At 37.0% G+C, this 139,203-nt stretch overlaps 10 protein-coding genes across 18 annotated transcripts; 3 read left to right on the top strand and 7 right to left on the bottom strand.

Moving 5' to 3' along the window:
- Positions 1 to 19,901: 19,901 nt before the first annotated feature.
- LOC138320808 (ATP synthase lipid-binding protein, mitochondrial-like) lies at positions 19,902 to 24,873 on the bottom strand. Of its 2 annotated transcripts, none has more exons than XM_069264032.1 (6): positions 24,804 to 24,873; positions 24,524 to 24,604; positions 22,323 to 22,385; positions 21,947 to 22,039; positions 20,899 to 20,995; positions 19,902 to 20,395 (listed from the first exon to the last, which is right to left on the bottom strand). In XM_069264032.1, the coding sequence occupies exons 2-6, from the start codon at positions 24,566 to 24,568 to the stop codon at positions 20,232 to 20,234; spliced, it is 462 nt and encodes a 153-aa protein (XP_069120133.1). In that variant the 5' UTR covers positions 24,569 to 24,604; positions 24,804 to 24,873; the 3' UTR covers positions 19,902 to 20,231. The 2 variants fall into 2 exon arrangements, with proteins under 2 accessions (XP_069120133.1, XP_069120134.1); XM_069264033.1 differs by lacking the exon at positions 24,804 to 24,873 and adding an exon at positions 24,731 to 24,762.
- An 11,831-nt stretch (positions 24,874 to 36,704) lies between these two features.
- Positions 36,705 to 37,880, bottom strand: LOC138322139 (germ cell nuclear acidic protein-like). Its single transcript, XM_069266193.1, has one exon. It carries the CDS (start codon positions 37,878 to 37,880, stop codon positions 36,705 to 36,707), a length of 1,176 nt encoding a protein of 391 aa, XP_069122294.1.
- Positions 37,881 to 38,077: 197 nt separating this feature from the next.
- LOC138322137 (uncharacterized 29.1 kDa protein in cryB1 5'region-like) lies at positions 38,078 to 38,563 on the bottom strand. Its single transcript, XM_069266192.1, has one exon. It carries the CDS (start codon positions 38,561 to 38,563, stop codon positions 38,078 to 38,080), a length of 486 nt encoding a protein of 161 aa, XP_069122293.1.
- Positions 38,564 to 39,012: 449 nt separating this feature from the next.
- On the top strand, positions 39,013 to 51,702 carry LOC138320807 (pair-rule protein odd-paired-like). The gene is made up of 2 exons (XM_069264031.1): positions 39,013 to 39,154; positions 39,511 to 51,702. Exons 1-2 carry the CDS (start codon positions 39,021 to 39,023, stop codon positions 40,007 to 40,009), a joined length of 633 nt encoding a protein of 210 aa, XP_069120132.1. The 5' UTR covers positions 39,013 to 39,020; the 3' UTR covers positions 40,010 to 51,702.
- A 921-nt stretch (positions 51,703 to 52,623) lies between these two features.
- LOC138322416 (monocarboxylate transporter 4-like) lies at positions 52,624 to 61,926 on the bottom strand. The gene is made up of 7 exons (XM_069266446.1): positions 61,754 to 61,926; positions 57,415 to 57,558; positions 56,583 to 56,828; positions 55,780 to 55,992; positions 54,444 to 54,614; positions 54,032 to 54,157; positions 52,624 to 53,799 (listed from the first exon to the last, which is right to left on the bottom strand). The coding sequence occupies exons 1-7, from the start codon at positions 61,863 to 61,865 to the stop codon at positions 53,516 to 53,518; spliced, it is 1,296 nt and encodes a 431-aa protein (XP_069122547.1). The 5' UTR covers positions 61,866 to 61,926; the 3' UTR covers positions 52,624 to 53,515.
- Positions 61,927 to 63,688: 1,762 nt separating this feature from the next.
- On the top strand, positions 63,689 to 77,633 carry LOC138320805 (uncharacterized). 2 transcript variants are annotated; one of them, XM_069264023.1, is made up of 3 exons: positions 63,689 to 63,802; positions 64,114 to 64,231; positions 74,923 to 77,633. In XM_069264023.1, exon 3 carries the CDS (start codon positions 74,953 to 74,955, stop codon positions 76,936 to 76,938), a length of 1,986 nt encoding a protein of 661 aa, XP_069120124.1. In that variant the 5' UTR covers positions 63,689 to 63,802; positions 64,114 to 64,231; positions 74,923 to 74,952; the 3' UTR covers positions 76,939 to 77,633. The 2 variants fall into 2 exon arrangements, with proteins under 2 accessions (XP_069120124.1, XP_069120126.1); XM_069264025.1 differs by having other exon boundaries at positions 63,696 to 63,802; positions 64,131 to 64,231.
- A 3,193-nt stretch (positions 77,634 to 80,826) lies between these two features.
- LOC138320804 (transcription intermediary factor 1-alpha-like) lies at positions 80,827 to 90,177 on the top strand. Of its 3 annotated transcripts, none has more exons than XM_069264020.1 (3): positions 80,827 to 80,962; positions 87,324 to 89,780; positions 89,888 to 90,177. In XM_069264020.1, exon 2 carries the CDS (start codon positions 87,354 to 87,356, stop codon positions 89,343 to 89,345), a length of 1,992 nt encoding a protein of 663 aa, XP_069120121.1. In that variant the 5' UTR covers positions 80,827 to 80,962; positions 87,324 to 87,353; the 3' UTR covers positions 89,346 to 89,780; positions 89,888 to 90,177. The 3 variants fall into 3 exon arrangements, with proteins under 3 accessions (XP_069120121.1, XP_069120122.1, XP_069120123.1); XM_069264021.1 differs by having other exon boundaries at positions 80,882 to 80,981; XM_069264022.1 differs by lacking the exon at positions 80,827 to 80,962 and adding an exon at positions 86,574 to 86,913.
- Positions 90,178 to 92,913: 2,736 nt separating this feature from the next.
- On the bottom strand, positions 92,914 to 96,535 carry LOC138320806 (uncharacterized). 5 transcript variants are annotated; one of them, XM_069264028.1, is made up of 4 exons: positions 96,466 to 96,535; positions 96,256 to 96,361; positions 94,649 to 94,763; positions 92,914 to 93,962 (listed from the first exon to the last, which is right to left on the bottom strand). In XM_069264028.1, exons 3-4 carry the CDS (start codon positions 94,734 to 94,736, stop codon positions 93,187 to 93,189), a joined length of 864 nt encoding a protein of 287 aa, XP_069120129.1. In that variant the 5' UTR covers positions 94,737 to 94,763; positions 96,256 to 96,361; positions 96,466 to 96,535; the 3' UTR covers positions 92,914 to 93,186. The 5 variants fall into 5 exon arrangements, with proteins under 5 accessions (XP_069120129.1, XP_069120127.1, XP_069120130.1 ...); XM_069264026.1 differs by having other exon boundaries at positions 94,649 to 94,760; XM_069264029.1 differs by having other exon boundaries at positions 94,649 to 94,760; positions 96,501 to 96,519.
- A 37,959-nt stretch (positions 96,536 to 134,494) lies between these two features.
- LOC138322136 (complement C1q-like protein 4) lies at positions 134,495 to 137,067 on the bottom strand. The gene is made up of 3 exons (XM_069266191.1): positions 136,882 to 137,067; positions 136,202 to 136,412; positions 134,495 to 136,008 (listed from the first exon to the last, which is right to left on the bottom strand). Exons 1-3 carry the CDS (start codon positions 137,065 to 137,067, stop codon positions 135,608 to 135,610), a joined length of 798 nt encoding a protein of 265 aa, XP_069122292.1. The 3' UTR covers positions 134,495 to 135,607.
- Positions 137,068 to 137,706: 639 nt separating this feature from the next.
- On the bottom strand, positions 137,707 to 138,984 carry LOC138322415 (complement C1q tumor necrosis factor-related protein 3-like). Its single transcript, XM_069266445.1, has 3 exons — positions 138,778 to 138,984; positions 138,361 to 138,661; positions 137,707 to 138,102 (listed from the first exon to the last, which is right to left on the bottom strand). The coding sequence occupies exons 1-3, from the start codon at positions 138,982 to 138,984 to the stop codon at positions 137,708 to 137,710; spliced, it is 903 nt and encodes a 300-aa protein (XP_069122546.1). The 3' UTR covers position 137,707.
- Positions 138,985 to 139,203: the final 219 nt, after the last annotated feature.

Below are 139,203 nucleotides of genomic sequence, written 5' to 3'. Positions count from 1 at the left end.
GGGAGACCTCCGGACCCCCCCAAACACCAAAATCTCGCGCTTTCAAGCGTTCGCAAATTCATTAAAACTCATTAAGCTATTCTGAATCGTAATATTTTTCCCGGGGGAGGCCCTGGACCCCCCAAACACCAAAATCTCGCGCTTTCGGGCGCTCGCAAAATCATCAAAATACATTGTAAAACTACGGTGGCTGATTTATGCCATTTCGTCTTTTCGTCTTTTCGCCCCGAAAAGACGAAAATTAACAAATTTAAATTTCGTCTTTTCGCAGCGAAAAGACGAAAGTATCGTCTTTTCGCAGCGAAAAGACGAAAGTATAGCACGCTAATTAGCGTCTTTAATTTTCGTCTTTTCGCCTTCAAAAATCTCGTCTTTTCGTCTTTTCGCCACGAAAAGACGAAAATTAACAAACCTTAAATTTCGTGGTTTCGTCTTTTCGGGGCGAAAAGACGAAAATTAACAAATCTTTAATTTCGTCTTTTCGTCTTTTCGCCCCGAAAAGACGAAAATTAACAAACCTTAATTTTCGTCTTTTCGGGGCGAAAAGACGAAAATTAACAAACCTTAAATTTCGTCTTTTCGTCTTTTCGCCTTTTCGCTCCGAAAAATTACAAATTACAGATATACTTTGTCATCTTTCATATACGACGGAGATTATAATATAATTTCTAATGTACAATTATGATGAAGACCATGTCATGTATGTAGTCAAAATGTCTTTTCAAATAAAATACAGTACATTGTACCTACTGATTGACTGTTATAATTAACTGTATTTGAGCAATTTCTTGGTACAAGTCCTTCCTTTAAACTCAAAGTCTTCACAAGTTGTCTTTTATAAAAATATTTTGTTAACAAGTTGATCCGTGGTTCAAACCACAGGGACCTGGCACGAAAATTTTTAACCAATAGTATACATATATATATGTTTACGCTTGTGGTGGTAAACAGTATCCATAACTGTGTTCATCCACAATGTCCTTTGTAAATGTCATGACCCGTACTTTGTAGAAACTCCATTTAAACATCGTGTAGCTCACTTACTTTAACCGTCACCGCCATGTTCATTTTTCTCTCGGAACGCTTCTCGACTTTACATAAAGTGACTACATTATGCAAATTATGTTATGTTGTGCTTGTCGGTAAACTCGAGAAGCGTTCCGAAAAACAAATTAACATGGCGGTCACGGTTAAAGCAAGTGAGCTACACGATGTTTAAATGGAGTTTCTACAAAGTACGGGTCATGACACCTCTAAAGGAGATTGTGGATGAACACAGTTATGGATACTGTTTACCACCACAAGCGTTGATTTTGTGATTTTGGCTTGGTTTTTGAGGTGCCCATTAGAGCCGAGACGACATTTCGACCGGACAGGGAAATGTCTACCTAGCATATTTTTCGTAAATTTCCCGATTCATCAAGCCATAACTTCGTCAATACTTGGCCAATTTTGTTCCTCAAGCACTCAATGGAAAGATAAATTATTTCTCTCTAAGGTGAGATATCCGTCTATGTTGTGTAGAACCCATTTATTAAAATAATCACGGTTTTAAAAAAATAGGTTCGTTTTTCTCGACCGCCGAGTTCATACCCTTGATACTATAAAAAAAAAAAAAAAAAAAAAAAAAAAATATGAGAAGAACTATCAATATTAGGTTAACAAATTAGGATGCTAATGTAAATATACGTCACACCCGGAAGAAGTATCTATAAGTAGAGAAGTTATCCACTAAGGGACAACCATAATCTACTACGAGCCATGACATTCAAGAGGCATCTTTACAAGCCAAGACAGGCTTCCTTTTGATGCAGTTTTCAGCCAAAGTTCAGCCATAATATATATATATGTATATACTGTTATAGTTTAAAAAGGTCGTGCCAGGTCCCTGTGGTTCAAACGCTTTCAAATATTAACCGCCGACAACTTTTTTTTCAAGTTGTGTAGGGGAGGCAACTCCTGTAAGTACTATGTTTAGCATCTTAAGTTCATAATGTCCTAACATACACGGCAATGTTTTGATAAGCGTAATTGCTAAATAGGGCGATTAGAACACAAAAAATAAGATATTAATGAATTTTAGAAAATGTATCAATCACGCTAAAAGGTTTGCGGAATGATGAATCTGTTTGTGGCACGTGGCATATGCCACGTGTGAGAAATCTACGTAACTGCTGTAAACATACAATGTAGACTTATGTTTTAAAACTTCTAATCTTAGTGATTGATGAAGATACTTGTAATACTATCAATTTAATAAATCGATTGTTATCATAAACTACTTTGATGCTTCCATATTGAACAATTAAGTCAATATTAAGGTAAAAAGATTTCAAAATGACTTCCACACAGGACCGGAAGACGAAAAGACGAAAATTAAGGTTTGTTTTTGAAAGACGAAATTTAAGGTTTGTTAATTTTCTTCTTTTCGGGGCGAAAAGACGAAAAGACGAAAAGACGAAAATTAAGATTTGTTTTTCGTCTTTTCGGGGCGAAAAGACGAAAAGACGAAATTTAAGGTTTCTTAATTCTCGTCTTTTCGGGGCGAAAAGACGAAAAGACGAAAAGACGAAATGGCACAAATCAGCCACCGTGTAAAACTCATCTCGGCCATTCTAAATTACAATATTTTTTCCCGGTGGTCACCCTCAGACCCCTAAAACACCAAAATCTCGCGCCTTCGACGCTCACGCGCTAATTTGCCAATTTGCGTATTCGTTAATTTCCTTTTAGCCACCCCACTGTCAATAGATGTGTACAAAGATTAAATTTAATGATATATGAAAAATGTACATAAAGCATACATGGTTGGGAGTTGAATTAATATCCTCCTGTAGGTGCGTCCTGGCATCCTTAACATTTATTCACATTTCATAAAACTTCACACCATCGGCACATGCTATACCAGGGTATTGTGTAACTCAAAATAATAATGAATTAATTGTCTTGCTAAGACATATAAACAAATGATTTTTAAGAAGCATTTTTTGAAATAGTATAATCCCTCAATGGACATTTTTAGTCTAGTTCATTTGTATTGAATGTGAATATTACGTGCTTGAACGTTTTAGGAAATGCGCCGCGCGGCGGAAAATTTTCTAAAATAAAGTACGAAAAGTATGCAGGGTGACCATTTTTTCTTTCAAATAAGCATTTTTAGAACATTTCAGTCGGCGAAAACCGAGAAGGGGGGGGGGGGAGGGGCAGCAAAAAGACATGTTTGCCCCGTCTCCTTTCCAACGCCCCACGCCCCTGGACAGGTGCGTGCTTAGTTACAATGTACAGATACATGTATAATATTATCATCATTGATACGCCAGGGGTTACAATCACTGACGTGATCCACCACCCCCTGGACTATATCATATAGTAAAACTGGATGCACTAGAAGACACATGTAATTCAGTCTTTTGATATGCATAAAAAGAATATTGTATTTATTATGGTGTGGCTTTAAAATTGGGCGTCGCTCTCGAGGATTTGTAATTATTTCTCCTGAACTGCCCCCAGTTTTACTATTAGGTAGTCCAGGGGTGTATATAACGTTAGTGATAGTAACCCCTGGAATATAGGGTATGATATATTATATGCAGTGCAGGTGTAGGTTATTTATAAGATGAAAAGCAAGGAATATTATAATATTTAGGTACGTGGGACTGGGGTAGTAAAGTCCTGCTGTTAATATGAATATGTGACTTGAACAACTCCAATGGGGACAACCTACGTCACCGGAAATGATATTGGACACACAAAACAATAAAAAAAAACGCCCGCTTCAAGATGAAAATCGGCTGCAATTAGGACATAAAAGCAATGCATCTTCTAAACATATCGTTTGTCAAAGATAGTGTATACTATTGTTAAAGACTCTATTAAGCTATTAAATATCGTCAAACTAGCTCAGATAATGCAAACACCTCGACACAATATTTTTCGACAGCAGGGATATCGGTCACATCCACAGGGACCTGGCACGAAAAACTTTAACCAATAGTATACATATATATATATTATAGTATCAAGTGTATGAACTCGGCGGTCGAGAAAAACGGACCTATTTTTTTTTTAACCGTGATTATTTTAATAAATGGGTTCTATACGACATTGACGGATATCTTACCTTAAAGAGAAATAATTTATCTTTCCATTGAGTGCTTGAGGAACAAAATTGGCCAAGTATTGACGAAGTTATGGCTTGATGAATCGGGAAATTTACGAAAAATATGCTAGGTAGACATTTCCCTGTCCGGTCGAAATGTCGTCTCGGCTCTAATGGGTACCTCAAAAACCAAGCCAAAATCACAAAATCTACGCTTGTGGTGGTAAACAGTACCCATAACTGTGTTCATCCACAATCTCCTTTGGAGGTATCATGACCCGTACTTTGTAGAAACTCCATTTAAACATCGTGTAGCTCACTTACTTTAACCGTCACCGCCATGTTCATTTTTCTCTCGGAACGCTTCTCGACTTTACATACCGTGACTACATTATGCAAATTATGTTATGTTGTGCTTATATGTAAAACTCGAGAAGTGCTCCGAGAGAAAAATGAACATGGCGGGTGACGGTTAAAGTAAGTGAGCTACACGATGTTTAAAAATGGAGTTTCTACAAAGTACGGGTCATGATACCTCCAAAGGAGATTGTGGATGAACACAGTTATGGGTACTGTTTACCACCACAAGCGTAGATTTTGTGATTTTGGCTTGGTTTTTGAGGTACCCATTAGAGCCGAGACGACATTTCGACCGGACAGCATATTTTTCGTAAATTTCCCGACATCAAGTCATAACTTCGTCAATACTTGGTCAATTTTGTTCATCAAGCACTCAATGGAAAGATAAATTATTTCTCTTTGAGGTAAGATACCCGTCAATGTTGTATAGAAACCCATTTATTAAAATAATCACGGTTTTAAAAAAAAATATGGTCCGTTTTTCTCGATCGCCGAGTTCATACCCTTGATACTATAATATATATTATTAGGATTCTATATGAATACTGTTAGTTTAAAAAATCGTGCCAGGTCCCTGTGGTCACATCTCATTCAATAAAACGTTACAAGTTGTAAATAAATAAATTTTGCTGTCACAAAACTGTCCCGTTTACTAATATGTCATAAATGACTGTTGAAAGAAAATATTTCATTCGTTATATCTGCTAGTGGAGAAACATAGACGGCGCTTAATTACTAATTAGAAACTATGAAAGTGATATCGGTCACACTTAGAACTTTAGGGGTAACGGTCACATCCAAAGTTACAAAAACTGAATATTACAGCATTGTAGATGTAGTCGTTATTTACGCCTTCATGCAACTCCAGTGGATACGCCGTCAATACACTTTTATTGAATTTATCTGATTTTTTTAACCGACTATCAGCAAATGGTTGGTGATCTATAAAAATAGCCTTTCCTCCATTGTTCGTCATCCGTCCGTCTTTTGTTTCTGTTATTTCTCTGACAGTACTGGATGGGTTTCATATCACGGGAGATCCAGATATGTATAATAATAACATATTTTGAGATCAATCCGAAATCGATTTATTTTGATACCGCTACATGTATTTGCCAGAGAGTATTAATTAAGGATCTATTTTAAATTTCATGTTTAGAAAGTCATCTTTCTTGATTCTAATAGTTGGACTTGCTGTTATGGTTCAAATTCCACATGTGAGCTTAGTTATGATTATTTCATTTTGGGATCGATCAATGGACAAGATGGCCAACTGGTAGTCATCTTTGGTTTTCATATAAGAATTATTACCCATATTTCTAATAATGTCCATTGTTCATAAAATTATGTACTTGAAGTTCGTTACTATCGTTACTTACAATTATCAAATCTTGTTCGATATAGATATTTTGATAATCATTTAGGTCATAGGATTGTATTTATTAATGATCATTTTTGAGACAGATAAGATTACAAAATAATTAATATTTGGCTATCTTGAAGTTATTTGACTACCACGGTGCTTTATAGCATTCATATAGCTATATTTACGTATTCACTGCAACCCCACTATGTATACTTACCAAGCGCATTTGACATTCAGGGGGTACATGGTCTGCTATCCGCTTAATTTTATGTGATGTCATAATTTTTGTGCCATCGATCACAGAAAATGGCTGTTTCGTCCTTGACGATATTAATTTTTCCCTTATATATGCAAATATCTTGGGATGTTATTATACAATTGTTATCAAATTAAAATATATGCATTAAATTGCATTCAGTTGACAATTAGGGGAGTATGAATGCCAACTGGACATCGGCCAATTCAACATGAAGCGCTAAAATATTGGACCAACCACAGGTGTTCGTTTCTAATATAAGTATAAGTATAATACTGGGTCAAGGTCTATAACTCGGCCGGCCATATAACACTACCCAATTGCAGAAAAAGTATGATTATTAACCAACCGTATAGGATATAATAATAGGAATACTCTCAATCGACAGCCAGATAATTTATCTTTATTTTGGTATATGATACAATATATATCATGCCGTATAAATGTCACTAGGTATCCAAAAACATCGGAAAACAGCCAGATTTCAACTGGTCGGACACTGGTGTCCTCCGATGAACACGCCAGGGCTCTAATGGGTAGCTCAAAAACCACTGCATGTCAACACTTCAGCGTCATAAGAATAAAAGTTTGGTGACATAACGCACAATGTTCGGTCACTTTTACGTCACGCCGGAATTTCTTTGGAAAAAGCGTTGAACAGTAAAATAATATAAGCGCAATACTATTTTTTTAAATTAAAAAACAGAAAGGATATATTTATTCAATTACGGGAGGACTTTTATCAAAATATTTGTAATATTTTTGTTTCTATTGATGTGTTTTTGTTGAGAAAATGACGTTTTTTGGCGCGACAGATGTAACACGCACCTGTATGCGGTTTCAGTTAAAGTGTCACTGTGGTCATACTGAACACCACATGGCGGTAAAATTTGACAAAGAGATTCCCCAAAAAACGAACTATCGTGATGTCATTTCGTTATAATGAATTGTGACGTCATACTTCAAAATGGTGGACTTTGTTTGTAGACTTGCCGATCGACAGATCCGAAGAGAAAAGATAAAAAAAGTGAAAAAAAAAACACAAATACACACAGTACAAAACGGTACTAATACATGAGATAGAGACATGAATTGTTAATATAAAAATACGTTTTTCTTCTATTTTAATAACATGTCAGAAAATATAGACTGCGACGTCGTTCTACTTTTTTATCGAACAAAACCTTTGTCTTGCAGAAATGACACAAAATGAAATTCTTAAATTGACTGTTCTGTCACGCAAGTTCACGACGTTGAAAAATGACTTTATATTAGGAAGTATGTTTTCTATTCAGAATAAAAAAAATACGTTTTTGCTCAAATATACGTGTGCGAAATCTCTACTGAAAATTCAAAAAAGTATTCGAAAAATTGCGTTTTTTCTTTGTCTTGCAGGTTTGCCGAATGTCGGAAATGACGTCAATTGCGCTCGTCATGTTATATAAGATAATTACGTCTTTTACATTAAATAACGTTACATAAAAGTGACCGAACATTGTGCGCGACGTCTGAGTAGAAAACAAACTTACCGGTTAGTAAATCCCTGGATAAATACCATCCATTTGCCTAACGTAGCCCTTTGAAATTTCCGATTGAAAAAAAATTATGTCTCTAGCCGCCATGTAAGTATGTGTGCAGTAGATTTGTTTTGTCGGCGTTGATTGGCTCTCGAAAATTAATTGACCAATCAACGCTTAGAAAACAAATGTACTACACACATATCAACATGACGGCTAGAGACACACATTTTTTTCAATCGGAAATTTCAAAAGGCTGTATTGCGCAAATGGATGGTACATAGATAAACACTAACATATCGGTAAGTTTGTTTTTTACCAAACTTTAATTCCTATGAAGCTGAAGTGTTGACATGCAGTGGTTTTTGAACTACCCATTAGAGCCCTAGCGTGTTTATCGGAGGACGCGTGTTTATCGGAGGACACCAGTGTCCGACCAGTTGAAATCTGGCTGTTTTCCGATGTTTCTGGATACCTAGTGACATTTATACGGCATGATATATATTGTATCATATACCAAATTAAAGATAAATTATCTGGCTGTCGATTGAGAGTATTTCTATTATTATATCCTATACGGTTGGATAATAATCATACTTTTTCTGAAATTGGGTAGTGTTATATGGCCGGCCGAGTTATAGACCTTGACCCAGTATTATACTTATACTTATATTAGAAACGAACACCTGTGGACCAACATATTAAATTGACTGATTTGCAAATCAAATGGTAAACGTCACAATATCTCTTGGGCCTCTTGTTATCGACTGATTTTCTTTTATAATTTGTTTACAAATGATCATTTGTGCTATTGTTGTTAAGATATATTATAAGTACCTTTTCAATCGTTATTGTGTGTTCATTTGTATAAAGCAAATTATTGAGTTGAAAATCTGTGGAGAAACTATTTGTCACCTGGCATGTAGATCTGTACAAACGCTATCAGCTAAAAACCCTCAGTGATCCTGTCTATCGTGTATTCACGTATTTCTGTAGCTTATAGATCAGTGCGCTTTTCCTTTTGTTTACATCGGATGCCTTTACATCTTTAAGTTTTATGCAGTTTCTTGTATATTGTCACTGCGATGTTTTAAAATTATAATCACTTTAACACAGAAACAAACCTCAAAAATAGTACAATGGTACTCCATAACGATGTAATTTGTCTACTTGGTAAGGATTGCCTCAGTTCCACTTTGCTTCAGCACGCAAAGACAAAGCAAGAAGTTCAAGAACAAAGGGTGTGTACAAATACATGTATAGACAAAAACGAAACAATATACAGTGTACGAATAACCAAAGTATTCAGCAAAAAAAAAAAAAAAAAAAAAAAACCAGTTACGATAATAGTTAATGATGTATCATGTATCTCGGTAATATTTCCTCTTTACCTGAATGATTAGATAGGTAAAACAACGCTGCAATATTTCAGCAATCTTTACGAAGCGACAAACCATTTCAAAAACTTTGGATGTGACCGTTACCCTGTGAACGACATCCTTTTCAAAAACAACAAAACGCCAACTATAGCTTATACAGGTACGAATTCAATAGCTCGTTAACCATTTGCTGATAGTGGGTTAAAAAGTCGTCTTTCAAGATCAGATAAATTCAATAAAAGTATTTTGGCGGCTTATCCACTGGAGTTGCATGCTGCGTAAATAACGACTACATGTACAATGCTGCAATATTCAGCTTTCGTAACTTTGGATGTGACCGTTACCCCTAAAGTTTTAAGTGTGACCGATATCACTTTCATAGTTTCTAATTAAGCACCGTCTATGTTTCTCCACTGGCAGATATAAAGAATGAAATATTTTCTTTCAGCAGTCATATATTACATATAAGTAAACGGGCCAGTTTTGTGACAGCAAAATTTACTAATTTTCAATTTATAACGTTTTAATGCATAAAATGTGACCGATATCCCTGCTGTCGAAAAATATTGTGTCGAGGTGTTTGCATTATCTGAGCTAGTTTGACGATATCTAATAGTTTCACAGAGTCACTAATAATACACTGTCTTTGACGCACGATAGGTTTAGAAGATGCATTGCTTTTATGTCATAATTTCAGACGATTTTTTTTCTTGAAGCGGGCGTTTTTTTGTGTGTCCTATATCACTTCCGGTGACGTAGGTTGTCCCCATTGAACTCTAGAAGACAAGGACTAAATATTATATTCCTTACACATGGCATCATACATTGTGTTTTGCCCGTAACGTAACTGGAATGTGTTCGGTGCATTTACACCTGAAACACTGCCTTGTTCATTGAAAATAATTAATTTTGATAATAATTTATTGACATAGGCTCCATATGTATATCTATACCCCTGCTCGATTCGTCAAGAGCGGGCGGCCGCCGGCGACCCGGCGAGGCGGCTAAGTCACTCGATTCAATGAAAAAGTGCACCGGTTGCGCGACCGGCGTACGCCGGATCAGCCGGTTTTGAATCACCGGCTAATACCGGCGCAAGATGGCGGAATAAAGGTTAGATATTTGTAGACGAAACTTTCTTTAAGCAAAACTCATTCCGTTCAGACATAAATTCTCCAAACATTATGATTTTCTTGTTGTATTCATTAAAGATGCTCCACCGCCGACAGAGCATAAATGATATTCATCATTTGAACAATAATTGGTGTTTAATCGTGTATATATATGTCTAATTAACACAAAAATAATATAAAATAATTTATTTAGCCTTTGGTGCATGCACAATCAGTACTTCATTCCATATAGGATATAGTATACGGAAATTTTTCGGGATGCAAATAATTATTTTTCATATTTTTAACTTGAAGTAAAATTAGAAGCTCAAACTTTTCAATGGTGGTAATGGTGTAAAGTAAGTAACTTTTGTAACTGAAGAAAAATACTAAATCGTCAGCTCCTGTACCATTTGTCAGCGGTGGAGGATCTTTAACGGACAGGAATTGAAACCTCTTTTGATACACACAGGTATGTAGATATACATTTATGAAGCGAATACATCGAGATGTGCAGTGATGTGTTGACTTAGATATATATATATATAGCCCAGGTTTTGCTTTATAGATATTTTTTCTCTATATAGTGTAATACGTACGGTGTCGCGGCATTTTATAGAACCAAATGCCTATGCATGTACATTCATTTATAGTCTGATTATAATAAAATTTGTAAATCTAATGTATATAAAAATTAAATGTTTTATTCCAAGTACATAAAATTTTAATGACTTCTCTTGGACTGTTTATCAATAACAATAAAAACATATTTTAAGGTTTATTCTGAGGTTTTACACTTTCGAAAACAACACATTTTTAAGTTGTAATGAATCGTTTTCGTCAAACACATGTAATTCAGAGTGTAACATAAGAAAATAGATTTATATTTACAGTATTATACCTACATGTACATTGTAAATACATAATTCAGAAAGAATGCTCAAAAGTGAATATGATTGTACGGGTATTGTTAATTCCTATGTCAAGACATGAGAAAAAGAATTCTACTGGTGACATGTAGTAAGAAATGAATTAATAAAATAGTTTACATAAAGTTACAACAATGCCACACCAAGGTATCAATTTAAACCCAGTTTATTAAGATAACTCATGCTTTACTAATCAGTGCTTCAGCGATCTGTTGATTTTTAGTAAGAACAAATAATGATTGGCGTGTGGCCCAATGCAAGGAGCGACAGTGCTTGGAGCGACAAAAATGCCCTGCCGATAACACGCGACTGTGCGATAAAACAACCATGTCGCTCTGTCGCATTAGCGAGAAAATAAGATTTGTCGCACCGACAGTGTATTTTTGTAACGTTGCAGTGTCACTCCGCGCATTATCTCACTATTGCTTCGCGTATTGTCTTGTGATGAGTAATTAAATTCCAAGCTGTAATGATAGAACATTATCTCATATTATATGTATTTAATTCTACAATATGAATTACAATGCACCATACATGACATCAAATGTGCATTACAACAGGAACGCGCGGAGCGATTTTGTGAACGACAATGCGACATGGCAGATATAGGCCACCATATATATTTTCTATTTCATAAGAAACTTCAACAAAAGAGATTAATTTAGTTTGATGCAATTTCTTATATTTGTTCTTTTGGAATAAAACAACATACACGTGTAACATGCACGATGAAGAAAAATGAGAATGGAGGGGTTGTTCATTTTCCAAAAGGCGAAACAACAACATGACATTATCCAGTCACGGTATCCTATTGATATTAAACTCTAATGATTTATGAATTTCTTAAAGTTCTTGGCCCGGAATTGCAAAATTACGAATATTCGAAAGCTATTTTTTATTGGCAATATCGCTTTTTTTACAAATACACATTCTATTATTAACTCTACCATTACTATATGAAAAACAATCACTCATTTATTATGAAACAGAGACAACCACGCACATGCGTCGACTATTTAATCGCTCTTATATAGTGTAGTACGTACGGTTGTCGCGGCATTTTATAGAAACCAAATGCCTATGCATGTACATTCATTTATAGTCTGATTATAATAAAATTTGTAAATCTAATGTATGATAAAAATTAAATGTTTTATTCCAAGTACATTGACAATTTCAATGACTTCTCTTGGACTGTTTATCAATAAACAATAAAAAACATATTTTAAAGGTTTATTCTGAGGCTTTACACTTTCGAAAACAACACATGTTTAAGTTGTAATGAAATCGTTTTCGTCAAAACACATGTAATTCAGAGTGTAACATAAGAAATAGATTTATATTTACAGTATTATACCTACATGTACATTGTAAATACATTAATTCAGAAAGAATGCTCAAAAGTGAATATGATTGTACGGGTATTGTTAATTCCTATGTCAAGACATGAGAAAAAGAATTCTACTGGTGACATGTAGTAAGAAATGAATTAATAAAATAGTTTACATAAAGTTACAACAATGCCACACAAAGGTAATCAATTTTAAACCCAGTTTATTAAGATAAACTCATGCTTTTACTAATCAGTGCTTCAGCGATCTGTTTATTTTTAGCACAGGACCTGGCGCGATTTTTTTAAACTAACAGTATACATATACATATTATAGTATCAAAGGGTTTGAACTAGGCGGTCGAGAAAACGGACCTATTTTTTTAAAACCGTGATTATTTTAATAAATGGATTCTATACAACATTGACAAAAGGATATCTTACCTTAAAGAATAAATAGTCATAATTATCTTTCCATTGAGTGCTTGATGAACAAAATTGGACCAAGTATTGACGAAGTTATGGGCTTGATGAAGTTGGGAAATTTTACGAAAAATAATATGGCTAGGTAGACATTTCCCTGTCGGTCACGAAATGACGTCTCGCCTCTAATGGGTAACCTCAACAAGAGGCCGCAGAGGGCCTGTATTAAATAATCTCACCTGGTTTTGTAATGCCTAGGAATGTTCTGAATTCAAGTTCATTGTTTTCTTTTCTGAATTCCCCTATTAGGCCCCACTCTTTCTGCTCCAGGGGGTCAAAAATTGCCAAAATTTATACAAATTCTGTTAACCCCAAGGATGTTTCTGGGCTAAATTTGGTTAAAAATCCAAGCAGAACTATATGACTATTAGCGATTTACAGGATTTACCTCTATTTCCCCTATTGGACCCCGCCCCCTCCTGCCCCCAGGGGGTCAAGCAATAAATTTATAAAGTTCTGTTCCCCCTTCTGCCAAGATGTTTTTGCCAAATTTGGTTACAATCCATGCAGAACTCTAGGACAAGTAAGCAATTTAAATGATTTACCTCATTTTCCCCTATTCGGCCCACCACCCCTCTTGCCCCCCGGGGGGATCAGAGCCAAAAATTCATAACAAGTTCTGTTTTTCCCCTTCCCCCAAGGATGTTTTCTGGTCAAATTTGGTTACAATCCATGCAGAACACTAGGACAAGTAGCAATTTATAAGATTACCTCTATTTCCCCTATTGGGCCCCCCCCTCCTGCCCCCGGGGGGTCAGAGCCAAAATTTATACAAGTTCTGTTCCCCTTTTGCAAGGATGTTTGTGGCCCTCAAAATTTGGTTACAATCCATGCAGAACTCTAGGACAAAGTAGCGATTAAAATAGGATTTACCTCTATTTTCCCCTATTGGGCCCCACCCCTCTTGCCCTCCCAGGGGTCAGAGCCAAAATTTATACAAGTTCTGTTCCCCTTCCACTAAGGATGCTTGTGGCCAAATTTGGTTACATTTCGTTAAAAGATGCTCCATCGATGACAAATGACATTTTTCGCTATCAAAAACAGGAGCAGGCGATTTAGTATTTTTCTTCAATTACAAAAGTTACTTATTTTACCATTACCACCATTGGCAAGTTTGAGCTTCTACTTTTATATTCAAGACAAAAATATTAAAAACAAATTCATTGCATCCCGAAAAAATTCCCGTGGCACTATGTCCTATACGGAATGAAGTATTGATTGCGCATGCACCAAGCGCAAAAATAAAAAAAAATCATATTATTTTAGGACGTGTTTATTAGATTTATATATATTATATATATTGGGGCCACACGATTAAACACCAATTATTGTTAAATTGATAAATATCGTTTATGCTCTGTCGGCGGTGGAGCATCTTTTAGCATTCCCATTTTAAAAATTAAAAGCCGTTTTGGAAAGGTAGTGGCCATTTAAGAAGGCGTAGTATAAGGACCCCTGTATATAGGGTCAGGATTAGAAGGTGAGCTAGAAAGAATGCTGTGTTAGAGTGTCCGCATCCTCGATACTTGAAGGGTTACTATCACTCTGGTTATATCCACTCCCTGGACTATGTCATAGCAAAACTGAAGAAACTCTGTGTACGACAACAGATGATAATGTAGCTGGTCATGTGATGTACAACAAAGAATCGAAATAACGGTACACTACGGTTGACTGTATGGCTTTTATTTGTATATTGCTTATATATATCAATGAGATCTTAGATGGGGGGTTAACAAAATCCATCAATATTTGCAAGAGTTATGGGACTTGATTACTTCACCTAAATTATTAATAATATTTTCAATTGTAAATAACTATTTTTTGTGATGCTGTGCAGCGACACATCCACTTCCGTGGAATTCTTGTTTTGTAAAACTTGGAAGTCATAAACCATCCATGACTGTGGAGAACATATTTCATACCGTGGTCCAATATTACCACACAAGCATATATATATTATGATTTTGTGTCCGTATATACCATTATAGTCAAAAGCCTGTGGCCAGGCGTCAGTGAAACAACTTACAAGAACTATGAAGCTGAGACTCGATATTGAGTCTAAACAATACTGAATAAAAGCCAACACAATATGTTTATACGAATGACATTGACCTTCATTCAAGGTCACAGAGGTTAAATATGCTACAATCCAGTGGCGTCGCTAGCAGCAATTTAATGTGCACGCGAAGTGGAGCCCGAGCGCCGAAGGGGCGAGAAAATCGTTGTTTGGGGGGTCAGGGGGGAGGGTCCCCCCTCGAAAAACTCCCGATTTAGAATGACAGAGATGAGTTTTACGATGTATTTTTATGATTTTAAAACGTTCTTAAAGTAGGCTTGTAAATTTGAGAAGAAAAAATAACACTGAAAACAGACTAATTCATATTGCAAATTGAAAATTATCTATATTAAAAAATCATTATTGTAAATGAAATCAATTAATGAGCCCCCCCCCCGATTTTCGCAGGTACAGGCGAAATGTCCGTTACTACCTTTTTAAGTTGTTATCTTTTCGCCGTTTAAGTTGTTCTGATGTTTCATTACCTTATCACAAATTCAAACACCCGGTATGCTGAAACAGAGATTTAGATATCCGAAAATGTCTGGCTGAAATCTTTCATTTTTTGCCTCCATATTTGGCATATAGCATGCTTGAATGGTCTCGACATTCAATCACGTTACGGTGAAGATTCAAATAAGCTGAAGTATACACGTACTTCCTCCCGAGTGAGCAAGAGGTCGATTAAACTTTATTTAAGGCCTTGACAAATTGAGGTTTGGTTAAATGGATAAGCATTGACCTCATTTTCGTCTTAATATAGGTTAAAATCTTACAAAAACCTCTCCTGGGTAGTCCTTCAATATCAAGCTTTGGCATTTTGATTAAATTGGCAAAATTTCATCTAGGCGTCTTAGTTAATGACATGATTTTTTCGCTATAAGAAATTTGAATAAAGGCCAAGGTAATTTAGTATTGAACAAACTTGGTGGACCTGTAATGAAGATTAAAGGTCATTCATTTGGTGGTGGGTTAACAAAATCCATCAATATTTGCAAGAGTTATGGGACTTGATTACTTCACCTAAATTATTAATAATATTTTCAATTGTAAATAACTATTTTTTGTGATGCTGTGCAGGCGACACATCCACTTCCGTGGAATTCTTGTTTTGTTAAGAACTTGGAAGTCATAAACCATGCCATGACTAGACACATATTTCATACCGTGGTCCAATATTACACACACATATATATATATCTATATAAAGGTGTCCGTATATCCATATAGTCAAAAGCCTGTGGCCAGGCGTCAGTGAAACAACTTACAAGAACTATGAAGCTGAGACTCGATATTGAGTCTAAACAATACTGAATAAAAGCCAACACAATATGTTTATACGAATGACATTGACCTTCATTCAATGTCACAGAGGTTAAATATGCTACAATCCAGTGGCGTCGCTAGCAGCAATTTAATGTGCACGCGAAGTGGAGCCCGAGCGCCGAAGGGGCGAGAAAATATCGTTGTTTGGGGGGTCAGGGGGAGGGTCCCCCCTAGAAAAACTCCCGATTTAGAATGACAGAGATGAGTTTTACGATGTATTTTTATGATTTTAAAACGTTCTTAAAGTAGGCTAGTAATTTTGAGAAGAAAAAATAACACTGAAAACGGACTAATTCATATTGCAGATTGAAAATTATCTATATTAAAAAATCATTATTGTAAATGAAATCAAGTTTGCCCCCCCCCCCCCCTCCATTTTTCGCCGACTGAAATGTTCTAACCCCCCTCGCCCTCGCTTCCTACGCCCCTGTTTCATTCATTATCACAGGGGTCAAACACCCGGTATGCTGAAACAGAGATTTAGATATCTGTCTGGCTGAAATCTTTCATTTTTTGCCTCCATATTTGGCATATAGCATGCTTGAATGGTCTCGACATTCAATCACGTACGGTGGTAGGGGTCAAATAAGCTGAAGTATACACGTACTTCCTCCCAGTGAGCAAGAGGTCGAAAAACTTTATTTAAGGCCTTGACAAATTGAGGTTTGGTTATGGATAAGCTTGACCTTCATTCGTCTTAGATATAGGTTACAATCTTACAAAAACCTCTCATGGGTAGTCCTTCAATATCAAGCTTCCTGGCATTTTGATTATTGGCAAAAGTCATCTAGGCGTCTTAGTTAATGACATGATTTTCGCATAAGATAATTTGAATAAAGGCCAAGGTAATTTGTTTGAACAAACTTGGTGGACCTGTAATGAAGATAAAGGTCATTCATTTGGTAGGCCTTCATCCCAACATGTTTCAGGTCTAAATATTAGATGTCTATGCTTCTTTGGTTATTCATAGAACCCGTGACCTTGGTTATTTATAGAACCTGGGACCTTGAAGGTCAGGGTCATTCATTTGAACAAACTCAGTAGCCCTTCATTCCAGTATGTTAAAGGCTCAATTTCTGGTTTCATTTTAATTAGTCAAAAAATAAAAGTTGATGCTGCATCACAATCTAATTAAAATTTGACTTGTAATTCTGCTCCATAAAGATACTCTACGTTACGCTCAAATACAAGATCTAACTAGAACTGTAAGCTGACGGCTGACTAATAACCCTCCGCCCCCATTTCCTCTTTGGCCCCGAGGTGGCCGAGTGGTTAAGATGTCTCGACATATTACCACAAGCCCTCCACCTCTTGGTCGCGAGTTTGAATCCAATGTGGAGCAGTTGCCAGGTACTGACCGCTGGTCAGTGGTTTTTCTCCGGGTACTCCGGCTTTCCCCCACCAACAAACCTGGTACGTCCTTACATGACCCTGGCTGTTGTAATAGGACATTAAACTAATAAAACTCAAAGCTTCGTCTTATTAGAGGTGTCTGAATTGTTCTTGAAAATAAAAATCATGGTCACAGGAAATTGACCTGGTTACCATGGCAACTAAAATTGTGAGTAACGAAAACCTGCATGCCCATCCCCGAATAATCTTTAACAATACTGTTCATTGAAATTGATAGAGTTGTTAAGGTAAAGTTGTTGGGACAAATTTTCCACGAAAAAAAAAAAAAAACCACCCACCTGCATGCATGTCTACACATGGTCCCAAACTGCAAAGTTTCATTAAAATCAATCCAGTAGTTTAGAAGAAGTTGTTCGAACAAATTTTGAAACCTGTGTATAGTGACATAGTTGCCATGGCAACCAAAAATTTTTAAAAACGAAAACCTGCATGCATATCTACACAGGGTCCAAAACAATTCTTCCATGTTTCATTGAAATCAGTCCATTAGTTCTACATAGACAGACAATTACAATCCGTTTCCAGTTACTCCCCCCTTAACTTTGTTATGGGGGTGGGGGAACACAGGGACCTGGCACAAGATTTTAAACAACATACATAATTATAGTATTTTATAATATACTATTGTTAAAAATTTTGTGCCAGGTACTTGTGTGAGTGAGTGTGGTTATAAAAACTCCTCGTTCAGATCACCTCAGCATGACCCATGGTTAGCCATGAATTGAAAACGATATTTCGTCCCAGTATACATACACAATTAGCTTTGTTGTGCTCTTCAGGCAAGATGACTACGTACAGACTACACGAAAATAATTCCGAGTTTTTTCAAACTATATTGTCCTCTTAAATTCACGGTCAAAATTTTGCAGGCAGCAATTTGATTGGCCATTTCCAAAGGTCACCAGGACATGAGCCCTAACGGGATAAGTCAACTTGAGACAAGCTTAAACAGAGACGAAAATGGAAAAATCTGAAAAAGGCTGAAATTTATGGTTTTGGAGAAAATTATATGCAATAACATGTAAAACATGTAAACAACTGAAAAAGTAAATTAAGTCGCTTGAAATGGAAATATTGACAACACTGGAGGAAAAGCAACACTTCCTGACATCAAAGGCAGAACAAAAATGGTAGTTTCTGCTAAATGCTTAAAAGCCTTAAAGATGCTCCATCGCTGACAAATGGTATTTCTTTACTATCAAAACTAGAAGCAGACAATTAAGTATTTTTCATAAGTTTCAAAAGTTACTTACTTTACACCATTACCACCATTGAACAGTTTGAGCTTCTAATTTTACTTAAAGTTAAAAATATGAAAAATAATTAATTGCATCCTGAAAAAATTCCTTGGTACCAATATATCCTATATGGGATGAAGTACTGATTGCTCATGCACCAAAGGCAAAATAAATTATATAATATTATTTTCTGTGTTAATTAGACATAAATATACACGATTAAACACCGATTATTGTTCAAATGATGAATATCATTTATGCTCTGTTGACGGTGGAGCATCTTTAAATCATCTATATGTAGGGGGCGGGACAACTGGCTTGCCCATTGAAGTGTGTGACACGCAACTGTCATTATTTTTACAAGGAGACAAAACGGGCTATATTCTCAACAACTGCTGTACCACAATCATTATAAATATTCCTTGAAATAACTTAATTTCAACTACATCTACAAATTCAAACAATATCAATTACAAGGCCAAATCTAACTAGACTTTTTGTTGATTTTACGTATAGTGTGGCTTTTAATTAACTTATTTTAACTAAACTGTTCAGTAGGTGATGACAAATAAGTGTATTAAAGGTGAGCTTATAACTTTTGCAATATTACAAAATTATCAATCCCGTTGACAAAGGTAGTGGGCTTTTTAAAAAGAAAGAGCAGCTGTTTATAGCATGTTTTGTACAATCAACCGATCTTTAGACAACACTCTTATTCTGTCCTACAGCACTTAGTAAACTTCATTACTACTTGAAGATTGTGACGGAATACTGTTTGATGGCAACATTTTGAAGTCTTCTGAATCAGGGGGAAAAACAACCAAAACAAAAAGAAATGTGCATTCCCAAAGTTTATCAATTTTTTAAATATATAACTTAAAGTCATCCTCCCAACAATTTCAAAAGAAAACAAGAAAAGACTTGTTTTAACATTTTTATATGAATCTGGTCAAAACAATTTTAGCACTATATACTATGGATTAAATGTTATACCCACTTCCTCTCGACACAAAAATAACAGCTAAATCCAGACCTGCCTATACTAGATAATATTTATTTAAACTGCATATAAAAACACAGTCTGCATTTAATATTATCTTCTGTACAACTTCAATCGAGGACACAACAGCTCATCCAGAAAGTCAATTTTACAGTTCTTCGTTATTTTGTTGACTGTCTGTACACTTTTTTTAAAATTAATTTATATATAAAAGAACTCCATTGTACCACTATGTGGTTTGGTCTTGATTGATGTGAGCTTTTTACATACAGGCCCTGAAGATGACTCACAATCACACTTGTTGATCTGGTAGTACATTTACATCAGTCTACAAACAAACACTCTGTCAGTTTTTCTCCACACCTTAAAATGCAAACAGAAGTAGGAAACCCATCATCAAGCAGAAGAGACCCATAGCTTCAGACAAAGCGAATCCCAGCAGGGCATAGGTGAAGAGATCGCCCTTCAGTGATGGGTTTCTGGCGAATCCAATGATTAAACTTCCGAACACTGTTCCAATACCAGCTCCTGGAGAACAAAAATAAAGGAATTTGATGGAACGTGTAAATGTTGTGTTGTAAAATTTACCCCATATCCAATAAGTGCCATCAATAACAATTTAGGACCAAATATGGACTAACCTTTACAAAAGCCAGACATAAATGAATTTGCAAAGAAATGTAAACCAGTATATTGATTATAAACCGACTTTTTATCTGCAAATTTGCCATGCCGCTAATAGCCTAATACTCTAGTTTTCAGTGTACTCTAGAAATACATGTACTGGTGTGTGGTTTTCAATTTACAGTGTGCACTTGCATTAATGTACAATATTTAGCTTCAAACATTCATTTTTTTTTGGTTTAGATTTGATTTAGACAGTCTGTTATAGATCCTGGTATAGGACCAAATTAATGATAACTGGTACCAAACACAGTTACACACTTTTCCAACCAGCAACAGGCAGGAGGACAAATATTGAGAGTAAACTGGTAGCAACATGAAGAGATACCCTGTCTGATGAAACCCACCTGATCCAGCACATCCGGCTGTAGCTGCTCCAGCTCCGATATATTTGGCAGCGGTATCAATATCTTTTCTTGTAGCACTAGTTTGGAGTGATCGGATCTGCATTATAAAAGCAAAACAATCAAGATTTTTGCCTCAAGCAAACACTGTAGTAAATGAAGCAATCAACAGACATTTACAGACAGATAAAATAGGTTGATATCTGTTGCTGAATAGTATTACAGAATTTTCTTTCTGTTAGATTTAGGGCTGAATCAACATATTAATATACCAATACGCAAGCATGCTGTACATAGCTGTATCGGCTTGACAACTTAACCTACTGTTTTCGCTATAGAAATAGGAAATTCCAAACAAAATGTATTCTAAAGCATTCAAGTCAGAGCATTTCAATCAAAAGGCAGTGTTAAGCATTTATGTCACCTTGATGGACGCCTTTTCATAACTCAGAGTCAGAATACAAATTGCCAGAAATAAATTAACACAGATGATAAACCGAATAAAATGTTTGGTAAATGTAGATTTCATTATTTATTCATTTATTTGTCATATAATATTTCAAAACCTGTGTATAGTGACAGGTTAGTGATTATCACGGGAACCACAATATCAGCAAAAGAATACCTGAACATTAACTTTTTTTGATGTCTGGACAAAATTTTCATCATTATGATTATTGTAAGAAAATTCTCTATAAAATGATTAAGTATATTCTGATTGAATCATTTATACACCTACTAAATACTGTGATAATTTACCCAAAATGTGGTACAAAAAGTTGGTAAATTCTTTCTACAATTATTTACTGCACAAGACTCCCATTACGGACAAAATGACCAGAAAAGCCATTTTAAAAAAATATTTTATCATTTTTCGCAAATGTTGTTTTTGTTGCACATTTTCCCAAATTCAAAGCCACAGGGGCCATTCCCAAAGTAGTGAGAAAAAGCTCTGTAATACGGCATCAAATTACAACTGATTCTAATTCTTCGTCAATTATACAACACAGTAAGAAACCAAAACTTAAAATCGACATGGCATCCAGTTTACCTGATTTAATACACTAGGGTTGGATGGAGTCCAGTTTACACCATTGAGACCATTCCATGCAGCTATGTTACCTGCTGGCCGCTGTTGTGAAGCCTAGAAAATAACAACCATTTATTTTATGATATATACATGTACTATACAGCTCACATTTTACAAGTTTGCCTTAATAATATTTTTTATCTGATGCAGAACAGCCAAAATAGAATACTAATGTTGAAATATTTTCTGGAATACTAAATCATTTTATAAATATTGGTCTTAAAGATGGGATATATGTGATTTTGCAACATTATTGTTCAATCATCCAACTAAATTTTGGAAAATGATGTTCAAAAAATGTTAATAGAAGCATTCATTTCAGTAATCATGAAATTACCTCTTGTTTCTGTGATACTACACTGCTCATTGGTCTAGCCCATGCACGGCTGCTGTTTGCAACCTGGAAAGGGAAGTTCAGTTTAAAAGATGTAATCTATATAAATACCTCAGCAACTCAATTCACCAATTTTCATAGGTAGGAACAATGTCACAAAGGTACCTTTATGCATGTAAAACGCCATCCTCGACAGGGGTTGTAACTAACAGTAGCCTGGTGGGCTGTTATATTTCAGACAAATGTGCATGTTTAGTTGAAGGAAAAATTGTATGCTTTGAGACCTGCAAATTTGCTATCAAAATTCACTAGAATGCAGGAAATTGCATCTACAATTTGAAATTGTTCCGCCCGCCGGGACCCCCTACATTGTATCGACAGTCTCCACAACAGAATCTGACAGGGTTGCCAAGGGTAACAAAATAGTACCCTTGGTCTGCTAAGGAGAGATGTGTACTCCTGCTCGATACTCCAGGGGTTACTATTATCGAGGTTACATATATATGTACTCCCAATTGTATTTCTTGTTATTTTTTCCCAAATCTATGTCTAAATATCCCAAATCAGTGAGTTGATGCCCATTTTGTGTGACGAAACAAAAAAATCCCAAAATCCCAAGTCTGAACGTTGTATTTTAGTATACAATATTACACTTGATTCTTATAGAGAAGGATAATTGTTTATTTCTACCTTTTCCAAAATTTCCATGAACACTGTCAAAATTTTTCATTTCATACTTTTATAGCACAAAATTCCCCAATTTTTACCAGGTGAAAATTTCCAAAAATGCCCAGGAAAAACACTGATATAATATATCCACCCCTGGATTGGAAGCACCAGAAAGATATATGAGTCTGTTCTCTTCTTTTCACAAATAAGAAGTGTAACCTTCGTGACTTCATAAACCTAATGATAAGCCAAAAGATGATAAAGACTTTGTAAAAAAAAAAAAAAAAAAAAAACCCAAAAGTCCCCCAGGTGATTAGGTAGAGTGCCTCGGTTCAAGTTTGCATAGCAATTTCTTTCTGCAATTTTACCAACCTGTGTACCTGGTATGCAACAAAAGTAAATCGGCATCACCAATAGTGAGCTTCATGGCTTACATATAACAAAAGTGTCAGATAGTGCCTGTCAACAGGATTTTGAACCCTGGGCTCACGCTACCTATTCGCATTTTCTTTAATAAAGAATCGATCTGAAGTTTTTCTTCACATACCCGATATCCAATCGCACGGACACAAGCTTCAAACATAGTTTTTTCAGTCACATTACTTTCATAGCAAGTCTAAAGCATTTAATAAATTATTCAGTTACTGTACCATATACATTTTTATGTTGAAGAGATGTTAAGTAACGATACGCACGACGGAGTATGGTTTAATGAATGATCAGGATCTTTTGTATGTGTGTACTTTTCACTTGATGCATAAAAAACATTATTTGATGCACCTTAGTAATTGAATGTTTTTCACAATTTGCTAAATGAAATTCTTATTTGCTAAAGAGAAAAAAACAACTTTCGCAACTTTTGATCAGCAAACTGGAAAGTTAGTGTGAGCCCAGAAACCAGCCATCACAGATCCGATTTAATATACAAGATAATTAACAGACTGACAATTTGTCATGTAGCAAATAATATTTGACCGTATTACGTAAATGAATTTGTCAATTACACAAAACCCTATATTAGATTCAATTCATAGAAATCATACCCCATTAGCAATACGCGTAGGGAGTAGTGGCAAGTTGATGCCGAACAGGAAATAATCACCAAGCAAAAACTAGGGCTTCTTTTTGGCTCAAAACTGTAGATAGATACTTAAGAAACACTTAATTACTCTTGTTGGTGTCAAAATAGAAACGTAATGTTCAAATTATTGCATTTAGTTCAAAGGTCATATATTGACATTGAATGCACCCGGCTTAGACAAAAGTTTCCAACAGGTTGTTTTGATGCGAAAAAATGCTTGAAAAACTAAAATTCGCTATTACTTATTTCAAACAACAAGTTAATGACATAGTAGTTTGGATTTTTATGCATTAATTATTCGATATGACCATTTCTACGAAGAAACTTCGTCAAAATTTCAGAGATGACCTTCAGACGAGTACGGACTTGATTACTAAAAAAATAACAATTTTAAGATATAATGCAATGCTAAAATATGATATTCACAAAGCACAAGATATATAATCATACATACCACGCATCTGGCAGCTGGTGTGGCGATTCTTGAGCAGGAAAACATCTTGTTCTCTTGCGGTTAGTTCTTTTCAACCCCGTTCTGCAAAACACCGGTCAACTGTCATTAGATACAAGTTCTCATAAGCTATAAATACGTCATCGCACAAAAAATATAAAATTACATAGTTAGAAAAACGCTTATTACACCCAACTACATAGTCGCTACCTTCGATGTTTGGTTTAAGCTGTCAAAGTGCAACGGATTGCATTAACAAAATTCAATGTCACCAAACCCTTACCGTTTATGCCGGCTAGAGGACAGTCGTGCGCATGCGCCATGAAAAAGGAAGTGCTCAACGGGAAGAACAATTTTTCAAAATTATGTATCGATATATTTTGAAATAATGTGATATGTTTTGTAAGAATGTTTAGATATCTTTTAAGTTTATCAACCATTATGTATTTTTAATGCTATTTTATTATTTTTTTCCGGAAAAAATGATCGGTCAATTCCGTATGATGTCATACTCAGATTTCGCGGAATTTTTATGCTAATGAAGTTTACGATTAAGAATGCAAATGGCTGTCTTTCTACTGAACAACTGCAGATTTCAGGGATGTGGACTGCAGTTTGAGACGCTCGGGGACTTAATACAACATATAGAAGACACACATATCGGTATAGTCTTTCTACTGACTACACGATCGTGTCGATAGGATTTGAATTAGGCTTTTCTACCTAAAGTTGTTTACTATCTGCTCGCGCACTTCAAAGTAAAGGGGAATCCCCAATCTCGGGTCATTGGGTGCATTGTAGAAAAATGTAAACAGAAGGATGGTTTGCAAAATTATGTGTACTTCTCTATAGTTTGTGCACACAGAGAATTTATTTGGTTAATGATGAATATACAAATAAAGGTTTGCCATAAAATAAATAGGCTATAAATTAAAGCAATCAGAAATTATAAGTCTTTGTAATACTACAGTGGCTGTACTCAAGGTGTAATGATTGATGTTGATATTTCAATAATAATTATATGACTGAAGGCAAGCCCTTAAAGAGCGCAGCCAGATGTTTTAATATGAATCATGCACAGCATATAGGAAGAGCGAAACTCTACTTGTATATTTTATTTTCTATTTCATGTACGTAGAAGACATGATTTAGAAATAAAAGGACGGGCTTTAAACTATCAAAGTATATGATGTAATAATTGTCTAGCATAAACTCAAAGAAATACTCAAAGATTCGGATTTCTCTGTGTCCATTTAAGACCTGGAGTGCCGCGTATGCGAATCTTATGATTTTGGCGCCATTTTTTGACGTTATGTGAGGTTACGTCATTATTCCTTGTTGGTGTTCAAAATAGAAAGCGTAATGTTCAAAATTATTGCATTTAGTTAATCAAGTCATATCATGACCATTGAATGCACCCGGCTTAAGACAAATAGTTTCCAACAGATTGTCTTTGATGCGAAAAAAAAATGCTTGACAAAACTAAAATTTGCTATACTTATTTCAAACATACAAGTTAATGAAATAGGTAGTTTGGATTTTTATTGTTTAATTGATTCCGATATGAACTATTTCTACGACGAACAACTTCGTGCAAAATTTCAGAGATGACCTTTTCAGAAGAGTAACACACGTTAGATTTACTTAAAGAAAATAACAAATTTAAAATATTAAAGCAATGCTAAAATATGATATTCACAAAGCACAGAGATGCTATTAAATCATACATTCCCACGCATCTGGCACCCTCCGCTGTTCGATTGCGATTCTTGACATGGAAAACATCTTGTTCTCTTGCGTTAGGTTTCTCTCTTTTCAACCCGTTCTGCATAACACCGGTCTACTGTCACTTAGACTGACAAGTTTCTCATAAGCTACATAAATCACGTACATCGCACTAAAAATATAAGAGTGTACATAGTTAGAAAAAACGCTTATTACACCAAACTACATAAGTCGCTACCTTCGATGTTTGGTTTAATCCTAGTCACAAGTGCAAACACGATTTGCATTAAACAAAATTCATTGACATACCCAAATCCTTACCTGTTTATTGCCGGAAAGAACGGCGACAGGTCGTTGCGCATGCGCCTTGAAACAAGGAATGGCTCCAACGGGACAAGAACAATTTATTCAAAAATTATGTATCGATATTTTTCTGAAAAAATGTGATATGTTTTGTAGAGTGTTTAGATCATCTTTAAGTTTAATCAACCCATTATGCTAAATTTTTAAATGCTATTCTTCTATAGTTTTCCGTGGAAAAAAAAAAATGATCGGTCAATACCGTTATGATGTGCAGACTCAGATTTCTCGCGAATTTTATATGCTAATGAAGTTTACGATTAAGAATGCGAAATGCTGTCTTTCTACTGAACAACTGCAGATTTCAGGGAGCGTGATGACTGCAGGTTTGAGACGCGTCCGGGGACTTAATCATCAACACTAATAGAAGACACGACTAATCGGTATTCAATAGTTTTCTACTGACTACACGATGTGTCGTATAGGATTTGAATTAGGCTTTTCTACCTTAATGTTTTTTACTATCTGCTCTGCGCACATCAATGTAAAGGGGGAATCCCCAATCTCGGGGTCATTGGGTGGCATTGGTCGAAAAAAATGTTAAACAGAAGGAAAGTTTTGTAAAATTATCGTTTACTTTCTACTATAGTTTGTGCACACAGCGAATTTATTTGGTTAATGATGAATAAACAATTATAAAGGGTTTGCATACAAAAACTAGGCCTATTAAATTAAAGCCAATCACATAATTATAAGTCTTTGTAATTACTACAGTGGCTGTATCCAATGTAGTGATGATTGATGTTGATATTTTTCATTAATAATTAAATGACTTGTGAAGCAAAGCCTCTTAAAGAGCGCAGCCAGATTGTTTTAATAGGAATCATGGTGCCACAGACATTATAGGGAGAGGCGAAAATACCTCTACTTGTATAATTTATTATCTATTTCGATGTTCGTAGAAGACATGATTTAAGCAATTAATAGAACGGGCTTTAAAACTATCAGAAGTATATGATGTAATAATTGTCTAGCATAAACTCAAAGAAATACTCATAAAGATACGGATTTCTCTGTGTAATTAAAGAACCTGGACGATGCCGCAGTTATGCGGAAATCTTATGATTTTGTGGCGCAATTTTTAGACGTTAATGTGAGGTTAAGGTGATGATTTCCTTTTGCTCATCTTTGCTCTTGGTCGTGCTGATAATTTGACTGCAATTCTATAGCTGATTAATTGTCTAAGTTTTATTATTTATTATCTTAATAATACTAATAAATGGTGTATTCTACTCTATGTTATTGCTTTTGGCATTAGCATTACTGCTGGGAGAGGCTGCACCGGGGAGCAAACGCACTACCGCCCCAATATGTCTGAACAATAAATGACAGGCCGCAAACGCTGAAGCTCGTTCAGTGTTGAGGATTGAATTTGTTGAATGGTTTTTACTCACCTTGTACCTTGCCGCCCCGAAGGCCCGTGAGCTTATGTCATGCGCGGGTCCCGTCGTCCGTTTGAGCCCGTCAACATTTCCTTAAATCGCTACTAGTCAAAAGCGTTCTGCATGGGATTGTAACCAAATTATTGCCCACAAACATCCTTGGGGGAAGGGGAACAGAACTGTATAAATTTTTGGCTCAGACCCCCCGGGGGTCAGGAGGGTGCGCAGCCCAATAGGAAAATAAAAGTAATTTCTATATAACACCAACTTTGTCCTAGAGTTCTGCATGGATTGTACACCAAATTTGGGGCCACAAACAAGCCTTGAGGGAGGGAACAGAATTGTAATATATATAAATTTTTGCTCTGTCCCCCCGGGGCTAGGAGGGTCGGGTGCCCAATAGGGGATTATAGAGGAAATCCTATAAATCGCTACTTCTTCCTAGAGTTCTGCATGGAAGTAACCAAATTTGGCCACAAACATCCTTGGGGGAAGGGGAACAGAACTTGTATAAAATTTTGGCTCTGACCCCCTTGGGGCAGGAGGGGCGGGGCCCAATAGGGGAAATAGAGGTAAAATCCTTATAAATCGCTACTTGGTCCTAATAGAGTTCTGCATGGATTGTAACCACAATTTGGCCACAAACATCCTTGGGGGAAGGGGGAAAGAACTTGTATATAAAATTTGGCTCTGATCCCCCTGGGGCAGGAGGGACGGGGCCCAATAGGGGAAATAGAGGTAAATCCTATAAAATCGCTACTTGTCCTAGAGTTCTGCATGGATTGTAACCAAATTTGGCCACAAACATCCTTGGGGAAAGGGGAACAGAACTTGTATAAATTTTGGCTCTGACCCCCCCGGGGGCAGGAGGGGCGGGGCCCAATAGGGGAAATAGAGGTAAATCCTATAAATCGCTACTTGTCCTAGAGTTCTGCATGGATTGTAACCAAATTTGGCCACAAACATCCTTGGGGGAAGGAACAGAAGCTTTGTATAAATTTTGGCTCTGATCCCGCCCGGGTGCAGGAGGGCGGTCCCAATACGGGAAATAAGAGGTAAATTTTCAAATCCTATCAAAAAAGAAACAAACGAACCTATATTCAGACAAGCATGACTTGAAATTACAAACCAGCGTGACGATACAGGCCTCGGCCTCTTGTTTTTTCTTATATTTTCGTGTATAATGTATCTGTTAAACTTAGATTTTATAGTTTGCGTCGCTTGTTTGTGCCATGAAGACAGAACATTAGGGCCCCCCGCACCCTACCCGCCACCCTATTCATAATAATTAAATTAACTTTATATTCCATTCCTTTTCACATTGTTTCAATGACGCTTATCACACAAAGTGGAACGCCGAACTCATTTTTCTACCAAAATGTTACAGTATTTTACCAGCATGACTTCTATTAATGAAACATTTTAGAAAATATCTAATGTAGATCGATTTGAAGATGACAATAACTTCATCGCCATATGGTAGCTAGCTGGTAGACATAACATATATTGTTTTAAATCACGAGACAGCTGATAACAGAGTATCCCAATACGTCGCTATGCTATAGCTAATTTATGTACTGTTTGTTGATTCTATGTGAATCTGATGATGGTGGTGAGCGGGAGGGGGGGCGGGTTGTCGGTCGTCCGGTACGTGAAAACCGGCGGGGGAAGGAACCGCTGGCGATAAAAGGGGGGGTAAGCATAGAGTGATTGCGCACATGTTCCCTCGATGATTATCTAGATTTATTAGCTCTACCTGGCCCATATGGGCCGTGTGAATGATTAGGGTGAGCTCTATGTCCATGGACGCCGGCTGTCCCCTGGCAAGTCCCTCCCTCTCCGTACTCTTGCTCTTTCTGTCAACAATTTCCTATTAAATCGCTACTAGTCAATATGAGTTCTGCATGGATTGTAACCAAATATGGGCCTGCGCAAAATATCCACCTTGGGGGAAAGGGGTAGATTCAGAAATGTGTTATTAAATCTTCTTGGGGGGGGCAGGAGGGGAGGGGGAGGGGGACCCCAAACAGTTGGGGAAAATAAGGTAAATCCCTATAAATCGCTACTTTGTCCTAGAGATGCTGCTGGATTGTAACCATATTTGGGACCACATTACATCCTTCGTAGGGGGAGGGTGAACAGGCTATGGTATAAAATTTGCTCTAGAACCCCTCGGGGCAGAGGGGGAAATAGAAGTAAAAATCCTTTAAATCGCTACTTGTCCTAGAGTTCTGCATGGATTGTAACCAAATTTGACCACAAAACATCCTTGGGGGGAGGGGAACAGAACTTGTATAAATTTTGGCTCTGACCCCCCGGGGGGGGAGGGGCGGGGCTCAATAAGGGAAATAGTGGTAAATCCTATGAATCCCTACTTGTCCTAGAGTTCTGCATGGATTGCAACCAAATTCGACCACAAACATCCTTGGGGGAGGAGAACAGAACTTGTATAAATTTTGGCTCTGACCCCCCGGGGGCAGGAGGGGAGGGGGCTCAATAGGGGAAAATAGAAGTAAATCCTTTAAATCGCTACTTGTCCTAGAGTTCTGCATGGATTGTAACCAAATTCGACCACAAACATCCTTGGGGGAGGAGAACAGAACTTGTATAAATTTTGGCTCTGACCTCCCGGGGGCAGGAGGGGCAGGGCTAAATAGGGGAAAATAGAAGTAAATCCTTTAAATCGCTACTTGTCCTAGAGTTCTGCATGGATTGTAACCAAATTCGACCACAAACATCCTTGGGGGAGGAGAACGGAACTTGTATAAATTTTTGGCTCTGACCCCCCGGGGGCAGGAGGGGCGGGGCTCAATAGGGTAAAATAGAGGTAAATCCTTTAAATCGCTACTTGTCCTAGAGTTCTGCATGGATTGTAGCCAAATTTGACTACAAACATCCTTGGGGGAAGGGGAACATAACTTGTATAAATTTTGGCTCTGACCCCCGGGGGCAGGAGCTCGAGGGGCAGGGCTCAATAGGGGAAAATAGAAGTAAATCCTTTAAATCGCTACTTGTCCTAGAGTTCTGCATGGATTGTAACCAAATTCGACCACAAACATCCTTGGGGGAGGAGAACAGAACTTGTATAAATTTTGGCTCTGACCTCCCGGGGGCAGGAGGGGCAGGGCTCAATAGGGGAAAATAGAAGTAAATCCTTTAAATCGCTACTTGTCCTAGAGTTCTGCATGGATTGTAACCAAATTCGACCACAAACATCCTTGGGGGAGGAGAACAGAACTTGTATAAATTTTGGCTCTGACCCCCAGGGGCAGGAGGGGCGGGGCTCAATAGGGTAAAATAGAGGTAAATCCTTTAAATCGCTACTTGTCCTAGAGTTCTGCATGAATTGTAACCAAATTTGACCACAAACATCCTTGGGGGAAGAGGAACAGAACTTGTATAAATTTTGGCTCTGACCCCCCGGGGGCAGGAGCTCGAGGGGCAGGGCTCAATAGGGGAAAATAGAAGTAAATCCTTTAAATCGCTACTTGTCCTAGAGTTCTGCATGGATTGTAACCAAATTTGGCCACAAACATCCTTGGGGGAGGAGAACAGAACTTGTATAAATTTTGGCTCTGACCCCCCGGGGGCAGGAGGGGCAGGGCTCAATAGGGGAAAATAGAAGTAAATCCTTTAAATCGCTACTTGTCCTAGAGTTCTGCATGGATTGTAACCAAATTCGACCACAAACATCCTTGGGGGAGGAAGAACAGAACTTGTTATAAATTTTGGCTCTGACCCCCCGGGGGCAGGAGGGGCGGGGCTCAATAGGTAACAATAAAAATAGAGGTAAATCCTTTAAATCGCTACTTGTCCTAGAGTTCTGCACATGAATTGTAACCAATTTGACCACAAACATCCTTGGGGGAAGAGAGAACAGAACTTGTATAAATTTTGGCTCTGACCCCCCGGGGCAAGGAGCTCGAGGGGCAGGGCTCAATAGGGGTAAAATAGAAGTAAATCCTTTAAATCGCTACTTGTCCTAGAGTTTTCTGCAATGGATTGTAACCAAATTTGACCACAAACATCCTTGGGGGGAGGAGAACAGAACTTGGTATAAAATTTTGGCTCTGACGCTCCCCGGGGGCAGGAAGGTGGGCTAGGGCTCCAATCATGGCTGGAAAATAGAAGTAAATCCTTTAAATCGCTACTTGTCCTAGAGTTCTGCATGGATTGTAAACAAATTTGACCAACAAACAATCTTGGGGGAGGGAACAAATATTGTATAAATTTTGGCTCAGACCCCCCGTGGGGTAAATTTTGATTTTGGGGCCAATGAGGTAAAATAGAGTGTCCTTTAAATCGCTTGCTTGTCAGAATTCTGCATGGATTGTAAAATTTGACAACAAAACTCCTTGGGGGAAGGGGAACATAACTTGTATAAATTTGGCTCTGACCCCCGGGGGCAGTGCTGGCCCTGAGGGAGCTCATTAGCAGGGCCTTAAGGTAAATCTTTTGGCTACTTGTGCTCCTATAATTCAGTCATGGATTGTAACCAAATTTGACCACAAACATCCTTGGGGACCAGAACAGCTTGTATGGGGTGGCACTGACTAGTGGGGTGGCTGGCAGGGCTCAATAGGGGAAATTGATGTAAATCTTTAATATCCTACTTGTCCTAAGTTGCATGGATTGAGAACCAAATTCCCCAAAAGCTTTCATTGCCTTACAAGGAGAAATAAGGCTAAAAAAATCTGACCCTAGGTTGCAATAGGAAAATTGGTGAGCATCCTCATGCAAATCGCTAGAAATTGTCCTAGTGGGTTCTGCATGAAGTTCCATTGTAACAAGATGCTAGATCTGTTAAACATGTAACTTAAGGAAGAAATTTGTTAATTTTTCTGACCCCCCGGGGGCAGGAACTCGAGGGGCCCTGAATTAGAAAAATAGAAGTAAATCCTTTAAATGAACTACTATGCTGGCCCTAATTGGGTGGATTGTGTGCAAATTGGTTTATTAAACATCCTTGGGGGGAAGGAGAACAGAACTTGTATAAATTTAGGCTCTGGATGACCTTACCGTGTGTTCCAATGGTCACGTTTGTGGAAAAATTTAAATCCTTAATCGCTACTTATGGGTTCTGCATGGATTGCTGGCCAAATTTTGCCAATCCTTGGGGGAGGGGAACAGAACTTGTGAAATTTGGCTCTGACCCCCCGTTAAGCAGGAGGTGCTGGCCCTAGGTGGGGTGAAGGTTAATCCTAAAATCGCACTTGATCTTAGAGGATCTGCATGAAATTGTAAGAGCTAAATTTGACCACATTACATCCTTGGGGGAGGGGGAACAGAAAGATAAAATTTTGGCAGTCTTCCAAAAACCCCCCGTGGGGCAGGAGCTGTGCTGCCCTCAATAGGGGTCAAATAGTAATTCATTCCTGATTTCCATGGCTACTTGTCCTAGAGAAACTTTGCATGGATTGTAACCAAATTTGGCCAACAACCATTAATGGTGGGATAGAACTTTAAACTTTAAATAAATTTTGGATGCTGATTGATGGGCAGATTGACTGATATATGTTGCAATTGATATATTTGTAGGATAATTATCTAAAATTGATTTTATCATCTGTCATATCATCCATCATGCATGATTATAATTATCATCATCATCAGGGTCTATTTTGAGCTCACCTGGTGGGAAAGGGCCTGTGAATTATGTATGGCGTGGCTCGACCCCTCGTGAGTCCAGTCCGCGGGGTCCAATCAGGGTCCGGATTTCATTAAACATTTCCTTTAAATATCTACAGGAGTTCTGAAGTTCTGCATGGATTGTGACCAAATTTGGCCACAAAATCCTTATGGGGTTTTAGGTTAACAGAACTTGTATGAATTTTGGCTCTGATCCCCTGGGGGGCCTGAAGGGGGCGGGCCCAATAGGGGAAATAAAGGTAACCATATAATCGCTACTAGTCCTGAGTTCTGCATGGATTGTAACCAAATTTGCAACAAACATCATCTAGGTGGGGATTCAGAAATTGTAACTAAATTTTTGACTCTGACCCCCCGGGGCAGGAGGCGGGGCCCAATAGGGGCCTAAAGTAAATCCTATAAATCGCTACAAATGATTGTTATATAACTCAAGCTGCATGGATTGTGAACCAAATTTGGCCACAAAACATCCTTATATTTCAAAATTGATATAAATTTTGGCTCTGACCCCCCGGGGCAGGAGGGGCTTTCCAAAAGGGGAAATAAATTTCCTATAAATCGACTCTAGTCTAGAATTCTGAAATGGATAGTAACCAAATATGATCACAATGGTCTTTTTTAAGGGGAACAGAACCTTGTACAAATGATTTGACTCTGACCCCCCGGGGGCAGAGGGGCGGGGTCAATATGGGAAATTTTGGTAAATCCTATAAATCGCTACTTGTCAAGAGTTCTGCATGGATTGTGACCAAATTTGGCACACAAATTTCCTTTTTGAAGGGGAACAAACTTGTATAAAATTTTGGCTCTGACCCCCGGGGGCAGGAGGGGCTGGGGCCCAATAGGGGAAATTAGGTAAATCCTTTCATTATAAATCGCTACTAAGTCATCTGAAATTCTGCATGGATTGTAACCAAATTTGGCCCAAAAATTCTTTGGAAATGGGAACAGAACTTGTATAAATTTTGGCTCTGACCCCCGGGGGCAGGAGGGGCGGGGCCCAAATAGGGAAAAAAGGTAAATCCTATAAATCGCTACTTGTCTAGAGTTCTTCATGATTGTGACCAAATTTGGCCACAAAACATCCTTGGGGAAGGGAACAGAATTGTATAAATTTTGGCTCTGACCCCCCCGGGGGCAGGAAACTCAGGCGGGGCCCAATAGGGGAAATAAAGGTAAATCCTATAAATCGCTACTAGTCTAGAGTTCTGCATGGAATATAACCAAATTTAGAACAAACATCCTTGGGGGAAGGGGAACAGAACTTGTATAAATTTTTGGCTCTGACATGGCAACCATTGGGGCCCAATAGGGGATTTAGAGGTAAATATTCATATGAAAATAAAAATTCTCAGTGAACTGTATTCAGAATATTATTGGAATAAAAACAGGTGAGGATACAGGCCTTGGGCCTCTTGTCAGAAATCATAATTCTTATAAAATTTTCTTATTCATTTTGCAATTCTGACCCACATTCTTGAGGTAGACCAGATTATTACTGGCCCTTGAATTTATGATGCATGCGGTAAATAATTGAAAGGTGATTCCATATTTGGTGTAAAGTCTTGATTTACAGCAAAAAATTTTACATGAAACATTCCATAAAATCTACTTAATGAATTTAACTCATTGCTGTATGAATTTTAACAACAAACTTAATTCATTAAAATATATGCCTTTCTATTACATGAATATAAATTAAATTATCAATGACAATCTGTTTTTTATTACATGCAAAATCTAATGATTTTCTCAATGAAAATTTGCGATATTATACTTTGTATGTAAAGAAAACTCTGGGCCCTAGGTGAATGATTAAGGTGGGGTTTTATCTTGCCCTAGAATCTAACTCATTCTCAGGTACAACTGATTCATTGAATTCTAGCTATGGCCTAACTTTATTAATCAGGCAGTGCAAATGATTCTGGCCTATGGGGTCTGCTGGAATCCTTAAGGTTGGATTGCTGGGACAGGTACAACTGATTTATTATGTGCTGGAATTAACACATCTCAGGTATTTCATTATCTATGCAAGAATCTAACTCATTCTGCAGTCTGGGTACAACTGATTCATGATTAGCTGCTAGAATCTAACTCATTCTCAGGTACAACTGATTTATTTAAAAAATTTATTATCTCTGCTAGAATCTAACTCATTCTCAGGGTACAAATGATTTCATTATCTCTGCTAGAATCCAAAAGCTTATTCTCTCAGGTACAACTGATTCATTATCTCTTCTCTGCTACTCATTCTCAGGTACAAATGATTTATTATCTCTGCTAGAATCTAACTCATTCTCAGGTACAAATGATTCATTATCTCTGCTAGAATCTAACTCATTCTCAGGTACAACTGATTTATTATCTCTGCTATAATCTAACTCATTCTCAGGTACAACCTGATTCTCTGCTAGAATCTAACTCATTCTCAGGTACAACTGATTCATTATCTCTGCTAGAATCTAACTCATTCTCAGGTACAAATGATTCATTATCTCTGCTAGAATCTAACTCATTCTCAGGTACAACTGATTCATTATCTCTGCTAGAATCTAACTCATTCTCAGGTACAAATCTGATTTATTATCTCTGCTAGAATCTAACTCATTCTCAGTACAACTGATTTATTATCTCTGCTAGAATCTAACTCATTCTCAGGTACAACTGATTCATTATCTCTGCTAGAATCTAACTCATTCTCAGGTACAACTGATTCATTATCTCTGCTAGAATCTAACTCATTCTCAGGTATTATACTCTGCTAAATCTAACTCATTCTCAGTAAACTGATTCATTATCTCTGCTAGAATCTAACTCATTCTCAGGTACAACTGATTTATTATCTCTGCTAGAATCTAACTCATTCTCAGGTACAACTGATTTATTATCTCTGCTAGAATCTAACTCATTCTCAGGTACAACTGATTCATTATCTCTGCTAGAATCTAACTCATTCTCAGGTACAACTGATTCATTATCTCTGCTAGAATCTAACTCATTCTCAGGTACAACTGATTCATTATCTCTGCTAGAATCTAACTCATTCTCAGGTACAACTGACCATTTCATTATCTCTGCTTAGAATCTAACTCATTCTCAGGTACAACTGATTCATTATCTCTGCTAGAATCTAACTCATTCTCAGGTACAACTGATTCATTATCTCTGCTAGAATCTAACTCATTCTCAGGTACAACTGATTCATTATCTCTGCTAGAATCTAACTCATTCTCAGGTACAACTGATTCATTATCTCTGCTAGAATCTAACTCATTCTCGGGTACAACTGATTCATGATATCTGCTAGAATCTAACTCATTCTCAGGTACAACTGATTCATTATCTCTGCTAGAATCTAACTCATTCTCAGGTACAAATGATTCATTATCTCTGCTAGAATCTAACTCATTCTCAGGTACAACTGATTCATTATCTCTGCTAGAATCTAACTCATTCTCAGGTACAAATGATTCATTATCTCTGCTAGAATCTAACTCATTCTCAGGTACAACTGATTCATTATTATCTCTGCTAGAATCTAACTCATTCTCAGGTACAACTGATTCATTATCTCTGCTAGAATCTAACTCATTCTCAGGTACAACTGATTTATTATCTCTGCTAGAATCTAACTCATTCTCAGGTACAACTGATTCATTATCTCTGCTAGAATCTAACTCATTCTCAGGTACAAATGATTCATTATCTCTGCTAGAATCTAACTCATTCTCAGGTACAACTGATTCATTATCTCTGCTAGAATCTAACTCATTCTCAGGTACAACTGATTCATTATCTCTGCTAGAATCTAACTCATTCTCAGGTACAACTGATTCATTATCTCTGCTAGAATCTAACTCATTCTCAGGTACAACTGATTCATTATCTCTGCTAGAATCTAACTCATTCTCAGGTACAACTGATTTATTATCTCTGCTAGAATCTAACTCATTCTCAGGTACAACTGATTCATTATCTCTGCTAGAATCTAACTCATTCTCAGGTAAAACCATTTCATTATCTCTGCTAGAATCTAACTCATTCTCAGGTACAAATGATTCATTATCTCTGCTAGAATCTAACTCATTCTCAGGTACAACTGATTCATTATCTCTGCTAGAATCTAACTCATTCTCAGGTACAACTGATTCATTATCTCTGCTAGAATCTAACTCATTCTCAGGTACAACTGATTCATTATCTCTGCTAGAATCTAACTCATTCTCAGGTACAAACTGATTCATTATCTCTGCTAGAATCTAACTCATTCTCAGGTACAACTGATTTATTATCTCTGCTAGAATCTAACTCATTCTCAGGTACAACTGATTCATTATCTCTGCTAGAATCTAACTCATTCTCAGGTACAACTGATTTATTATCTCTCTGCTAGAATCTAACTCATTCTCAGGTACAACTGATTCATTATCTCTGCTAGAATCTAACTCATTCTCAGGTACAATGATTCATTATCTCTGCTAGAATCTAACTCATTCTCAGGTACAACTGATTCATTATCTCTGCTAGAATCTAACTCATTCTCAGGTACAACTGATTCATTATCTCTGCTAGAATCTAACTCATTCTCAGGTACAACTGATTCATTATCTCTGCTAGAATCTAACTCATTCTCAGGTACAACTGATTTATTATCTCTGCTAGAATCTAACTCATTCTCAGGTACAACTGATTCATTATCTCTGCTAGAATCTAACTCATTCTCAGGTACAACTGATTCATTATCTCTGCTAGAATCTAACTCATTCTCAGGTACAACTGATTCATTATCTCTGCTAGAATCCTGATTAAATCTTCGTTCAAAATTAGATAGTAATTTATTTGTAGGATTTGGTTTAGATAATATGTAGTTTAAAGAGTATTGATGTGGTATACAATGTAGTTGTGTAGGGGCACAGTTGATGACCATCGGGCAAATCAACAGGCACTGGGCATGTCTAATGTAGATGTGGTGTTGTTGATTATAGAAATACTAATTATAAGAAGGTGCTTATGTTGCTGATAACACATCAATCGTTTATATATTCCATATCACCTAGAAATCGTACCCATTAAATCCCTGTATGTAACGTGTTAACCTCTGATCTACAGTATGGTGAATTCCCTGTATGTGATGTGTTGACCTCTGACCTATTGTATGGTAGAATGCCTGTTTGTAATATGTTGACCTCTGACCTACAGTACGGTGAAATTCCTGTATGTAATATATTGACCTCTAATTACCTACAATACAATGACATCCCTTTATGTAATGGGTTGACCTTTGAACTACAGTACAGTGATATCCCTGTATGTAACGTGTTGACCTTATGACCTACAGTATGGTGACATCCTTGTATGTAAAGTGTTGACCTCTGACCTACAGTATGGTGAATGGCCGTGAGAGTCCAGGAGACCCAGAGAAACCTTTGGCCTGTCCAGTCCCTGGCTGTACCAAACGATACAAAAACATCAACGGCATGAAGTACCATGCTCATCATGCTCACAAGAAAGAAATCAGGTAAAAATTCACTGTTATTAGTAAAAACAGGTATATCTACAGTTAAACCTTGTTAAGTTTAAGTCAGAGGGCCATGACCATGATAACATCTAAAGGTATAGCCGAACCTGCCTTTATAACCACCTCTGTAGACAGGCTTGCATGTATGTGAATATATGTATGAGTTATGCAATATGCATACTTGACTGAATTGTTAAAAAATTGTCAGGACCAATAAAATGATCTTAGATGAATACATTTGAGATAATTGTGAAGTCAGGAAATAAAAATGTTTAAGTTTGCTTTAGAATGTTTTTTTTTTCTACCTTTACAACCAGACTATAAGATTACTTAAATAAAATTTTATATATTTACAGTCAAATCAGGAAAGCGACCACAATCTACAATTGTAGGTACTGTAACAAAAACTATAAGACAACGAACGGCCTCCGCAATCATATGTTAAACCAACATACTCCTGCCGATGTGATGGCGATCAAGCCTGTTCATCTTGCCACCTCTAGTTCTGTGTTCCTGTCTTCTCAAAAGGCTCTAGCCAAACATTTAGATAAGTCTAGCAATGAGTGTAGTGCCAATGCCATCCTGTCCGAGTCTTTCGACACCTCATGTGATTCTTCATTTTCTGTGGATAATACGACACCATCTGAACTGCCATCACCTGTAGCAGTTAAAAAATTAACAAAGCCAAAAATCATCCAAGCTGGACTTACATTTCAACAATCCTGTGCCAACATAAAGCCATTAGCAACAAAAAAGAAAAAGCATTCTTCGGAGTTGATGGAGTTTCCCCCATTTCTGATTCAGGGAGATGATGTTGCTATGGCGATGTCTCCAGAGATCGCTGTAGACTTTTAGTACATTCCTTGACTTCAAACCATCCCATCTGTTGCATGCCTTTGTGTATTATATTGTATCTCGGTTACCAATTATTTGATATTTACTTGGAAATTTTCACCTTTTTAACCCTGTGCTGACACTATAATTTAGGTACCTTAGTTATGTGGCGTTCACTTTATTAGTGTGTGCACCCGGCTGGTCATTAGAAGATGAATTTCAGTACCTTAAAAACGCTACAAAAGTGTTATTCCTGTTCTTATGAAAGTCCTGAATTTTAATTAACCCCATATTTACCTATGCCTGTAATGTAACATCATGATCTTGCTTGGCAGTTTATACTTATATCCCATGTGTATGTGACATTAACTAATCCATCAATTCACACATATAAAAACAGATGTTTGAAAAGGTGAAATTTCCCATATTGTACCACCTCCTGGGCCAGGATAGAATCAGATAGCAAATCAGATGACTTTTGTTCTCATTTTGGTGTGAAAACTGCTTTCCCTCTAGCTGTCTTTGATATTAGGAAAAATTGCATGCTCACGGTTTCATTTTCACCAAACTTCTACAAGGTATATATAAATATGCTGTCTTTAAGTTCTGTTAATTCATGGATATTAGCATAAAATATTACATTTTTAGCTCGCCTATTCGAAGAATAGGGGGAGCTAATGTTGTCACCCCGGCGTCGGCGTCGGCATCCCATTTCACGTTAAAGTTTTTGAGCAAGTTTCTGTTTTGTCAATTGTCTAAGCTTAAGTCATCATAAATGTTTATGATTTTATTTTCCTAATGTGTATGGATGCTGAATGTGATAATACAACCAATTTGGGGCCCTTTAGGTTTTTTTTGAGTCTGTTAATTTGTCATATTTCCATGTTTAAATAGTAAATACTTGAACATCAACTTCTTCTGAATAGGCGAGCTTTGCTGTTCTCCAACAGCTCTTGTTTATGTATGTAAAATATTTTTGATACAAAAATGTTCACATCACATCATGATGAAAGAATAGTCATTGTAAAACCTTGCATCTAGAGGGTAGAATTTATCAAAAATATGATTCATTAATGGTGATATTGAATTTATGTGGTCAAGGGGGGACAATTTTAAAGTACTATTTTGAGAAGTAATCTGATAAAATTCTAACCTGTAAGTATTAAATGACTTTTAGAAAAGCCACTCTCCCATTGAGTATAGTGACCTAATTTGCTGTCAGATGAAAAAAGTTCTGATGTGTAGATACTGAGAACCATTGAATGATTTTGGGCCCAGGAGTTTTCTTCTTTGATATAGTGCCTTACTGTATATATGTAGATATCAATATGTTGTGAATTATACTATGTAAGTCATGCATAATAGTTTGAAATATTTTTGTGTAAGGATATTAAAAAAAAGCCAGGTCTGTTAAAAAATCATCCTACCATCTACATCTACCTGAAGTGAGTTTCATTTAAACAGATTTTTTTCTGTATGCTTCTAAAACACTTTTCTAAAAATTGTTGATACTCTTATCGTTGTTGGATTTAGATGTCTTCAGCTAAAAAAAATCTTCCCAAAATCCCTTTGCTCAGTGCATTTATAAACAGTTGACAGTTTCTCAAACATTCTGATCTGTCTGACATTCCTACTGAACCAGTGCCTTCTGACTGAGCGGAAAAAGGGAAGTAACTCTGATAGGAAAGAATGAATAAACCTAATTTTAAGGCAAATTATCACCTTATTGATTTAACTTTAGGTATATCCCTTAGTAAAGTGCCTTGACTGAAACTTTCTCAGAAACAAAAAAACAAATATAATTCTGTCATAAATGATATCTAAAGATTTTTAAGTTGTTGTTTGACCAAACAGGACACAATAAATTGATGATGTATAGAATATTTCTTCTGACCACTATAGAAAGGAAGCACAAACATACTGTCCTGTTATTGATATGAAAGAAGCTATTTTCTATGTGAAATTGTAAAAAGTGTTTTCTGAGGTGAATCTCCAGTGCTTAATTTCTTTTGGAGGAGCTGGTAGATATTTGTTTGAGTGATGGAATTGATGATGGTGATGATGATGATGGTAATGATGATGATGATGATGATCGAGAAAGGGGTAAATGAGAAAGAAGGCCTCTGTGTAAATAGCTTGAATATACAAAACGGGTATACATTTTTTTTTGCGTAAGAAAGTTATACATAATCGTGCAATATATTGATGGTACATTTTATGTTGTTTTTTTCCATTCTTTAGATACTTTGATTGTAATTATCTATAAGCAATTATTATGCTTTTTCGATGAATCATAAATTTCTCACTTATGTAAGTTAAGAATGTATTGCTTCAGAATGCAGTATACTGCAAATGGTGTATTAGATGGAATTTTGTCTCCTAATTATGATATTCTCTAACTGCATTATTGTTCTTGCCATTGTTATATACTAGTTATATTATATATATATCTTTGTACTAGTGTAGAACAACTTTAATCCATTATTACTTTTTGGTATGTATGACACTGTGATCACCCACCTTTAGCTTTCATACTATATTAACCCCTTTAAATGAAGGTGTCGTGTTAACCCCACATTTGCCATTGATAATAAACGCTGTAGTAATGTCTAGGAACATAACCTTTTAAAAGATATTTATTTTGTGTCTTTTAACCAAATAACCAAATTCATTGCAAGCCAAATTCGTATTAAAGAAAGTTAGTGACCCATCTTACTAAAATAACAAATGAAGAAATTAATTGCAGTTATGTTAAATTTGAAATGAGAATTAATAGCTGTTCTCTTTGCCAAAGTAAAAAAAATAAAAAATAAAAAATGCCAATCTCCTTTCCAAATTTCATTATTACCTTTCTAGATAATACCTGTAATTGAAATGAAATATATTTGATAATTCTCTACTGTTAGTCACAAAATTTATTTGGGGAATTGAACGCCTTGTAAATGGTTTATAATTTCTGTGTTGTAATTTTTGTAAGTCTTATCAATCACCAGGTTTGTTATCATATTTGGTTGGTGTATCTACATTTAATAGATCTGTAATATTCCTTTGCCATTATCTTTCTCCAGTCAGTGTTTGTTTCATACATGTTTATACAATCATTTTCCACATTGCCAATTTTGTATTATATATATGTAGAAACTTAAGCAAAATGTTATACATAGATATTGAATGTTTTATATCACAAAATATACTCATTATAAAGTGTCATTTATTAGAATCTCAATCAAATCATATCATTCTCTATAATTGTAGAAGTGTCTTAAGTGTCATGTTATAATGATGATTTCTGCTGGATAGACTCCAGCTTTAATAACAGTAGGTTCCTTCAATCTTGACTTAATTTGTTCACTATATATTTTACCTTACTAGCATTATAAACTTATATACTACATTGCTACTTTTTAACCTTCTCAGTATTCATTTGGATTGATGTATCAATGACTTTGTGTTTAGATTAAATTACTATTTTTAGCCCACCATCATCAGATGGTGGGCTATTCAAATTGCTTTTCGTCTGTGGTCCGTCCGATACTGCTATTTCTCAGAAAGTACTGAAGGAATCATTTTCAAATTTGATATGTGGGTTCCCCTAGCTATAGGGCCTTAGTTGTACAAATTGCATTTCGGGACCGATCTGTCAACATTAGATAGCCGACAGGCTGCCATCTAAGATTTTGATAGTCGAGGTTTGTTAACGCTATTTCTCAGAAAATGCTGAAGGGATTTTTAGGTCATTTGACATGAAGGGTCAGGATGCATCATGCACCGTCCATCATCGTCCACCGTGCGTCGTCCGCCGTGCGTAAACTTTTCATTCAAACGACTTCTTCTCATTAACCATAAAGAACAAAGAACTCATATTTGGCCGGTATGGTGCTGGGATGAAGGGCTACTAAGGTTGTGAAAATTAATGACCTTGACCTACTTTCAAGGTCACAGGGGTCAAATAGGCTAAATTCTTCAATCTAAGCGAAATGTCCAGGGTGCTCATATTTGGCCTGTGGTATGCTTGGATAACTACTATCAAGGTCACAGTGGTCAAATATTCTAAAATCGTTACTTTAAAACTCCTTCTTAAGTTCTACCAGTGTAATTTAGCCGACACTTGCATGAGATTATCCTGACATGGTTATGACCATGTGTTGTTATATCAATGTCCATCCAAAATCCTAGATGGTGGCCACACCCGACATCTTGAAAATATATTTTGAACTCATTCTCAAGTTTTACCAGTGCAATTTTGCTGGAACTTGTCTGAAATATACTGACATTGTCCCAATAAGTGTTGATATCAATCAGAAAACACATTTTGAGCTTCCCAAGTTCAGCCAGTGCGATTTGGCTGAAACTTGCCTGGAATGACCCTGATATGGTCTTGACAAAGCGTTGTTACATCTCTGGTTGATCCAAAATTGAAGTTGGCTACCATGGCACCATATCTAATTAATTTCCTATACGGCTATTTCCAGGTAGTCAGATGACCGTTACGGCCCTTGGACCTTTTGTTCTCAAATTGCATCTGTATGTTCCTCTAGGACCGTAGTCGTGCATATTACAGAGAAAAGATCCATGTGATATATGTCAGACATAGATCTTTGGTGGGCGTCAAGATCCCTCTGGGATCTCTTGTTTGAATAGATAAATGCAAACATTAACATGAACATTTTGTTTGTGATTGAAATGAGTAATTTCAAATAGGATTTTTTTTTCCTGATGAATCAAAGCTAAGTGCAAGGTAGTATGTATTTAAGGTATCAAAATGTTTCTAGTAGCAATATTCAGGTATACAGTTGTATAAGGATTTGAAGATTTATATTATGTACATGAACAGAAGTAAGAGACTAACATTAATTTGTCTGTCTGTAGAATAAACATTATAAATGATAATTATCTTGATAGTTGTAAGGATAAGAAATAATGTTACTTGTTGGAGAGAAAGTTGAAGTGTGATTGATTTGGTATTTGTTGATCAGGTGAGAATTTTTTCAAAGGCTGTGTTATTGTTTATTTGTTTACCATTGTTGATTCAAAGCATAAATGTGTTACTTTTGAACTGTGCATTATGTCATTGAGAAATGGTTCATTATTTACTTTAAAGATGCAATTAGTACAAACAATTTTTTTGACAGTTACATAGTCTTTCTTGGAACACAAGCGATGATAATTAAAATTGTTAATTTGTTTCCTCTCTTTCAAACTGATTTGATTGATTCGAATTCAGCTGTGATTACACATTTTTCAAGTTTTCACTTAATATTACATATTTGAAGATTGATGAAGTATTAACTGATAATGAAAAATAAATGTTAGAATTAAAACCAACATGAAATGCCATTCTATTTAAAACTGAATGGCTGGTGCTGTATGTGCCTTCTTTTACTAAAGTAAGAGTTATTCCCCTTTTATAGCATATTGTGTTTTACCATTATGAGCTATTGTGTTTGGCACTACTTCAAATGTTGTATTACAATCCTAGTAACATATTCTTCTATTATTTAAGTTTTGATATATATAGGATCTTACATGAGTGTTCATTTCATATTAGATTTTATGAAACAAGTCTAAGATTTTTAGGTCACCTGAGACGAAGTCTCAAGTGACCTATTCTAATCGCCTTTTGTCCGTCGTCGTCCGTCGTCCGTCGTCCGTCGTATGTCCGTAAACAATTTACATTTTCGACTTCTTCTCCAAAACTGCAGAAGCAATTTTAATGAAATTTTGCACAAACCTTCTAAGGCATAAGGCCAATTAAAATTGTGAATTATATGGTCCCCAACCCCCAGGGGGCTGTGGGAGGGGCCAAAAGGGGTAAAATTGAGTAAAATTTCAAAAATCTTCTTCTCTACTCACAGATGTGGTAGAATTAAATACTCTTCATAGATAGAAAGGTCTTTAGGTCCTTTACAAAAATTGTGAATTATATGACCCTGGGGTCTCACGTTTCCCCCTGGGGAGGGGGTTAAGTTTACTATACTTTATATTGAGAAAACACATTTTTGCGCATTATTTGGTCATTTGTAATAGGAAATGAGTCAAATGTTGTCAGAATTATCAGTATGAGATGGCCATTTAATCCTATTAACAATTTTTCTATGACTGACCCCCAGGGGCCTTAGGGGCGGGGTCAAAAGGGGTCAAATAGGCTAAAACTTCAAAAATCTTCTTCTGAAATTCTGGAAATGGTAGAATCAAATACTTTTCATAAATAGAAAGGTCTAAAGGTCCTTTACAAAAAATGTGAATTATATGACCCTGGGTCTCGCGTTTCCCCCTGGGGAGGGGGTCAAGTTTACTATAGTTTATATAGAGAAAACACATTTATGAGCATTTTTTGCTCAATTTTCATTGGAAACGAGTCAAACTTGGTTAGAATTATTAGCCTGAGATAGCATTTTAATATCATATCCACATTGGTTCTGGCCGACCCCCTGGGGGCAGAGGGGCGGGGCTAAAAAAGGGTCAAATAGGCTAAAACTTCAAAAATCTTCTTCTGAAATTCTGGAAATGGTAGAAACAAATACTTTTCATAAATAGAAAGGTCTTTAGGTCCTTTACAAAAATTGTGAATTATATGACCCTGGGGTCTCACGTTTCCCCCTGGGGAGGGGGTCAAGTTTACTATAGTTTATATAGGGAAAACATATTTATGAGCATTTTTTGCTCAATTTTCATTGGAAACGAGTCAAACTTGGTTAGAATTATTAGCCTGAGATAGCATTTTAATATCATATCCATATTGGTCCAGGCTGACCCCCTGGGGGCAGAGGGGCGGGGCCAAAAAAGGTCAAATAGGCTAAAACTTCAAAAATATTCTTTTAAAATTCTGGAAATGGTATAATCAAATACACTTTTTAGATGAAAAGGTCTTAAAGTTTGTTTATAAAAATTGTAAATTATATGACCCTGGGATCTCCTGTTTCCCCTTGGGGAGGGGGTCAAGTTTACTATAGTTTATATAGGAAAAACACATTAATGAACATTTTTTGCTCAATTTTCATAGGAAATGAGTCAAACTTGGTTAGAATTATTAGCCTGAGATAGCATTTTAATATCATATCCACATTGGTCCTGGCCGACCCCCTGGGGGCAGAGGGGCGGGGCTAAAAAAGGGTCAAATAGGCTAAAACTTTAAAAATCTTCTAAAATTCTGGATATAGTAGAATCAAATAATTATAGATGGAAAGATCTTCAGGGGTTTTATAAAAACTGTGAATTATATGACCTTGGGGTCTCACGTTACCCCCTGTGGAGGGGTCAAGTTTACTTTAGTTTATATAGGAAAAACATATTTGTGAACATTATTTGCCCAATTTTCGTCGGAAATTAGTCAAACTTGATTAGAATTATTAGCCTAAGATATAGCATTTTAACATCCATATCCGTCCTCTATGACCCCCTGGGGGACCAGAGGGGCAGGACCAAACAGGGTCAAATTGATTAAAATTTTAAAAAATACCTAAGTTCACAGGTTTGATGGAAGCAAATATTCTTCATAGTCTATAAAGGTCAAATTTATAAACCACTGACCAACTTCAAGGCCCAGCATAAAGTGTTTATATGTCTTTAATTTGTTTCATTATATATTCTAACTCAGGTGACCGTTAAGGCCCATGGGCCTCTTGTTTTATTTTTGCCTGCCTTAGCAAGCTAAAATTAAACTTTGAGACGAGTTTCATAAAATTTCATGTGAAATGAACATAAATTAAAGATACTTTTTATCTCATAACTACAAATACCTACATAACAAAGAAATTCACGTCAAAATGTACTCCGAAAATCCAGCAGAAGCCGCAATTTTGTCCCGCTGTCCTGGTAATCCTGATGTCATATCATTTTCCTGACGTCATTTTTAGCTCACCTGGCCCGAAGGGCCGGTGAGCTTATGTCATGGCGCGGCGTCCGTCCGTCCGTCCGTCCGTCCGTCCGTCCGTCCGTCCGTCCGTCCGTCTGTCCGTCAACATTTCCTTTAAATCGCTACTAGTCATAGAGTTTTGCATGGATTGTAACCAAATTTGGCCACAAGCATCCTTGGGGGAGGGGTAAAAGAACTTGTATAAATTTTGGCTCTGACCCCCCGGGGGCAGGAGGGGTGGGGCCCAATAGGGGAAATAAAGGAAATCCTATAAATCGCTACTTGTCCTAGAGTTCTGCATGGATTGTAACCAAATTTGGCCACAAACATCCTTGGGGGAGGGGGAACAGAACTTGTATAAATTTTGGCTCTGACCCCCCGGGGGTAGGAGGGGCAGGGTCCAATAGGGGAAATAGAGGTAAATCCTTTAAAACCCTACTTGTCCTAGAGTTCTGCATGGATTGTAACCAAAATTAGCCACAAACATCCTTGGGGGAAAGGGAACAGAACTTGTATAAATTTTGGCTCTGATCCCCCAAGGGCAAGAGGGGCGGGGCCCAATAGGGGAAATAGAGGTAAATCCTTTAAATCGCTACTAGTCAGAGTTCTGCATGGAATGTAACCAAATTTGGCCAGAAATATCCTTGGGAGAATATGAACTGAGTTTGTATAAATTTTGGCTCTGGTCCCGGGGGGCAGAAGGGCGGGGCCCAATAGGGGAATTATAAGTAAATCCTAAAAATCGGTACTTGTCCTAGAGTTCTGCATGGATTGTAACCAAATTTGGCCATAAACATCCTTGGGGGTAGGAGAACAGAACTTGTATAAATTTTGGCTCTGACCCTCCGGGGGCAGGAGAGGGGGGGCGCCCAATAGGGGAAATAAAGGTAAATCCTTTAAATCGCTACTAGTCATAGAGTTCTGCATGGAATGTAACCAAATTTGGCCATAAATAATCCTTTTTGGAAGGGAAACAGAACTTGTATAAATTTTGGCTCTGGCCCCCCGGGGGCAGAACGGGTGGGGCCCAATAGGGGAAATAAAGGTAAATCCTATAAATCGCTACTTGTCCTAGAGTTTTGCTTGGATTGTGACCAAATTTGGCCATTAACATCCTTGGGGGAAGGGGAACAGAACTTGTATAAATTTTGGCTCTGACCCCCTGGGGAAGGAGGGGTGGGGCCCAATAGGGGATTTAGAGGTTAATATTAAAATTCCTTCAGAAAAGAAACAATGAACCTGTATTCAGAACATTACTTGGCATTACAAACCAGGTGAGCGATACAGGCCCTCTGGGCCTCTTGTATTGTTTCTGTCTGACGTCACAGTGAATTTCCAGCCAATGAAAATCGCATTAGGTCATATTACACTAGTGACATACGCAAAGATATTACACGGGCGAAATCACTGGATTTCAGGCGGATTATGTGATAAAATAAGATATATTATCTTTTGTGGACACAGAACTTTTGGTTCCTGATTTTTTAAATTTAAGGAGCATTGTAACGTTTAATTCATGCATTCATGACTAATCTGGTTTCTCAACATTCAGTCACCATTCCGTGGCTGTCTCTCTCTCGAGTCACAATCAGCTCTGTTAGTCCTTTATCTATCCATATTTTAGAAATTTGAACACTTTTGTAAAAGTAATGAGAATTTCCTCGTCGGAAACCCACGAGCAACCACAGTATAATTTTTGAAAAACAAAATGATAGAGCAGTTACTCATGGGTTTCCGACGCTGTGGGAAATTGTGCAACCTATGGTGTTGGTGACACTGACCTGAAATTGTCCAGTATATTGGTTTAGATTGGATAATGTGATGTATGAAACTTTCCAAAAATTATAATTTCAATTGGATGCTACACTGACTCAAAATGTCTAATGAAATTAAATGCTCTAATTCGGTGGTTAAAAGTTGAAGTGTCTTATAGATTTAAAGAATAATCATCGATCAATGCATCGTCATAGTTACTTTAGTATACATTTCTGAAGCCATTATGTTGGCTTCACAACTGTATTTATCGAGGATTCTTTACCGGTATGTACATTTCTCTTTGGGAAGTGTCCAGGAATTAAAAATGATCTTCGTACTTAAGATCATAATGCTACATCTCCCTAACCATAATATTGTTATTGCTTAACTGTATAATAGATAACTGTACTTTTATGGAGCCAATATAATGATACAACTGTATTTTAATGCAGTCAATATGATATTACAACACTGTTTTTTTATGGAGCCAATATAACATTACAACTGCACATTTATATAGCCAATTGCAATACATTACACCTGTACGTATCTTGCATGCTGTGCTGGTATGGACCTAGCTGCGATGATGAAGCTCTGGACGACCAGTTCTACATCGCTTTTGGTTGTACATAATTATAAACCTACAGGTTGTTTGGCCTGTTTCCTTGTGTATGCATGTCTGTGGTAGTATAGATGATATAAAAAATGTTGTCTTGGGTTAAATACAAATTTATGTCCTTTTACTCATAAACATGTATCTACAACATATTTTGTATCAGTATGCATAATTAATTCATGATCATTAGCCCTGCAGTTGTACTGTGGCTTGTTAACAAAATAAGGATAAAGCAACTTTTCTATCTCATGATGATCATTATAATGATGAAATTGTGTTTGCAATTTGTTTGATATTATTTAGGTTGAACAATGTTTTTTTAACTAACTTGGACATTTTTTCTAATACAACTATGGTCCTTATATTTTCATTATCAGTTCAACTGATAATAAAAATATAAGGTCAATATGAAGGATTACCTGGTAAAAAAATAATAAATTTTGAGGTGCTACAATTAAAATGCCAAAATAATTTAAATATCCAGGTGTAAGATATTATGATATTACTATTACAACCACTTTTTGGCACATTTGAAAGACCTTTTATGACTTGGAATAATTTTGAATACATGAATATATGGTATAAAAAGTAAAAGAATGATATTGAATACATGAAAGAACAATATACAGGATAAAAAGTTAAAAAAGAAGACCTTTCTTTACTCACATGTAGCAGTACCCTTAATAGATATAATAGGATGTAAATTTCTAACAAATAAAAACATACTTTCCATTTTTGTGATAATTTAGAGTTATAGATCCGTTACATATTTTGTTTCCTTGACCTTACTTCTACTATACTATTTCTATTTCAAACAGATTTAGAGAAATGTATGAGTGATTAAGTGGAATTCTAGTCAATTTTCAATACCCTTTGTTCTCATGATATTGTGTTGCTGATTTTGATACCTAGGTTTCGAATTTAAATAACTTTCTTGTTCCTTTGGTTAAATTTTCACATTTAAAATATTTTACTCAAACAAATTTATCTTTTCTATTATATTTCATTGGTTTTTTTTCAACATTTGTTCTGATTATTCCTACTTGTTTTGGTCTGGATCAATATGGCCTGAAAAGTTTTGTGCAATAATTGTATTTAAAACAATATTTTAAAAAAAATCAAAACGATACCAGCCATTGCCTTAAAGTGAATGATATTTTGTGCCTGTAGCCAAATTAGTAAATAAGCAATTATTTTAATACACTGACAATGTTGTATGCTCTACTGCATTGAAAAACGAAATTCGTTTGATTTGAATGGTTTGAAGTGTTAATTCGCGTGACCTTGATCTTCCCAAGGTGATTCACGTGACCGTGAACTGTCGATTATATGACATATATCTGGGACGAGACGCCATTGTTGATATACACGACTTTGATCTGATTGCATTGCTTGATTCTCATATGATTTCAAAATGTGTCTAATTGTGTTACGTTCGTCGGAAAATATCAATTGTTGTTAAAAAATAAAATGTCGATGAAAAGTGAACCTTTGTCAGATTATCATTTGATCGAACAGTGTTGTACGTGAACACAATAATCTAACAATGAAGCAGTTAAAAATGAGGTCATCTGACCCTAAATTGCTCCCCAGGTTATGTAAATAAAGCCCAATTTGCTGTTGATACGGTTAAATTGATGATTTCAATTAAGGATTAACATTAACTTGAATAGATTTTTTTATGTTATGGAGATATAACACAAAAATCTCAGTGTATTCTAAATAAACCACAAAGCGGTATATGATGACAGTACACACAGATATAAAGATCATCTCTTCAATACTCAAAATCCATTTTGGGACTCTTTTGTCTATGAAATCATTACGTCGTCATCTCAGCCAATCAGAAGCAACGTCACAAACGGCGACGCCATTTTTCCTTTATGGGCTGATAAAGTAAATTTTAATCCAATGGAAATGCTCGTAATCCAATGGAAATGCTCGTAACAAGCAAAATTGAATTATTATCTATTAACGGTTAAAAGGTACAAAACTAGAGAAATTGGAGAAAAAAATATAGATTTAACTAAACTTACTGAACTACGAAATTAAATTATGCATTCAAACTATTGCTTTGTTATCCTGACCACCATTACCGAATAATGCGAATGAAAAGGTAAATTATATTGAAAATTTAAAATTCTTGGCCTTATAACTCCTCAGTTTTGTCTGATTATGTAGTATAAATCAATGATAATAAAAAACAAAGGAATGTGCATTTTAAAGGCCAATTAAAAATGAAGATTTAAAGATAATAATAAAAGAATTCTTTGACAAACTTATATCAAAACACACGGATTTATAAGTGTCATTACGTCCTTGCATAACGCAACACAATTTAAATCCAGAAATATTTCGTTAAACATTTTTTAATAACATATTTACATATTTTCTTTTGACATGTTCAGTAATACATGTTAGTAGCATAATAACGTTACGATGTTCTACAGCATTATCAAAGCCAAAGCAAAATATCTACAACACTACACTAGGTGTCTGACCTAACATATTCGGTAGTCGGTAGATACGCATAATAAACCTTAATATATATATATATATATATATATTTGTCCTGTGTGTTTATGTTCGAAACTAACACTTGTCGGTGATACCGATTGAAATGCCTGTTCGTTGAATTGCTGTTGCCTACTACTACTACGTTGCACTTCGAAGTGTACATGAGTAGACTCCCTATTGAAGTACCTTCACCACTCTCAATGAAACAGTCTCTTGTTTTAAGATTGCGCTCTTTTCATCATGGACGATCTGGTCTATTCAGAGAAATGTCGAGAAGTAACTCTGATAGATCAAAGGTCTAATCAAGAGAACCTGCCAACTCAAAGAATATTACATTGTTTCGTAGTAAGCACGAAGTTCAAAGATTTTCAGAGAAACATTGCATGTGCACACGCATTTCAATATGGCTGCTCAATCGATGGATTGCCGTTGTACTTCAACTTTCTTTTTTAATTCATCTTCTTCAGGGAGTATGCTTAGAACGAGCATGTTTGAAGGGATTGGATATTATGAAGTACACTATAACTATTTATTTGCGCAGAAAAGGACCAAAAGCAAAGAGATACTTTAAGATTGCACTCGCATATTGTTACAGTATGTTAAAAATGTCGCTTCATTTAATCAATCTGGTGAACGCATATTGGTTGAGAGAGACCGAAATTCTGCTCTGTAAAGAATCCTAACGAAGAAAGCAGGAGATGATCTGCCTGGTGAAATATCAATACCTAGATGGAAGAATTGAATTGGTCCTGAGGCATATACTCTGGACTATTAAAGGGAGGTGTCAGTTCGGGAATGCGCTACCACTATTTCTGCCTAAAACTGGAATTCGTTTGCTCATTCCATTCCTTAGATTTACAACCATAGAGGAAACAAACGGACCAAGCTTGTGGTCCTTCAAGCTAACACCTTTCTGGACCGATCTCTGAACTACCAAGGTCTTCAACGATCGCGCATTGCGTTTCCGCCGGATGTAGATTCCAAATGAAATTACACTCCCAATGGCAAACACAATACTAGCGAAGTATAATCCTTCCTCATAACCTCCACTTCTGTCTGCAATCCAACCTAGATTACAATGATAAAAAGAAAGTGATTCAAATGATGTCAGCTGTATCTTCGAGGAGATGGATGCCCAAGCAAAACGAAAATAATTTTATCAGTATGGTATATTGATGTGGTTCATGAAATAACCGAGTAATAATAACCATATATCCGTCGGTCTAAATCTAATTAAAAAACGAGAAACTTAGTTTTGTTCTTCCGATCTTGATGGGAATTTCAGAATAACAAGCTTTACCTGCTATTGGCGTTCCCAGAGTAAACGTGATGCCATGGAAAAAGGACAGAGTACCAAACGCTATGTTGAGGTTGGACTTCCCTACGATATCCACTGTTACGACAGAAAGGAGTGCGCCGAATATTCCTGTGTAATGAAAACACCAAGGTGAAACACATAAAACCGTCTTTTTAAGTTTTGTTTAAAGATCAGCAAAAATAACCTGAAAAAGGGTGTTAAGAGAATTCGTTAATAATATTCTTAAGTAAAGCGAAATTTTTGATCCGGGAAAATAACCGGATATACAGCATCTTCAAAATAAGGACAATACATGTGACACAAAGTAAATATTGCTTTTTATTACCCGCATTTTGAGAAAACGACATCAACATTAATATCCTAGTGATAGAGATAAAGTAAACTTGATACACACCTGTGAAAATACCCAGAATGCCTCCGTATGTCAGAAACATAGCGTAGCTGGAAAAGTATGCGCACACCGCAGTGGAAATCGCACCAATCACAAGCACTATTCCATGTAGAAACAGAGTGTTGATATCACTCCTGGCAACGAGGACACCTGCTACTCCTCTCGCGATGATGCCTGTAAGAAAAAACAGAGAACAATAAAACAAACAGCACAATACACTTTAAAATCTTTGAAAGTGTATTCGTATGCACATATATTATATAGCAATACGAGTTTTAATGACTGCAATGCATGTATAGGTCATAAAGCTTGCAAATTATATTATTAAAGCAATTATTTTTATAATGGGAAAGCATCGTAGTCGAATAGATATTTCATGTATATAGCAATGGTACGGTGGCTGATTTATGCCATTTCGTCTTTTCGTCTTTTCGCCCCGAAAAGACGAAAATTAAATATCTTAATTAACAAATTTAAATTTCGTCTTTTCGCGGCGAAAAGACGAAAAGACGAACAGAGTCAAAGTCAAACACGAAAAGACGTAAGTGAAGCACGCTAATTAGCGCCTTTATTTTTCGTCTTTTCGCCTTCAAAAATCTCGTCTTTTCGTCTTTTCGGCGCTTTCGTCTTTTCGCCTCTAAAAGACGAAAATTGACAAACCTTAAATTTCGTCTTTTCGCGGCGAAAAGACGAAAAGTCAAACACGAAAAGACGAAAGTGAAGCACGCTAATTAGCGCCTTTAATTTTCGTCTTTTCGCCTTCAAAAATCTAAGAAAAGACGAAAATTAACAAACCTTAAATCGTCTTTCAACCACCGTACAATGGTTACTTGTGCGTTGTTAACTTTAAGTCTATAGTATAGGAAAAAATAGGAGTCGAAATAGAATGCGAGATACATCCTGTCCTTTCCACAGGCGCTTGCAGATTATGACATAAAGTTGCTGTAAGAAGTATAATGGAATAGGGCTACCAGTTAACTCTTGTTCTATAGAGATAGCCAGTAGCCCTAGTCTATTATACTTTCTACAGCAACTTTATATCATAATCTGCAAGTACCTGTATTCCTCTCCTGTGCTCTTTGTGCTGCTGAATATGTTTTAATTCGAGAAAACTCTTCATGAGAAGTTTCAAGTCGCCTGATAATGCAATTCTGACGTCATTTTATTTAAAATCTTTAATAGAAACATTAGCGTATTCATCATTTAACATTTGATATTAAAATATAATATATATGATATTTATCTCATGACATCATAATAGGGCAATATGTGACACATCTGTTTGAATACAACAAGTGTTTCATCAGTATTGCTGATAGGCGAGAACACTTAATCGTACCTGTTGCCCCGGCAGTAGTAGTGATAAAGGGGACTTCGAGGGGAGAGATCCCTTTCTCCTTCGCCATATCTGGGACGAGGACGTACGGTACCATGTATCCGAGAGTTCCGAACGATGAATAAATGCAAAACAGGATAAAATCCGGGATACTGAAAATGGCCCTCAACTCCGCCATAATGGCAGTAACTTCAGCCGTTGTCTCAACGTTTTCATCTGTTCATAAACATAAAGTAATAGATGTATTATTTTAAAATATTTTGAAGATACGTAGTCCTTAATGTTAGCCAATGCAGCTCATGAACTTTTCAAAAAACGCGATCTGAAGTCGCGTCCTTTAGCAATATAACTATTAGAGGAGGTTCACTGAAACTTCTTAGTGCAAAGGGTTAGGAAATATAAGTATATGCACGATGTGAGAGGTTGTTTAGGAGGACATGAAGGGTGTTACATAATATGCCTTGAAGTCTTCTAGAGTTGTGTGTATTGTAATACTTCCAGAATAATATTTGATTTTGTAATTTTGTGTAAACATCACACCAGATGAATACTTCAGGAGAAACATCAAACTGGACAGAAAACCATACGACTGTTAATGACTGAAAATCATCCAGTGTTAATGTGATCAGTTATCACTATGGTATCAGGAACTTCATTGTCCTTCAAAACGGTTTAAGAAATATCAAAGGCAATATCAAACAAACTTCATGTTAACTAAGGTAATTGTCTCTTACCAACAAGAAAAAAAAATCAACAGGATACATCTGACATGATATCGATATATAATACTAGTAAATAACAATCACCTGACGTTTTTGTTTTAAGCGGCCGAAAGAGGGCGCCACAGACGACTCCCTGGAGACTGATGCCTGCTAGTAGTAGAAAGGTGCCCCGCCAACCGTATGTGTCAATCCAGATCGTGGTTAGGAAGGGCGTGGTCAGGAGGGAGGCAGGGGAACCAATTGTCAGGATTGTCAGGGCTACACGTGACTTCTCAAAATGTGTATTGACTGCCACTACCGCCGAGTGGAAGACCATCCCATTACCAATACCTGACAAGAATGAACGCTGTCAATTATTGACATTTTCTGCTGATTTCTTCATTTAATCTGTTTCAAACGCAAATCATATGTCTTCTGAAGTTCACACGAAAATGACCTTAAGCATTCATATCAATATCAGGTCAATTTTCTAAACGAAATCCTCAAATAAATTAATGTTGAATTTTGAGATGAACTTAAGATCAAATTCAGGTTAATTTCACATCAAATTGACAATAATTTATATGAAGATATTTTACCCGAGTAATTATAAATATAAAACATTACGTTGCTTCGTGAATCATACCATATCTTTATGGAACGTCAATAACTAGTTAGATAATGATGCATTCAGTATCTGTCATCTCCAAAGGCAAACAATATTCTGACAAGAAAATGTATGGTTACCTCACCCTGAATGATTCTGCATACTTGTTGTTTTTATACACCTTATTTTGTAGAAAATCTTTTCCTTAATCTTGGCTGTTGTCAGAACGTTTAACCAATCAAACCAATTCAATTGTACTACAATTTTGTAAATTTACATAATGTATAGCAAATATCACCAGCTATATTTACATGATAATGTCATGCGTACCTGCTATGATTCCATACGTCAGGTAAAGTTCGTGCACATCAACGACCAACATACTTGAGGCCATTCCTATTGAAATAATCAAGGCTCCCATCATCGCTAACGCACGACAGCCGAACAGCTTCACCAACACGCTGGAGACTGGACCTTAAACAAAAGACAGAGAGTGATCGTGAGTCGTATATGGCCTATTGACATCATTTTCATTTACGTTTTGTACCAAATAAGCAAAGTCGTAGTTTCGTTAAAGAGTTTAATTTATAGTTTAAAGACGTCAAGTTAGCGAATGTTAGTAAGTGGGTTTCGTAAATTACATATATTGATTAAAAACTGTAGGTATATTTTGAATACATCCTTGTCATTATTGATATGTATGTGTATTTAAATATTTTTGTTTTGCCTCTTGGGAAACCTTGAGACCATGAACTGTAATAACCATGTATCATTGTGTGCCGTCTGTATACAACTGTTATAGTATGGTTTGGATACCCCGGCTATTGTAATTATACTGACCTGGTTGCAAAATAAAGGATCATAAACATTGCTGTTATATTAGTTGATGTTTTGATTTCCACGAGGTATACTAGTAATTTTGTTTTCTTAGAAATTGCATGGATTTGCAACTAAAAACCAAACAGAAAAAAACCCATACATGCGTGTTAAAATAAAGTGGTTTTTATAGTACAGTAATGCGCATATATTTTTATCCCAACTATAATGTCACGTTTTGTTTATATTCGACACGTCCTCAAATGTCGTTGGTTATTACAAAGACGTTAAAAACCAACCAACCAACCAAACAACCAAACAAACAAACAAACGAGCCATCGACATTTATGTTTACATAGATGTGTCAGAACTTATTAAATCAGAAAGCTGCATTCTGTAATGTATATGAAGCTAGTAATAAATATGAAAGGTACGCCGGATATATTTTATGAAAATTACTTTTAGGCTGGCACGATATAGAATAACGTCCAGCACACAGGTGACAGTGACAATGAAATGGATACCATGTTAATGCTTTAAAAGCATAAAATCATCACAGTCGTCACACCTGACTTAAACAAAATAATACTAGGTTTAGTAAGTAAGAAATGGATTTGTACTCACAAAACCATATAATTATTTGTGTGCTAAAGAACATTGAAAACAAAGGTCCATCAGACAACGAATACGAGATACTATGATGTCAATAAAGATAACATATTCCTGTAAATCGACAGCAGCATCTGATGTCGTTAGAATTATGTGACATTTTTGTGATGATGTTATATATATTTACGTATTTCTGTATCGTTAATATGAATGTATAGCAAATGTTACATATTAGCTGATCTAAGAAGTAAATGAGATATTTCTCATAGATAATTCTTATACGCCATCGGTGTAAACCTCAATTTAAAAATGCATTCTTAATAAGCAGTAGGGTTTCATCCAATAATGTCTATCCAACAAAGACATCAGCCCCTATATAAAGATAGAGGGAATAAGCAGAAGTTGGAAATACCTATCTTATAAAATTGATATGTTTCTAATCAAACTGATACATTTCTTATAAAATAGATACCTTTCATGAATACCGTGCAGCAAATCCACAGGGTAGGGGAAATTGGAAAGGAAATGGAATTTGAGAATTTTGATAATAAGAAGCTTCCTTTAACAAAGAATGAATTCCTTAGGTAAAGATAATCAGAAACAGTTCGAAGGTTTAGGTAATTTTTCTTTACTCACTTAATTAATGTTTGGCCTAATATGGTTTTGACTTTTTTTTTAATATGTTGAAATAAATAAGTAAACACACCTTAGCCCTACCCGTAACCCATTTTCCGAAATGTAGGTAAATGGACTTTACAGCAGGTAAACGATATCTTTCGCTAAGTACAACCGGACTCGTGCCTTTGATCGTTGATAATCACTCGGGCTATTAAATGCTTTAACATCACAATGGTAGATTAAGTATATATTAGCCACGGTTATAGAGTTATAAAGTCAGATGATGGACAATGATATCGGTCATAGAGTACTATTTGTCGGTCTCGTATCTCTCCGGTAACCAGGTTTCCACTACAATGTCAATGACTGTTTCAACATATCCTGTCCAAAGCGTATTTTTATAGAGTAATGACTATGTATAATGTTGAATCTATTAAAGGAGTTTAATAAAGGAGGAGTGTACATTTGGGCCCTCTGGCGGCCATGACCGATAAGCATTATTTCTTGTTTACAGATACCCGGCGGTTAGGATATTATGATATGGATATGACATATGATAAAGGTCAGGTCGGAGTCCTTTGTGAGTTATGGGGACTAAACAGTAGGGTCAATCTTCTTAAATATCCACTTTTGTTGGAACCAAGTGATATTAACGAATGGTTTTTCATGAATTGTGATGCGTTTATATGTTGAAAATAAAAGATTTTGGAAAATATAACTTAGTGTCAAAAATAGGTCACAGTACAGTAACCTACTTTTATAAAATGTCAAAAATGTATGATTAAAGTTCATCTGGTGCCATAATATAACAGATAAAATGTGATATATCATATCAGACAGTATTGAGCAATTTATTCTTAGGCAAAGAATATCAAGGATGGGATTGGAGGGGGAGAATGGGGGAGCTGGTGGAGAATTTTTTATTTCAAATTTTAAAATACCAATAAATGTATGCAATGTTCATTGCAATGTTCAAATTATGCCAAGATGGCCAGATTATTTTATAACATAAACCTAATTCATAGAAACTTTCAATTTCTACGTAAGAGTGGCACATCAAGCTACCGAAACAATCGTGTGACGTCACATTTTGGCGTCTATAATACCTATGTCGTCACAATAGTATCATTGAATTTTACGATAATTGTGACATGCCCGTTTGACATAACTGAACGGGCCGGTTACATGATCAACAATTTTAAGTACGCTTGTCCATAGTTGGTGTAAACATGTGATTCTGATTCATCTGAAGCTGTTTAAAGTTATTTACTGGATTTAGAAAAGATCTAATATCGAATTCCGTCGTTATTTAACAAAATTTTATTTTTGACGTTAGCGCATGCGCAATCAGTACTTCATTCCATATATGATGTAGTGCCACGGATTTTTTTCGGGATGCAGTTAATTATGTTTTATATTTTTAACTTGAAGTAAAATTAGAAGGTCAAACTTTTCAATTGTGGTTATGGTGTAAAGTAAGTATTTTTTGTAATTGAAGAAAAATGCTAAATAGTCTGCTCCTGTTTTAAAGGTGAAAAAATGCCATTTGTCAACGGTGGAGCATCTTTTAGTAACTTTTGTAACTGAAGAAAAATACTAATGTGTCTGTCCTTGTTTTGATAGAGAAAACAGACCATTCACAAGCAGTGTAGTATCATTGTAAATATTAAAAAAACATATATATGATAATCAGTGATAGATAATACATACATACATCGAAATTCAAACTGTATTATACTGTGTTTCTATTATAAGGTATAATATATTATTTCGTGCCATTTTGTAAGTAGATGCTGCGAGGAAATAAGTAATGTAAACATTCATATTTGTTATGGGTCATAGACAATATGACGCTTTATAAAAATCTTAAACCCGATGATAATAACATATAATATTATCAGTCATTTAAAACACCAATGAACAAACCTTGTAATATACATTGTAGTTTCGTGTTTACACTGAGACTGTTGGTTGCCTACACAATACAATGTTATAGAACAGGATATATTTAAGATGGTGTCTAGTTTCTTAGAAATTTGAAGGGACCATTCTTTTGGTACCTATTATCGGGAATACCCAGAGTTGAGTTGTGCGATGAATTTTCAGACTGAAGACTAATAACCAACGACTGGTGGCTCAATTGGTAGGCAAAGAAGAATTCAATAGGATAAACCCAAGACAATATTGTCATTCATCGTAAACAAACAAACATTGGTCAGGATTCTTAATTTTGCCCTCAGGATCTTCCATTGATTTACCAATTTGTCGATATCTATATTACATAATACTTACTAGCTTTTAAAATAACTAATTGATAAACAACTTCTTCTACAGAGTGTATGATTACATCACACCATTTCCATCTTAAATACTTGGTGTACTTTGATATATGCTGTTATTATAATTTGAATAATTGTTCGCTGAAATCATTTAAGCGCGTACAAATATTACGCAATAACAATAGACCTTAATACAACTGTTCACTTGAATTGATAAATAATTGAAATTTTACTACAATTAGAAAAACAAACTCAATAAGAGTACCTTTCAGTGTGATTGCACTTGAAAGTCGTCATTAGTCATGTAATTGTGTCACGTAACGAGGCATCATAAACATCAGACTTACCGAATCCAAGGAGAAGCCCTGATCCTAACGATGGTATCCATCCTGTTTCCGCCTTACTCGTACCAAACTGACTGATGAGTTCCGAGTAGATAATTCCGAAGCCTTGGACCATTCCTAAAGAGATGTAGTGTAGCCCAAAGCTGGCAACAACCACCAGCCAACGGTAATGGAATTGTACCGACATTATGGAAATCAAACAAATACTAGTATAATCTCGAATTAACGATATATTAATGAATCAGCGATAGGGAGTTTGTTTTCTTTCAGTATCAATTTACTGAACCCCTAAATTCATTTGTCAATTATCTGAAAATTTTGAACTTCCAAATTGGTAAAATAGGTAAAAAATGAATTGCTAAAATAATATGTTGTGTCAATGGCATTATTCTGGTGAGAAGTTTGCTTCTACAACTATTCAATTGTCCTTTCCGAGACTCAACTACTCCTTCGAAAAAAGGGTAAGTATTTATGAAGCTAACGAATGCTTGTTGCACAACATTTAAGAGGCCAAAAATGGGATAATCTTCTACAAAAACAGAAACCAACTTTTTCCTAAAATAAAAACGGCTTCGCACGAGGCTATTTTTATAAATAATAAATAAGTCCATCAAATCCGACTTTTAAAAATGGGTTTGTATATTGAATACATTATATTCAGAGAAAAGTTATATAGGAAATAATATATAAATAAACCATTTACGTGAATATAAACATTGTTGATGTTCTTCAGTGGCCTCCCTTTTTTCTCTCAGAAGATCGACCGATGGATATAGGCATACGATAAAATTTGATACCGCTGAAATAGTTTATGGTTTTATTCGTTATATTTACCAAACCACCGGATAGTGGACGATATTTTCCCACCTCGTGACATTGTTCTGATCAGGACACACCTTGCTACTCCTGACCCGTGACAGAAGTCTATAATTCTAACAAGCCTACACGATATAGATGTTACTTATCATAGGTATCACTACTGATACAACCAAGTGCAATTAAGCTGATCCATATATTGGTATATCTACCGTTCAAGTCGCAGAAATATTACTTAGAACATATCCAAATAATATGATGGAGTTAAGATACAAGCGTTTGCTTTTCATAATGGTAATTTCAAATTGAACAAACAGGGCACAGTTTTATGACAATTTCTTAACGGAATTCTTAACATAAAATTCTCCATAGGAAAGCTTTTCAGAAGTTAACGAGTCCGTCATGCTTTTTGCATGAAGAATTTCAAGTTAAGGGGTTCCTTATGTTCATGAAACTAGACCCTGGTCGGTATTATCGTCTTAAAGTACTTAAAACAGGCTTTGTCCATAATAATGTGAACTAATTGTATGAAAGGTGAATGTCAGGTTTTTACGGAGTGTACTCTTTAGTGTAGCTGGACTTAATTTCCCAGGGTTTAGCACTTAAGATAATTTACAGAAATTGATGATTATTTTAATAAATTAATGTAGTGCACAAAATGGTTTAGCGAGCAAAATCTACAAAATGTATTGCAGAAGATTAGACCACACATTTACTGAATGTGGATTATATAATAGATTGTGTGTTAATTTATGACATATCCGTACAGTTAGAATTAGTAAAATGTATTGTATTATATCATGTTTCTGTAGAATTAGCGGTCGAGTGGCTCAGTGTTCAGACACAAATATGTTATATACACGTACAGTCAAATTTGCCTATAAAGACCACCCAAGGGACAGAGCAATGTTGGCCCTTATAACCAGGTATGTAATTTTGTCGATTAAAAAACTTACAACTGATATAACATTATCGCTTTACAAGTACAATGCCTACACCATGGCTCTTATGGTATATCATAGTATTAGGCAATTAATTAATCTTTGATTCATTAACTTGCTGACACAAATTATTCCCGAAGACGTAACGGTTATTTTTATTTTAAACCGGATTTGGCACTCACGGGAAATATGTTTGTAATATTAGATTACATTGGCCGCTGTCAGCTGACTAAGTGACTGTACAGACAAAGCTAAATCTCAACAACTTATGGACAGGTACATTTAGGTATATTATGTAAGTAATGAATTAATTGTTATTTATTTCATATTTGAAATATCTTATTCAGTTTTAGTTGCTAAGCAGTGTACTAACTGTTTTATATGTTCATTGGTGTGACCACCCGGACATGTACGCGTGTAACACGATGAAAGCAATGCTAGATATACCTAAACCGAAAGAGGAAGGTATGCTATATGGTTACGCTATTATCAAACAGAGTATATTAAGTTCATATTTGTTTAATACTACCAAATGGATGAATATTTGTCAAATATTTTTATATGTTATGTTTGATATCTAACATTTGACATCTACCTTATTTAAAGGACTTTCGTTTCGCCAGTAGGCACAGCGACTTGTAATGAAGACAGTGGTCAGATGTGAGCATACTATATAAAAGGACAAGGACTAAAACGTCACCTGTATTACGTCGAATATTGCCAAGTATGTACATACTTTAACTTAATACCAGTATATTCTTAATAAATTTCCTATGTGGAAAAATCGAAAGACTCTTTATATCGACATATCTTTATTCCAGTTTCAATGCAAAAATATGCAACTGAATGTTGTCACTGTAGCTACGTCTGTCCGTTCAAAGTCAAACACACACATATTCTGTTAACACACATTTTGTATGCATTTAATTGACATGCTATGGATATTTTTCAATAAAGAAAATTAATAATTATATTCGACGTAATACGTTTCTTTACAGGCAGATGTGCTTTTTCATTTCAAAATATTTTATTGAATAACAAAATTTAATTTGAGTCAGGCAGCAGACAAAGCCTATACAAGTCCATGTGCAAGTAGTCGGTTAAAGTGCTATTGCAGGCAGTTGATAGCATGTATAGAAATCACAAAATAGTAACAAACGTAAGAAAAACGTGTGTAAGTAAGCAAAACAGAATTGTAGATAACTTATAAGCTAACATTTAATCTCTGTATTTTTTTTGCTCTTTTGTGTTTGCTATCAATGTTTTTAAACGCCTCAAACAGCGATTTTACATATATCAGATTTCACTTAGACAATATGCCTCTATGTGCGATTCGGAAAGTCCGTTAGGGATCATAGGGACACAAGAAGTAGTTACATAATACCAAAGGGGTCATGACTGATGTCTCGAGAGGACCTTAATACCAAAGGGGTCATGACTGATGTCTCGAGAGGACGATAATACCAAAGGGGTCATGACTGATGTCTCGAGGGGACTTAATACCAAAGGGATCATGACTGATGTCTCGAGAGGACCTTAATACCAAAGGGGTCATGACTGATGTCTCGAGAGGACCTTAATACCAAAGGGGTCATGACTGATGTCACGAGAGGACCATAATACCAAAGGGGTCATGACTGATGTCTCGAGGGGACCATAATACCAAAGGGGTCATGACTGATGTCTCGAGAGGACCTTAATACCAAAGGGGTCATGACTGATGTCTCGAGAGGACCATAATACCAAAGGGGTCATGACTGATGTCTCGAGGGGACTTAATACCAAAGGGGTCATGACTGATGTCTCGAGGGGACTTAATACCAAAGGGGTCATGACTGATGTCTCGAGAGGACCTTAATACCAAAGGGGTCATGACTGATGTCTCGAGAGGACCATAATACCAAAGGGGTCATGACTGATGTCTCGAGGGGACTTAATACCAAAGGGGTCATGACTGATGTCTCGAGAGGACCTTAATACCAAAGGGGTCATGACTGATGTCTCGAGAGGACCTTAATACCAAAGGGGTCATGACTGATGTCTCGAGAGGACCTTAATACTAAAGAGGCCATGACTGATGTCTCGAGAGGACCTTAATACCAAAGGGGTCATGACTGATGTCTCGAGAGGACCTTAATACCAAAGGGGTCATGACTGATGTCTCGAGAGGACCTTAATACCAAAGGGGTCATCACTGATGTCTCGAGAGGACCTTAATACCAAAGGGGTCATGACTGATGTCTCGAGAGGACCATAATACCAAAGGGGTCATGACTGATGTCTCGAGAGGACCATAATACCAAAGGGGTCATGACTGATGTCTCGAGAGGACCTTAATACCAAAGGGGTCATGACTGATGTCTCGAGAGGACCTTAATACCAAAGGGGTCATGACTGATGTATCGAGAGGACCTTAATACCAAAGGGGTCATGACTGATGTATCGAGAGGACCTTAATACCAAAGGGGTCATGACTGATGTATCGAGAGGACCTTAATACCAAAGGGGTCATGACTGATGTATCGAGAGGACCTTAATACCAAAGGGGTCATGACTGACCGGGTATGACTGATGTCTCGAGAGGACCTTAATACCAAAGGGGTCATGACTGATGTCTCGAGAGGACCTTAATACCAAAGGGGTCATGACTGATGTCTCGAGAGGACGTTAATACCAAAGGGGTCATGACTGATGTCTCGAGAGGACGTTAATACCAAAGAGGTCATGACTGATGTCTCGAGAGGACGTTAATACCAAAGGGGTCATGACTGATGTCTCGAGAGGACGTTAATACTAAAGAGATCATGACTGATGTCTCGAGAGGACTTAATACCAAAGGGGTCATGACTGATGTCTCGAGAGGACTTAATACCAAAGGGGTCATGACTGATGTCTCGAGAGGACCTTAATACCAAAGGGGTCATGACTGATGTCTCGAGAGGACCTTAATACCAAAGGGGTCATGACTGATGTCTCGAGAGGACCTTAATACCAAAGGGGTCATGACTGATGTCTCGAGAGGACTAATACCAAAGGGTCATGACTGATGTCTCGAGAGGACCTAATACCAAAGGGGTCATGACTGATGTCTCGAGAGGACCTTAATACCAAAGGGGTCATGACTGATGTCTCGAGAGGACCTTAATACCAAAGGGGTCATGACTGATGTCTCGAGAGGACCTTAATACCAAAGGGGTCATGACTGATGTCTCGAGAGGACCTTAATACCAAAGGGGTCATGACTGATGTCTCGAGAGGACCTTAATACCAAAGGGGTCATGACTGATGTCTCGAGAGGACCTTAATACCAAAGGGGTCATGACTGATGTCTCGAGAGGACCTTAATACCAAAGGGGTCATGACTGATGTCTCGAGAGGACCTTAATACCAAAGGGGTCATGACTGATGTCTCGAGAGGACCTTAATACCAAAGGGGTCATGACTGATGTCTCGAGGGACAATACCAAAGGGGTCATGACTGATGTCTCGAGAGGACCTTAATACCAAAGGGGTCATGACTGATGTCTCGAGAGGACCTTAATACCAAAGGGGTCATGACTGATGTCTCGAGAGGACCTTAATACCAAAGGGGTCATGACTGATGTCTCGAGAGGACCTTAATACCAAAGGGGTCATGACTGATGTCTCGAGAGGACCATAATACCAAAGGGGTCATGACTGATGTCTCGAGAGGACCTTAATACCAAAGGGGTCATGACTGATGTCTCGAGAGGACCTTAATACCAAAGGGGTCATGACTGATGTCTCGAGAGGACCTTAATACCAAAGGGGTCATGACTGATGTCTCGAGAGGACCTTAATACCAAAGGGGTCATGACTGATGTCTCGAGAGGACCTTAATACTAAAGGGGTCATGACTGATGTCTCGAGAGGACCTAATACCAAAGGGGTCATGACTGATGTCTCGAGAGGACCTTAATACCAAAGGGGTCATGACTGATGTCTCGAGAGGACTTAATACCAAAGGGGTCATGACTGATGTCTCGAGAGGACCTTAATACCAAAGGGGTCATGACTGATGTCTCGAGAGGACCTTAATACCAAAGGGGTCATGACTGATGTCTCGAGAGGACCTTAAATACCAAAGGGGTCATGACTGATGTCTCGAGAGGACCTTAATACCAAAGGGGTCATGACTGATGTCTCGAGAGGACCTTAATACCAAAGGGGTCATGACTGATGTCTCGAGGGACTAATACCAAGGGGTCATGACTGATGTCTCGAGAGGACCTTAATACCAAAGGGGTCATGACTGATGTCTCGAGAGACCTCCAAGAGTCTCGAGAGGACCTTAATACCAAAGGGGTCATGACTGATGTCTCGAGAGGACCATAATACCAAAGGGGTCATGACTGACGTCTCGAGAGGACCTTAATACCAAAGGGGTCATGACTGATGTCTCGAGAGGACCTTAATACCAAAGGGGTCATGACTGATGTCTCGAGAGGACCTTAATACCAAAGGGGTCATGACTGATGTCTCGAGAGGACCTTAATACCAAAGGGGTCATGACTGATGTCTCGAGAGGACCATAATACCAAAGGGGTCATGACTGATGTCTCGAGAGGACCTTAATACCAAAGGGGTCATGACTGATGTCTCGAGAGGACCTTAATACCAAAGGGGTCATGACTGATGTCTCGAGAGGACCTTAATACCAAAGGGGTCATGACTGATGTCTCGAGAGGACCATAATACCAAAGGGGTCATGACTGATGTCTCGAGGAGGACCATAATACCAAAGGGGTCATGACTGATGTCTCGAGAGGACCTTAATACCAAAGGGGTCATGACTGATGTCTCGAGAGGACCATAATACCAAAGGGGTCATGACTGATGTCTCGAGAGGACCTTAATACCAAAGGGGTCATGACTGATGTCTCGAGAGGACCTTAATACCAAAGGGGTCATGACTGATGTCTCGAGAGGACCATAATACCAAAGGGGTCATGACTGATGTCTCGAGAGGACCTTAATACCAAAGGGGTCATGACTGATGTCTCGAGAGGACCATAATACCAAAGGGGTCATGACTGATGTCTCGAGAGGACCTTAATACCAAAGGGGTCATGACTGATGTCTCGAGAGGACCTAATACCAAAGGGGTCATGACTGATGTCTCGAGAGGACCATAATACCAAAGGGGTCATGACTGATGTCTCGAGAGGACCTTAATACCAAAGGGGTCATGACTGATGTCTCGAGAGGACCATAATACCAAAGGGGTCATGACTGATGTCTCGAGAGGACCATAATACCAAAGGGGTCATGACTGATGTCTCGAGAGGACCTTAATACCAAAGGGGTCATGACTGATGTCTCGAGAGGACCTTAATACCAAAGGGGTCATGACTGATGTCTCGAGAGGACCTTAATACCAAAGGGGTCATGACTGATGTCTCGAGAGGACCTTAATACCAAAGGGGTCATAATGACTGATGTCTCGAGAGGACCTTAATACCAAAGGGGTCATGACTGATGTCTCGAGAGGACCTTAATACCAAAGGGGTCATGACTGATGTCTCGAGAGGACCTTAATACCAAAGGGGTCATGACTGATGTCTCGAGAGGACCTTAATACCAAAGGGGTCATGACTGATGTCTCGAGAGGACCTTAATACCAAAGGGGTCATGACTGATGTCTCGAGAGGACCTTAATACCAAAGGGGTCATGACTGATGTCTCGAGAGGACCTTAATACCAAAGGGGTCATGACTGATGTCTCGAGAGGACCTGGGGTCATGACTGATGTCTCGAGAGGACCTTAATACCAAAGGGGTCATGACTGATGTCTCGAGAGGACCTAATACCAAAGGGGTCATGACTGATGTCTCGAGAGGACCTTAATACCAAAGGGGTCATGACTGATGTCTCGAGAGGACCTTAATACCAAAGGGGTCATGACTGATGTCTCGAGAGGACCTTAATACCAAAGGGGTCATGACTGATGTCCGAGAGGACTTAATACAAAGTCTCGAGAGGATGTCTCGAGAGGACCTTAATACCAAAGGGGTCATGACTGATGTCTCGAGAGGACCTTAATACCAAAGGGGTCATGACTGATGTCTCGAGAGGACCTTAATACCAAAGGGGTCATGACTGATGTCTCGAGAGGACCTTAATACCAAAGGGGTCATGACTGATGTCTCGAGAGGACCTTAATACCAAAGGGGTCATGACTGATGTCTCGAGAGGACCATAATACCAAAGGGGTCATGACTGATGTCTCGAGAGGACCTTAATACCAAAGGGGTCATGACTGATGTCTCGAGAGGACCTTAATACCAAAGGGGTCATGACTGATGTCTCGAGAGGACCTTAATACCAAAGGGGTCATGACTGATGTCTCGAGAGGACCTTAATACCAAAGGGGTCATGACTGATGTCTCGAGAGGACCTTAATACCAAAGGGGTCATGACTGATGTCTCGAGAGGACCTTAATACCAAAGGGGTCATGACTGATGTCTCGAGAGGACCTTAATACCAAAGGGGTCATGACTGATGTCTCGAGAGGACCTTAATACCAAAGGGGTCATGACTGATGTCTCGAGAGGACCTTAATACCAAAGGGGTCATGACTGATGTCTCGAGAGGACCTTAATACCAAAGGGGTCATGACTGATGTCTCGAGAGGACCTTAATACCAAAGGGGTCATGACTGATGTCTCGAGAGGACCTTAATACCAAAGGGGTCATGACTGATGTCTCGAGAGGACCTTAATACCAAAGGGGTCATGACTGATGTCTCGAGAGGACCTTAATACCAAAGGGGTCATGACTGATGTCTCGAGAGGACCTTAATACCAAAGGGGTCATGACTGATGTCTCGAGAGGACCTTAATACCAAAGGGGTCATGACTGATGTCTCGAGAGGACCTTAATACCAAAGGGGTCATGACTGATGTCTCGAGAGGACCATAATACCAAAGGGGTCATGACTGATGTCTCGAGAGGACCATAATACCAAAGGGGTCATGACTGATGTCTCGAGAGGACCTAATACCAAAGGGGTCATGACTGATGTCTCGAGAGGACCTTAATACCAAAGGGGTCATGACTGATGTCTCGAGAGGACCTTAATACCAAAGGGGTCATGACTGATGTCTCGAGAGGACCTTAATACCAAAGGGGTCATGACTGATGTCTCGAGGGGACTTAATACCAAAGGGGTCATGACTGATGTCTCGAGAGGACCTTAATACCAAAGGGGTCATGACTGATGTCTCGAGAGGACCTTAATACCAAAGGGGTCATGACTGATGTCTCGAGAGGACCTTAATACCAAAGGGGTCATGACTGATGTCTCGAGAGGACCTTAATACCAAAGGGGTCATGACTGATGTCTCGAGAGGACCATAATACCAAAGGGGTCATGACTGATGTCTCGAGAGGACCTTAATACCAAAGGGGTCATGACTGATGTCTCGAGAGGACCTAATACCAAAGGGGTCATGACTGATGTCTCGAGAGGACCTTAATACCAAAGGGGTCATGACTGATGTCTCGAGAGGACCTTAATACCAAAGGGGTCATGACTGATGTCTCGAGAGGACCTTAATACCAAAGGGGTCATGACTGATGTCTCGAGAGGACCTTAATACCAAAGGGGTCATGACTGATGTCTCGAGAGGACCTTAATACCAAAGGGGTCATGACTGATGTCTCGAGAGGACCTTAATACCAAAGGGGTCATGACTGATGTCTCGAGAGGACCATTAATACCAAAGGGGTCATGACTGATGTCTCGAGAGGACCATAATACCAAAGGGGTCATGACTGATGTCTCGAGAGGACCATAATACCAAAGGGGTCATGACTGATGTCTCGAGAGGACCTAATACCAAAGGTCATGACTGATGTCTCGAGAGGACTAATACCAAAGGGGTCATGACTGATGTCTCGAGAGGACCTTAATACCAAAGGGGTCATGACTGATGTCTCGAGAGGACCTTAATACCAAAGGGGTCATGACTGATGGGTCTGACGATGTCTCGAGAGACCTTAATACCAAAGGGGTCATGACTGATGTCTCGAGAGGACCTTAATACCAAAGGGGTCATGACTGATGTCTCGAGAGGACCTTAATACCAAAGGGGTCATGACTGATGTCTCGAGAGAGGACCTTAATACCAAAGGGGTCATGACTGATGTCTCGAGAGGACCTTAATACCAAAGGGGTCATGACTGATGTCTCGAGAGGACCATAATACCAAAGGGGTCATGACTGATGTCTCGAGAGGACCATAATACCAAAGGGGTCATGACTGATGTCTCGAGAGGACCATAATACCAAAGGGGTCATGACTGATGTCTCGAGAGGACCATAATACCAAAGGGGTCATGACTGATGTCTCGAGAGGACCTTAATACCAAAGGGGTCATGACTGATGTCTCGAGAGGACCTTAATACCAAAGGGGTCATGACTGATGTCTCGAGAGGACCTTAATACCAAAGGGGTCATGACTGATGTCTCGAGAGGACCTTAATACCAAAGGGGTCATGACTGATGTCTCGAGAGGACCTTAATACCAAAGGGGTCATGACTGATGTCTCGAGAGGACCTTAATACCAAAGGGGTCATGACTGATGTCTCGAGAGGACCTTAATACCAAAGGGGTCATGACTGATGTCTCGAGAGGACTAATACAAAGGGGTCATGACTGATGTCTCGAGAGGACCTTAATACCAAAGGGGTCATGACTGATGTCTCGAGAGGACCTTAATACCAAAAGGGGTCATGACTGATGTCTCGAGAGGACCTTAATACCAAAGGGGTCATGACTGATGTCTCGAGAGGACCTTAATACCAAAGGGGTCATGACTGATGTCTCGAGAGGACCTTAATACCAAAGGGGTCATGACTGATGTCTCGAGAGGACCTTAATACCAAAGGGGTCATGACTGATGTCTCGAGAGGACCATTAATACCAAAGGGGTCATGACTGATGTCTCGAGAGGACCTTAATACCAAAGGGGTCATGACTGATGTCTCGAGAGGACCTTAATACCAAAGGGGTCATGACTGATGTCTCGAGAGGACCTTAATACCAAAGGGGTCATGACTGATGTCTCGAGAGGACCTTAATACCAAAGGGGTCATGACTGATGTCTCGAGAGGACCATAATACCAAAGGGGTCATGACTGATGTCTCGAGAGGACCTTAATACCAAAGGGGTCATGACTGATGTCTCGAGAGGACCATAATACCAAAGGGGTCATGACTGATGTCTCGAGAGGACCAAGGGTAATACTAAAGGGGTCATGACTGATGTCTCGAGAGGACCATAATACCAAAGGGGTCATGACTGATGTCTCGAGAGGACCATAATACCAAAGGGGTCATGACTGATGTCTCGAGAGGACCATAATACCAAAGGGGTCATGACTGATGTCTCGAGAGGACCTTAATACCAAAGGGGTCATGACTGATGTCTCGAGGGGACTAAATACCAAAGGGGTCATGACTGATGTCTCGAGAGGACCTTAATACCAAAGGGGTCATGACTGATGTCTCGAGAGGACCTTAATACCAAAGGGGTCATGACTGATGTCTCGAGAGGACCTTAATACTAAAGGGGTCATGACTGATGTCTCGAGGGGACTTAATACCAAAGGGGTCATGACTGACGTCTCGAGAGGACCTTAATACCAAAGGGGTCATGACTGATGTCTCGAGAGGACCTTAATACCAAAGGGGTCATGACTGATGTCTCGAGAGGACCTTAATACCAAAGGGGTCATGACTGATGTCTCGAGAGGACCTTAATACCAAAGGGGTCATGACTGATGTCTCGAGAGGACCTTAATACCAAAGGGGTCATGACTGATGTCTCGAGGGGACTTAATACCAAAGGGGTCATGACAGACGTCTCGAGAGGACCTTAATAATAAAGGGGTCATGACTGATGTCTCGAGAGGACCATAATACCAAAGGGGTCATGACTGATGTCTCGAGAGGACCTTAATACCAAAGGGGTCATGACTGATGTCTCGAGAGGACCTTAATACCAAAGGGGTCATGACTGATGTCTCGAGAGGACCTTAATACCAAAGGGGTCATGACTGATGTCTCGAGAGGACCTTAATACCAAAGGGGTCATGACTGATGTCTCGAGAGGACCTTAATACCAAAGGGGTCATGACTGATGTCTCGAGAGGACCTTAATACCAAAGGGGTCATGACTGATGTCTCGAGAGGACCATAATACCAAAGGGGTCATGACTGATGTCTCGAGAGGACCTTAATACCAAAGGGGTCATGACTGATGTCTCGAGAGGACCTTAATACCAAAGGGGTCATTACTGATGTCTCGAGAGGACCATAATACCAAAGGGGTCATGACTGATGTCTCGAGAGGACCATAATACTAAAGGGGTCATGACTGATGTCTCGAGAGGACCATAATACCAAAGGGGTCATGACTGATGTCTCGAGAGGACCATAATACCAAAGGGGTCATGACTGATGTCTCGAGAGGACCATAATACCAAAGGGGTCATGACTGATGTCTCGAGAGGACCTTAATACTAAAGGGGTCATGACTGATGTCTCGAGAGGACCATAATACCAAAGGGGTCATGACTGATGTCTCGAGAGGACCTTAATACTAAAGGGGTCATGACTGATGTCTCGAGAGGACCATAATACCAAAGGGGTCATGACTGATGTCTCGAGAGGACCATAATACTAAAGGGGTCATGACTGATGTCTCGAGAGGACCATAATACCAAAGGGGTCATGACTGATGTCTCGAGAGGACCATAATACCAAAGGGGTCATGACTGATGTCTCGAGAGGACCATAATACCAAAGGGGTCATGACTGATGTCTCGAGAGGACCTTAATACTAAAGGGGTCATGACTGATGTCTCGAGAGGACCATAATACCAAAGGGGTCATGACTGATGTCTCGAGAGGACCATAATACCAAAGGGGTCTTGACTGATGTCTCGAGGGTTTTTAACATTTTGTGTATATTGTTATAAATGCTATGATACCTATTTATTTTCAATCTGCCCTCGTCCCACATGAGTTACACGTAATACATGGATAAATAAGGTCTTACAAAGAATACATCAGATAAACACATCAGATAATAGACATACACAGTAGTTATTGGTACAATTTCGCGTGTCTACTGAAGTCCTGTTTGATTCTATATTAGCAATATAGTATTTGGTCTTGGACAAGAATAACATTTAGATTTGTAAATTGAACACTTTATATAACAAGAAATTGTAAGAAAGTTAAACAATGCATATCAAAATATTCTCTGTATTATTATAATGGTGTTCAGCTATTTAAGTTATACATTAATGTCTTGGAATGATTTGTACGATGGTCACATCAATACACCAAGCAAAAGTAATTGGTTACTATTGTTCTTGTAGATAAGCAAGGCGTTCCACGAACGGAAAATCATGGCTGAAGTTGGACACGATCCAGATCCTCTTTCGGTGGACGGTACACGATCTAGCCACCTCCTGGACTGTCCTATCTGCCTGGAGCAACTACGTCAGCCGAAATGTCTTCCGTGCCTCCATACCTTCTGTGAGGAATGTTTGAGTCTGTACATCGTTACGATTTCAGGGAAAAGCGACAATGGGACATCCTTTACCTGTCCGGTCTGTAGGAAGTTGACTCACCCAGTCGACACATCAGAGGACAAGAAGAACTGGGCCCAACAGTTCCCGACCGATAGTCACGCCGTAGAGAGGATCAGAATCGCGAACAATTCTACAGAGCCGTTCTACTGCAAACCCTGCCAGAAGAAAGGGATCACGACAACGGCACAATTCTGGTGTGAGCATAACAAGACGTCTCTCTGTACATCATGTAAGGAGACGTTCCATGACATGATCCATAGTGATTGTGATATCGTCAATATCACAGGATCTGATAAATTCCGACTCAGTCCAGAAGTATCGATCAGAAAATGTGACAAACACAAAGAGAGGGTGGATTGCTACTGTCAGGACCACAAGTTCATTGGATGCAGTAAGTGTATACGCATAGATCACAGGAAGTGTGAAGACGTATCAACGACAGAAGAATACTTCAACACATTAGACAAGTCATCTCACCTTGAAGAAAAGCGGAAATCATTGAAGGAATTGGTTGGTACTATGGATTCTCTGATGAAGGAAATTTCTCTGCAGATTCAAAATACCACAGACAGCAAGGATGCAGTACTGAAAAGTCTAGACGACTTGCAGGAACGGATAATCAAGTGGGTGACGAAAATGAAGAGCAAAGTTACTGATGAGTTAATTATTAAGTTCAAAGAAGAACACGAGAAGCTGAGGGTTTCCAGTCATAAGTGCGAACGTCTTAAGGCGGCCATGGAGAATACCCTCGTGTTGTCGGCCACGGCTCAGCAGAACAAAGACCACGTGAGTGCTGTCCTTTTGTACAAGAGAGCACAAGCGGAGATCGAGTCCTGTAAATATTTGTTAGAAGAGATAAGCAACAAATTCTCTATCACAACACTTGAGCACGTATTCCACTTCGATGTGTCTGGACAAGTCGCATCATTGAGTCTCGGTGAAGTATCTGTCCGGAAACAAACTAGAGTTAGCCCAGTTGGTTTAAAAGCGTTACATCGACCCTTCTCTAAACGAGAGTTGAAACAAATTAGACAAGTGAACATTCAATGTACGTCAGATTCGTCTGCTTGCATTATTAATGGACTTGTTTACCTTCCTGATGGCCGAATTGTTATCAGTGATTACGCAAACAAGAAGATAAAGCTGATCAACATTGAAGGAGATGTTGTCGACGATCTAAAATTAAATGGATCTCCCTTTGACATGTGTATGGTAGATAACACTACTGTGGCTGTCGGTATAAGTAGACCCGGGGGTATACGTGTAGTAAAAGTTACATCCACTAAACTTATTCTGTCATCTGAAATAAATACAAAAGTTAATTGTTACGGTATAGTGTACAGGGATGAAGGATTCGTCGTGGGGACGGGGTCTGATGTAGTCAGTGTGACCAATGACGGTACAATACACAAGTTACTTGGACACACCGGATACATATACGGAATGTGTGAAGATCCTATAGGTAAGCAGCTCCTCCTGACACATTGGACCGATTGTAAGGACAGTACTGCCGTCAGCAGATTGACTGCAGATAACGTATGCACCGACTTACTGAAAGTAGGGGTCGTTCAGAAAGCCTTTGGAGTCGACATGGACGTGGAACGTAACGTATATGTTTGTGGTCATACGTCCAACAACGTGATGCAGATGTCCTGGGACGGGTCTAACATCCGGGAACTGTTGACAGAAGCGGACGGTACCGTGAGACCGAGAGGGATTTCTGTGTGTGGGGATAAGGTTGTTGTGTCGAATGTATCCGTTGAGAAAAGGAATTATATTCACCTATTTCAACTTGTCTGACGGTCAAAATGCATGTGTATCATTTCTCATTTGGGATAAAATGATCAACGCTTTACAACTAGATTGATATTTACGGCAGCAATATGAAGTCTGGCATCTATATATAGACCATAGATACCACATAAAACGTCCACAACGTGGCATTGGCCTAGTGGCGAACCTATGAACATTTTCTCTGTTGTTAAAGAGTCTTGCAAACTATTTCAACAGTCTAACATATAAAATTTGAGTGTAAATATTTTAAAAGACTGCGGTATGATGACCGTTGTAATTATTGATGTGGTTATCGTTAATTCCACTGACATTACGACAATCTATTATAAAATTAAGAAACAACTTACATCGTATTTTGATCTGTGATGATTCATTACAATAGACATTTGGTCACTTTAGTATTTTTACTAACAATAAAGCACACTTTGTCGAATTTGCATTAATGGAATGTATTTTGTCTCTCGAACATAATTTAAATTTATTTTAATCGACATCCATGGGATCAGCAAATGTTTTAATATTTTATGAAAATATTTTGACATACGGTATTACAAAAAACTAAGAAAATTTAATTTCAAGGAGTCATGTAAGCTTCTTTTTAAATCGACATAAATATTCAAATGGAGTAAACTACATGTTACATAATCAATTGAATGGAAAAGCTACCATTCAAATGGCGTTCTTTTTGATGACCTTATCAAGATTGGTACTTGCGTTTATAAAAAAAAATAAAATAAAAAAAATGATGCAGTAGTTAGATTTATGTTTTCTATGCTAAGCACAAACTAAAATGTACGTTTTGGTAAAAACAGGTCATTACACTCGTGACTATGTAAAATGAGATTTGAGTTAATAGATTTGGTGTTTTACGAACGGTCTACAACACTGAAATTATTCATCGAGTTCAAGAAATGAAATCCATACTACATAGCCCCTAGTGTAAGATACCATTGTTGTATAGGTTATACTGTATATTGGTAAACAGAACACTTGGTGGTTATTGTTGTAGAGGCTAATAACATACTTAAAACATAGCCACTCATTGTGATAGTATTGTACTGCTTATTGTCCAAACACATTTCTTTGTTAACATATTGGACACATATAGGTAAAGTGATACTTTGGACCTTAACTCCTATTATCAAAATGGACTGGTCAAATTATTGAATTCCCAACAGGTAATTTACTGATACCCCTATAATTTAAAGTGAACAGTCGGGCAAGGATGGCTAAAGTCGGTAAAAATGTGGTGAATGTATCCAGTATAATTTCTTATGAAATGGAAAAATAAAATCTCTCGTCAAAATCTGTCTGCGTACGAAGAAATTAATTTAAAGTATGGAAATTCTAAAACGTCCTCCCGGCTCACTATGTCCGTGATTACATTTCCACGCAGCCTCGCTTTCAATGCTTTCAACTTTTCTTTACTTTAATGGTCAGAACTGGGAAACTAAGCAGAACTTGACCGTCGTATTAATATGTGAGAACTTTTGGAAGGCCAATGGACGCATTTAGACTGGTTTTCTTTGCCCGACTATTCACTTTAAATGGACTACATAAAAAACACACAATTTACTTGTTTTTCACATCATTTCATTCTTCAGAGAGTGACGACATTTTTCAGTCACTCAGTCAAGTTATCAGAAATGTATTATCTCCCGCGCCATTCGATACTTATTCTATTGTAGATATGCATTGTAATAGACGTAACCAATGTTCTCTTGTCCTTTATTTTGCTAGGAATTTCATCCCTTTCATGATGTTAATTCAAAAACATGTCTTTGTAGTAATTCCATAAAACAAATTATCCTCCTCATTGTTTCTATTGTAAAAATAACTTTATAACATATAGAAATACGATATACACCATAAAAACTGGATTTAAAATCTCTGGAAAAATTGTAACCAAAGTTTTATTTGATATTTTCCATACTTTTTGAAATCGTTGAGCATTTCAATTTGCATTTAGTTTTATTAATTGTAACTTTACTGCACTTCACCCTTTGAAAAGAATTTTCGTCTGATCATTTCTAATCGTTACCTAATCGGTGAAAGAAAAACAGGCTTTGTTCCTACATAAACCAGTGAAATATATCAGGTTCTGTCTCCAACACGCTCTTTACCACATACACCTGGTCCAAGACATATTATATATTGTGTACAACCAATTTTAATTTCTTCATTTATTCTTTCATGGAAACATGCTATAAATGTACTATATCATTATCAGTTGTTTGTATGTATATAAAAGATAATTACAGTAAGATCTGTGATAGTAATATTAACATTACGCACAAATGAATTGTCAAATGTTCGAGGCTATGTGTCCTTTATCAAGACACAAAATACAAAAATAAAATAGTATGGACAACCACAAAACACTTACATCTATGATAACCTAATGAAACCATATGATTACGCGTACGTTACACAACAACGAGTGCACAAAATGGTATAATGAGCGCAATCTATAAAATGCATTGAAGAAGATGAGGACACACGTTTACTGAATATGCATATTATACTAAGTATTCGTGTTTCGTAAACCTTGATATCATATGTTGGATATCAATTTACAATTTTTACATATCTGTACAGTTATGATTAATGAATTATATTATAAAATGTTTCTATATCGAATTAGTGGTCGAGTGGCTCAGTGTTTAGACGCAAATATGTTATATAGAGATTGAACAGTGTTTTGATTGGGTTAAAGGTGGTATGAACGCAATGGGATACAGACATATTCAATGTAGCGCGTTAAAATGTAAATTAAGTAATTATAGTTTATTTAGACGCAAAATTTATATGACGCAAAATCTTACCGAAGCGTGAACTAGAAATAGTCCGATCCTACTTTGGGTTTGTATTCATACGTCGTTGCGTTTACGCTAATTTGAACGCAACTCCCCTGTCGTTGACTATATAGAGGCATATGTAAATATATACACGCACAACCCTGCCTATAAAGACCACCCTAGGGATAGGGCAGTATTGGTCCTTATAACCAGGTGCTGTATAGTTGCTAATATTCGCGAGGGTTTTAATATAGCTAATTTCGCGGATCCTTCCAAATTCGCGAAAGTTATTACCTCGTGAAATTTCGCGAAATTTAATAACTCGCAAAATTTATCAAATTCATGGTTTTACATATCTTAGCCTGTCGTGTGGATGACGCTTTCAGATACTACAAAGATAATTCGCGAAAATTATCCCCGTGAATTTATCAACTGTACATTATGTAATTTTGTCATGACTGATAAACTTTCGACTGATATAGAGAGCAACCAACTAAATAATTTTACATAGACCACAGTGTTCAAGTTTTGTAATTTATTATTGAAACATCTGAATATTAGTTAGCTATTGTGTTATATACTTAAAGTTTAGGTTCTCATATCAAGTTTGGGTCCTTCAGCTCAAACTCCAACCAGAGTAGTCATATTGAAATCAGGCGCATTTTGCACTAAAAAATCCTGAAACTCTAATATTTTTACCAATTCATTATCAAAATTGATATTTTGAACCTAAATCTCAATCTGAATTTCCAAATTCATATCATGGTTATCTATGAGTAATTGCCTGTCAGAAAACATTTTTCTTTTGAAATTCATAATTAGCCAGCCAATCAGCGGCCGGCTAAAAATTCTATCCTAGGCTCAATCTTGTATACGCATGGGCCATTTCGAAGTTCTTTTTTTTTGCATTTAGTTTATTGTTCCCTTATATTAGCAAGGCTCTGACGTTATATCATAGTATTATCTGTATCTTTTGTTATCACAATTATCAAACCACATTAACAACCATTCACATGATTATTTCTGGCAATAAAGCAAGCCTTGATTAATTAACTTTCTGACACAAATTATTCCCGAAGACGTAAAGATTATTATTATTTTATTCCGGATTTGACACTCACGGGAAATATGTTTGTACTATTAGATTACATTGGCCTCTGTCAGCTGACTGTACAGACAAAGCCAAATCACGAACATACCTGATGACCTGATTATTAACAACTAATGGACAGGTACGTTTAGGTAGATCATGTACGTAAATCATTAATTGTTGTTTATATCACACTTGAAATACATTATTCAGTATAAGGTGTTAAACAGTGTACTAACTGTTTTATATGTTCATTGGTGTGACCGTCTCGGACATACATAACTATAACACAATGAAAGCAGTGTTAGATATACCTAAACCGAAAGAGGAAGGTATGCTAGATGGTTACGCCATTATCAAACAAGATATCCATACCGAGGTGCATTATATTAAGTTCATGTTTGGTTTATAATCCCAAATGTAATATTTATTTGTCAAATCATGTTTTATATGTTATATTTGATATCTAACATTTGACATCTACCTTATTTAAAGGACTTTCGTTTCGCACGTAGCCACAGGGACTTGTAATGAAGACAGTGGTCAGATATGAGCATAAATACTATATAAAAGGACAAGGAATGACTGACCGAAGCACACCTACCTCAAAAAGTCACCCGTATTACGTCGAATAATGTCAAATATGTACATACTTACTACCAGTATATTCTTAATAAATTTGCTATGTGGAAAAATCGAAAGACTCTCTATATCGACGTATCTTTATTTCAACATCTGCAACTGAATGTTCTCACTGTAGCTACGTCTGTCCGTTCAAAGTCAAACACACACACATATTCTCTTAATATGCATTTTGTATTAATTTAATTGACATTCTAGGGATATTTTTCAATAAAAAATAATGATCATATTCGACATAACACGTTTTTTTAACAAGCAGGTTTGATTTTTATTTCAAAATATTTTATTAAATCACAAGATTTAATTTGAGTCAGGCAGCAGGCAAAGCCTATATACGCCCTCTCTACAAGAATACATGCATGTATATAGAATCATACTTTTAAAAACATATTTGCACTGGACTGTATCTATATAATATCATTAATTATTTTTTTTAAATTGGCACAAATCGTACATGATACTGAAAAAGCACACTAATACATAATTATGTACATTACTATAGAAGAAATCACCTACAATGATGAAAAACATACATATCTTTCTGTTGTATTAAACACTAAATAATAACGATATTAATTGGTTAGTAATCAATATAAGCTTAATCAAAAGGTTTTGATTTTAGATTAACTGGGTTTTGACTCTTTACTTAATCCCCCATTGTCATTCTCACTCCGACCTTCATTGTAACCAGGCAGCACTAAAATGTCCATATATATAGTGTTTTACCACTGAGTGCCTACCGAGTCACAAATATACGAAGTATAACCAACACTGAAAGATTTATTTGTCTGTTTATTTGTTTGATTATTTTAACGTCCTATTGATAGCTATGGTCATATAAGGACGGTCTCCCATGTATGCGGTGTGTTGCGTGTATATTCATGTTGTGTCTTCTTGTATAGTGGAACTATTGCCCTTTTTATAGTGCTATAGCACTGAAGCATGCCGCCGAAGACACCATGCAACAAACTCCACCCGGTCACATTATACTGACAACGGGTGAACCAGTCGTCCCACTCCCGTTATGCTAAGCGCTAAGCAGGAGCAGAAACTACCACTTTTATAGATATATACAGTGGACCCTCGATAATCCGGACACCTTCGTTCCCAGTCTAAACCGTCCGGATTACGAGTTTTCCGGACTGCCGAATTTCGTGTTTTTAGTCAATTAAATTGTCACGTACGAGTTACTCCCCTTGACCTTGTAATCGATGATAGGCTTTTATGTAGGCTAATTTACGTGTATTATATATAATACTTCGCGTGTTATGTTTTATAGATATTTTTTATATCATTAAGTTAAGAATATTAAATAAGCGTAATTTTTTTTAAAATACGAAACTTAAAGCCATCGTTAATTGTATACGATGTATGCATATATCTACATATCCCACTCTTGATCTTTCGTACGGCAAATTGCCTAACAAAGGATCAATATCATCTACGTACTATGAGAACAAATAGTTGTGAACATTTTATGAACTCATATAATTGTTATTTTGTATAATGTGTGTTTTAATGACAATTTCTACAAGTCTGTGCTTTCTGACTTACAGATGTGTGTAATGAACAACCATGCGCCCGTTCACGTCTTACTTCGTGCACAATGTTACACATATGTAAATGGCATGTGCCGTAGCCTTTATATCTTATACCACAGACGACGAATTCGAAAAAAATTCACATACATTTAAAATTCTTATTAATTTTGTGAGTATTATCTCACTTCATTGTATCCGATACTCATATCGATATATTCTGCATGCGAAACAAGGAAGGTATCTATAGCATACGTACCCGTACCCAAGCTCAAACTGCATATTTAAAAGCGTGTGGCTAAAAATATATTTCGTATCTCAATTACAACACTGAAGTTTGATTTCCTATAGAAAACCAATTTCAATGAACCGTTACATGACTGCATGTACCCGTGTGAAAGGTGTTCAGGTAAACGCCCGTGGCTATGACCTGGCAGCCGTCGTTATGACAACACACTCATGATCAGTGTCAAGTGATAGTGTGTATTGTACGTACAGATGACTGTTTTATAGGCACGTAGCGACAACAAACTGCAAGGATTATTGCGGGAATCTATTAACGAAAATTACATTCCGTTCCCAAAATGGAGTTCCGGATTCGGAATACGAATTTCCGGACCAGTGAGTATAAATAACGTTACGGAAGTCCGTCCCCTGACGTTTCCGTCCGGGGACGGACTTTTCCGGACTATCGGCGTCCGGATTATCGCGGGTCCACTATTCATTTATACATTCAATTCAAAAGGGGAAAGACATGTATCAATGTTATTGGTTTGTACTTGTAATTGGTTCATTCATGATTTCGCAAGTCTCAGGGCCAAGTCCCATCATAATATATAATACAGCAAAGGGAAAAGTAAGAATAAATATAGTATGCAGTTTATAAAAGCTATTTGCCATAATTTTCATACACACGCATCAAGAGCTTTTGATATTTTATTCACAACTGATTAAAACACAGATCCTTATAACCACTCCGTTCAATATAGGATCTGACAATATTCCATAAGGGGTCACGTCCAGATGACCTTTATACCACGTGTACTTCAGAGCAAATGCAGTTTCTACACCTTACAACAGCAATTGAAAACGTCTTTTCGCCCCACTATACATATACAATTAGCTTTGTTGTGCACTTCGGGCGATATGACTGCATACACGAAAATAATTTCGACAGCTTTTTTAAACGATTTCGTCCCCAGTCAAGATTCTGGCAGTGCCAATTTGATTGGCCATTTCAAAAGGTCATCTTGACGTGACCCCTAATGGGATGTTCTCAGATCCTCTTATCCAACGTAGTGATAATAAGGATCTGTATTTTAATCAGATTGTTTTATTCACCAGCAAAATTTACCAAGATTTTGAGCCTTACAATACTTACAATGCATAGGTTTTAATTTAACAATTACAAAAAAAAGCTGAAAATGATTTCTGACAGTACTGCCAAAAATCATTATATTTACTTTTACAGTGCAGTAATGAGTACCTGCGGTCAGACCATGGAGTTAAGTTGTGGTTTACACGTTCATTTAACATTTTTACAGTTTATTAGCCCACCATCATCAGATGGTGGGCTATTCAAATCGCCTTTCGTCCGTGGTCCGTCCGTCCTTCCGTCCGTCCGTCCGTTAACAATTCTTGTTACAGCTATTTGTCAGAAAGTACTGAAGATTTCTGCCTCAAATTGCACTTGCAGGTTCCCCTAGGTCCCTAGTTGTGCATATTGCATTTCGGGACCGATCGATGCACGAGATGGCCGATAGGCCGCCATCTTGGACTGTGATAATTGAAGTTTGTTACCGCTACTTCTCAGAAAGTACTGAAGGGATCTATCTCAAAATTTCATGTTGGTCAACACGATGGTCGACAGGTAGCTATCTTGGATTTTGATAATTGTTTGTTACTGCTATATATCTCAGAAAGTACTGAAAGGGTCTTTCTCAAATTTCATATGTAGTATGTAGTGAAAGTTTGAAAAGCAGAGAAAATATCCCTCTTTCCATTGTCATTGTCAGATGTAGGTCATTTTTTGGTGGGCGCCAAGATCCCTCTGGGATCTCATGTAGTAATAGTAAAGTCATTCTTCAGATATCATTTCTTTTACACAAACATAAGGCATAAAACCTAGAATTTTACTTTGCAAAAATTCTGTTTTGTAACTTATGTTTATAAGGCATCATATATGTTTGTCTGTCCATTTGAATGTTTACTTTTTGCTTTTATCATCTTAATTCATGAAATAGATACATGTATGTTACTGAAGAAAAAATATAACATGTCAAAATTTTCGCCCAGTTACGACACATATAACTTCAAAATATACATTAATTTTACGTGAAGCTTATCAGATGTAGATAAATATTTAAGCAGGTGTGCTTCGTTTAGTCATTTCGTTGGTTCCTTTGTCCTTTTATATAATACATTTTATAAAATATTCATGTACATTACAAGTCCCTGTGCATGTCTTCATGTGAATTTGGATATCGGTTTAAGCGCTTTTGGAGGTAGTTGATAACATTTATATAAAACACAAAATAGCAACAAACGTAGGGAAAACATGATGATGTATGTTAGTAAGTGAAAAAGAATTGTACTTAACTTGTAAGCTAACATTAAACCCCCTTTTTTGCTCTTTTGTCTTTTATATTAATGTTATAAGATGCCTCGTACAGCGTTTTATAAGATATCCGATTTCACTTTGACAACATGGCTATGTGTGCGATTTGGAAAGTCCTGAAACTGTCGATGGCTACCATAGGGACACAAGCATTAGTTACAGTTGACATCCTTGCTTAGAGTATTATTAGTATACGTTCTAGGGCTCTACAATTATAATCACACAAAATTACACACCAATGTACTGCATACAGTGTCAGTGTCATTGTAACCATTTTTGTGTTGGCACATGAATAGCTCAGACTATTTGTAATTATTTCTTTGTCCTTGTGGTGAGGACCATAATACCAAAAGGGTCATGAGTCTCATGACTGATGTCTCGAGAGGACTATAATACCAAATGAGTCATGACTGATGTCTCGAGAGGACCATAATACCAAAGGGGTCATGACTGACGTCTCGAGAGGACCTTGATACCAAAGGGGTCATGACTGATGTCTCGAGAGGACCATAATACCAAAGGGGTCATGACTGATGTCTCGAGAGGACCATAATACCAAAGGGTTCATGACTGATGTCTCGAAAGGACAATAATATAAGACTCTTTCATACGTGGATGTGAAGGATAGGGATATTCTACCCGAGGGTCACAAAATGTAGTAAAACCCGAGGCTTGCCGAGGGTCTTGCAACATTTTGTGATCCCGAGGGTAGAACATCCCCATTCTTCATATCCACTTATGAAAGAGTATTTTTCTTTCAAACCTCGACGTTTTATTGCAATTTTACAACTACAATATCCTGCCATTTTGAAATAAATTCGAAGAAATCCACGGCTGAAAGTCAATTTTTCTATGTGATATTTTCAACAAAAATTCTGTTGTGTTTGCATCTTTTATAGTAAAACCAGTCAAGTTTGTAAAAAATGTTAAAATTTTATCGAGGAAATAGAAATTTTGTTGACGCCGTGACGTCACGAGGCTTTATGGCATGGGTAGCCATGCAATACAGCCTCAAGCGACATGAGTGTATTACCCTAGACCAGCCAGTATTACACCCGTAGGTATGAAAGAATAACAAAGGGGTCATGACTGATGTCTCGAGAAGACCATAATACCAAAGGAGGCATGACTGATGTCTCGAGAGGAACTTAATACCAAAGGGGTCATGACTGATGTCTCGAGAGGAACTTAATACCAAAGGAGGCATGAATGCTGTCTCGAGAGGACCATAATACCAAAGGGGTCATGACTGACGTCTCGAGAGGACCATAATACCAAAGCTGTCATGTCTCGAGGGTTATTAACATGTTGTGTATATCATTGTAAAAGTTTATCGACCCCAATCCCACAGGAGTTATACGTAATACATGGATAAATAAGGTCTTACAAAGAATACATCAGATAAACACATCAGATAATAGACATACACAGTAGTTATTGGTACAATTTCGCGTGCCTACTGAAGTCCTGTTTGATTCTATATTAGCAATTCAGTTTTTGGTCTTGGACAAGAATAACATTTAGAGTTATGAAATAAACAATTTATGTAACAAGAAATTGTAAGGAAGTTAAACATTGCATATCAATACAATATTATTACATTGATGTTCAGCTATTTCAGTTATAAATTAATGTTTTAGAATGATTTGTATGATGGTCACATCGGTACACCAATCAAAAATAATTGATTACTTTTGTTCTTGTAGATAAATCGGGCATTCCACGTACGGATAATCATGGCTGAAGGTGGACCCCGTCCAGACACTCCTTCGGTGGACGGTGCACGATCTAGCCACCTCCTGGACTGTCCTATCTGTCTAGAGCAACTACGTCTGCCAAAATATCTTCCGTGCCTCCATACCTTCTGTGAGGAATGTTTGAGTCTGTACATCGTTAAAGAGACGATTTCAGGGAAAAGCGACAATGGGACATCCTTTACCTGTCCGGTCTGTAGGAAGTTGACTCACCCAGTCGACACCTCAGAGGACAAGAAGAACTGGGTCCAACAGTTTCCGATCGACAGTAATGCCGTGGAGAGGATTAGGCTCGCGAACCAGACCACAGAGCATTATCAATGTAAACCCTGTCATAAGAAAGGGCGCATGGCAACAGCACAGTTCTGGTGTGAATATAACAAATCTTTCTTCTGTAAATCCTGTAAGGAAGAACACCATGATATGGTCCATACCGACTGTGATATACTCAATATCATGGTGTCTGATAAATTCCAGTTCAGTCCAGAAGTATCGATCAGAAAATGTGACAAACACAAAGAGAGGATGGATTGCTACTGTCAGGACCACAGGTTTCTTGGATGCAGTAAGTGTATACACGTAGATCACAGGAAATGTGAAGATGTATCAACGACAGAAGAATACTTCAACACATTAGACAAGTCATCTCACTTTGAAGAAAAGCGGAAATCATTGAAGGAATTGGTTTGTACTATGGATTCTCTGATGAAGGAATTTTCTCTGCAGATTCAAAATACCACAGACAGCAAGGATGCAGTACTGAAAAGTCTAGACGACCTGCAGGAACGGATAATCAAGTGGGTGACGAAAATGAAGAGCGAAGTTATGGATGAGTTAATTACTAAGTTCAAAGAAGAACATGAAAAGCTGAGGGTTTCCAGTCAGAAGTGCGAGCGTCTTAAGGCGGCCATGGAGAATACCCTCGCGTTGTCGGCCACGGCTCAGCAGAACAAAGACCACGTGAGTGCTGTCCTTTTGTACCAGAGAGCACAAGCGGAGATCGAGTCCTGTAAAGATTTGTTAGAAGAGATAAGCAACAAATTCTCCACCACGACTCTAGAACACGAATTTCACTTCGATGTATCTGGACAAGTCGCATCATTGAGTCTTGGGAAAGTTGCTGTCCGAAAACAACCTAGATCTATCCCAGTTGGTTTAAAAGCGTTACATCGACCTTTCTCTAAACGAGAGTTGAAACAAATTAGACAAGTGTATATTCGATGTCCGTCAGATTCGTCTGATTGCAGCATTAATGGACTTGTTTACCTATCTGATGGCCGAATTGTTATCAGTGATTACGCAAACAAGAAGCTAAAGCTGATCAACATTGAAGGAGATGTTGTCGACGAGATGAAAGTAAATGGATACCCCTTTGACATGTGTATGGTAGACAACACTACTGTGGCTGTCGGTATAAGTAGACCCGGGGGTATACGTGTAGTAAAAGTTACATCCTCCAAAATTACTCTGTCATCTGAAATAAATACAAAAGTTGATTGTTACGGTATAGTGTACAGGGATGGAGAATTCGTAGTGAGTACGAGGTCTGACGTAGTCAGTGTGACCAATGACGGTACAATACACAAGCTACTAGGACAAACCGGATACATATACGGAATGTGTCGAGATCCTATCGGTAAGCAACTTTTCCTGACACATTATACCGATTGTAAGGACAGTACTGCCGTCAGCAGATTGACTGCTGATGACGTACACACCGACTTACTGAAGGCAGGGGTCGTTAAGAAAGCCTATGGAGTCGACATGGACGTGGAACGTAACGTATATGTTTGTGGTGATACGTCCAACAACGTGATGCAGATGTCCTGGGACGGGTCAATCATCCGGGAACTGTTGACAGAAGCAGACGGTACCGTGAGACCGAGAGGGATTTTTGTGTGTGGGGATAAGGTTGTTGTGTCGAATGTATCCGCCGAGAAAAGAAATTATATTCACCTATTTCAACTTGTCTGACGGTCATAATACATGTGTATCATTTCTCATTTGGGATAAAATGATCAACAAGTAAAGTGATATTTAAGGCAACAATATGAAGTTTGTCTGCAAAGTTCTGGCATCTATATATAGACCGTAGATACCAGATGCAAATTACGTTTAATGTTTAAATCTATGTCCATTGCCCATGTTGGTAGATCTGCTATTAAGATGTTAAAAGCAAACTAAGAAAATATGCATAACGAAATACCGACGATGCCATCTACAAAACAGTCTTTTAGTGAAAACGTAGACTTCCGTGACGTTATAATGGTCACTCTTTGGACGTCCTTTATTACCGGATACATATTATTTCGACTTGATAAGGTGACATAGCAATTTAATGACAAATGAGTGTAAATATCTTAGCTTTAAAGCTTCGAGTAACAGTGAGTTGATTGTGTTAACATTGACGTAGTGGCTAACCCAATCTAATTAAAATTCGATGTTCATTATCTACTCCGTATACTCCGTTCATACGGAGTGTACGGAGTAGATAATGAACATCGAATTTTAATTAGATTGTGGCTAACCCTAACCTATGGACATTTCAACTTTCGTTAAAAATTTGAACAGTCTAACGTAGAATTTGATTGTATTTATTTTTGATGTGACGATGACCGTTGTAATCATTGATGTGGTTATCGTTAGTTCCACTGACATTACGACAATCTATTATAAAATTAAGAAACAACTTGCATAGTATTTTGATATCTAATGAAATATTTCAATAACGATTTGGTCATTTAGTATTTCTACTAACAATAAAGCACACTTTGTTGATTTTTCATTAAAGGGACAATTTAGTGAGGCTATTATGTTACAAATGCATTGTTCTATGTTCCTTCTGAAAAATATAACAAGAAATAATGACGAAAAAAACCCAAAAAGTTTCTTAAAATATAATAACATAAGAAAACATATATCGATGGCATAAGAATGAATTCATGTATTATCAAAAATGATTAAATTTTCTTCTTTTGAATTTAGTTTTGTATCACAGACAAATCCTATATCGTATGCGCAGTATGACTTACAATGTTTCAATATCAGTTGTGTGTCTCTCTATATAATCCGCCATTTTGTAAATGATTGTTGGCGATATTTATATACTAATCTCTTAACAGCGGCAAAATTGATCTGAAATTGACATCGTCTGTTTCAATAATATGAGGTCAATTTTATATGAAGAAAATATGTGAATTTCAGTCAATTTCAGGTCAAAATGTCATGCAAAAAATAAAAAAAAATCTTTTGAACTTCAAACACAATTCAAGTCACGACATTGTGTTTCGTTTTAATGTTTTGCTCATTTCATATATTTTACTGTAAATTTTATAGAATTGTACCCACATTAAAAAAAAACCCAACAAAGCAAAACAAAAACCCAAAAGCATTTTGTCTGCGTTGAGCCCACAGTGACCTGTTTTCCACAGGTCACAGTGACCTGTTTTCCACAGTGACCTGTTTTCCAGATTCACATGATGCGATATATTTATGACAACAATCCTTTTGCTCCCTCTCAATATCATCCAACCGACACAGCTTCAATACCCATTATCCAGAATACTTTACATTCCGGAATTCTATAGCACTCACGTTTGTTTACAAATAACATCACCATCAATAATAGACAACAACACCAAACATATATATCTCGACGTCGACATCCACCACTAACTAGCTAGCATGCTCCGGTTACAAGGGGCGAGAAACGTTAATTATGTTACTATAAAACCCGTCGTTCTAAATATAAAACTTAATGAAGCAGAAATAGATATAACCACACCTCCTTTACTTACAAACTCTATCATGTAGATACTAATTATAGCAAGTGTTTGAATTCAAAATTTATGAAACACGGAAAAAATGTTAATTCGAAATAAATAAATCAATGAAATTTAAACAATCCACAACTGTTAAAAAACAGAAATAATAAATATCAACTTAGCAAATAACAATATCGAGAAACGCATGACTAATTGTTATATATGGATATACCACCTTCGATACTCCAGGGGTTCCGATCACTTACGATCTCTACATCCATGGACTATTTCATAGTAAAACTGAAGGCAGCTCAGAGGAAAAAATCTGAACCAATCACAGGCCAGCAAAAATTCCTTTGAAGACTACAGAGAGCGACGCCCAAATTCAAAGACACACAGTCAACCACAGTGCTCTTTTTATGTACATCAAAGGACTTAATTACCCGTTCTGAGATAGGAGTGTAGAGATCGTTAGTGATCGGAACCCCTGGAGTATCGAGGGTGGTGTTGTTATACCCTTGTCAACTTATGCGTGGGTTATAATTAGGACGACGGCAAGAAACATTAGACGACCCACCTTATGAAAAAACTTTATTTATTTCAATAAAATTGTATTAACTATGTGCTATTGACTTTTGCGACTCTACAAAATGATCAAACATTCTCGTTTTAATGAAAAATAAGGATTAATGAAGACATCTACTTTTATATATTTTACATAATATTTAATCAGAATTATAATTTCATTATCAGCAATGTTAACTTCAGGTGACGATATTAAAAAAAAAAATATTTTTTAATGAAGACAAAGAAAAATGTTGTTATAGCTTTTGTACTTCATCGAACTTTACAGTAATCTATAAGTTTCACAATCTTTTATTGGAATTCAATTGGAGAATTTCACTAATTCAGTTCTAGCAAGGAAGTTAGAATTACTTTGCTATATTTCCTATTGATTCTCTAAAAACCACTCTGAACCAGATACATGTATATGTATTAAACCTGTATCATCTGCGTATATTCAGAATATTTATGTAAATATTTATGTCATTTTGTGTTCTTTGTTATATTATTAATTATAATTCTGAAGGGAGAGGGCTTCATATAAGTTGGAAAACTTGTGCAAATTCCAATGTATATAAAATATCGCAATACCACGTGTTTAAATCAAATCAGAATATTTACAACTTGAATCTGGATCCTGTTCATATCTTTATCATTTCACTAATAGCTAAAAATTCAACACACAAAACATATTATGTATGTATCTTATTAACTTCCAGATTAGTGTTATTGGTGTGGGCCTAGTGGGGTCCATCTTCGATGGGTTACTAACGCTGTCATTATATCTACCCCGGAAAATATCATATCAAAACTGAAGACAGTTCAGGAGAAAAACACCGACCAATCACACATGCCTTCAAATATTTCCTTTGAAGATTACAAAGACATCGACGTCTTACTTCAAAGCCACACAGCCACAGTGTATTGTTATTTAATTCTCATGATGTACATCAAAGGACCAAATTACCTTCTCATCTGTAGTTATACAGAGCCTTCAATTTTGCAATACAATTTTCAGAGGTGAATTAAACAAGCCATTGTAACCCCTGGACTATGGCGAATAAATAAGTAGGGTCTAATTATCGTGAATCAGAACCAATATGATGTCCTTGAAAACGTCACACATGTTTAAAGTACACATAATCTTGAAAACAGCATTTAATTTCTATTAAAACAACCCCGCATTTAATTTCTATTAAAAAAACCCCGCACAATTTAAATCATTTATGATATTTAATATCAATATCGAACAATGTAGGCATTATTTTAAAGGTGTGATTATCATTTTTTAAAATAATATCGGTGTAATTAGCGGTGAAATCATTATGTTCAGTAAATATTGTATGCTTAAAAGCTGCGTATTGCTGCACTCGACTTGATTCCATCCCGAGTTAAACACAAAGTCGTAACATACAAGTCAATTATACCAATCATATCACTTATGAGTCTTTAAATTTTGTAACCTCAATGAATTACAAGGACAGTGTTCACATCTGTGAGTTCCGTCTTCGTTTAGACATTTCTGGATAAAACAGAATGGACGACTTAAAGAGAACCGTTTGTTTCCGCTTTATGATGAAGAATATTAACCGGAAGTCGTCGTTATCCTGCCATGTGTTGACCACCAACTCTTTGTTGACAAGACTCTCGTTGGCATGGTAAACATTCATCTCTACCACAGGGTACCAGCACATGTCAGAAGTGAAGTGACGGTAACTTCCGGCAAGGGCGGCATCCGTCGCGCAGTCAATACAATACCGGAAGTAGACCGATTGGTTCACGTGATTGTTACGGTCCGTATCACTGTGAAGGGGCAACGCTTTTAACTTAAACACATGTTTACCCATATCTGGACAAGGTGGAATCGATAGTTTCGTAACTTTTATGTCTTTCTTTGTGTAATTAGAATACTTCTCAAAAAACGCTTCAGGAAGTGGAATTGACTTCCGGGTGCGCCTGTCAATAAGGACGTACTTCAGTAGAATCTCTCCAAGAAACTGACCAGTTTCCTCATTGGTCAGTCTGCTAACAAATGAGAATGACCGGCGGCCGACCTCCACGATATCCAGGACATAGCGCTGTTTTAGGGTGGTGAAGAGAGAGTAGTCACGATGCAAATCTGGACTAAGGCGGACTGCCTGAGTGACCACAACTAAGCCCATTGTTTTTCCTTCCATTGACCGGAAATGGAATAGGTCATTGTAAAGGCCAATTAATCGGGCTGCTTCAAACATTTTCATGACGCCCCATAACGACCAATGACCTACGTACAAAGGAAGATATAGTAAATAATTATACTTATGTATATAGAATAAATATAAGCGAAAACACTGACTAGCAGCAGATCATGTGGTATTTTCTAATGAGGCAAATAAAATAAGGTTATTTGTTCTTTTTAAAACTCGTACTCACTTTTTCATAATACTGTCGAAACGAATTTCATAAATTGAAATAAAATCAAGAAATTGTTTAATATGAGTAAAATGCATATATACTTATTCCCACTCCGTTTCACATAGGGTCTAAAAACAACCCTGAATACAAGGTCACTTTCTGGTAACCTTTCAAATTGATCAATTAAACTACTAACTTTTAATTTCTTTACAGGGACGAAATAGTATCCAAGAGCTGTCAGAAACATATCCGTGTATGTAGACTAGTCATAACTAATGTGATGTTTTCAAGTCCTCTATGAAACGGATTGAGAATATTAATCTTGATTTTGATCAGATTCAGGAAGTATTTTATCTCGTTGCAATTAATGAAAGATTTGAATGTAAACATGTTTTTTATTATAGCTATGTTGAATGTCAAGGCCACCATGAAGTTACAATAACAACAACTAATGAAAAAAAAACAACGTTATATGTTTAATTTTACTTGATCCAAAATATGTCTGACATTTATTATCTAATTTTTTAAACTGACTGACATCCATAACTTTCTTACCTGTGCGTTCGAATGCCTCATAAGGAACGCCATTGAAAGACAGGTCTCCGTGGAATGCATCCAGCTTATTGATGACGTATTGAGTCATGATGACGTCACTACGTAGTTAAAGCTGCTGGAAAAATGAAGTGCAGTGTATGTACGTTGATAACGTTTTTTTATTATTATAAAATACATTAAGTTAATTCACATTTACTATTATTTCATACTCGAAATTTGGACTGAACACTTTGTTCAAACTTCTTGGTTTGAAGTTGTCATCTGTTATCAATATCGACCTTGATATCATTTATTTTTTTGTGTTACTTCCTTTTAATATGGAGTTTTTGACAACGGGCGTCTGCTTCTGGCTTTGGAAAAATACTAAAGCTTTCTCCTACTATATGAACCATTTTCAATCATTTAGTGTAGAATTCTTAATAATAATTATTAGTGTGTAGTATTTAGCATATATTCTGTAGAACTATATTCCTAGTGTAGAATTCTTAGTTAATATTCATTAGTGTGCAGTAATTAGCGTATAGACTGTAAACTATATTCTAGTGTAGTATGTTAATATTCATTAGTGTGAGTAATTAGCGTATAGACTGTAGAACTATATTCCTAGTGTAGAATTCTATATTAATAGTATTAGTGTGTAAACTGTAGAACTATATTCTTATATCATTAGTGTCCAATAAGGGAGGGAATGGGTGTTAGGGGACAGATATACAAATTAGGTACGCGGCAGATAAAGGTTGCTGGGCTAGCAGTGCTCTCTGGGGCTAATACATCTGGAGTGATTAATGAGTTTTAGGTCTGAAACCCAAACTGTATCTAAGTACCACGAGCTCTCCGTATCTAAATGTCCCCAACCTTTGAAGTTAATTATCCAACTCCCCCCTGGTCAAGTAGAGATAATTATCTCCCTCCGGATTTAGGTCTAATCCACTCTCTGAGATACGGGCATTCGGGCATTCGGTATATAAAATGTCCCTCTCCCTACTTAGATACAAAATTTTAGGTCTAGTTTAGGTCTAGTTTAGATACAGTTATGGGTATAGGAGTGGGTCCCATAAGAGTATATAAGGAGCAAGTAGGATGGTTCGGGGTTTAGTTTTGAGTTGGGAGTTTTTGGTTGGGTAGTGTTTAGTAGCGTAGCGGATAGTTTAGAGTTTGGAGAGGAGTTATACTGTTTTAGGACTGAAGGATGCCGCTATATTTGATGTGGATTGTGACTAATGCTTATATTGTTATTATAAACAAGTACATAAAACTTCTACGAATTGTTGTAGTACCTGCCCCCGGAACGCTACAATATATTTCCAACACCCAGAAGCAGACGCTTGTTTATGGGTAATGCAGTGCTTAGTTCCACTTCATTTTCAGAAGATCAAAGTTTTTCTTAATCCATTTGTCAGTGATACACAAATCATACATGGTAAATTAGTCTATAGCTGAGGCAACACCTGTCTGTGTATATGTGCACTCGATAGTGTGCACATGTGTCCCACACTCATACTATCACACCAGCCTACTACCACTGTAGTGTGTTATTTACACTACCTTCCGTTCTCCAGCAAACCCAATATTTCAAAAATGTTTATAGACTTTAATATCATACTCACGTGAATCCAGCGTTCGATGTAACTGTAGTTTGATGTTTTGTCATGTAGACATACAGAATATCTCCGATAGATCGGTCAAAAACTAGGACATTGGACTTTCGTATACCTACAAATATAAATAGGCCAGATACAGTGTACGTATGCTCAGTGGACATGTGTGTAATCTATCGATATAGATACTTGTAACCCTGATAAAGATTCAACACTCACAAGTTAACGTGATAATGCATACAGATTTCGCCTACCGTCTATGGCAAGGCCTCATGGACCGACTATGATTGATAATAACCTCTTACGGTAGAGTTGAGATCGGAGATTGACGTGCCCTGAATAAGGCTTTCCTCCTCCGCTCGTTATATACTCTGGAGAGTAAGTTGTAAACTGAGCCTTGGGATTGCTCGTTTGAATGATTACGTTTTACATGAATCATTGAGAGTACTAGTGATTACTCTGTGAGTACTCGGTAATATGTAATGATTGTGTTGAACTCATTGCTGGAGTGATTACTCTGAGAGAGTGCACGGTAAACGAGAGTGCTCAGTAGCAGTGAGTAACTGTGAGTGCAACAGTGATTTTTGAGTACTCGGTAGCGTACGGTAGTGTTAGGCCTTAGGGAAAGGTTCTTAATAGATAATATAACATTGATTTTATCGTTAGTTCTGGTTATATTATGTACGAGTAGGTGATTATCGAATCCCCCGAGGTAGGGGAGGACTACTCGCATAGGCTTAAAGATAATTCAGTAGTTGTTGCTAATCATTTAATAATTATTCTGATCTGTATGATTTATGCTGTTTGTATATTTTGAAGTTAAGTTATCATGATCACTCAGAGGCACTGAGTGATCAGTAGGATTGATATTGTAAATCATAATATTTAGGGATAGATAGAATCACAGCTAGATCAGCTGTGTATTATTTGTATATATTTGCACTGAGTAATTTGATAGGAACAGTACATAATATAGACACTATAGATCATCAGTTAATTGTGACTGGGATCAGACCCGGTAAACGTCACATAATTTGGTGGCAGCGGTGGTGATCTTTGTCTATATTTTTGTGCTGTTCGATTACTCAGTTTTAAATAAAATGTGATTTTAGATTTAACTGTTATATTATTGTGAATATGATTTCTGATGAGACATCTCGCACTCAGTTGAGAAATTCTGAGATGGATTTTGGTGAGGATAGTGGACAGGGATTTCACTCTACACCAAAACTACAGATGTCGAAGGGGAGCAGTCATTATAGAGATTCTGGTATAACATCTATGTATGCAGATGGCAGAACTTCTGAGGTAAAGGCAGATATTGCTGATTTATATAGCAGTATGAGCACGCCTGAAGATAATTTCATCTCATGAGATTGATAGGGAGATAGAGAAAATGCAGGAACAGTTACGCCAACTAGATGTTCAGAATCAGAGCCTGCGAGAGTCTGCTAGTCAGCAAAGACTGAAGAAATCATCACACGAAGGAAATTTTGGTGTCCGAAGTAAAGGGGAGAGCACTCCTAAGGTGAGATTCTCGGAGAACACCCATTCCTCGCGATTTGATGATGATAGAGCAGACAATATCACTTATCGAGACAGAAAAATCAAAGAGGTACAGCTCGATTTATCGAGAAAGAAGATGTAATCAAACTATTATTCCCCTCACAGCGGAGGAGAACGAATCCAAAGTCGATCGCTGATTTGGATGATAGTGATTATGAGGACCAATCATTGAGTAGGAAACCCAATGTAAAGCATGTGTCAGTAAAAGCCTCTACATATGATGGCACGACACCATGGAGGGATTATTTGTCTCATTTTGAGACATGTGCTCGAATTAATCGCTGGTCAGAGTATGAGATGGGACTATATCTTGCTGTGAGTTTGAGAGGACAAGCTCAGGGTATACTTGGTGATTTACCTACCAGGAAGCAAGATCACTATTTCTCATTAGTGAGAGCTCTCGAACAAAGATTTGCCCCACCAAATCAAACTGAACTTTATCGAGTACAGTTGTTGGAAAGGAGGCAGAGGGCTAATGAAACACTTCCAGAGCTGGGTCAAGCTATTCGTAGGTTAGTTAATTTAACCTATCCAACTGTTGAAGGTGGAGTGAGAGAAAAACTTTGGCCAAGCAACAGTTTCTAGAATCACTAGCTGATTCGGATATGCGTATTCGCATTAAACAAGCGAGACCTGAGAACCTTACAGATGCGATTCATCTGGCTGTTGAGTTGGAGGCTTATAAGAAAGCAAGAGAAACATGGTGAAATGATGGTCATGCCTATTTGAGGAATACAAGTAACTGAGGGTACTGATGCCAACCATCCAGTAGAAGACTGAGAAGTCTGGGATGGAATCCATGTTGAGAAGTATCCAACAGAAGTTGGAAAAGATGCAAGGAGATATCAGCCAGTTACAATCGGGAGTGAAAAATCAGCCCGATCAGCAAAAACAAAGTGGGAAGGATTCGAACTTTGAGCGGACGCTGTTTTAAGTGTCATGAAACAGGACATTTTCGTAGGAATTGTCCTCAGCTCAAAAAGAAATCGGATAAGAAATCAAATGGAGCTGCTAATCCAGTCAGGACTAGAACAAGAAGGCGCAGGAGTAAACAATCAGCCGGAATCGGAGTATCCTCTGCTGCTCAGGAGGCTGGACTGTATATCAATGCAGAAGTTCAGCATACCAATGTAAAGGCTGTTGGTCGATACCGGAGCTACTGTGACAATCTTGTCACAAGAAGTGTATGAGAGAATTCCACAAGAGCGGAGACCAAAACTGAGAGAAGTTAAAAAAGGATGTCTTGGCAGCTAATGGAAGTGAAACTCAAAGTCCTTGGTCAGGGAGGTTTTATGATAAAACCTGAAGGCTGCAGGGATGTTTTACTTTGAGGCAGTAGTTGCACAAATAAGCAATGAAGGAATCCTTGGCCTTGACTTCTTGAGATCAAGAAATGGTCTGATTGATCTGAAACGTGGATCGCTTGTTCTAGACGATATGCCTGTTGACACAAAGTACGAGGGAACACTTGGATGTTTTCGAGTTGTCGCTACTGAGAAGATAACCATTCCCTGGTAAGAGCGAAATGATCATTACGGGACAAGTTAATTTTCCTGTGGGTAAACAGATGAAGGATGAATCACTTATTATAGAAGGTACCAACTCCTTTCCTGAAGAATGATAAAGCTCTGGTAGCCCGATCCTTGGTGAGTAGCGAGACTACTGTTCCCGTGAGGCTCATGAACCTGCAGGAGGATCCACAAACCATTTACCCCAGGAACCAATGTCGCTCATGCTAGTCCTGTATCGACTGTGATGGAGACAGTGCAATCCTCTAGTGATGCACCTACAGGAAAACTCAGAGAAGATTTGGATCACTATTAGAGAGATCAAAAGAGCATCTGACTTCAGAACAGAGCAACAGGGTCAAGGCTTTACTATTGAAATATAGTAACTTGTTTGCAGCATCCGACAGTGATCTTGGACGGACTACTACAGTCATAAAACACAAGATAGAAACAGGTGATGCTCGACCCATCAAACAACCTCTCAGAAGAGTACCAGCACATCTGAGTTCTGAAGTAGAATAGACAAGTTAAGGATATGCTCGATCGAGGAGTAATCCAGAAGTCTACCAGCCCATGGTCTTCTGGTATTGTTCTGGTACGCAAGAAGGACGGAAGTCTCAGATTTTGCGTTGATTACAGGCAACTCAATGCTGTGAGCGTTCATGATGCATATCCATTGCCACGCATTGATGAGGCACTGGATCACTTGTCAGGGTGTACGTGGTTTTCTACACTCGACCCCCTCAATGCAGGATACTGGCAAGTTGAACTGGAAAGCGAAGATCGTCCTAAAACTGCCTTCTCGACTCGAACTGGATTATATGAATTCCAGGTGATTGCCATTCGGATTGACGTCTGCCCCAGCTACATTCGAAAAGGTTAATGGAGACTGTGTTGGCCGGACTTCAATGGCAGATCTGCCTCATCTATTTTTGGATGATGTGATTGTGGTAGGAAAAAGGATTTTGATGATATGCTACTAAATCTACAAACTGTGTTTGAGAGACTCTCTGTTGCAGGGCTGAAATTAAAGAGCCGGAAATGCCAACTATTTGGAAAGGAGGTAGTCTACCTTGGGACACGTGATATCTGAGAAAGGTATAGCCCACTGATGAATGAAAAAGTGAAAATTGTAGAGCAGTGGCCCATTCCAAAGAATACCAAGGAAGTGAGATCATTTTTGGGTTTCTGCGGATATTACAGAAGATTTGTCAGAAACTTCTCACAGATTGCGAGCTGTCTACACAGACTGACTGAGAAGGGCAGGGCATTTGAGTGACTGAAGCCTGTCAGGAGGCATTCACTACCCTGAAGAATCACTTGATTAATGCCCCCATACTGGCTCACCCAGATTTTAAGCAGCCTTTCATCTTGGACACCGATGCGAGCGACAAATCTATCGGTGCAGTTCTTTCACAGAACATTGATGGAAATGAGAGACCAGTTTGCTTATGCAGGTCGTACGCTGACCAAAGCGGAACGAAGTTACTGTGTAAACAAGAAAAGAGATGTTGTTGGCAGTCGTACACTTCGTGAAATATTTTAAAACACTACCTATACGGTAGGTGAAGTTTACAGTGAGAACGGATCACAGTTCTCTGCGCTGGTTCTGGCTCTCAATTTTAAGACACCAGAAGGGCAAATGTGGCCTCGATGGCTACAGGTTCTGAGTTCCTACAACATGGACACATCAAACACAGGCCGGGAACTCAACACCCGCAATGCCGATGCATTGAGTCGGATACCATGTCGACAATGCGGGTTTGACCCCATGTGGAGAGAACCAATCAGAGACAACTGCAAATGTTGAGGCCTGCAATCCCGTAGCAATGGTGGATTCAAAAGATCACAAAATTGAAATGAAGCCATCCCTTCAGCAGAAGCAGGAAGATGATGCTGATATTTGCAGTAGTGGTTGAATGGGTGAAAGGAGGATAGAAAAACCTCCGTACAAAGAAATTGGTGACCGGAGCATAGTGGTGAAAACACTATGGGCAGACAATTTGAAGAATCCCTGGTGATACATGAGGACATGTGTTTGTAATCGGGGAAAAATCCCCATTCAGAGGACAAATCTTACAGGCAAATTGGGTACCTGCATCGGAAAGACGAACCGTGCTGACTCACAGTCATGACAATCGGAGTTCGGGGACACCTGGGAATAAAGAAGACTTTGGCAAAAATCCGACAGGAGTTTTCTATTGGCCAGGGTTACAGGCAGACGTAAAAACAATACGTATTAGGATGCCCGCAGACCACAAGCAGTAAAAGAAAGAAGAATCCAAGTAAAACTAAACTTACGAGCTCCTATGCAAATGGCTGGAGTCAGGGTTCCCATGGAAAGAATTGCAATCAGATTATCTTTGTGTGAAACTCCCCCTCACACATACAGGGCCAATACGGCATATACTAGTTATATCAGACTACATACACAAAGTGGACGGAAAGCTTTGCAATGCCGAACATGGAAGCCCAGACAGTGGCCAGGATTCTCGTTGAAGAAGTGATTGCTAGGTTTGGTGTTCCTTATGCCATTCACTCAGATTCAAGGATCTCAGTTGAGAGCGCGTTGTTCGGGAGATGTGTAAATTGCTACAGTCTCAACAAGACGCATTACCACTCCCTAACATCCAAAATCAGATGGCATGGTTGAAAGATTCAACAAAAACCCTCGTAAACCTATGCTGAGTGCGTTGTGGATACCCATCAAACGGATTTGGAACGAACACCTGCCATATGTGATGATGGCCTATCGCTCCCACAGGAGCATGAGACAACAGGAAGCTCTCCGAAAACGCCATGATGCTAGGGAAGGGAAACGAGTACTCCATTAGACATATACAGTATGAAATGCCTAGGAACATCAGAGCGATTCCCCAGAATCAGTGGGCTTGGCAATTGAAAGAGAAAATGGAAACTGCACATGAGTTAGTAAGGAAACACTCAAAAGGTGCGATGCTCCGACAGAAGCGTTATCATGACCAGAAGCTGTCTTGGACCAAATTTGAGTCCGGTGATTCTGTGTATGTCTTTTTTCCCGAATATTCCAGCTGGCACCACGCACAAGTTAGCAAGTCGTTGGCGAGGACCATTCAGGGTACTTGCTAGATTGACAGATGTGACTTACAGAGTCTCATGTGGGTACAAGGGAAACCTAAAGTAATCCATGCTGATAGAATGAGATTGAAACATCCTCAGGTATTGCGTGGTGAGAGCAAAAGCAGAAGCTTTTGAGCGCAAGGATGTGCAAGTTCAAGTTGATGAGTCATGTTTTGAATCTAGTTTGCCTGAGAGTGATGAGCAAGAAAATGTCAGTGAATTCAGAAAAGAAACTGAAACCCAAACTGTATCTAAGTACTATCATGAACAATTTTATGATATAAGTGCTACATTATGTATTTTTTGAACATTGGTTAAAATTTTAATTCAGTATTATTTAATTTGATTTCCACAAACTTTCCTAACTTTATTTTCTCTCTTGTGACATGCTATTTTAAAGCTACATTTTGTACATGTATCTATTCACGTCTGTTTCAGTTAATTACTCTATATATAACATATGGTTAATTGTAATTTATTCATTGTGTTTTTATAGCTCATCTACCCTTTGAAGTTAATTATCCAAGCTGGTCTTACTAGTACTATGACACTTACGACTCAGACAATAGATAAGCTAATTATCTCACCTGTCCGAGTACCGACCAGCCTTAATAGAGTCATATACATGCCAGGTGTCACCCATTGTATCAATTGTACATTTAATTCCATGTCTCATATTTTGTTATCAGTTAGGATCTAGAGCTCGGTCTCTACGGGTCGATTTTCGGACATTCCGGAAATCGCCTTCCGACTCATAGAAAAGTGATTTAATAAATTCGTATTTGAACAACTAATTTTAGGTCTAGTTTAGGTCTAGTTTAGATACAGTTATGGGTATAGGAGTGGGTCCCATAAGAGTATATAAGGAGCAAGTAGGATGGTTCGGGGTTTAGTTTTGAGTTGGGAGTTTTTGGTTGGGCAGTGTTTAGTAGCGTGGCGGATAGTTTAGAGTTTGGAGAGGAGTTACTGTTTTAGGACTGAAGGATGCCGCTATATTTGATGTGGATTGTGACTAATGCTTATATTGTTATAATAAACATGTACATAAAACTTCTACGAATTGTTGTAGTACCTGCCCCCGGAACGCTACAATATACATATATGTATGTTTATGGGTAATGCAGTGCTTAGTTCCACTTCATTTTCAGAAGATCAAAGTTTTCTTAATCCATTTGTCAGTGATACACAAATCATACATTGTAAATTAGTCTATAGCTGAGGCAACACCTGTCTGTGTATATGTGCACTCGATAGTGTGCACATGTGTCCCACACTCATACTATCACACCAGCCTACTACCACTGTAGTGTGTTATTTACACTACCTTCCGTTCTCCAGCAAACCCAATATTTCAAAAATGTTTATAGACTTTAATATCATACTCACGTGAATCCAGCGTTCGATGTAACTGTAGTTTGATGTTTTGTCATGTAGACAACAGAATATCTCCGATAGATCGGTCAAAAACTAGGACATTGGACTTTCGTATACCTACAAATATAAATAGGCCAGATACAGTGTACGTATGCTCAGTGGACATGTGTGTAATCTATCGATATAGATACTTGTAACCCTGATAAAGATTCAACACTCACAAGTTAACGTGATAATGCATACAGATTTCGCCTACCGTCTATGGCAAGGCCTCATGGACCGACTATGATTTTAGAGTTATCCCGCTTTATTCGACCAGGCCGGTGCAAAATACAGAAAGATGGAATTTCCATTATAATTATTTTATTTGACACATTTGCACATGGTTTATTAGGTTCATATCCCTTTAATAACAGGGCTGACAAGTCAAATATTTTTGTTTATTCATTATAATCTCATTTGTCCCTTTAAACCATGTAAATTTGAGTAAAATACATATTTAAGACGTGTCAGATACCTTACTAAGTAATATATATAAGTTATTGTGCAAATGTGTCAATAAAATTATTATAATGGAAATTCCATCTTTCTGTATTTTGCACCGGTCTGGTCGAATTCTGATTCCCTTCGTTACACTCAGTCTCTGTTAATAATGTCGAAGTGAAACGAATGTTTGTAAGTCTGATAGATCAGAATAGGTTTCCATGATGTTGTTTTCCATGGTGTTGATTTCCATGGTCACGCCTATTAAAATATCCCTGTTATGTTCCCCGTTTTAAATAATAACAGGTTTTACTTTACAACTAGTATTTTGTCGATGTAATATAATTGGATAATTGAGTTTCAAGTAAAAATGAGTTTAAGAAATCGATAACAGCTACAAGTGGTGATGGGATTGCCCTGATTCATGACATGATTGCATTTCAATCATTTTGACACGACAAGCGTCTGACGAACCTAGATTTTTGTTTCTCTTGATTAGAAGTTTGACAGGCAATGTCGACTGGCACGGTGTGAGGGATTTGGTTGTTTGGTCTCGGAGACAAGATAGATGGCAAACAATGCTGTCTGAAAGTGATATCTGTAGATTATTTAACGAGTCAACACAAACTGTCTGAGAGGGCATTCTCCCTGGACGAGATTTAAGTGCCGTATCGGGTTTTGTCTGAGTGGAATTATATTTCTCTATTGTTAAAACGCTTGAATGAATAAATCATCAAAACAAACAGAAGGAATTCCAGATCAAATTTTGTCTGATAAGGATAGTGTTTTCTCGGTCGACGAAAATAACAACAACAAATATTTTAAAAAATGTTTAGGGTTAAGTTAAAAGTATTTCTTCGTACATGTACGAAGAACCAACTAATGAAGTATATGATATGACATACGACATATGACAAAATTAGTGTTTTCACGGTCCTCGAAAAGACTGTTAGATTCTATACATTATTAAAATATCCTTGTTTCGAGATCCAGTTACGATAGCTGATATTACCTACTTCTTTCTCAGTGACGGTTCTAAAATGAAATGGTTTTATGGAGTGGATATTCCTTCAATTGAAATCGACCCAGTTCTGGTGTTTATGCATTATTTATGCATCATTCTCGATATTCCAGGGATTACAATCACTAACGGACATGTAATATCCATCCTGTACGAACTCATTGTAAAACTTGAGGCAGTTAAGGAGAAAAATCTGACCAATCACAAGCCTGCAAAGACTTCCTTTGATATTTACAGAGAGAGCGACGTCCAACTTCAAAGTCACGCAATCAAACGTAGTGTATCGTTATTCGTTTTTTTCTGATGTACGTCGAAGGAACACATTACCCACATGTATACGTATGGTCTTGTCTTCAGTTTTGTTATGCTATCGTCCAGGAGTGGATATAACGGCAATGATCGAAACCCTTTTGTTTACAACTTCTTTGATAATATTTTTTATCCTTTTCTTGCTGTTTTCAGAAGGGGATACGGATGCCAGACTACTCTGCTGCGACTCCTTGAGAACTGACGAAGAGCCTAGGATGAGAATAAGTTTGTCGGTGCTATCCTTATAGATCTCTCCAAGGCCTACGACTGTATTCCTCAAGGGCTGCTACTCGAGAAGCTGTCTTCTTATGGGTTGGGCGAGGCCGCTGTGGGCCTCACCAGGAGCTATTTCGGGGATAGACAGCATCGTACTAAGTTGGGGTCCAGTGTCTCTGACTGGAAGCGGCTAGAGAGAGGGGTCCCCCAAGGATCTTACTAAGGACCTCTGATTTTTTATATTTTTATCAATGATATCTTTTATTGTGCAGATAGGGATACCCTATATGACTACGCTGATGACAATATACATTGATTCCGATCCAGTATCTCTAATGAAAGTTTTAGAAGAAGAGAGTAATGCTTTAGTTGAATGGTTTAAAGAGAATGGTATGACGGCTAACCCTGAAAAGTTTCAAGCAATGGTTTAAAGAGAATGGTATGACGGCTAACCCTGAAAAGTTTCAAGCAATATCGGTAGGAAAAAGTACAAGGGACATGATTAGCTGATGGTACCATAGATTGTGAAGAATTTGTAAAACTTTTAGACGTATATATCTATTTTAACGTAAGATTTGATTAACACATCTCCAATTTATGTAAAACAAGCTTCTATTAACTGAAGTAAACAAGGCAAAATTTTTACTTTTAAAATCTTTTATCCTCTCTTATTTTATTGAAGATGACTTTACAACTCCAATTTTACATCTTTTAGACAAGTTTCAACTATCTTATATAAATGTAAACAGAATAGAAAATATGGCATGTGAATTATTTAAAATTATTTCCAAAGTTGCTCCAGAATGTCTTCACAATTTACTTACTTCCAAAACACCTTTTAATTGTCTTAGGAGTGGACACCAACTTGAACAACCCAGAGACAGAACAACCAGGTATGGCTTCAAGTCTTTCATATATGAGGCCACCCGTGTGTGGAACGGTCTGCCTAACCATTTGAGAAAGATGGATAATCATCCAGAGTTTGTCAGACTGTTGCATGTTTGGGACGGCCCCGTATGTTCTTGTGCTTTGTGTACCTGCGCAAAGTGTCTACTTCTTACTTTTGTTTTTGCTGGCTATTATACCATGTTTTGTATTATTGCTTACTAATACAATTAAAATCTTCCTTAATCACATACAGCACAACTCATATTTTCTTTCATTTCAATTTTAATCAATTAACTATTTTTTTTAACTTATGCTTCATTTGTATATATTTTGTCAATTTTTACTTTTTGCTACATTAGCGTAATATTTGTATGACAAAGTAGCCCCTATTATGTCATGGTACAAATTGTACTTTATTATACTTTATTACTAGCATATACAATGTATATCATGATATGATATTTGCTTCTTTGTTTGATAGACACTCTTACAGTGTTTTAATAGATTTTTTTTCAGTAGCATCTTTGTATACAGATGCTCAGTTTTTACAATTTTTGCTTCTTATTACCATATTGCCGGTGATAAACTCTTACGCTGTTTTGATCTTTTCTTAATTTCACGTATCTTAATTTCTATGTGTAACACTTATGCCTTTATTGTGATCTTTGTTATATTATACTAATGCTTTTATGTTGTGTTTTGCTTTTGTCATGTTTTGTCGCAGAAATAGCGCTACTGTGCTAGTGTTATATGTTTGTAATATGCAACGTTAACTAAAGCTTCTTGTATCTTATACCCCTGGATCATCGAGGATGAAAAAGCACTTGATTGATTTGAAATTGTGTTTCACTCTCCTAACGTTAAAACCTACATGTCGTCGCTTACAACGCTTTGGCCAATCTTTATTACTGTTTCATGATTCGGCATCTCTCTACAGCGTTAAAGTAGGATTTTGGTGTGGTTTCCTTTGAGTTAATTTACTGTTTTCTTGATTTAAGATATTTACTACTTGGTATGAGAATGATTACTTTCCGGTATTCAGTCTACAATGGCTCTTCCGAAGTTTTCAAAGAGCCCCTTTCTTCCATTCCTGTTTTCCTTTGTACGTTTGCTGTTGCGTTGTGACACAATTGTCAATATATGATTTTCTATCATCCTTGCTGAGGCTCCTTTTCGCAGCGTTGGCAATTTCAGTTCACGGAACTTTCTCAGACGGTTTCTTCACACATCTGACTAAAGTTTTGCTCGTTGTTAGGCTTTCCCTGGAGTAAGAAAATCTTTGTTTTTGTTTGAAATTACCTGTAATATAGAAAACGCGTGCTAGGTATGACCGGATGGCTTCTATTAGGGATACTTACAATAAGTGGTATACGTATACGAATACGTATTGAAAGGGGAGCGACCATTATTCATAAACCATTCCATATATTCTATTTTGGTTCTTTTTATTCATATGGTATATAACACATTGTAATTCTCTCCTCTTCTGATATCATAATAGGAATCAAACGTTGTACAATGAACCCTACCTAGTGGGGGAGGAGAAATAGGTTCCCATGTACCCCTCCGGCAGTTTTTCGAAACATGTTTTTTAGGACCGGTATGATGTCTAGTTTCATTTTATGCTTGTTGCCATTGACAACTAATGTCCCATGGGGGTCATATGGCGGCCATCTTGGATTTCAGGTATCAAAAATGGCCAAAATGACACATTCGCATATATGCGCATAGATAGAGAACCAGACAACATTCAGAGGCAAATAAACACATTTTTTGATATGATTGAAACATGCTGAATACGATTAAATCATAATAATGACGTAACGTCTTCTTATTTTTGTGAAATGACGGGAAAACAATGAAATTTTCAGCTATTTTCCCCTAAAAATCGATAAATGTCATAATTTTTATCACAAGTAAAAAATTGATGGACAAATCACCTTGTAACACTCATTCCGAATTGAACCAACTTTTATGTAAACATATGTGTACTATAAAAAGACATATCACATCAATGAGGTAGGAAAAAGAGAGGGAACCCCTCCCCCCCCCCTAAAAAATTCACAAAAAATGGCCAAAGTGACACATTCGCATATATACGCATAGATAGAGAACCAGCAAGCATTCAGAGGCAAATAAACACATTTTTTGATATGATTGAAGCATGCTGAATACGATTAAATCATAATAATGATGTTACGTCTTCTCATTTTTGTGAAATGACGAGAAAACAATGAAATTTTCAGCTTTTTTCCACTAAAATATCGATAAATGTCATAAATTACATCACAAGTAAAACAATTGATGGACAAAAAAACTTGTACCAGTCATTTCGAATTGCACTTACGCTTGTGTAAACATATGTGTATTTTAAAAGGATTTAGCAGAAGAATCGTGGACATCCCCCCTCCCAACACTACTCATAGAAAAAAAAGATCTCATTATTATTATTACATAAATTACATATTTCCTGATTCAGACAGTTCCAAACTACAATTACATTTTTTGACACCATGGTCATGTAGGGATGTGCCAGGTTTATTGGTGGAGAAAGGCGGAGTTCCCGGAGAAAAAACACCGCCAGCAGTCAATACCTGGCAACTGCCCCTGTAAATTCGAACAAGCTATCCAGAGGTGGAGGGATTGTGGTTTTATGTCGAGACATCATAACAATCAGCCATCCCGGCCCCAATTACAACTAGAACGTGGTAAGAACCGTAATAATCCACTCTTTTAGTAAACAACTGGAAACATAGAATTTTTCATAAATTTTCGGCTCGTGCCAGAACGAAACGTACCACTGTGTTCGAATTATTATCCTTGTTTTTTTTGTCCTGAAGACACGATGGTATAGCACAGCTCATTACCACAAAACTAAATCCTTTCGGTATCACGACTGTTACTTTGGTTTTCATCAAACTGCTGCAGGTTGGCGTAGGTTTCCATCACTCCAGGAAAATAAATGTACGCATCTATTTCTACGATTCCCTCATAATCCACCAAGTCTAGGAATCGTTAGAGCGATGACAAATGAGGTTGGGGGGCTTACCTCGACGGCCATTGCCAGTCGGGGGAGTTGTCTGGGGATCAGGTCTCCGAGCACATCAACGTGCTGGAGATAAGGCTGTTCGGTTGGCGCTGCAGGCTTTTCGGAAGATTCTACATTCCAAGGTGGTTTGTGTGACTACAGATAACTCTGCAGTTGTCGCGTATCTGGAAGGAAAGGGTGGGGGCAAAGTTCCACGTCCTTTGTGCCCTCGCTATTCGTGTCTTTCTCTTCTGTCAGGAAATGCGATTGACTCTCTTAGTCAAGCACCTTCCAGACAGGTTGAATATTCTGGCGGATACTCTTTCCAGGCGCCGCAAGCCGGTTGTGACAGAAAGGCAGCTAAATCTCCCGATCTTCGAGGGCATTTGCTAGATGTGGAACATACCTTATATAGACCTTTTCGCCACTTCGCCACTAATTGTCCACTTTTGTCTCTCCGGTGCCAGACCAATTGACTTGGGCTATGGACCCTCTATCTCTAGATTGGGAGGGGATACATGCTTATGCATTCCCTCCATTCAACCTGGTGGGAAGGGTTCTAATAGAAGTTTTGATAGCATCATTTTTCCCCTCCTTCTGATAGCGCCACTGTGACCGAGACAATCCTGGTTTCCGGAGCTCTTGCCGTTTCTCTTGGTGGATATTTCTCTGGTTTGCCCACTCAGAACCAATCTCCTGCGCCAGCCTCGGTCCCGGAAGACCCATTCAAGAGCGTGGAAGCTATCTCGGGAGACGTCGCTCAGTCAGGCTTTTCTTAAGACTTGTCAGCTCGCATCGCCCGATCAATAAGTCTTCCTCACCTGGCGTCTAACATTCATGGAAAATGGTCTATGATTGGTGTATCGACAGGAAGATTGATCAGGTCAAAGCCTCTGCCCAGCTGATTGCGGATTCCTTTCTCTATTTGTTTAGGGAACGCAAACTTGCCTTTAGTACTATTGCAGGCTATCACATGGCTATTTCCAGTGTACAGCATTCTCATGGTAGACCAGAGTTAGGGTCTTTCAACTCTTTGTCTACCTTGATTAGGTGGTTCATTCTGGACAGGCCTAGGGTACGGCAGTTAGCTCCACAGTGGAATCTAGCACTTGTGTTACTGAAAGGGGCTCCTTACGAGCCTTTGGTGTCGGTCTCCATTAAGGTTTTTACTTTTGACTTCCTGCTTGTTTTTGCCTCAAGCCGTAGAAGGAGTGATATCCATCTATTCACTTTTCGTGCTTCGTTGGGCCAGATATAGCTTTGTTACCCTACTCTCTGATCCTGCCTTTTTGGTAAAGATTCACAATCTCTATTGAGTCGAACGAGAATGATCGGCTGCTTTGTCCCAGTCGGACGCTTAGGTTTTCCCTTGATAAAACAAGGGGGCGATGTATTATTCTTGCCCATTAAACAAGGTTAGAAGGATTTCTCCTCCCAGTACATCTCCAGATGGATATGTTAGATGATCAGGATTGCTTATGAGCAGTCTAATTATCAATCTGGGGCGAAATGCAAGGAGATGGCCCATGAGGTTAGAGCCCTTGCGGCTTCTTTGGCTCTTCATAATGGGTCATGGTTCCAGGACATCATGTCTGCTGCCTTTTGGCGTGGTCAGACTACTTTCAATGACTTTTACCTACGGTCCCTGTCCTCTCATTCTAATTGACTGTTTTCCTAGGATCCCGTTGTGGCGGCCCAGTCTGTGACTGTTCCTCCTGAGCAGATATATGTATTCGTAGTTTTTAACTTATGCGAGCAGGAATCACAACGGTACACCTTTTTCATGGGGAGGTATATCCAAAATTAAAGGAGAATAATTCGAACCCAGTTGTTTTCACTAAAAAGAAATACATTATTACGGTTATTGGGAACTGCCTGAATTATGGATAAAACATGTGAACTATCCTTTGGATGTTAACTGGATCTGGGAATATATTTTTTTGAATTATTGGGGAGGGGGTTGGAGGTCATCTCGCTTCTTCTGCTAAAAACCATCATTTTTTTTACTTGTGATAAAAATTATGACATTTATCGATTTCTTAAGGAAAAAAGCTGAAAATTTCATTGTTTTCCCGTTATTTCACAAAATGAGAAGACGTAACATCATTATTATGATTTAATCGTATTCAGCATGTTTCAATAATATCAAGAAATGCGTTAATTTGCCTCTGAATTTTGTCTGGTTTTCTATCTATGCGCATATATGCGAATGTGTCATTTTGGCCAGTTTTTGATATTTTTTTATGGTGGGGGGAGGGGGGGGGGTTCCCTCTCTTTTTCCGACCTCATTGATGCAATCTGTCTTTTTATAGTACACATATGTTTACAAAAGGGTTGTTTCAATTCGAAATGACTATTACAAGGTGATTTGTCCATCAGTTTTTTTACTTGTGATAAAAATTATGACATTTAACGATTTTTTAGGGAAAAATAGCTGAAAATTTCATTGTTTTCCAGTCATTTCACAAAAATGAGAAGACGTTACGTCATTATTATGACTTAATCGTATTCAGCATGTTTCAATCATATCAAAAAATGTATTCATTTGCCTCTGAATGTTGTCTGGTTCTCTATCTATGCGCATATATGCGAATGTGACATTTTGGCCATTTTTGATACTTGAAATCCAAGATAGCCGCCCTATGATCCCTATGGGACATTAGTTGTCAATGGCAACAAGCATAAAATGAAACTAGACATCATACCGGTCCTGAAAAACCATATTTCGAAAAACTGCCAGAGGGGTACATGGGAACCTATTTCTCCTCCCCCACTAACCCGTTAGCCAGGTATCACACTGAACACATTGTGACACAGGTACACTATACACGGCAGTCAGGCAATGGTCGTGCGTAATAGATTGAGTGAGTAGCCCTCCAGAGGTCAAGATATGTTTAATGACACGCTAAAGAGTATTGTACTTCTAGCATGCAAATTACGATAGTATGAGTTTATTTTACATAAAATATTCAAAACACGAAAATATGGAATATTTTGAAAATTATGGTCGCTCCCCTTCCAATACGTAAATATCCATATACGAATACCGCTTATTGTGAGTATCCCTAATGGCAGTTCGATAAGGGTTTTCTCTCCAAGTTCATAGTAGTGTTTACATTGGTGATTGCCAACGTGAAGATGTTTTCATTTCTAAGAGTTAAGCCAAGTTGAATATGGAGTCTCTGACTTTTCTTGTTGATGCAGGCAAACATCTATATATCACCAGCAACTACATGTTCTACTACCCGTATATCATTCCTGTAGATATGGGAAAGTATTGACCCGGAACTTAGATTGATCGATACAATTACACAATTTAATCCTTACGTAAAATGAGACAATCACTACTGTGAATGATCAGGACAAACCTGAAGAAAATTTTGATGTTAAGATATTACACCCAAATCATAGTATGCCCACAACATAATTCGACGGTCCATTTTATTAAGGATTCATTATGATTCACCAAGATCTATTCAAATCGGTCCGTAAATGATACAATCAATCAATCAATCAATCAATCCGTAAATGATACAATCAATCAATCAATCAATCAATCAATCAATCAATCAATCAATCAATCAATCAATCAATCAATCAATCAATGTTTCCAACTTGTATAATTGTCAATAACAAGTTATTTTGAGAAGATTGACATTGGTTTAAGACATCAGCTAATGAATTGTGTATTTTCCAAATTATTGTCTTAACAACATAATAGATAACCAATTAAAACCTAGCCCAGTTATTGGCCAAATGTAATTATAAAACAATGACAGTGACGAAAGGAAGTTATTGTAGAAAGCGAATTGAGGAGAAGCGACACAATGAGCATCTAACTGTCTTCTCTAACGACACCGGAAGTAGAATAGGAAACAAAGATACGCCGATAAAAGGAACGGACATCAAACGTACAATGTATGACTTATTCAGTTAAAATCCTTAACGGCTCTTAAGAAACCATGATTCAAATGGCGACATCAATTGATATTCCAGTTGATAAGGCTATTTGAAGTATTCGTGATAGGAAAAATTTCATGCGGACAACACAATGTTACGGAAATTTTGAATTACACATGACCGGAAATGAATACGACTTTCCGGTTCTTTATTGATTGTAGTTATTTTCGTACAAAATCACGTGCAGCAAAGTTTGCCTTTTGGAAGAGATAAATGATTAGATTTTTTAATGAATAATGGCAATTTTGACATAATAGAATGATCTTTATATACGCATTCAGTTTGACATGTTGTATCATGAAATCCGTTTCTCTCAAAAAGGTGTATATGGTGGTTTAGATGTATCACATTGCTACCCATGCAATATAACCACATGCCGTCGCTGCGTCAAAATCTTTTGTTTTTCTCCGTGATGTTTGAGCCGCATTTTCAGACAAAAATCTTGTTTTACTATTAAATGAGGCCATTAGCAGAACTTGGTTAAAAGTAACACGTAATTTTCTCATATGGATAACTGACTTACAAACGTGGCTTTCGTAGAACTATTTGCTACAAAATTATAAAAAATGGCGTATACTTTAAAAAAAACAACTCTTTATTATTTGAGTATGTAGGATATAGATATTCTACGCTCTAGCTCATAGAATATCCCTATCTTTCATAGGAAAGAGTCTTATAGTACAACACCGGCTGCAATAGTTAAGGACTTTGAGTACATTACAAATGACAGTACATCACCATACTAAACCACACTGTGTCAAGTAAGAAAAACAAATCTATACATCTTTACTACTATTGTATCAAAGAAAATTAGTTCAATCCGACAAATGTATCTTGACCGTGCAAACTCTAACACTGTCATGGAGAAAATTGCTCTACTTCCGGTTGTAAAGTAGTCTTTCCCCAAGATGAATCCAGATCCTGGCCAATGTCATCAGGTGATTGACAGGCAATTTGAAATGGGCCTATCGAATGATAGCCGACGCATGGTGTTAATACGCCATTAATGCCGTACGGAGGTTTTGCTGCTGTATCTTTACTGACCAAAAGTCTGCTGACACCTCACTAACCTCTCCCTGTCATGGCGTACAGCCAGCAGATATTTCATCTGTCAATACATATTTCGGAATGTAAACAATGCGGAACTGTCTTTGATTATTACTATCGTTAAATACCAATCGCTGTCAGTGGAAGCTGTCGGAATTTTTCTGTAAAAAGAACTGTTTTGAAAAAACCCAGACACCAGATATATTGTATATGGTTTTTGCCATTTCTTGCCCCCAAAATCCGTAAAAAATGTTATTTGCTGATTTAGTTATAAAAAATATTGAGCGCATCCTTGATAATATTGGTATGTATGGTTATAGTTATACACTAACCACATCAAACCTGCATAAATGATGCAATTTGAAAATTCCCCATTTCTCCCAAAGATGTATCTCTGGTGCCTACATATTTTCAGTATTTTTTCGAGGCTCCGTTCTGTTGGTTTTTTTTACAGCAAAACTATCTAAACATTTATGTATGTATTCGGATGGCTTTCATTACAGCTGCAATGATAGAAAACTACTTTTCTGTAACGATTGTCTACATGAAGAAATAAATATAATGCTAAAAAAATAGGTATGCTGCACGGCAAATGACAGTACTCATGGAAAAAATAAAATGATCTGTTTATATTTTTTCCAGAATATTTCAAAAGTGATAACCAGTCAGCTTGCATTCGAACCAACCTGGATATTTTAAAAAGATAAAATATCTTTTCAAACATTACTTCTGTAGCACTTGACCGTATGGATAAATAAATAAATCTATTTCTTCACGAGATACACAGAAGAATTTATTTGAAAAGGCAAAATGTGACTTATTGATATTTCTTTGGAAGGATCATCCTTCGTGTTAAAGAACAATTGTGATTATAATGAAACTTTGGGTTAACAATTGGCATAAACACTTTTATTTGAAAAGAAACATTTTTTTTGTTGAATGAGTGTTTTAAATGTTAAAAAAAATCCACAATGCTTGGTAATATTTACATTATCGGGCTAACGGAGTAGTTGGACTATGTTACTGAAAAGTCAGAGGTGTTCATTCAATTTATGGACGAAAATATCTTATGCTGTGCAGCATGACTATAGATGGAGAAGTCGATGTTGTAGTAGATTCGCGTGGAAGCAATATAATGCTGTTGTTTTTCTTCTGGAGTGGTCCACTGTTAAACATACGGTGGCACCATTGAGCTTTTGATGTAATATAGTGTATAACTTCCTTTTTATAGATTCACATTTAAAATGCAACTTTGTTGACAAATTGTTTGTGCTTTAAGATGGTATGACAAACATTAACATAAAAACACATTCATGCATCAAAATTGATTTATGTCTCTTCTCAATATTTCAATAGTTACAAATGAAGATAACATATAAATAAAGGGGGTATAATCATACACATCTTTTCAGGGTTCCAGGTAAACTAAATTGTCTAAACTTACACAAAAGTCTCTAACAGAAGCAGAATATTAGCAAGTTAATGCACTCTATAACAGTTTGTTTGTTGATTGATTACGTCCTATTCAATAGCCAGGTTCATGTATAATATTAGTAAGGACCGCCTCCCATGCATACAGTGTTTTGCGTGTGTGTTTTGGGAGACTGTGGTATGTTAGGGTTGTGTCTTCTTGTATAGTAGAACCCTATTATTAGTGCTATATCACTGAAACATGCCGCCTTATACGATCAATAGGGACAGCCACCCTACCTTTAGAGCTAGCTGACTGTCCTGGTGACGAGTCTAACCACACGGTGAGATAAAGAGATATGAACGTACGTATAACAGAATTGGTGAAACACACAGACTTGACTTCCCATTCTGGATGATTTACGACACAAAATCTACAATATCGGTTCTTTTACTCAAAAAATGCTAGCGAAGCAATTAATTGTAAAGCATTGTAAAACGTGCTTAAACTATAATTCTCGTCGAATCGTAAAGATCATTACCTTTGGGATATCGATGTAATTCAGATATTAATATTCTTCTTGATAGCCATTAGGAGCGTGTGTCGCCAGATTTTCCTATCAGATCACTTAGCGGGGCTCAGCTTAATCCCAGATGACTTGACGTTGTATCATTTAAAAGAATTAAAACTGTGGTAACATTTCTCGCCTAATTGGAAGATGTAATCCAGATTGGTAACCAAGAGTACATCCTGAAATTGTTTGGTATTCTAGGATACTTTGTAACAGGAATGATATCTTTAGTGAGTTCGGATTACAACTGTGTACTTTTAGTTACACGACGGTGATAGGGCAGCTAATATTGACGTCACGGAACTCACTTTGGGATTTTAAATGTCTCACAATTGGGTACTACTGCCACTTAAAAGTTCTGCATACCAGAAAATTGTCCTGAAACGGAAAGTGTCGTTAGCTGATGGTTCCCTTATGCATGTTTTCTCGTCCTTAAAGAAGTAGCAGGAACATGTTTATTCTTTATCATTGAACTGTGATTGTTTTACAGTTGTTGTCCTAGCGATTATGCTTCAGTAGGATAGCACAATACTTCTTTAATTAAAATGAATTATCCTTATGGACGCCCTTTGCCGACATGATAAGACCCTACATATGTCTTACGTCATGTTAAACACATCTCTGTGTGCAAAATGAATGACAAGTATAATTTATTTTTCATGTACCAGTCATGGTTTACTACACATTTCTGATACTTAAAGGGACACGAACCTAAATAAACCATGTAAATTTGAGTAAAATACATATTTAAGACGTGTCAGATACCTTACTAAGTAATGTATATCAGTTATTGTGCACATGTGTCAAATAAAATAATTATAATGGAAATTCAATCTTTCAGTATTTTGAACCGGCCCGGTCAAATTTTGTAGACTGAGTGTGATAAAAATAGTAGTGTTGACCTTTAGCGACCTCCCACAATGCACTACACAAATTAAATGAATGTACAAAAATGGTGGTTCAAAAACGTGGGTGAAGCGAACACAAACGAATTCCGCTAGAAAGCAGAGTACGCCAAGAGTCAGTAATGTGCGCGGTTGGGAAAGTAGGTAAATATAATTATAAATGGATCGCTGTAATGTAAGAGACGGGAACAACTTCCGACTTTATACTTGCGTGATGTACATATATGCAATAAGTCAAGAACCTCCTTTCGCGGTGCCCCGTCGAATGAAAGGTCTCGTTTGACTTTTGACTGATAATTCTTACGCTAAATACAATGTATTTTATAACAAATATTAACAAATATGGCTTAAACTTCATTTGTCAACGATCGTAAACTAGAAAATTATCTTGAAATGTGGAAAACAAATATTCCTTGTCTCGCTTCAGCAAGTTTCGTTTTGTTCATTATAATCTCGCTTTCAGCCAGTTTTCGTTTTGTAATCAAAAATAGAATATGACAGTCTATTTTTCATTTTTGGGTAAAGATAAACAATCATTGCAATAAAATCTTCAATAAACATCTTAAAACCATATCTAAGCATACAGAACAACTTATTTATGGTTCATGTCCTTAATCTTCCGCTTGATACATTTCCGTTAAACCGACATTAATGTCGTACGTGATTTCGTGAGAACAGCAAAAGGTGCCGATCCCTTGGTGTTGGTATAGGGCTCTGATGTAATATTCTCTCCCCGATATTTTACTTGTACTCCGCATAATGTATTTATGATACGAAAGCAAACGGAATTGAAAGTCAGACAAGGAAAATGACATAAGCGACAATGACATTGAAAATATTACCGAAAATTAATTACCTAAGCGACCATAGACTGTTAACCTTTCCGACTGGCTTTAAAGACAAAACGTTAATGGCTTTTGATTAGTGAATGGCAGACGGGGTTACGGGATCCCCCAGGCGAGAGGTAACAAGGTTTTGGAAGTGAGTGGGGAGGGAAACTATATTTAACCATCTTCTATCAGTCAAGGATAATTTCACACGTATAATTAAATGAAAACATGCGAACACAATTAAGAAACATGATTTCACAATGAATGAAATATTGTGGCAATACAAAGAAAAATTCAAGTCACCCTTACATTATACGCTACAGCCATTTTGCTTGCTCGTTTTAATAAATACAGGTGGCTGTAATTTTAGTCAAACAAAATGCGATACTACTCTACCCTAGACTCGAATGTACATTTTGAAACAATTACAGCGAATTTGAACTTACACGCATATGACTGAGAAAAGTGTGGAACGTTTGACTGATATTTGAAACTTCAGAGAGCAAAAAGCAGATCCAAAAATTAATTAATAAGTATGGCGGGTAAGATAAAGCTTCGTATTCCACGTCATATACGCATATCTAAATCAATCCTGTCTGGAGGAAATCTATTTTGACATTGTGAATTAGGGCGACGGTTTGACGTCAGGTGGCGCTCAATACAATCAAAGCATTCGCATGAAGGGGATAACTATATTTTGTCGTTAAGGTTCATGTTTGGTTTTTGCTTATACAGAGCAAATTGAAAGTTATTGCCTTTCTTTACCTAGCCGACAGAGTTTTATCTGATTTGTGGTACTCTGGTCGTTTTGTCATGAAAGGACGTGGGTTCTATTTATAGAACAGAAATATATTTTGCAGACCCTTTAAAAGTTACAGAAAGCCAAAAGGAAACAATTTTAAAATCCGCTTAAGGCATTTATCTATCAGGTAATGCTAGTGTAGTTTGGCCCTAAATGACCTTAGTTGTCGATGGGCCGTAAAACTCGAACAAACCAACAAACAAACAAACAAATGCTAATTCTGTATTTTATGCACTTAATCAAGTATTTCTGTCTTATTCTACCCAAAACATGACTATGAGAGAAAACTTATTTGATGCAGCACAATCTTGAGAGAAGCGCAAGAGATGTTAGAAAACGACTTGTAAGTTTTATATTTGTCTTGTGGCTGAATAAAATAATATTGGTAATGATGAATATACATGTAGAAGCAGGTGCTTTTTAAACGTCAACTGATGACATAGTAATACTAATATCGCGGGACATTTTCATTGTGATATTTCGACCCCTTTAACACACATCGTCTATACTAATCATATGGTACAGGAAAACAAGGATATTTGGATTTACTTTAACCAAAATTACATATTTTTCAGTTCAACAATAGTTTGTTTATTTGTTTATTTGTTTGATTAATTCACGTCCTATTAACGGCTACGGTCATGTAAGGACGGCCTCCCATGTTGCGTGTTTTGTGAGACTGCATTATATTCATGTTATGTCTTCTTGTATAGTGGAACTGTTGCCCTTTTTATAGTGCTATATCACTCAAGCATGCCACCGAAGACATCAAGCAACACACCCCACCCGGTCTCATTAAACTGACAACGGGCGAACCAGTTGTCCCACTCCTTGTATGCTGAGCGCTAAGCAGGAGCAGAAACTACCACTTGTATAGACTTTGGTGGGTCTCGGCCAGGGGGCAGAACCTAGAGCCTTCCTCACAGGGGAGGCCAAAAATGAGGCGGTGCCAAGGGAGGTTTTAGGAAAGATAAAGTCAGTTAGGAAGAAGAGAAAAGATAAGATCCTAAATTTAGTCTCTTTTTACGATCATGCAATAGGGGCAGGTACAATCCTAACGCCCTACCTGCAGAGCAAAAATAATATTGACAAAATGATTAAATTGTAAAGTACATAAATTTTTTCCTTAGGTGGATATAAGTATCATAAGTTATTTAGATATATTTACACAATATTTTGACACAGCTGTATTTCGCGGTGTTCATATCAAACCATGCGCCAACTGTATGAGGTCTATTTTACTAAAGTGTATAGTGATTGTTTTCTTTCATTCTATAAGAATGTAAAGGTGACAAATATTTTGACTGGTCCTTCGCTGTGTCGCATCGTATAAGAAATCACATTTCAAACGACATCACTTTACTATGTGATTTTATCGGCACTCTGTACGGATTTTTTCATTAATATGAACAAGGCCATCGCTTCGGATTAGCCAGCGTATACCTCAAGTTGTCCCGATAATTATATTACAGTCGTCAAAAAGAAAAGATGAGTCCGCCAGTACGCATTATTAAGTTAGTGCCGGCACACTCTAGGCAGGATATGTGTACTACGTCACAGTTATCGTTTCCCTGGCAACATCAATCCATTTGCTTGTTCGTTGATTTAGATATATTTCTAAACCGTCCCCACATTTGTCCTACATTTTAAATAGATAAATCTGAACGAATATTTAAAAAAAAAATAACATTGTTTGAAATGAAATTTCTGTTGTTGTTGTTGTTTCTTTTTTTCTTCTTTTTATTATTTTTCAAGAATGAAAAATACTCCATTGATTGGCCAAGAATGGTATCTGCTGCTCAGGTTCGAAACGAGACTGATGAAATATCAGAATATATGGTATTCAATGTTCACGATGAAATCAATTGTCGTACTTTTCATTCGTAATCGAGTTATGAAAATAATGCAGTTTGAAGACTAAACAGAAAATATTTATCAATTACTAGCAGTTTGTAGGTTTAACAGAATATAATTATCAATTACTAGTTGTTTGTAGGTTTAACAGTATATGTTTATCAATTACTAGTTGTTTGTAGGTTTAACAGAATATAATTATCAATTACTAATTGTTTGTAGGTTTAACAGAATATAATTATCAATTACTAATTGTTTGTAGGTTTAACAGAATATAATTATCAATTACTAATTGTTTGTAGGTTTAACAGAATATAATTATCAATTACTAATTGTTTGTAGGTTTAACAGAATATGTTTATCAATTACTAATTGTTTGTAGGTTTAACAGAATATAATTATCAATTACTAGTTGTTTGTAGGTTTAACAGAATATATTTATCAATAACTATATTGTTTGTAGGTTTAACAGAATATATTTATCAATAACTAGTTGTTTGTAGGTTTAACAGTATATGTTTATCAATAACTAGTTGTTTGTAGGTTTAACAGAATATATTTATCAATTACTAGTTGTTTGTAGGTTTAACAGTATATGTTAATCGATTACTAGTTGTTTGTAGGTTTAACAGAATATATTTATCAATTACTAGTTGTTTGTAGGTTTAACAGTATATGTTTATCAATTACTAATTGTTTGTAGGTTTAACAGAATATAATTATCAATTACTAATTGTTTGTAGGTTTAACAGTATATGTTTATCAATTACTAATTGTTTGTAGGTTTAACAGAATATAATTATCAATTACTAGTTGTTTGTAGGTTTAACAGAATATAATTATCAATTACTAATTGTTTGTAGGTTTAACAGAATATAATTATCAATTACTAGTTGTTTGTAGGTTTAACAGAATATGTTTATCAATTACTAATTGTTTGTAGGTTTAACAGAATATAATTATCAATTACTAGTTGTTTGTAGGTTTAACAGAATATAATTATCAATTACTAATTGTTTGTAGGTTTAACAGAATATGTTTATCAATTACTAATTGTTTGTAGGTTTAACAGAATATATTTATCAATCAATCACTGGTAGAGCATGCCATCCTGACTACTATAAAAATCAATTGATTAGTTTACACGGTTTCAAACAAATTGGTGATGTTTGTTCTAATAAAAGCCACTATCATCGAAATGACAAATGCAAATGGACATATCCTTACCTGTTTAAATAAATTCTTAGATTACATGAATGTTGTAAACCAATCTTAAAATACATCGTCTAAGTTCCAGGTTTTTTTTCTCGAAAAAAATATACAATTTTAACATTCATAATATCCAATACTTCACCATAGTGCTGTATGACACTCATTCAACATACTTCTGGCATACATATCTTATATCAGATTATATAACCGATACTTTATCAAAAAAATCTTTCGTGTCTAATTTAAAGTTAAGGAATTCGTAAAGTTGAGGAATGTCCATTACATGAAACAGGACCCTGTGGGCATTCTCCAACCTACCATCTTCTGCACATTCTGATGATGTATTTTATGTGCTGGTCTTAGTCGATGAGATGGTTGTAGACTTATGTGACGGAGCTTTATCACCGGAGTTTAGGGCTGAAAATCGGAAAGTAGTGGTGTGATCTACTATATAAAATGATAATAGTGCAACAATCACAATACTCAAGATTTAAATAACGCTGAACCAGTACATTACAACCACACGGGTCATATACCATCAACCCACACCATACACCTAGCCTCTACCATCATCAGATTCGTATGAAATAAATAGGTATGGAGGCCGTTTCTATCAAACAGAGAAGACCACTCTTGAACAGAAACGAGGTACTGGACCTACCGCCTCTATACACCTAATGTCACAAGACATCAAAATATCATTTTAAGTATTAAATTCCGACTGTTTGGTTTGGTTTATTATAGTAACGTCCTATGAATAGCCATGACCTCTCGTGTATGTGGTGTCTTGCCTGTGTGAAGTTTGTGATGTGTATTTCGGGAGACTGCGTTATGTTTGAGTTGTGTCTTCTTGTACAGTGGCCTTTTTATAGTGCTATATCACTGAATCATGTCCACGAGGGCACCAATCAACGACTATTGTTCGCCTGTTGTCAGTATCATTTGACCGGAAGGATACTGTCAGACTATTCAGTGATATTATTTCTCTAATTCCAAATTTAATTAGAGAAGCAGAAAAAAGAGCAGCCTGTAACTGGAGTGAGGTGGTATAGTTTGTCCAGTTTGTAAGATGAATGGTTATTGTTTTATGATAAGAGAGAGAGAGAGAGTTCATTTGAAAGGAGTGCGAGCTGATTTCATGGATGTTGACAATTAATCATAAGGTAATGATTGAAACTAAACAGGGTCGTGAGAACGAGAGAAAGGAGGTGTGTCCATTTAGGTATAGTATGAAAAAAAAAGTCAGGGAATGGATTTGGAGAGTCAGTTTAGAGGTTGAGTGTCAGTTTTGGAGTGTCTCACTTTGGAGTCAATTAAGTGAGCTGTGTCCCGTGCGTGTGTGACTATGTAATTATAAAGACTTTAATAAATTGTAAATAGAACTGCGTGGATTACGTTATCCTTACATAATGTAGAACCAGTGATAAAGCGGTGGCTCCGTCACACAACTTATTCTCCTAAATATTATAATTGTTGCCTAATTTCAGATCGATACATGTAGTAAATATCTTCTAACGTCAGACAAAACTACTAGTCCAGCGGATTCGTGCAGAAATTTGGTCAAATTGTGCACTTTTTGATAAAAGCATGAAACTTGGCACATATCAAGAACACAACCAAATGAAACTTTTTAGGACCCGGGCCATTTCCAAAAATAGCCCATGACGTCATGGCGGCCATTTTCCAAAATGGTACCGAAAACTACTTGATATCAGACAAAACTGTGGTAACGGAAATTACCTAATGTCAGACAAAACTACGGTACCGGAAGTTATCTAATGTCAGACAGAAAGATGGTAACGAAAGTCTTATGACTATGGGTGAAAAATGATCGTTTATTTCAAGTTTAGAAATATTGCTCGAGTCATAGGCGTATTAACCCTCGTCGTTAACATTTAAGAGACTCTGAATAATACTAAAATATACGAGAGCAAAATATTGCAGATGCATGTAGAAAAGTAAGAAACGTAATAAAAAAAAAGATGTGAGATATTGTTTGTTCGATTTCAATTCGATACAATAACTTAAAATTAAGATAATAAATAAAATCATGCGTCGATGGTTTCATTGAACGAAGATTGTTATCTCCACACCGAGAATACTTTGCATTTTCAAGACATACACAACAGCTTATTGACAGTCACTATCGATTAGGCTTTAACGAGGTATTAGTGTTTTATACAACAAGGGTATGAATGGTTTCATTACTGAGGGTTTAAAAGCAATGATGGTCAATAATGACAAAATTAAACTACCTACATCTTTGGAGGTCATGCGTAATCATAAACAGCATGTCCACTTGCCTTTAAATTACGCTTTATTTCATGTGAGATGAAGATAACAACAACACGATATAATTGTCAAAGATATAAAAACAAGATAGACCGCTATCACTTTTGTTGTTTACATTTCTGATCAATAGTATCGGTTTCATAACAGGAAATTCATTATTTTTAATGAACGCGCTCCAATGCCTTATCAATGCTGGCCCATTAGTGTTTTGTTTATGTGAAATGTTCCTTCCGCCGGATGCGTACCCTCGTCACGGGCTGACGTAAGAATCGATGTCGACTCAATGGCTGTGACGTCATGTCGCGTGACGATCAAAGAGGTTATAATACAATATAGCTCAATGATATTGAAACCGAACTAGGAGAAATAAACTGGCATTGTTGTGGTGGTCGATACTGGATGGTCTCTTTGATTGTTATGTTTTCATCAATAATAGTGTAAATTTAATAATTCATACCTACGTAAATCGTAAAGTCAGTTTTATTTTCGGATTTTCGGATAGGACTCGATGCATATGTAAAGTTAAGTCCAGTTACACAAACGACAACAGTACCTGCTTTAGACACTACTAGTAAATAACATGGCTATCTGGTGACAAAAATATTTTCCGTCCTGGTGAACATTTTTCTTTACTTGTACATTTTTGCCAATTTGACAACATTTTCAAGTTACGCAAAAAATGCGAATCAACAGTAATACCTAAGATACGCCGTGATATACGCACTTTCGATCAACATAGTTCTGTTCAGAAGTGGTATATATGTACAATATATCACTTGTTTAAACGGGGGATGTTTCATTAGCAAAACAAACTAAAAACAAGAAAAAATAATCGACTGCAAATCATAGTATCGACAGACAAATCGACAAATAATGACATAAGTACCTCTCATAATTAACATTAGAATATCTCACCAAACCTTCCGTCTCACTCAGGAAAGGACGGACAGATCTGATATGCAGTCGTTTGGATTATAATTTGTTACAATTCAATAATAAATAATTTTAGTTTCCATCTCCATAAAGAAATTGTAGCCAACTGAATCACTAGAAATGACAAATTTTCTGATGACTTTAAACAGTCATAAGAGGTCGACCTTGATCCGTCACTATATTTATGGTGTCCGAACTTTATTTGGCGGTAAGAAGCATGGTCCTACTTCCGGTATCCGGGCCTATTTGTGTCTAGACCTCTTAATGGGTCTCCGATGTATTGGGAACATTATTAAGGCTTAGACAATGTAGTAAATTAGTCTTATCGCATACAGATTGCTTCAGCCAACATCGTTTAAACACACAGACAATTTCAGCTTTAATCGATTTTCAAGGATTTCTAACTGGAAGTCGTAAACAAAAATTTTGCAAATAAATGATATGATTTCCCGCGGTGTTATTGCAAAATGGAATTTTATAAAAAGTGGTATACAGTAAAGATATAATACTGCTGAAAGAATATTTCTACCAGGACGACCAGTATTAAGTTTTCTAGCAATACAAAACGACAATTCACTCACAGTGAGAGAGATAGATGTAAATCATTGCAAGTTTTGCGATGTATATCTTTATGTAAAACCTTGCGATGTAAAGTCTTGCAATGTAAATCCAAGCAACATTTTCCGTTTAAGACCTGCCAAGGAACCTGTATTAGAGGCAGTCGATATAAAGCTTAAACTTGACAAAATTCGGAAGTGCGGAGAACCAGTAAGTCAAAATGTTAATGATTTTTGAATATTCGAAATTTCCTTGACAATCGCCATTGGTGTACATTTTAAGAATAATTCTTAGGTCGAAATCTCCACTGATGGGTCTTCTCTAGATTACTAGTTCTATCTGTCAATTCATCTCGCCGTCTCGGTGCGTTTTGATGTTATATACACATTACAAGGACAACAAGGAAAAAGATATGTGTTTAAAATAATGACCACGGTGACAGCCTTCGGTTCCTACATCGTAAATCATAGCGCCCCGGTACGTTTTGATATGTAATCAAAGCTAATGTCATAGGCTACGGTTATTGACGTTTAGGATGGATGGTGAATGGCTCTGTAGTCAATCCGTCTAAATCGTATTTATTTTACTCGACCTCATATTAATACGACGTTTCCAAATAGCGGGGATTCAATGTTTAATGTGTATGTTCAATCAGAGATATCGGCGTCCCAGATCATATCTATCTGTAGAAAAGCAAAATTATTCGAAAGTTTATAGTGAACTACAAATTAAAATAACATTGCTTAGCTAGACAGCTTCTCTTTATCAGGAAGTAATTGTTTGGACGTATTTTTTAATTCGGTGTCTTTTGATATTTATGATTTCTGAATAAAACACGAAGAACAGAGAAACACAAAAAAAAAAGAAACTCCCAAAAATAAAACACGAAGAACAGAGAAACACAAAAAAAAAAGAAACTCCCAAAAAAAACCCCAATGGTTTATGTATTGTTGTGAATCATAAGATACAAAGTGAACAATCCTTTGAAATCACCACGTCCTGAAAGTTTAAATTCAACGCCATACTAATATCATTCTTGTGAAACTCATTTTCTACTAGGTAATCATTATGCGGTCATTGATTCGATGAACGGAGGAGTACTAAATACACAAAGGGGAATCGATTATCATTGACCTTCGGGAACTCTCGGGGCGATTTATTACGCACGATAGAAGATATGTATACAATGGCCATCCAAGGACATATTGTCAATATCCGTGACCGCAAAATGTAACAGCTTTAACAAGATGACGGTTTAGATGCTTATTGAGGGAAGGAAAGGGCGCTTAGTTCAGTTTACCTTTCAGAAAAGCTATCGAACTTAAGAAGAGTCTCGTTACAGTCCGTTAGTCAAGGGGAAATGACGGAAGGATTGTTAGAACCAGTGGCGCACTAAACCATAACCAAGTCTATGTTAGGCGTGTAGAACATGACGCCTACTTTAAATGCCAACATTTCAAGCTAGTCACTTTCAAAATAATTTTCAAAGGAAAAGTTATGCTCTTTCTATAATTTTGATTTATGGACAATGTGATATGTTCTGATATTTTGGGTATTGTCACAAGACCACCAGACCTACAAACATTGACACAGTATTACACATATGGTGATGTCGAGGGAAACGAAATCCTGATTGGCTGGTTGGTAATAATAACGTCTTATTTCCGGCCGATGTCATTAATTTGATGGCATTCCGTGTTGTGAACTTTTGCTATTTTTAAAGTGGTATCTCGCATGTTTCCAGAGTCACACAACAAGTACATTCCACCCCGGTTACATTATACTGATTACAGGCGAACCAGTCGTCCCACTCCCTTAATGCTGAGAGCGAAGTAGGAGCAGAAATTCTAACTTTTACAAACTGAATTGTGTCTCGGCCAGGGGGCAGATACCAGAGCCTTCATCACAGAAGTGAATGACTCAAGTCATGGCCAAAAGTGAAGCGGTGTCAAGAGAAACGTTTTGGAAGAAAAAGATAAAATCTGAAATAGTAGCCTTTTACGATTCCGATTCCTTGCATGGCAGAGTAAATATGTATTATTCAGAACAATAAGGCACAAAGTATGTTAGCGCAATAATGTAAACGTATATAATTCCTATAGAAAATAAATACAAATGTATATTTTAAGCTACACAACATTTGCAAAAATGATGAAGAACTCAAACTTTAAGTCTGAGTAAATACCATGGATGCATAAGAAAATATACATGTATTTAAAACTTACCAAGAAAAATATAAATTTTAGCCAGAAATTCCCTCAAGCTAGTTTTTTCCTGAAGGCTGTTAAAATTAATCATGCATTTTTCGATGGATGGTATATATGAGCTTACATAGGTTGTAAATTAAAATTTTGAGCAATCTTACCTCGTCACATCGGTATCCCGGTATCAATTAATTAAGTTTTACTATTTACACGCTCTTTCGTACATTGTATATACCCTCTTAACTCTTAAGCTGGAGCCCATTTTTTAGAATTCTTTATGCAACTTTGACTCATGCACAAAACTCATTCCGTGTGTATTTGATATACTTATATTAGAAGACACACATATGTATATATTTATTTTCATTGATATCTTCGGAACTATCTGGTGAGTAAAAATATGACCCATGACCTACACCTATTGTACATTGTGACAGAAGAAGCTTCTGAATATGATGCTGTGATATCTATGTTACATGTTTTTAAATGCGTCATTGACTTTACAAAATCAATAAATCTAGAACAGGCTATAACTATAGATGTTATATACATATACGTACCGCCGGGGATTTGTTTTCTGAGTGAAATGAAAAATATCCCTGTCAAAATGTTTGGTTTACAGCTCAGTCGTTACTACAGCGACAGATAAAACGGTTATTGCATTGTACCCAAGGGTTCCATTGATATAAAGTTTTTACAGGCGTCTACAAGTTATTTCATTTGATACAGATAATACAAGGCAAGGTTATGGAAATAATTTCAAGATAAATTTACATCCAGACTAATCCGTTTCTGGTATTACATGCTATTGCAGTGACAACAAAGCAGATAAATGACGTTTTACACATAAACTATTTCGGTTCACCTCGAGATGCCCCGCTTTTTCTCGAGCCTTGCTGTGTAAGCAGTACCAGCAAATTGTTCTTCTTTTACTGCTTTCGGCTCTCTGTGTGAAATAAATTTATTTTGTAACGTCCCATAAACATATTAAATCTTACATTTTTTTTATCTTATTAGTAAAATGAAAAATAGTTTTGTGATCAACAAAACTTTTTCTTTAATTTCCCGATGTTTGCGTATTGTAAAACTTGTTACTAAACCATGATGTTTGTTAGTTTCCTTTCCAACACCCAGACAGTCAACACTTCCTCAATCCGAATTTCATCTCAACCTTTTAGCGTGGGTGATCGATGATGCAATGACTCTTTCCTCGAGGAAATTTGTTCTCCTCTTTTAAAACTGAATCAATATCAAATTAAATGATAAATTTATAATTTTATAATGAGGCACGGAGAAATTATGACCACAATATCTTCTGTACCATGTCAATGGCGACTAAATCTAGGATATTATATTTCTTTTCTTCGTAACCGACTGGACTATATTGAGCGTTCGCCACAGTGAAGGAGGGTTTGGGTTATGTTCGTTAGCCAATCCATAACATATGCTATTAAAAGAGGTCGATGAAGGGGGAGTAGGACGACTGATTTGCCGCTGTCAGTAACCGGGTAGACAGTACTGTTCGATATCCTTGACGATATGCCTCCGAGTGATTACACCAAACTAAAGAGTCAGGAGGAGTTACCCATTATAAGCAATCACAACGTGGATATACTACCCCCACCCGAAACATGCATATACCCACCACACGTACAATGTAACATTTGGAAATCAGGGGACCTCAGAATTGTACCTGCTACGCGATTGCAATGATCGTAAAAGGCGACCTAATTGAAGATATGATCCTTTCTGTTCAAAAATATTTGATATGACTAATTCATATAAGCAGTTAAAGCCATTTAGGACGATTTCTAATTTATGTTGCTGCATGCATGTGATTTGAGAAACTGTAAGTCATGACTTCATGTGAGGAAACTACGTCTTATAGTGTGACTGCCAAAGACTTCGAGCCGGACACCCAACCAATCACATATTGGCGAAAGGCGAACAACTTATCCAGTTCCTTACGCTTTGCTTATCAGGAGCAGCAACTACTTTGTTTGACCATTATTTCATGGTTATGGAATAGAACGAATGCTCTTTTCATATAGGCAAACCCTAACCTAAGGAAATAATTTCTAAAATTTCTCGTTTAGGTATAAGTGAACGCATAAGAACACAAATATTTAGTTGCATTTTTCGATCACGCAATTACAAAAGCCGTTGAATAATAACGCTCTTCATGCAGGACAGGACATGGACTCAACATGACGGACACCTTTGATGGACCTTAACCATTTGGTAGTATTGGTGTCGATTGCGCGCTGGGAATATCCTTTCCAAACATTGCTGAACCATTTAATCAAATATTGAACTACTTGTAAATCTTTGACCTCTGGGATATAACACTCACTCGCCACATGGCTGCTCAATATACCAGAAAACCCAAGGCATGGTGCCCCGAGGGCCTCATTTGTGTCAACGTAATCAATGATCTTCTTTTTACATCAGGCGTAAGCCATTAAAATCCTTGTTTTTGTATATTGCTGATTGCACAAATGAAGATGGTTGTGCAGTTTTGCTCCCTAGGGAGCCGATGTTTTAGATAGCTTAACAAAGAACTGATACACGATCCACGTAAATTTGATTAAAATTATTCTCAATTTATTTGTTGTTTTGTTTTAAAGGTACTAGTAGTGGATGGTTGAACAGATGAAGACAATAATGAGTAAGTTAACAATTTGAATCTTGATGACTTTAAGATATCTTATTAGACTTATGAAGGGCGGTTTGTTTATTCAAATGACTCACGATTAAATGATGATTATATCAGTAACTAATGTGAAAGCTGTGAAAGTTTGTGTTCAAGATTAGAATAATCAATTTTAATATGGAAATTTGTGTGCAAGTCCTTTTGTGAAAGGAAACTAATGTTATTTATATTCTTCTGAATATTTAAAAAAAAAGAAAAAAAAAAGACTGATTAGTTATGATTATAATGTGCAGTTAAATTAATGTTTTAATGTCCGTCTTCCACGAAGAGGCATACAACATGAGACAAAGTTTCACGATACAACAAAATAGTTCAAAACATATTTTGAAGCTACACTTATCAGTCAAATGCTTCGAATGATTCTTGATTATCCATAGGAAAAATACCCACAAAAAACCTACACCACAATAATGCAATTAATGTTATAATCTTATTTTAAAATGCCACACAAGGTTGCAACTAGTACCAAATATCAATTTTACCTGACAACGATGTTTTTCGCAATTTGAGGGCAGTATATTGTAAGGTTCTCCATACTCGACCTTTTGGAGAACATTTTATCGGTTTCCTGTGGTAATCGAATATGTGCCTTTCATCAATAGACGGTCCAACCAGTTGTTAAATTGTTAATTGCGTTAACAAAAGAGGAATTTTATAATGGACTGCTATATTTTAAAGGAAAATAATTAGTATTCTGTGTACTTTGTGTATTTTGCTTACATGTACGTGTGTTGCTCATAGACTTTTGACTTTTACAGGATAGAATTGCCGGATGTAAGTTATTAGCATATATATGTATGTCTGCATACCAATCTCTGTAAAGCTAATTGAAACTCGATAATTGAATTAAGGGAACGGCTTCTTATCGATTTTTCTCGCTTGTCACAAAATTATTATGTTTAACTGTTGTATATAAATTGCTCTCTGTGAGGATCTCCTAACATGGACTAATCAAGGTTGTTCAAACGCTCATAATTAGTGTTTTTTTCTTTCTTTGAAAGCGTTTTAGTGATCAAGATGAATTAGTTACGGAAGCCTATGAAATGTGCAGCTTTAATTAAAGTAACACTGTGCTTGAACTATTCGTTGTTTACTCGTACAACATAGGCAACAAGTAATTACAGGTTCCAATGAAATTGTCCCACACGGTGTCAAAGTCCTGTTTGTGTTTATAGTTGAGAATTAATGAATAACGTCTCTCTACACTTGTATTTATGTATTTTGATGTTAAAGGTTTGAGAAATAAGTATAACCGTTCTGTGATCCTTGGAGATCAATAACTTTCTATATGAGCAAAGCAAGGTACAAAGCAGTAGTTACATCAGTTTTGTTGTTGTTTTTCATTTTTGTTTTGTGTTTTGAATGGCGACGTTTTTCATATTGTGTGTTTGATATTTTTGAATGGCGGCACTGTTTATGTAACTTCACAATTATCCATATACGAAACTGGTTCTACTGAGCGTTAAGTCAATTGATAATAGATATCCTCAATCTTTTAACCAAATGTTAACCTAACAATTATATATTCTAACTGAAAGAGACAATTAAGTGAGGCTAATTCTGTTACATAACCACGAGGCAAAATATGGCATCAATGTATTGTTCTATATTCATTATGAACCATGTAACATAAAATATGGACACATTCCATGTCATTGTTAAGTATTTTAATTGATACCGTTGAAGTTCCAAATGGTAGAGCAATACGATTAAGCAGGCACAATATGTACTCTGTACCCACACTCGAGCCAATGTCACAAAAGTTAAACAAAAGCAATACATAAGCACCGAGGAGTTGGTGAAATTGTTTTTTTAGACAGGAACATGCACATAACAAGGTAAACACACTAATGTAAGAGCGATTTGGGTACTTATGGGCAAAAGCCGCATTACTCCATGAGCAAGGGCCAGGGTTCGGCATACAAGACGTCCGACCACAATGTGTAATGACGGACATCAAGCGAGTTTAAACACTTCATACACATTTCACCACCACGGACTTTTCTGGCATATCACAGTAAAACCAACTAAACTAACATCCACCAGAACTAGTTTGCCTCCGATAAATGTGCAAACTTTAATGTGTTCATAGACTGAATTGTCCTTTTAATAACATGGGTATTGTTGTAACCAAATGTAAACTTATCAATTGTACATTCTAACTTAATAACATGGCTATTGTTGTATAATTTCCTCTTTACCAAATGTAAACTTAACAATTTTACATTCTAACTAAATAACATGGGTATTGTTGTAACCAAATGTAAACTTATCAATTATACATTCTAACTAAATAACATGGGTATTGTTGTAACCAAATGTAAACTTATCAATTATACATTCTAACTTAATAACATGGGTATTGTTGTATAATTTCCTCTTTACCAAATGTAAACTTAACAATTTTACATTCTAACTAAATAACATGGGTATTGTTGTAACCAAATGTAAACTTATCAATTATACATTCTAAACTTAATAACATGGGTATTGTTGTATAATTTTCCTCTTTACCAAATGTAAACTTACAATTATACATTCTAACTAAATAACATGGGTATTGTTGTAACCAAATGTAAACTTATCAATTATTACATTCTAACTTAATAACATGGGTATTGTTGTATAATTTCCTCTTTACCAAATGTAAACTTAACAATTTTACATTCTAACTAAATAACATGGGTATTGTTGTAAACCAAATGTAAACTTACAATTTAATTCTAACATATCTAACTTAATAATTTACATCTACTTATAACAGGTATTGTTGTATAATTTCCTCTTTACCAAATGTAAACTTATCAATTATACATTCTAACTTAATAACATGGGTATTGTTGTAACCAAATGTAAACTTAACAATTATACATTCTAACTTAATAACATGGCTATTGTTGTATAATTTCCTCTTTACCAAATGTAAACTTAACAATTTTACATTCTAACTAAATAACATGGGTATTGTTGTAACCAAATGTAAACTTATCAATTGTACATTCTAACTTAATAACATGGCTATTGTTGTATAATTTCCTCTTTACCAAATGTAAACTTATCAATTGTACATTCTAACTTAATAACATGGCTATTGTTGTATAATTTCCTCTTTACCAAATGTAAACTTAACAATTTTACATTCTAACTAAATAACATGGGTATTGTTGTAACCAAATGTAAACTTATCAATTATACATTCTAACTAAATAACATGGCTATTGTTGTAACCAAATGTAAACCTAACAATTATATTGTAACTATAATTTCCTCTTTACCAAATGTAAACTTAACAATTTTACATTCTAACTAAATAACATGGGTATTGTTGTAACCAAATGTAAACTTATCAATTGTACATTCTAACTTAATAACATGGCTATTGTTGTATAATTTCCTCTTTACCAAATGTAAACTTAACAATTTTACATTCTAACTAAATAACATGGGTATTGTTGTAACCAAATGTAAACCTAACAATTATACATTCTAACTTAATAACATGGGTATCGTTGTATAATTTCCTTTCTATCGAAGGTAGATGTAATTCAGCCTGTAACTGCATAGTACACGTCTGCTGGGCATGTTTCAATTATTATCACAAGACATAGAATTTCTCTTTATTTTTGGGTTCAATTACTACAAGGACAAATGGACTATGTCATAGCAAAACTGAAGGCATTTCAGGAGAAAAATCCCGACCAATCACAGGCCTACAGTTTTTCTTGGAAGATTATGGAGAGACTGACGTCAAACTTCAAAGTCATACAGTCAAACATTGTTCTGTTATTCGATTCGTTTGATGTACACCAAAGAGTGAAATGACCTGTGTTATCTCTTGTCACACACAGAATCTTTAGTTTGGCTATGGAATATCCAGGGGCGGATTTAACGACAATGATAGTAACTACAGGAATATGGAGGATGGGACAAATCTAGAATAAGATCTACCTGTTTGACAAAATGCAAAAAATGACCTTAAATTACAATGACTTCATTTGATTTTTTAGATAAAACATGAATAGGATCCATTTGTGAAATACTTCATTTTAGATTATTTTGGCCTCCTTGCAGCTGTTGAAGACATAATACCCTTTCACAAAAGAAAAGCAGGCATACATTGTTTCACTTCCAGCAGAAAAGAGAATTTCCATTGAAAAAACTTTGTTAACAAACATAAAGAAAAAGACATTGAAAGCATTCACTTCCCGTTCACTTATTTTATATACTTAGTCACAATATCTCTAATGTAAGAAAACGATGGAATATTTTTATCGTAGGTTAATTTTATAATTAATAGGTACACACTTTGGAATTTTACATATAACATTAAAACAACGATCTGTGGAACGAAAGAAAATAAACCCAGTCCAATATAGCAGTTATACCATTTCTGTTACCATTTAATCAAAGAACCGATACTCAAAAATAAGAAATGTGCTACATTTAGAATATTTTATCTGATATTCTGGCAGATCAGGCAAAGGTATCAGTTTAAAATGCTGATTCATAGAGTTCCCAAACGGTTTGATTATCGGTAAATAATCCCTATAAATGTTTGAATAATGAAGCATAAAAAGCTATATCTTGAAGCCGGACAGGGTTGTATAATCCGCGAGAATTTTCGCACTTGAAGACCGATCTCTAATTCTCAGCCACACCATATCCCAAGAACTAAGATCAACGACAGCTGTGCTGCTTGTCTCCTCATTGTAAGCTGATTGTCCTGCACGGGAGAAGGAGAAGGCATTACCGTTCTTTACCAGTTCGCTATCTATCCAGGTAGGATGTTCAGTATACACAGACCAGGCGAAGACAAAAGTCCCCGGACTGCCACACGTAAATACGCCAGTGTTTGGACTGTAATGTCCGCCAACATTGGTCACTATGGTTTCGAAGTGAATAACTTGTTCCCTAGCAACATCAGACAAATTATGACCCAATCTCGCATAGAAGGCAGCTGTATCTGACGGCGGAGACACTGTAATGTTCAGAAGGGAGGAAAATGAAAACAAAAATCAACTTTTTTTCCCATTAGAAATCATGCATATGTAACTCGAAAAACTTGACTAATGTACTGTTGGTTGACCAAATTTGGATCGGATGATTATTCGCACAGCGACGTTGAGTTAACAAAACTTGACTGAATTTACATCACCAGTTATCTTGCCTACCTGTACCGACACGATTCGCCGGGCCAGAGATAAGTCCATTGAGTAGCTGCCCTCTGGTATGACTCACGTGGTTCGTTGTACTGTTAGTATGAACACGCAGACTTGGCTGGTTTATCACCTTTCCTTGAATTAGTGGTTCTTGGTTGTGATTTGAAGCTTGTGAAGACCTCGTCGCGTTTCTGAATTTGGTTCTTAACAAGTAGTTTTGGACCTATAACAATGGACCGGCTATTAAACGTTCCTTAAAGTTACACGGGTCCGTAAGCTGGACTCAAACATATTTGCGCTTCATTTTCATTTTTCACAAATATATCACTTTATTTTTGAGTTTGTATGTGCTAGAGCATTTGCATAAATCCTAAGTTTATGAAGAAACTAGAAGTGGATTTTATGAAAAAAAACCCAACGTATTTCTATCTCATTGTTAGTTCAAAACCATATTACATTTGGTAATAACAAAACATTTAATTGAAAGTTGATTACAAATCCATGAAATTCATTTAAATCCCAAACCTTATAATTCAGGAAAATAAAAGAGATTTATGATTGCGAAAATTGAACTTTGAGCGCAATTACGCGGAATCCATCTTTAAAGACATGACAGGAAGACGTTGGATTATAGATAAAAACGTAAGGATAAATATAATTATGTACATGTATGTAGGTACAATATACCATACCTTTTCTAAATCACCACTAGAATCTATCATATCTGTCTTTCTTTGTTTCTCAAGGTAGTTAACTCGCTTTGTAAGTTCAGCCAACATTTTTTTGCATATGCAGACTGTGACGTCACATCCGGTTCCAAAGCCGGTCGTGGTTTGTCCGCTAACCAGCGTCAACAGTGGCAATACTGTTTTTTCCATTTTTCCTGTGATTTATGTTAGTTTTTATTGTGATGATAACACGTATCAGATAAATACTTAAAGATTAAATGCAAACATTGCATGTCATATCATTGAAAAAATGCTGTCTATGTATCCAACAATATTCGTAGCGCAGACGACCGACGATATCGACCTGTTTTTTTTTCTTTTTTTTTTCACCCTCTTTTTTATCCTATGTGAATTGATAATCGGACCATTTATTCAGACGGTTATCGCAATGTAATGCACCTGTGATTTTCATAACAGAGGTCTATTGTGTCGGGTGTCGAGATGGACCTAAAGTGAAATTATCGTTAACATCATGCGAACTGTTATTATATAAAGTATGGTCAATATGGTATACAGTAGAACACGCTTACTAATTTATCGTTAAACGTATTAATTTTCATTCCCTGTCAAGGTTTGTATAAGATGTCTGTGATGCGTATATAACGAACTCTACATTTCGTTCAACCCCAAAAGTTCGTCATAACCGTGTTTTACTGTAGTATTTTTATCAATGCTACAAATTGTAAAGACTCTTCATTGGTTAATAAACAAAATAATTGTTGCTTGATTATTGTATCATTCATATCTTGCGATAAAGTAAAGACAAATAATTTTAATTGTTACGGGCACTTTATATTTCAAAGCCACAAAACATCGAAACCATTGGTTTGATATCAGCACCAGGTGACCGCTCCTTTACTCGGATCCAGACCTCGTCACCGGGGTTAAGGTTGACAATAGCTGACGTACTGGACGCTTCGTGATAGGCGGAATCACCAGCACGAGAATAGGCCACAGCGACACTGTTCTTGACCAACTCTGTGTCGATATATTGAGCACCTGATGCATATATAGTCCAAGAAAACACATAAGTCCCTTCGATAGGACAGGTAAACACACCTGTGTTTTGACTGTAATGGCCGCCATTGTTGGTGACGACATTCTCAAAATGGATGGCCTGTTCATTAGCAACGTCAGTCAGCAAGTGTTTTAAAGATGAAAAGAAGGCCACGTATCCAGTTGATGCTTAAATGTAAGAAAAACATTTTATAGAATAGTTTAGCACAAAAATGTTAACGACATGAACCTATGGCGGTCTTTAAAGAAATGTTTTCGCGTGATATGTCTTAATGGTAACATATGAAAATAATATCGGTGATTTATCATTTCATTTCAATGTCTAACTACACGATCTTATATGGTTGCACAACATACATTAATTTTGTCTCAACCTTCACATAAAGTATGATACTTCATTAATTGTGGTATAGGAACATGACCTACCGACACGGTTTGTCAGATGAGGCGTCACGCCAGGATAACTTTTTCTTCTGATCAGAGTTTGTTGAACTTCACTAGCGTCACCAACATATTTAGTTCCATTATTGAAGGTGCTATCGCTCCGTTGTTGGTTGTCAGGGTGGAATCCAGAGGAGTGATTTTTTCTGTTTAAGTCTGGTACCTCCGGAGGACCGTCAGGATTGAGCTGCTGTAATCCCTTGTGTGTGTTACCTTCTCGCTGTATGCCTTGGTTACTAGTCACTCGATTTAGTTCAGTTACACGTCGACGATTTCCGTACTTGAGCTGTGATATAAAGATAATATATAAAAAATACAGCAATATAGCTTTCATGATAAGAAAACATTGTAATACATAAGCAAGAAAAAGTGTTTCGTGCAATGTCATCTGGGTCTCTTTACATTTTCTATATTATGCTGAAGAATTGACATTTCCAAAATGTCTGATTGTCGTTGAACTTCAAGGTCTTCAACGCGCTTTGTTAAATCAACCAGCATCTTTTCCAGGCGGTGAACCACTACGTCACATCCGGTATCTGCATCAGGCGGAGAATGCCCACTGACGAATGTCAATAAACCCGCCAAAAACACGACCAGACGACACATCATTGTTTAACTTCAGTTATATTACAATGTATGACGTGACCTTATTTTGGCAATGATAAGACTGATAGAGTTTGATCTCAACGTTTTCTAAAGCCATTGAGATAATAAGTATATTTGAATTGTACTGTCCATGCAATGGTGATAGGATATTATAGCATTCTAAAAATATCATCCATTTGACTTTTGATTCAAGTTGAATGGTTGAACCAACAGCTCTAAATA

This window comes from Argopecten irradians, chromosome 4 (assembly GCF_041381155.1).
Source record: "Argopecten irradians isolate NY chromosome 4, Ai_NY, whole genome shotgun sequence".
NCBI lineage: Eukaryota > Metazoa > Mollusca > Bivalvia > Pectinida > Pectinidae > Argopecten > Argopecten irradians.
Note: the sequence above shows the minus strand (reverse complement) of the source record. Positions and strands in the feature narration are given on the sequence as shown.

Bases quoted from the DNA above. Each gene is read 5' to 3' on its own strand.
- LOC138320807 (XM_069264031.1), top strand. From the start codon at position 39,021: ATGGTGAATGGCCGTGAGAGTCCAGGAGACCCAGAGAAACCTTTGGCC. The intron at 39,155-39,510 runs GTAAAAATTCAC...ATATATTTACAG, and splicing joins GCTCACAAGAAAGAAATCAG to TCAAATCAGGAAAGCGACCA.
- LOC138322416 (XM_069266446.1), bottom strand. From the start codon at position 61,865: ATGGTCCAAGGCTTCGGAATTATCTACTCGGAACTCATCAGTCAGTTT. The intron at 54,615-55,779 runs GTACGATTAAGT...TTTTTCTTACAG, and splicing joins TACTACTGCCGGGGCAACAG to GCATCATCGCGAGAGGAGTA. The intron at 54,158-54,443 runs GTGTGTATCAAG...TTCATTACACAG, and splicing joins CATTCTGGGTATTTTCACAG to GAATATTCGGCGCACTCCTT.
- LOC138322139 (XM_069266193.1), bottom strand. From the start codon at position 37,880: ATGAATCAGTTTGTACCTGAGAATGAGTTAGATTCTAGCAGAGATAAT.
- LOC138320804 (XM_069264020.1), top strand. From the start codon at position 87,354: ATGGCTGAAGGTGGACCCCGTCCAGACACTCCTTCGGTGGACGGTGCA.
- LOC138322137 (XM_069266192.1), bottom strand. From the start codon at position 38,563: ATGGTCATCAACTGTGCCCCTACACAACTACATTGTATACCACATCAA.
- LOC138322136 (XM_069266191.1), bottom strand. From the start codon at position 137,067: ATGGAAAAAACAGTATTGCCACTGTTGACGCTGGTTAGCGGACAAACC. The intron at 136,413-136,881 runs GTATGGTATATT...CCATTGTTATAG, and splicing joins CTAGTGGTGATTTAGAAAAG to GTCCAAAACTACTTGTTAAG. The intron at 136,009-136,201 runs GTAGGCAAGATA...TGAACATTACAG, and splicing joins GGCGAATCGTGTCGGTACAG to TGTCTCCGCCGTCAGATACA.
- LOC138322415 (XM_069266445.1), bottom strand. From the start codon at position 138,984: ATGATGTGTCGTCTGGTCGTGTTTTTGGCGGGTTTATTGACATTCGTC. The intron at 138,662-138,777 runs GTAAAGAGACCC...TTTATATCACAG, and splicing joins TTCAGCATAATATAGAAAAT to CTCAAGTACGGAAATCGTCG. The intron at 138,103-138,360 runs GTAGGTCATGTT...CTTACATTTAAG, and splicing joins TCATCTGACAAACCGTGTCG to CATCAACTGGATACGTGGCC.
- LOC138320805 (XM_069264023.1), top strand. From the start codon at position 74,953: ATGGCTGAAGTTGGACACGATCCAGATCCTCTTTCGGTGGACGGTACA.
- LOC138320806 (XM_069264028.1), bottom strand. From the start codon at position 94,736: ATGACTCAATACGTCATCAATAAGCTGGATGCATTCCACGGAGACCTG. The intron at 93,963-94,648 runs GTAAGAAAGTTA...CTTTGTACGTAG, and splicing joins TGAGGCATTCGAACGCACAG to GTCATTGGTCGTTATGGGGC.
- LOC138320808 (XM_069264032.1), bottom strand. From the start codon at position 24,568: ATGTTTTCCTGCTCAAGAATCGCCACACCAGCTGCCAGATGCGTG. The intron at 22,386-24,523 runs GTATGTATGATT...TTCCCTTTCCAG, and splicing joins CACCAGCTGCCAGATGCGTG to GTTGCAAACAGCAGCCGTGC. The intron at 20,396-20,898 runs GTGGGTTTCATC...TTTGTTCTCCAG, and splicing joins AGCCGGATGTGCTGGATCAG to GAGCTGGTATTGGAACAGTG.